General features: G+C 40.8%; 2 protein-coding genes across 5 annotated transcripts; both read right to left on the bottom strand.

The window, feature by feature from the left end:
- Positions 1 to 40,606: 40,606 nt before the first annotated feature.
- On the bottom strand, positions 40,607 to 133,942 carry LOC124277949 (solute carrier family 22 member 4-like). 4 transcript variants are annotated; one of them, XM_046713666.1, is made up of 12 exons: positions 133,599 to 133,942; positions 97,033 to 97,708; positions 67,990 to 68,100; positions 50,650 to 51,015; positions 50,110 to 50,338; positions 49,240 to 49,432; positions 48,441 to 48,674; positions 46,101 to 46,235; positions 44,304 to 44,507; positions 42,213 to 42,285; positions 41,851 to 41,871; positions 40,607 to 41,112 (listed from the first exon to the last, which is right to left on the bottom strand). In XM_046713666.1, exons 4-12 carry the CDS (start codon positions 50,980 to 50,982, stop codon positions 40,930 to 40,932), a joined length of 1,605 nt encoding a protein of 534 aa, XP_046569622.1. In that variant the 5' UTR covers positions 50,983 to 51,015; positions 67,990 to 68,100; positions 97,033 to 97,708; positions 133,599 to 133,942; the 3' UTR covers positions 40,607 to 40,929. The 4 variants fall into 4 exon arrangements, with proteins under 4 accessions (XP_046569622.1, XP_046569623.1, XP_046569625.1 ...); XM_046713667.1 differs by having other exon boundaries at positions 50,650 to 51,012; XM_046713669.1 differs by lacking the exon at positions 41,851 to 41,871 and having other exon boundaries at positions 133,599 to 133,940.
- Positions 63,492 to 64,199, bottom strand: LOC124277898 (sperm surface protein Sp17-like). The gene has a single exon (XM_046713624.1). It carries the CDS (start codon positions 64,197 to 64,199, stop codon positions 63,492 to 63,494), a length of 708 nt encoding a protein of 235 aa, XP_046569580.1.
- Positions 133,943 to 144,179: the final 10,237 nt, after the last annotated feature.

Here is a 144,179-nt window from a genome sequence, read left to right as displayed (position 1 = left end):
CGTACTACCCCCAACAGTTAAAGTGTACCCGGGTTTAATGGGTACCATCATGCATCCAGATAGGTGGCAGGTTATACAGATGCTTTCCTCACTGTTGTGGTGAAGGTATCTCCACCAACAGCCAATGTGGTACTCAGTCGTATGGGGAACTTCTTTCATAACTGACAGATACAATACTGCATCACATACGTACTGTGTTACCGGTGTATCCCCACTGTTACCGGTGTATTTCCACTGTTACCGGTGTATTTCCACTGTTACCGGTGTATCTCCACTGTTACCGGTGCGTCTCCCCTCTACACCCACGCATCCCTGTGTCTGTTACTAGCCCAACCACGGTCAGTGAACGAACTCTCTGTGACTACTACATGCTTGGTGCACTGTATTTACTAACCGATGTTACTAACAATCGCTTATTGATTACTAGTACTTGAATTGCAACGCGACACTGAATGGTCGTGATACTATAGGTCGTGTGTTAATTGGTATCACATTCCAGTGATATGAGCAGATTGAATAAAAGCGTTGTATTTATGGAACAATGCTGTCATTGTAGAAGATGGAAAATTGATGGTCATGACTCATTTACCTGTCACATCAATGTTATGTTACATAATGAATGTGTGCACCGATGGTGCTACAGTCCACCACTGGACGGCGTGGCGTGGAAGATAGTCCTGATCACAGCCTGCAGTCGGGGGCCGAAGTCGGCTGGTCACTATTTTGATTTGCTGCGGGACATTGGCGTACACAACGTATGATATTCAGTGGGATTGATGGCTATACCCGGAACTTTTCATTGCCCTGAAACTCCTGTATAATACGACTTGGTATGTAGGTGGACGTTACAGCTTGTTCAGCTTGACCTGAGCTTCTCTGCATATGCATGACCCGGCAGGTCGAGTTAACTTCATTAGATAGGCGAGCAGAAAATATTATTAATGTTGCGTTCGTGCGAAACATGCATACATGGATTCGTTACAGAACTTATCCCGGAAAACAACACTTCTGAAAAAACAATCATTTCATGTTTTAATTGAATTGTTTATACAGTCATATGCTAATTATTTTGATTTACTAACTCTACAACGTACACACGTCTGTAACTTTCACAATCCGATTCACTCTCGCTGTCACACTCTACACTCAGGTCAAATATCACTTTTTATGTCAACTTTCATGTTCAACTGCAATATTTCTGTCCCAGTAGTCGCCTAAAAGCCCGAATCGGAAACATTAAACCATCTGTAGCTTCTTTTTTAAAGAAAGTTAGGACATTGCAGACGATTTCTCGTAACTGAGATGTCAAACGGCGACCTTATCTCGGCTGTTTGGACATGATGACAATCAACTGACAAAGGTGGACCCCTTCACAATAATAGACACAACCAGCTGTGACACGGTCACGCAATGCATTAGTATTCACTTGATCAGGTCAAGCTGAACAAGATGTAGGTTGTTAGAATTCGAAACACAAAGGGCACCCTGGCCGTATAACTTCATCTCTATAACGATACCCTTTGGGATGACATCAAGACGGACGTTTTACTTCTGTTTGTCGGGGGCAGTGTTTCTGTTCAGACTTACGTTCCTTAGACAAACCATCGCCCCGTTTCTCGGTTCATGAGGACTTGTGGGTGTTACCAAAGTGATAAATGTCTGAGCAGTGGGCCTCCTCCCACACTGCCGACACAAATAGAAGTGGGATATTTGTGACAGTTCAAAATGGTGTTCACCTCACTCACTCAGTACAGCTTATTGCCCATATCCCAGCGACCCAACAATATAGTCGAATTGTGGTCGACCGGTAGCACTGATTGGGACACTTTTACAAAAACATGTCCCCAAACATGGAGGGACGCTGCCGACACAGCTGTCTGAAGTCTGTATGCACTCCGTTCGGAAAAGTTGAAGCATAAGTAGTTGTTGCATTTATTGAGAATTATTCCTAACTATATAAGCTTTCGTATAGCACTTGGATCACCATGACGTTCATGGGAAAAGATCAGTTTGTCAAAGTACCTCATCGATTGCGTTTACAAACAGATGCCTGGCTGTTCCTGATTAGATCTTCCTTCAGAAGAATGAATTGAACTGCTGATATTCGGGCAGCAGACGGCATTCCTAGGTTGTCCTCAGAAGCGCCTCATTACAAAATGTTTGAATGTTTATATGCCTATACATACAGCCTCATGTATTGATAACACCCATGGCGACATGTTGTGTCATCGTTTTGTTCATAATCGCAGAAAATTAGATCCGCTCCTAATATAACGATATAAACTTACTTAGGAACTGTCATGCCTTCTGTTCCTTACATCTTATCATATTAAATAACCATACAATTACCAAATCTGAATAGTGTCCACTCCGACTTACTCATCGGGTGTTGTAAGTATTTTGACTGTCGATCCAGAATTCAAAGTTGACACACAAAATGACAAACACAGAAAATGTTACATTTGCCTTGCATTGAAATTTCGTTTGTTCATAGTTTAAATTGTATCATTTGTCAAAGGTTACTGATGCGTCAGAAACTTGGTTGAAAATCTAAAAAGGAGCTGTTTTTAATACAAAGATTTATTCAAGTGAAAAATATTTGGTTTACAAAATCTGAATAGATGCAATCCAGTGGCAATATAACATATGTTAGAATCACGATTGTTGTCATCAATCCTTAGAAATGTCATATGAAAACCTTTGACCTCCACTGCTCACTGAATATTTACAGTCAGTCGACAATGATCGGCTAATATACTGCATATACAGCAGACAACTTCACATTGCAGGTGTTATTCAACAAAAACACGTGTGATTTAGTATTTTCTGGAAGGGTCTTCTCCAGTAACACGCGAAGATGGTATTAAGGCGCTGCTGACCTCGCTACCTCCTCGGGTTGAAGGAGTCGTAAAGACGTCATGGTCTATATTGGCATCCGTCCAGCACTTGAAGTAACAACACCATTGTGGGCGACTGGCGTTATTGGAACATTGATTTCAAGTGGAATTACCGCCAAGTTTACTTTATGGTATTAGATGTGTGTGTGTACGAGTCTGTGTCCTCCGCGCGGCTTCATTACCACCACCTGCCTGTGGACTGATACACGAACCTGTAGGACGTTAACAACGTGAAGAAAGCCATCTTTTATGGTTATCTCCTGATTAATGGACGTTTAATGTGAAGTCGTCAACCCGAAAGTCATCTGCACTTAAATCTTCAATGGCTGATCAAAGTGTACATCGTGCCGACCCAGCTTGAACAACGCCAATGTGGCAGCTGTGGATTCTGATAAATCAGATTAAGTATTGAAATTTCACACAGTCTCAGGCGCGACAAAAGGAGGGAGGAAAAAGAAATACTGTTTACACGCAGGAGATTGGTCCGATTGTGAACACATATATGAGACAGTTTCGATAACGTGGAAATCGGGAATATGCAAATTTTCGATGAGACAATGAACACTTGTACTGTCATCTGGGGATCGATGGGAGAGCAGAAACTGAGATAACCGAGAACTGAATAGATGGTTGAAATCTCGCCAGGAAGTAGAATGATTACTTGACAGTGGAAATATTTATCGGATGAAGAAGATTCAAGATTCAAGATATTTGTTTCTAGAAAGGCCACAGGACACAAAGTACAAATGATATAGCATAAAATTCTACAGTGTTACTTTCTTTTGTTTATACATTCAAATACATATTTAAGAAATTTAGCAAGATTTAACAGAAAGATGTTATTATTTGATTGACACAGGTTTGAAACATTATTATGATTACCACTACTTCAATTTGGGATGAAACACTTTCTCTCTGTTAGAAAATATACATAAACATACAATACATGTTTTTCATTCAGCATTACATTACAGTGTTTACAGATGTAAGGATTATTACTTAAGACATTTTTCTTACTCAGATATCCACTTCTAAATAAAGTTAATACACGTCTATGCTCATGGGAACTAATGTTTAATAAATATTTTTCACAGACGATTTATAACTAATATGGAGAACAAATTTACAAAACTTCCTAATAATTTCAATATTACTCCTTTCCTCCTAACCCCAAATTTCAGCCCCGTACGTAAGAATTGGAGTAATCTTTTTATGAGATAATAGAAAGCATCTTTTACGGAAAAATCCAAACGTCTGATCAATGATTTTATAGACCATAAGGCTTTACTTGCTTGCTCCGCTAATGTTTTACAGGCTCGAGTCCATATGGATTTAGGCGTTATCATTAACCCCAAATATTTATATGTGTTAACAATTTCCACAGGATTCCCATTAAAGAAGAAGTTTTCAGATTTTGACAGAGACCCACCCATTTTATAGACAATTATGGTACTTTTAGCTAAATTAATATCCATAGCCCATCTATAAGAATAATTATGTAGAGCATCCAATCGTCTTTGCAACTTAACAACACTATCTGCAATGAGTATCAAACCATCAAAGCAATGAGGTTCAACATTTCATTGGATATAAAGATACCATAATAATAAATAATAATAATGCATTTGTATAGCACCTATTATCCAGCATAACCTGCTCAATGGTGCTTTACATACTGGAGAGAGGAGGATAGCTACTGGCGGAAGATGTCAAAGGTTTCAGAGGATCAGATCTCCTGTGGTAACCTGTTCCACAGAGTTGGTGAAGCTACAGAAAAGGCTTTGTTAGCCAGTTTAGTTCTTGTAAAGGAAGTGAAAGTTGTTGTTGAGATGAGCGAAGATTGCGTGTCGGGAGATATGGAGACAGAAGTTCTTTGCGATAAACAGGAGCTGAGTCGGTGTGGAGTACAGAGTAGATCAGACCAGGGAGAATAGAAGACGCTGTAGATTATCCCTGGTCAGACTGAGGATCTTGAAGATGGTGCACTGTTTGATAGGAAGCCAATGAGTGAGTGAGTGAGTGAGTGAGTGAGTGAGTGAGTGAGTGAGTGAGTGAGTGAGTGAGTGAGTGAGTGAGTGAGTGAGTGAGTGAGTGAGTGAGTGAGTGAGTGAGTGAGTGAGTGAGTGAGTGAGTGAGTGAGTGAGTGAGTGCAGTTTTGCGCCGCACTCAGCAATATTCCAGCTATATAGCGGCGGTCTGTAAATAATCGAGTCTGGACCAGACAATCCAGTGACCAACAACATGAGCATCGATCTGCGCAATTAGGAACCGATGACTGGTGTCAACCAAGTCAGCGAGCCTGACCACCCGATCCCGTTAGTTGCCTCTTACGACAAGCATGGGTTACTGAAGATCAATTCTAACCCGGACCTTCACAGGTAAGGCAGACTTAGTGTACCTGCGTACGCAGACGCAGTTTCATATATAAGTGAAGTCTGAATGTGAACTTTGTATCATGAAATAATGAGTATAAAATAAACTGTTAAAATAATATGATGTCCATTCAATTAAATTACATTTTGATTTGTTGCCAGATCAATAATAAATTTAAATATTCTCTAAAATCTGGTTTATTTTATGTTCATCACTTCGTTGTACAATTTGGGGCGGTGGGGTAGCCTAATGGTTAAAGCGTTGGCTCGTCACGCCGAAGACCCGGGTTCGAATCCCCACATGGGCACAATGTGTTAAGCCCATTTCTGGTGTCCCCCGCCGTGATGTTGCTGGAATATTGCTAAAAGCGGCGTAAAACCAAACTCAGTCAGTCAGTCGTTGTACAATTTCTTTTATTTTCCATTTGCGAATTTAGTGTTACCCGCATGTCCATTGTTCTCCAAATGCCAGCCTGAAAATCCCTGCGTGCTGCGCTTATTTGCTATTACAAACATCACAAATGTCTACTTCCCGGTAATAAACCCCTTATTTGTTATTACAAACATCACAAATGTCTACTTCCCGGTAATAAACCCCTTATTTGTTGTTACAAACATCACAAATGTCTACTTCCCGGTAATAAACCCCTTATTTGTTGTTACAAACATCACAAATGTCTACTTCCAGGTAATAAACCCCTTATTTGTTGTTACAAACATCACAAATGTCTACTTCCAGGTAATAAACCCCTTATTTGTTGTTACAAACATCACAAATGTCTACTTCCAGGTAATAAACCCCTTATTTGTTGTTACAAACATCACAAATGTCTACTTCCCGGTAATAAACCATGTGTTCACGCTGTCTGGTACGAGTGATAATACGGGCTGCTTTGTTTTGTACACGCTGAAGAAGAGAAACAGAACCAGATCCAGATATGAGACAGTTGCAATAGTCGAGATGAGAGGTGACATAAGCATGCACGAGTGTTTTGCATGTATGAATGTCGAGATACTTTCTTATCTTTCGTATGGTGTAGATAGTGAAATTTGCTGATCTAGCTGTTTTGCTGGCCTGCACTCGATCAGATAGTTGACTGTCCATCTCAATCCCAAGATTTCTGACAGTGCTCGTTGGTGCAATAGGTGACGTTCCCACCGAAAGTGTTGGGCTTCCTACTTTCGAAAGTTGATGAGGGGAACCAAGGATCATGAACTCAGTCTTGTCATTGTTTAGGTTAAGAAAGTTGGATGACATCTACGATTGAATGCTTTTGATGCACAGTTCAAGTTGGGAGATAGCATTCCGAATGTTGAGAGGTTCAATGCTGATGTACAGCTGTTGGTCATCTGCATAACTGTGAAGAGCATGTTTTCGTATCAGGATTCCGAGCGGTTGTGTGTAAATAGAGAAATGGACAGGGCCAAGGACCGATCCCTTTGGAACACCATACGTCAAGTCAGCAGAGTGAGAATGAACACTATCAACCCGAACACACATCGATCTTTCCGCCAAAGAGGACTCAAACCAGGCTAAAGCTGTTCCTGTGACTCCACAAGTGTGACGCAGACGAGATAGGAGTCAAACGCAGCCGACAGATCAAGCATCACCAAGAGTACCACTCTCTGTTTGTCCAGTGAGAGGAGAATGTCATTCTTGACTCTCAGTAGCACAGTCTCAGTTGGGTGTGACTTCCTGTAAGCAGACTGAAAAGGCTCGGAAAGGTTATTGTCTGTGATGTGCTTACACAGCTGGGCCAAGACAACCTTCTCCATGACTTTAGATAGGAAAGGCAAGTACGATACTGGTCTGTGATTTTTCAGTTCCAAGGGGTCTAAAAAATGGGTTTTTGAGCAATGTTTGAAGCAAAGTGGCACTACACCTGTATCAAGGGATGAGTTGATGACAGAAGACGCTGCTGTTCCCAACATGAGCAGACAGTGTCGCAGCAACCACGTTGGTATCGGATCATGATCAGGACATGATTTGGACGGTGAATCTTGAATGACCTTAGTTACATCAGGAGCACTGACAGATCTGAAGGTCTCTAATTCCATGCCAGAGAACGCCTTGTCATGAAGTAGGGGATCTTGAGAAGATTTGTGTTTTGTGATATCAGCTGTTCAACCTTGTCTATGAAGAAATCAACAAGGGTGTTTGCACGCTCCGGACTCACTTAAATAGCGGTTCTCATCCCTCACCTCAGTCAACTTTTTTCACTCTTGCAAAATGTTGCTTGGGGTTCCGCTCGTTTTCGCTGATGCTGGTTTTGATGTGAGACAGTTTAGATTTTTCAATCAGAATGTTAACTTTGTTTCGAGCCTGTTTGAAAATTTGCCGGTTGACTTCAAGCTTAGTAGTTCGCCAGGTCTTTTCTGCATGACGACGTTCGTGTTTAGCCTTCAAGATGTCATTGTTCATCCAGACAGATTTCGGTCTGATGATGATATTGGATGTTCTTAGAGGTGCATTACGGTCCAGCACCTCGCGCAGTGCTTTATTGTAGGCCAAGGCCTTGTCCTCGGCAGTTCCTCGGGATGAAGGCTCAATAAGTGGTCTGTTCATGAGACTCTCCTTGACATCGATCACAAATTTGTCCACGTCACTGTCTCGAGTCTTTCTGTAAGTGATCGACTTCCGTAAGGGACCCGGCTTACACAGATTCAGAGAACTGAAGAGACTGCTGTGGTCCGAAAACCCGTGGTCAACAACATCGACTGACTTGACCGAAGCATCATCAGGTCCAGGGTATGACCACTTCTATGTGTCGGTGATTTGACATGTTGTCCAGCCATGAAGAGAATGTTGCGAAAATGCTCAGCTAAACTGTTGCCGACATCATCGACATGTATGTTGAAATCCCCCACGATCAAGAGACGGTGGTTGGAACAATGACATTGAAAAATTTACCAGGGATACTATTTTGTAATAAAATATATAACAGTTTATTTCTATTCACCATGTCGAACGCCTTTCTGAAGTCTATAAAGGCACAATATAGTTTCCCCTTGACGAAGAATATCTATTGTACAATTGGAACGGAATAGTTACACGGCAGACATCTGGATTAGACATCAAGATGTGACTAGACAGAGAGCGCAAAAGGTATTGATTTGATCAAGGCAAATCTGTCATAGATACCAAGAATTGACTCGATGGTGAAAACCAGGATTGGGAACACAGTGGAAATATGGATTAGATATAGACGATTGACTGGACAGTGGGAACTGAATACGGGATCTTCAAATCAATGGAAATATGGATTAGATATTGACGACTGACTAGATAGTGGGGTGGTAGTACAGTAGACATGTGGATTAGATGTGACCAGGCAGTTCGATGGTAATACAGTAGACATGTGGATTAGATGTGTCCAGGCAGTGGGATGGTAATACAGTAGACATGTGGATTAGATGTGACCAGGCAGTGGGATGGTAATACAGTAGACATGTGGATTAGATGTGACCAGGCAGTGGGATGGTAATACAGTAGACATGTGGATTAGATGTGACCAGGCAGTGGGATGGTAATACAGTAGACATGTGGATTAGATGTGACCAGGCAGTGGGTTGGTAATACAGTAGACATGTTTTTAGATGTGACCAGGCAGTGGGATGGTAATACAGTAGACATGTGGATTAGATGTGACCAGGCAGTGGGATGGTAATACAGTAGACATGTTGGTTAGATGTGACCAGTCAGTGGTATGGTAATACAGTAGACACGTGGATTAGATGTGACCAGGCAGTGGGATGGTAATACAGTAGACATGTAGATTAGATGTGACCAGGCAGTGGGATGGTAATACAGTAGACATGTGGATTAGATGTGACCAGGCAGTGGGATGGTAATACAGTAGACATGTTGATTAGATGTGACCAGGCAGTGGGATGGTAATACAGTAGACATGTGGATTAGATGTGACCAGGCAGTGGGATGGTAATACAGTAGACATGTGGATTAGATGTGACCAGGCAGTGGGATGGTAATACACATGTGGATTAGATGTGAGGCATGTGGATACAGTAGACATAGATTGTGACCAGGCAGTGGGATGGTAATACAGTAGACATGTTGATTAGATGACCAGGCAGTGGGATGGTAATACAGTAGACATGTGGATTAGATGTGACCAGGCAGTGGGATGACCAGGCAGTGGGATGGTAATGGGATGGTAATACAGTAGACATGTGGATTAGATGTGACCAGGCAGTGGGATGGTAATACAGTAGACATATGTGGATTAGATGTGACCAGGCAGTGGGATGGTAATACAGTAGACATGTGGATTAGATGTGACCAGGCAGTGGGATGGTAATACAGTAGACATGTGGATTAGATGTGACCAGGCAGTGGGATGGTAATACAGTAGACATGTGGATTAGATGTGACCAGGCAGTGGGATGGTAATACAGTAGACATGGATTAGATGTGACCAGGCAGTGGGATGGTAATACAGTAGACATGTGGATTAGATGTGACCAGGCAGTGGGATGGTAATACAGTAGACATGTGGATTAGATGTGACCAGGCAGTGGGATGGTAATACAGTAGACATGTTGATTAGATGTGACCAGGCAGTGGGATGGTAATACAGTAGACATGTGGATTAGATGTGACCAGGCAGTGGGATGGTAATACAGTAGACATGTGGATTAGATGTGACCAGGCAGTGGGATGGTAATACAGTAGACATGTGGATTAGATGTGACCAGGCAGTGGGATGGTAATACAGTAGACATGTGGATTAGATGTGACCAGGCAGTGGGATGGTAATACAGTAGACATGTGGATTAGATGTGACCAGGCAGTGGGATGGTAATACAGTAGACATGTGGATTAGATGTGACCAGGCAGTGGGATGGTAATACAGTAGACATGTTGATTAGATGTGACCAGGCAGTGGGATGGTAATACAGTAGACATGTAGATTAGATGTGACCAGGCATTGGGATGGTAATACAGTAGACATGTAGATTAGATGTGACCAGGCAGTGGGATGGTAATACAGTAGACATGTGGATTAGATGTGACCAGGCAGTGGGATGGTAATACAGTAGACATGTGGATTAGATGTGACCAGGCAGTGGGATGGTAATACAGTAGACATGTGGATTAGATGTGACCAGGCAGTGGGATGGTAATACAGTAGACATGTAGATTAGATGTTACCAGGCAGTGGGATGGTAATACAGTAGACATGTAGATTAGATGTGACCAGGCAGTGGGATGGTAATACAGTAGACATGTGGATTAGATGTGACCAGGCAGTGGGGTGGTAATACAGTAGACATATGGATTAGACGTGACCAGGACATCTGGAATTGATACAGATGTTGGACTAGGTAGCCGGCACATGGACAGAAAATAGGGCATCTGTTACACAACAGAAATACGGATTATATTGGAGGGATTTTGAAAACACAGGGCAATGCCTCATTAGTGTCTCACCAATCTGTAAACCGACTGACATGCATGTCTCAAGAACTGACAAACTACTTAAAGTATACTTGACGTGGACATCATAGAAGCTGTAATTATCAATGGTGTTTCTGAAAGGGAAAAATCGATTTTTATTTGAAACGGAAATGAAGTACATGTAAATATCATCCGCCAATCCCCCGGCAACAATAGACTTAATGGGCTATTAAATGGATTTCGCATTTCCCTTTGTAGTTCCCAATTGACTATTGAACTGGAGGTATCATATTGACTGAGTCAGGCATATTATACAATAGATGTCTATTGTTTACAGAACGAAGGCTGCTCCAACTCTTAGAGCATACACATCCCAGATTGTAAACTTTATACACGTCGTGTTGACAATATTGATTACACAATGCTCAAACGTGAAGACTCATATTACCATATCACATGCATATCACCAAGTTATTAACCCAGCGTGCAACAAACAATACAGAGTTATTTTTCAAGGCGTACAGTTTACCTAACACATTACATTTCGAGAGCAATCCGCAAAACCTGTTTCAGTTAATGCAATACTTATCCAAACATCATTATCCTCAAGTGAAAAATGAATGATTATTATGCATTAAAACTTCGTTGTTATAAATACATAACGTCTCTGGGATACATCTTGCCCTACATCATTGTATGTCATCTCTTTTCATATGTATTTAATTTCTGAACATTTATCAGACCGTTTCATCAGCATAAAACATACATTTGAATATGTTATATAAACTGCTGAGGTTTGACACTGGTGATTTAATGGTCGTGGACTGTGCGAGTTGTTGTCCTTGATATCAACTAGGGCTTCGTCATAAAGCATTCGCGTTATGGAGTCTTGCCGATTAAGATAAGTCATGTGGGTTTCTCAAAAGATAAATTTTGACTGCAAACAACGGCACTGTCCTTCCTTCCTAACAGACCGTGTGAACAGCGAAATGTTGGTCCCAGCGTAGTTGCTATTTTTGAGATTTGAAAGATTTGTATATATTTTTCTGCAGCAGACACTGATACACAACGAGTATGAATTTTCATGCGGTCAAGGAACAACCTATCATACAAACCCATACAGTCCACAATAGCTGGGCTCCCTTCATCTTTATCAAATGGATGTGAAATTAATGTCACATTGAGCTTTGCAATGACATGTTACCTTTTCCGTCATGGTCTGTAAACGAAGAGCTGACGTATTTTGCGAAAATAAGTTATACCGAAAGCAATACATGGTTGTAAACCACTGCCGGCAAGAGCCTGGTGTTTGTGCTGTGGTGAAGGCTGGTGAGTGGAAACAGTTTACAATGCATTCAGTCTAATGACTGTAGATGTTCGTTAGTTAGTTTCAACTGCAGAATGAAGTCGGCAAACGCGTGTTCGGCGCAATTCTGAGAGACCCCAAACATAGTATACTATTGTGCATTTTACGAACGTTTCTATAAGTTCCTGACCATCCAGAAAGTGTAGCTTCTGGGGAAGATGGTTAACGTCATCATACATACAACATTGCACGCATTCTGATGTTGGCTGAAATGTCTTCAAAACCAGATCGATCTGAGAAGTGAAGCTTGTAAAGTGTAATCAACCCCTTCCTGGGAGAATGAACAATGTGTACATGGTTTCCACAAACATTCTTCCTCTCATTTGGGCTGCAGGGGGTCACAAACCAGAGGTGCGATGGATGCAGGTTAGAATGAAACAAATAAAGAGTGGTCACCAGAATAGATCCACATACGATTGTTAGCATAGGCATTCAACGAGTGTTCTCTTGCAACTGAAATTCTTTTGAATGCTAGAACCAATGAACACTCACGATCACTCTTACTTCACCTCACACCTACAGTTTGAACCGCCTGATCCTAATGCTTATCGGGAGGCCGTGTCAGCAACAGTTGAAACTGCTTTGTCTGATGTCTGACAGAAGGTCACGTCACACCTACAGTTGAAAACGATGACAATCCGATGTTCGCTCAAATCATTGCACGTGTGTAAATGGGTAGTGACAATTCCATTAACCTGCATGACTTGATATGTCCACTGGAATGGATCAAATTTGAAGCTCATTAGTGATACATTTTCGGTAGATTTCGGCTTAATGTCGACGTTTCACTGCACGAATTTCCCGATAGCTCTGTCTGTGACTTTTAAAGTGAATTTGATTTCTCTGAAATTAGATTTGAGAAGAGCACTATAGTGCACTCTTTGGATATGGGTGAACAGGCACATAAACTGACCAGGAAATGGTCATGGTAATGTCCCTCTTCAGAATTGTCTGTAATTACCAGTTTGGCCTGTATCGCATAGAGACATCGTTCTGTAGATGTCAGCATTTACGAAGCCATCGTTCGGTTCGCTATGAAGCTAAAAATATAACAAAGGGGTATAACCACAGGTGCCTTGCTGTATGGTGTTGCCAGTCATTAATAACCACACGGACCTTGCTGTATGGTGTTGCCAGTCATTAATAACCACAGGTGCCTTGTTGAGTGGTGTTGTCAGTCATTAATATCAACAGGTGCCTTCTTGAGTGGTGTTGCCAGTCATTAATAACCATGCGGACCTTGCTGTATGGTGTTGCCAGACATTAATAACCACACGGACCTTGCTGTATGGTGTTGCCAGTCATTAATAACCACAAGTGCCTTGTTGAGTGGTGTTGCCAGTCATTAATAACCACACGGACCTTGTTGAGTGGTGTTGCCAGTCATTAATAACCACAGGTACCTTGCTGTATGGTGTTGCCAGTCATTAATAACCACAGGTTACATGTTGAGTGGTGTTGCCAAGCATTGATAACCACAGGTGCCTTGTTGAGTGGTGTTGCCAGTCATTAATAACCACAGGTGCCTTCTTGTGTGGTGTTGCCAGTCATTAATAACCATGCGGACCTTGCTGTATGGTGTTGCCAGTCATTAATAGGGTGTTGCCAGTCATTAATAACCACACGGACCTTGTTGAGTGGTGTTGCCAGTCATTAATAACCACAGGTGCCTTGTTGAGTGGTGTTGCCAGTCATTAATAACCACAGGTGCCTTGTTGTGTGGTGTTGCCAGTCATTAATAACCACAGGTGCCTTGTTGTGTGGTGTTGCCAGTCATTAATAACCACAGGTGACCTTGCTGTATGGTGTTGCCAGTCATTAATAACCACAGGTGCCTTGTTGAGTGGTGTTGCCAGTCATTAATAACCACAGGTACATGGTGTTGCCAGAGGCCTTGCTGTCATTAATAACCACAGGTGCCTTGGTGTTGCCAGTCATTAATAACCACAGGTGCCTTGTTGTGGTGTTGCCAGTCATTAATAACCATGCGGACCTTGCTGTGTGGTGTTGCCAGTCATTAATAACCACAGGGGCCTTGTTGAGTGGTGTTGCCAGTCATTAATAACCACAGGTGCCTTGTTGTTTGGTGTTGCCAGTCATTAATAACCACAGGTGCCTTGTTGAGTGGTGTTGTTGAGTGGTGTTGCCAGTCATTAATAACCACAGGTGCCTTGTTGTGTGGTGTTGCCAGTCATTAATAACCACAGGTGCCTTGTTGTGTGGTGTTGCCAGTCATTAATAACCACACGGACCTTGCTGTATGGTGTTGCCAGTCATTAATAACCACACGGCCTTGCTGTATGGTGTTGCCAGTCATTAATAACCACAGGTGCCTTGTTGCTGTATGGTGTTGCCAGTCATTAATAACCATTAATAACCACACGGACCTTGTTGAGTGGTGTGCCCTTGTTGAGTGGTGTTGCCAGTCATTAATAACCACAGGTACCTTGTTTGCTGTATGGTGTTGCCAGTCATTAATAACCACAGGTGCCTTGTTGAGTGGTGTTGCCAAGTCATTGATAACCACAGGTGCCTTGGTGTTGCCATGGTAACCACAGTTGCCTTGTTGTGTGGTGTTGCCAGTCATTAATAACCACAGGTGCCTTGTGTTGTATGGTGTTGCCAGTCATTAATAACCACAGGTGCCTTGTTGTAGTGGTGTTGCCAGTCATTAATAACCACAGGGCCTTGTTGAGTGGTGTTGCCAGTCATTAATAACCACTTGTTGTTTGGTGGCCAGCCACAGGTGTTGTGTGGTGTTGCCAGTCATTAATAACCACAGGTGCCCTTGTTTGCCAGTCATTGGACCTTGTTGAGTGGTTGCCAGTCATTAATAACCACAGGTGCCTTGTTGAGTGGTGTTGCCAGTCATTAATAACACGTGCCTTGTTGTATGGGTGCCATTGTTGTGCCTTGTTGAGTGGTGTTGCCAGTCATTAATAACCACAGGTGCCTTGTTGTTGCCAGTGGTGTTGCCAGTCATTAATAACCACAGGTGCCTTGCTGTTTTGTTGCCAGTCATTAATGGTGTTGTTGAGTGGTGTTGCCAGTCATCAAATACCTTTGTTGTCATGTGGTGTTGTCATTAATAACCATGCGGACCTTGCATGGTGTTGCCAGTCATTAATAACCACAGGTGCTTGTTTTGGTGTGTTGCCAGTCATTAATAACCACAGGTGCCTTGCCAGTCATTAATGTGCCTTGTTGAGTGGTGTTGCCAGTCATTAATAACCATGCGGACCTTGCTGTATGGTGTTGCCAGTCATTAATAACCACACGGATCCTTGCTGTATGGTGTTGCCAGTCATTAATAACCATGCGGACCTTGTTGTATGGTGTTGCCAGTCATTAATAACCACAGTGCCTTGTTGAGCCATTTGTTGATGGTGTTGCCAGTCATTAATAACCACAGGTGCCTTGCTGTATGGTGTTGCCAGCCATTACACGGACCTTTACCACACGGACCTTGAGTGGTGGTGCCAGTCATTTAACCACAGGTGCCTTGTTGTATGGTGTTGCCAGTCATTAATAACCACAGGTACCTTGCCAGTCATTAATGTATGCGTGCCTTGTGTGGTGTTGCCAGTCATTAATAACCACAGGTGCCTTGTTGTGTGGTGTTGCCAGTCATTAATAACCAGGTGCCTTGTTGTATGGTGTTGCCAGTCATTAATAACCACAGGTGCCTTGGTGTATGGTGTTGCCAGTCATTAATAACCACAGGTGCCTTGTTGAGTGGTGTTGGTGTTGCCAGTCATTAATAACCACAGGTGCCTTGTTGAGTGGTGTTGCCAGTCATTAATAACCATGCGGACCTTGTTGTATGGTGTTGCCAGTCATTAATAACCAGTCCTTGTTGAGTGGTGTTGCCAGTCATTAACCACCACAGGTGCCTTGTTGTGTGGTGTTGCCAGTCATTAAATAACTTGTTGTGTGGTGTTGCCAGTCATTAATTGTTGAGTGGTGTTGCCAGTCATTAATAACCACAGGTGCCTTGTTGCCAGTGGTGTTGCCAGTCATTAATAACCACAGGTGCCTTGTTGTGGTGTTGCCAGTCATTAATAACCACAGGTGCCTTGTTGAGTGGTGTTGCCAGTCATTAATAAACACGGACCTTGCAGGTGCCTTTGCCAGTCATTAATAACCACGGTGTGGTGTTGCCAGTCATTAATAACCACATGGTGTTGCCCATTTGTTGTGTGGTGTTGCCAGTCATTAATAACCACAGGTGACCTTGTTGAGTGGTGTCATTAATAACCACAGGACCTTGTTGTATGGTGTTGCCAGTCATTAATAACCACAGGTGCCTTGTTGAGTGGTGTTGCCAGTCATTAATAACCACATGCGGTGCCTTGTTGTATGGTGTTGCCAGTCATTAATAACCACACGGACCTTCTTGCTGTATGGTGTTGCCAGTCATTAATAACCACATGGTGTGCAGTCTTGTTGTATGGTGTTGCCAGTCATTAATAACCACAAGTGCCTTGTTGAGTGGTGTTGCCAGTCATTAATAACCACAGGTGCCTTGTTGTTGTTTGGTGTTGCCAGTCATTAATAACCACAGGTGCCTTATTGTGTGGTGTTGCCAGTCATTAATAACCACACGGACCTTGCTGTATGGTGTTGCCAGTCATTAATAACCACAGGTGCCTTGTTGTGTGGTGTTGCCAGTCATTAATAACCACAGGTGCCTTGTTGAGTGGTGTTGCCAGTCATTAATAACCATGCGGACCTTGTTGAGTGGTGTTGCCAGTCATTAATAACCATGCGGACCTTGCTGTATGGTGTTGCCAGTCATTAATAACCACACGGCCAGTCCTTGCCTTGTATGGTGTTGCCAGTCATTAATAACCACAGGTGCCCTTGTTGAGTGTGGTGTTGCCAGTCATTAATAACCACATGTGTTGAGTGGTGTTGCCCATTTGCTGTATGTATGGTGTTGCCAGTCATTAATAACCACACGGACCTTGCTGTATGGTGTTGCCAGTCATTAATAACCACAGGTGCCTTGTTGTATGGTGTTGCCAGTCATTAATAACCACAGGTGCCTTGTTGTATGGTGTTGCCAGTCATTAATAACCACAGGTGCCTTGTTGTGGTGTTGCCAGTCATTAATAACCACACGGACCTTGTTGAGTGGTGTTGCCAGTCATTAATAACCATGCGGACCTTGCTGTATGGTGTTGCCAGTCATTAATAACCACAGGTAATAACCACACGGACCTTGTTGAGTGGTGTTGCCAGTCATTAATAACCACAGGTGCCTTGTTGTGCGGTGTTGCCAGTCATTAATAACCACAGGTGCCTTGTTGTGTGGTGTTGCCAGTCATTAATAACCATGCGGACCTTGCTGTATGGTGTTGCCAGTCATTAATAACCACAGGGGCCTTGTTGAGTGGTGTTGCCAGTCATTAATAACCAGGTGCCTTGTTGTGTGGTGTTGCCAGTCATTAATAACCACAGGTGCCTTGTTGTTTGGTGTTGCCAGTCATTAATAACCACAGGTGCCTTGTTGAGTGGTGTTGCCAGTCATCAATAACACCAGGTGCCTTGTTGTGTGGTGTTGCCAGTCATTAATAACCACAGGTGCCTTGTTGTGTGGTGTTGCCAGTCATTAATAACCATGCGGACCTTGGTGTATGGTGTTGCCAGTCATTAATAACCACAGGTGCCTTGTTGAGTGGTGTTGCCAGTCATTAATAACCACAGGTGCCTTGTTGTATGGTGTTGCCAGTCATTAATAACCACAGGTGCCACGGACAATAACACCTTGCTTTGTATGGTGTTGCCAGTCATTAATAACCACAGGTGCCTTGTTGTATGGTGTTGCCAGTCATTAATAACCACAAGTGCCTTGTTGAGCGGTGTTGCCAGTCATTAATAACCACAGGTGCCTTGTTGTTTGGTGTTGCCAGTCATTAATAACCACAGGTGCCTTATTGTGTGGTGTTGCCAGTCATTAATTACCACACGGACCTTGCTGTATGGTGTTGCCAGTCATTAATAACCACAGGTGCCTTGTTGTATGGTGTTGCCAGTCATTAATAACCACAAGTGCCTTGTTGAGTGGTGTTGCCAGTCATTAATAACCATGCGGACCTTGTTGAGTGGTGTTGCCAGTCATTAATAACCATGCGGACCTTGATGTATGGTGTTGCCAGTCATTAATAACCACACGGATCTTGCTGTATGGTGTTGCCAGTCATTAATAACCACAGGTGCCTTGTTGTATGGTGTTGCCAGTCATTAATAACCACACGTAGTGCCTTGGTGATGGTGTTGCCAGTCATTAATAACCACAGGTGACCTTGTTGTATGGTGTTGCCAGTCATTAATAACCACACGGACCTTGCTGTATGGTGTTGCCAGTCATTAATAACCACAGGTGCCTTGTTGTATGGTGTTGCCAGTCATTAATAACCACAAGTGCCTTGTTGAGCGGTGTTGCCAGTCATTAATAACCACAGGTGCCTTGTTGTTTGGTGTTGCCAGTCATTAATAACCACAGGTGCCTTATTGTGTGGTGTTGCCAGTCATTAATAACCACACGGACCTTGCTGTATGGTGTTGCCAGTCATTAATAACCACAGGTGCCTTGTTGTATGGTGTTGCCAGTCATTAATAACCACAAGTGCCTTGTTGAGTGGTGTTGCCAGTCATTAATAACCACACGGACCTTGTTGAGTGGTGTTGCCAGTCATTAATAACCATGCGGACCTTGCTGTATGGTGTTGCCAGTCATTAATAACCACACGGATCTTGCTGTATGATGTTGCCAGTCATTAATAACCACACGGACCTTGTTGAGTGGTGTTGCCAGTCATTAATAACCACAGGTGCCTTGTTGAGTGGTGTTGCCAGTCATTAATAACCACAGGTACCTTGCTGTGTGGTGTTGCCAGTCATTAACAACCACACGGACCTTGTCTGTGTATTTATAATCTATCTATATAGCGTGGAGTTTCAGCTAGGCTGCTCACAGGCGCTTTGTTTTCCCCTCGATTATTTATTGTCAATCTCAACTCCCTATGGATCACATTTCTCTTGCAGCCACTAGGCACACCAAGTTAATGTGGCTTTCCCATCCTTATTAGGTACCCATTCATAGCTGGATGGACTGGGACAGATAGTCACAGTACTTTGTCTAGGTTTTACTGCACGTTGCTGTACCCGCAACTGGATGTTTGCACGTATTCATGTGGCCACCATCTGGCCCTTTAACAATGGATTGGTGGATTCTTTTAAGTGCATTGGGTTGTGACAACACTGAAAGAGTCTGCACACAAAGTTGACTCAATGTTTTTACAGCCGGTCACAGGTGGGCTTGATCCCGGCACCTCAAGCTCACTGGATCACTAGCCTGGCACCTTAAACATTTCGATAACTACGCCCCTTGTTGTGTTGTGTGGCCCGCAGGTAATCTTGTTGTGTGTTGATGCTCGTGATTAATATACCAGCAAGCACATAGGGTTTTGGGTTTTTTTTTTTGTTTTTTATTATTCCATTTCAAGTCTCACATAAAATACATATGGCAAAGGGGACAACATCCAAATATATATGTATATAGCTTCAGTGATGTTTTGCAAGGTTATATATGATATAAAAGACAGTATTGCATACATATACACACACGCACAAACATATACACATATACACATGCATATATACATATACATACATATGCACATACATACACGCATGTATACATATATATAAATATAACATCGTGAGATTACAACAATTATATAGATACATAAAATGTCATTAATGTTTCTGTGGAGGGAATATGAAATTGGAGGGGTAAGGTTGAATAGTATGGTTGTAGTGAGTAGGGTCTGGAAGTCTCAGCTGATATTATAAGTAGAATTTAATGTTTAGCACATAGTAAGGTATATAAATGTTTCCATTTCCTTATAAAGGGATCTAAGCTATTGTTTTTCCTAGCTATATATTTTTACAAGTATCATTATCAACTAGCTTTATCTTCAATAGTTCTTTCTTTGTATAGATTATTCTGTAAATAAATCTGTACTGAAAATCTAACAGCTTACAATCATTTGTGCATTTCCTGTAATATCTGAATACATTACTCCACATTATATCCTGCTAAAAGACAGTTTTCCAATACTCTAGTACTTTAGGGGTATCGTTGTTCTTAATCAATTTATCATAGAATATCCTTGAACCTTTAATATTTAAGATCATATCTATGTAAACTCTATTAATGTTTAATTGATTTAAGCAGAGAGTTCTGTTTCCTGCAAGTTGTCTCCAGTTCATTGGAATGTTATTTAACAAATGATGATAGTCTAAGAAGGTTCCGCTTCATCATCATCTTTATTTCCTCCATTAGGAGATTATTGTGAAGATATTTACAAATTTGGACAGTAGATGGACATTTACATGTTTTCAAAAAGAGATGTTAGTAATTAAGGAGTTTGTTTGATTAGGTATTGCAAACATATTGGAACATGTATAATATCACTGATAAAGTATCGTTCATATGTCTGTGGCATCTGCATAATGCCTCTCACTGTTCATAATTGTGAATTGAAAGCTCTCTTTGGTAGGTGGCCATGATTTTCATTACAAATGATGCACTTAAGTCATAGAATAGGTCACTGCAATCAGAGTCAGATATTGCATCACAGGGTCGTCCGATCAGGTGCTGAAGGAGAGACTCGTCGTCAGTGCTACTTAGAGTCACTGTCAATTGAAGTGGGAATCTGTCTGTGATGACTGACCAGAAGTTGTCATAATGGTCCCTCAGATGGTTACATGATAACATCACGTGTCTCAGTAGGTCAGTGTACACAGTGTTGCACAGGTCACATCGTGTGTGGGTTTGTTGTGGAACTGCTACCCACACCGAAGCCAGGTGAGTATATTGTCGGATGTACTCTCTGTTTCTGGCTCGGATCCAAACTGATGCTGGTCCTGGAACGTCATGTAGCATTCTGAATCGTGCAAAGTCTGGGTGATTGCTTGTGCGTTCTGTCCATTCAGCACTGTATTTGGTAGCGATTCTGTGGGTGATTAGTCTCTTCCACTCGTATTTGCTTGGTAGAATGTTGCTAGTCAAGTACCGATTCAGAGTGTCCAGCAAGTTGTACTTCTGTGGGACATTGATTATGTGAGGTATGAAGCCTGTCTGTTGATAGTTGCGGCTATGAAAATATTGATATATTCTTCTGTGGAGGAGCCTCTTTGATAGGTTGTCAGGTAAGAGTGAACACAGTCTATGAAAAAACATAAGTTGACGCTTTGAGATCTCTTCTGTAATAGGCATCCAGTTGATCATACTGAGACACATATCTGTTCTTGTCCTTAGTTGGAAGCCTTGTAGAGATTTTGCCATATAGTGCTATGTTGTGGAGAGCTGCCGTATAGCCCCTGCTAAGAGAGCTGTGTCCACAGTTCGCAGCCATACAGCATACAAGGTAGAACTGTTTTACGGACAGTATCTGCGGATATGAGGGGATTAACACCTTTGGGTTTTAAGCCAATCCCCATTAGAGCATGAAAACACGATTTGGCTTTTCTACAAGCCTCCTTTACAGCATCTTCATGTTTAAGGTTTTGGTTTAATTGTACTCCCAAGTGTTTGGTAGAGGCAGTTGTGGAGACAATATCGCCTGTTAGGCGCCACTTAAAGGTTGAGGAGTGACCATCTTTGGACCCAAACACAATTACGTAGCATTTGGAGGGGTTAAGTTCATACCTCCACTTCTGTGAATACTTTGACACAATATCCAAGAGGGTCTGCAGGGTCTCTGGTGTGATTGCAAGTAGGGTGATGTCATCAGCCAATGTTGGATTTCCGAGTTTAAGATCAATAACATTCACACCACATCTTGATGCCTCAAGTTCGTCAAGAAGTTCATCAATGAAAATGAGATATAAGAGAGTGGACAACACACCGCCTTGTCTTACACCTTGGTGTACGGTGAAGAGTCTAGACTGAATGCCATTTACAAAGACTGAACTCTTGAGGTTGGTGTATGCGTTGGTAAGGATTCTCCAGGATTGCCCTGTAATGCCAAGTTGATACAGCTTCAGAAACAGGCCGTTGTGCCACACTGTATCAAAAGCTCTTTTATTGTCTAAAAATGCTGTATAAACTTTGCTTCCTAATTCAAGATTATGACATATTGATTCCGTTAGGTTGAACTCTGCAGTCATGCATCCGATTCCACTTTGGTAACCCTGTTGTTGCTGATTTGGAATTGTGAAGTTGTTTAGCGTGAGCCAGGATGTTAGTCTGTTGTGCAAAAGTTTCTCAAAGAGCTTATAAATGACAGGGAGCAGGGTTATTGGACGATAATTTCCGGGATCGTACTTTGGTTTGTTGCCCCCCTTGTGGATAGGAATAATTATTCCTGACTTACAACGATTTGGAATAAAACCGAGCTTTAGCATTCCATTGAACAGATTTACTATATATGCTGTTAAAGTTTGTCCACCATAGATGATGTGTTCGTTTTGAACATTGTCATCTCCAGGAGCTTTTGACTTCTTGAGGTTCTTAACCATGCTGCTGACTTCACTCCGGGTAAGTTGTTCTTTCAGGGCTGCAATGTGCTGAAAAGATTCTGATTCTAATAATTGAGAAACCTTTGAATTTGTGGCGTTGTAGAATTCATCATCGAATTCGGGATTTCGTAAGGGGGAGTGTACTGTTTCATAAAAGTCAGCAAAGACATTGCCTATGTCGTCAGAGTCCCAAGTATCTCTGTTGTTATAGGTGAGATAAGCACAAAAGTTGTTTTTCTTTCCTTTTCTTCTGTTTATCAGTTTCCAAAAGCTTTTTATATCATACTCATATGAGCTTTCAAATTCCTGAAGTGAGTTTTCGGTGCATTCTTGAATGGCTTTTCGTTGGGCTTTTCTGAAGTCACGTTTAAGACCTTTATATTTAGAGTAACTCTCGTGTTCTGGCCCTCTTGGGCGTCCTTCGTTTATCCATAGACGTCGAGCTTGTCGTTGACGTTTGTGAGCATCCTTCAGTTCCTGTGACCAGTAAGGTTTTGTGTGGGGATTGAATCTTGATAATGGTAGAGTAGCTGTGCTTGCTTTTGTGATACTTTCCGTGATGTGCTGGTAGAGGTAATCTATATGACAAGCATCAGTTATATCGTCACTGGGGTTTGCCATATGTAATTCCATGCTTAGTGTATCTTGATATTCTTTGAGTATTGTTTCATCACATTTTTTCCATGATGTCATGGGTTTCTGTGGTGTCACATCCGCTTCAGGGTGATAACGTTCATGTAGGGAGACTGAGACTGGCAGGTGGTCTGAGACACAGTTGAGATCATCTTCTGGGTGAATCAGAAAGTCTTTCACAATTAGCTGATGTTCCCTTGGCACGAGTACAAGATCTAACATTGACTGAGAAGGGACAAAGGTATATGGTAAGGAGTCAGTATTCTGAAGAATAACTAAGTTATTATTATCGAGGAAGCTTTGTAGCAGGCCGGATCTTCTTTCTGTGAAGCAGTTGTGGCGCTGAAGTGGGATGTTGAAATCGCCAAGGAAAAGTACTATTCCTTTACTTTCATAGAAATCATATAGGTCTTGAAGTATGTCAATTTCTTGTTTCAAAACTTCATATCCATAAGAGGAGGTAGGCATGTAGACGCCAAACAGATAAAGTGTTGGCAGGTCTCGAACTTTAATCTCAATCCCAATTATACGAGAGCTGTTGATGGCATCAATATGTTTCACATGTGGGATCAGTGATTACTTAAACAATATGGCAACTCCACCTTTACCACAGGAGAAATTTGCACATATGTTTCTATCAGATTTCACAAATGATGAGTAACCAGTGTGCATAGTGTCCATAAAGTTGTCTGAGTACTGTAATAATTTATGCTCTGTTACAAATGCAATGTCTACATTGTTTTGGTCAACAATTTCACAAAGTGAGAGTGCCGATGACATTATTCCTCTCACATTCCAAGTTAGCAGACTAAGTGTCATAGTCATCGCAGTGATGAGGAGAAGCTGAAGTATGATGAAATGTTATTAAATTTGATATGATAGGAAATCTGTTCATGGCTTTCATGTTGGAATAGCCTATATAGCGGAGACTGAGGCACCTAATAGTCCCAGTCTCTAGAATTCCTGCCGTGGGTTTTCTCCTGCCACTGCTGCTTGCTCATCCATCTGCGACAGTAGACTCCTGGAGGCAAATCCACATCTAGTTCTAATTGCTCTGACTGATGTTTTGGAATAGTGACCTTTGCTGATTGCCTTGTTGTATTGTGTTGCCAGTCATTAATTACCACACGGACCTTGCTGTATGGTGTTGCCAGTCATTAATAACCACAGGTGCCTTGTTGTATGGTGTTGCCAGTCATTAATAACCACATGTGCCTTGTTGAGCGGTGTTGCCAGTCATTAATAACCACAGGTGCTTTGTTGTTTGGTGTTACCAGTCATTAAAAACCACAGGTGCCTTGTTGTGTGGTGTTGCCAGTCATTAATTACCACACGGACCTTGCTGTATGGTGTTGCCAGTCATTAATAACCACAGGTGCCTTGTTGTATGGTGTTGCCAGTCATTAATAACCACAGGTGCCTTGTTGAGTGGTGTTGCCAGTCATTAATAACCACACGGACCTTGTTGAGTGGTGTTGCCAGTCATTAATAACCATGCGGACCTTGCTGTATGGTGTTGCCAGTCATTAATAACCACACGGATCTTGCTGTATGATGTTGCCAGTCATTAATAACCACAGGTGCCTTGTTGAGTGGTGTTGCCAGTCATTAATAACCACAGGTGCCTTGCTGAGTGGTGTTGCCAGTCATTAATAACCACATGTGCCTTGTTGAGTGGTGTTGCCAGTCATTAACAACCACACGGACCTTGTCTGTGTATTTATAATCTATCTATATAGCGTGGAGTTTCAGCTAGGCTGCTCACAGGCGCTTTGTTTTCCCCTCGATTATTTAATGTCAATCTCAACTCCCTATGGATCACACTTCTCTTGCAGCCACTAGGCACACCAAGTTAATGTGGCTTTCCCATCCTTATTAGGTACCCATTCATAGCTGGATGGACTGGGACAGATAGTCACAGTACTTTGTCTAGGTTTTACTGCACGTTGCTGTACCCGCAACTGGATGTTTGCACGTATTCATGTGGCCACCATCTGGCCCTTTAACAATGGATTGGTGGGTTCTTTTAAGTGCATTGGGTTGTGACAACACTGAAAGAGTCTGCACACAAAGTTGACTCAATGTTTTTACAGCCGGTCACAGGTGGGCTTGATCCCGGCACCTCAAGCTCACTGGATCACTAGCCTGGCACCTTAAACATTTCGATAACCACGCCCCTTGTTGTGTTGTGTGGCCCCGCAGGGGTCTTGTTGTGTGTTGATGCTCGTGATTAATATACCAGCAAGCACATAGGGTTTTGGTTTTGTTTTTTGTTTTTTGTTTTTTATTATTCCATTTCAAGTCTCACATAAAATACATATGGCAAAGGGGACAACATCCAAATATATATGTATATAGCTTCAGTGATGTTTTGCAAGGTTATATATGATATAAAAGACAGTATTGCATACATATACACACACGCACAAACATATACACATGCATATATACATACATATGCACATACATACACGCATGTATACATATATATAAATATAACATCGTGAGATTACAACAATTATATAGATACATAAAATGTCATTAAAGTTTCTGTGGAGGGAATATGAAATTGGAGGGGGTAAGGTTGAATAGTATGGTTGTAGTGAGTAGGGTCTGGAAGTCTCAGCTGATATTATAAGTAGAATTTAATGTTTAGCACATAGTAAGGTATATAAATGTTTCCATTTCCTTATAAAGGGATCTAAGCTATTGTTTTTCCTAGCTATATATTTTTACAAGTATCATTATCAACTAGCTTTATCTTCAATAGTTCTTTCTTTGTATAGATTATTCTGTAAATAAATCTGTACTGAAAATCTAACAGCTTACAATCATTTGTGCATTTCCTGTAATATCTGAATACATTACTCCACATTATATCCTGCTAAAAGACAGTTTTCCAATACTCTAGTACTTTAGGGGTATCGTTGTTCTTAATCAATTTATCCAGCGACCATATAATAGAGGGACGGCCCTCCCCAACAATTTATCACTATTATATGGTCTCTGATTTATCATAGAATATCCTTGAACCTTTAATATTTAAGATCATATCTATGTAAACTCTATTAATGTTTAATTGATTTAAGCAGAGAGTTCTGTTTCCTGCAAGTTGTCTCCAGTTCATTGGAATGTTATTTAACAAATGATGATAGTCTAAGAAGGTTCCGCTTATCATAGGTATTATGATAAGGTCGAATCCTAATATAAAGGGTATAACACTTAATGATACAGAACAGAAACTCGGACAATATGCGGACGATACACAGCTATTTCTAGATGGATCTGAAAGAGGTCTCAATGTTGCAATTGAAACACTGAATAAATTCTATCAAATGTCTGGACTCAAAATGAACATAAACAAGACAAAAGCTATCTGGATAGGCTCAATGACAGATTGTAATATAACTTTAGCCAATGACTTTTATCTTGACTGGCACAGTGGAGACTTTGAAATCTTGGAATAACACTTAATGCTTCTCTTAAAGACCTTTGGGTAATTAACACAAGAAAACGCCTAGAACATATTAATAGATTACTTGCTAGTTGGCGAAGAAGAAACCTGACTCTAATCGGGAAAATCACTGTTATCAAAACTCTAGCAATTTCTACTCTAGTACATATTTTCTCAGCACTTCCTAACCCGCCAAAAACATTCATCGATGAACTCAATAAAATAATCTATAGATTCATATGGAATAATAAAAATGATAAGATATCAGTCTAATATCAGTAGAACTTACGAAGATGGAGGCCTCAGAATGATTGACATTGAATGTTTCATTAACGCTTCGAAATTATCATCACTGAAATGTCACTTAAAGAAAACTTCAAATTTTAATAGCATTTTTCCCTTAAGTCAACTTTACTTTCTAGGTTCTAAGGCTGTTGATTGCTTATCTGGCAAAGATAATCCCTATTGGAGAGATGTTTTATCTGCTTGGAGAATATTTTATAAAAAACACACCTTTGACAGCGATGACTTAGACCAAATCTTAGCTCAGCCACTCTGGTTAAATCATTTCTTTAAATCTTCACACATGATAAGAAATTGGTTTAAATGCGGTATACATTATGTCAGCGATATTTGTAATGAAAATGGATTTTTCAGTTTTGAAGATGTAAAACAGAGGTACAAAATAATCAAGCACATAGTTGATCTACAAGCATATGATGTTTCCTCTTCATTTCTTGCTCTGTTTTAATGTCCGCGTATATAGTTGCATGTGTAATTTATTTATACTGCAGTTAAAAATATATAATTCCAAAAGAGTTGTTCATCTACTTCAACAATTGTTCTGCAAGAAAACATTTCACTGAAATAAATGAATCCAAGTACGCCTTAAACATCACAACTACTGCAAACAATTAGATACTTTCATGATCAGTGAACAGCGGGGAAGGTTCATGGATGAACCTCATAGCCACCGCTACACAAGCGTCCGATAACTCATCCAATGCCTTAATGTGCACAACCCAAATCGATTTAACATATCATGATTAGTTTCAGGACGACATAACCTCGTTATGGGAACAGGTTCAAGACATCACGTGATTGAAGGTTGGTAAGGTTTGTGAATGCAGTTCAGTACTGCTGAATGTTATTTCAACAATCCGCCATATTTACCACATGTACAAATTCTTTGTATGTGGCATTTGTAGTTTATCGCTTTGGTTACTGAGATGCTCATCTGCGTTTTTGGATCCCCGCCTTCGGAGTTCTTGAGAATATTTGACTACGTTTGCCTCCATACCTCTGCCCAATTATGAAGGTACTTAATTGTGGGAGTAATCATACACACAAGGCATAAGACATGGTTGATTCAAGTACACCAACATTTGACATCTGGAGATTTGGATTTTATACCTTCAGTAACCACTAACAGTTTCTATCAGCATGACAACCGAGTGACCCACTGGAGTGCTCTCATTGTGAGGTACTGTGTGAGGAGATCTGTGGTTACTCTGACAAGGGTTTGAATGTACTCCTCGGGTGCTGAGCTGTACGTGTCAGTGTTTGGAACATCGGTAAAGTGTGCTGCTTTCACTCGTGCAATCCAATTAGGTGCGTGGGGCGTCGGTTCATTTGGGTTCATGATCAATATCAACACCTGTCTGTTACAGTCTGAACACCATTCCCTGCACAGGCTCACTAAAATCTTAAACCGAAAACTATATAATTCATTTGTTACTGGGAAATTGACAACTACACAATACCTGTAATGATGGCATAACACCGAGTCTCAGCCACAACCTCGAGGTGGCGTTCCTGTCCTAGAGACACAGCTCGATCCTGTGTATAAAACGTGGCATGTGCATTGCACTTATTCAAAGACTTGAACATTATAAATCAGTATTACTGAATTTCAATGTTACTAGTATAAATATTCTTGGGATGCTTCAAAACAGTTGCTACATTTTGACTTCGTTCCAATTTCAGATGTATGACACATTTGTGTTTTTGATCATGCGTAGCATTGAATATTACAGGGTTCACTCGCTTTTCATCATGTCTATTGTATTGCAGTGTCTTCCTACTCAGTCCGGCTACTCAGTGAAGCTTGAATAATTGCTTAATGATGCGAGTGGATGGATGATACGCTGGATTATGTACATACATGAAACATAACCTCACTAGTTTCAACAGATTTTAAGGACGATCGTACTGTACTGAAGTTTGAGCTAGTCTAATTATGGATCATTCTATTTGGGAACGAGCGCTTCAGCATGAGGTTTCGATTGTCCCTTGAAGTATATATAAACAGAGTTGCTCTTTAGTTTAGATGCAGACGAGTCGGCATTGCACAACACGAGAGGTTGAGAGACACGGGAATGTGAGGTGTTGTGTTCTTCATTCCGTATGCTCTGAAATATATGTTATCATATTTGGTGCCTTTGATATCGAACGTAATTTTAATAGGTTATCGAAGCCATTGTTGCATTGTTGTATCGAAGCATCGGCAATCGATAGACTGGTGTTTTCATTTGCAATATGCTTGTGTGAAGAGGCATGCTATTTTTAGGTATTGAATGGAATTGCATGCCCGACTATGATCGTATTTGTACCTACCAGAATCATGAATTCTTCCGTGCCATGGTAGAATTACATTTGAGACATACTTGTGTTTGATAACCAACATTGTTGACATGTTTCGTCAGGTTTGCGACGATGTTAAGTTACACCAAGTTTTATGTAGCTGTAATATGTATGACCGCATAAAAAACAGATGGGGATATCTATAAAGCTTTGATAAATATTCATGTAGACATTAGTAATTCCAGCATGCTGGATGTGTGAGATCACAGTGAAACGGAACAAAGTTCTACCATGTGGCCATTCCCTTTGACATAACAGCCAGGCGTGTAATCGTCCGGACTGACATCTTCTGTGGTACTTACAGTCATAAAAGTTTCAGCATTTTGTTGCAAAGCCTAACAGTGTTAGTCCTCCACACTATGACCCAGACGCTATTTACCAATCCACACGCACCATGCACTATTTCGGGCAGTCGGGCTGAGTCGACTATCTACGTGACGGCTGACCTTTATCCCGGGCGACAGGGTCATCACTAGCTTCTTTCGCTTTCAGCTTTCTAGTTCTATTTCATCGTGTCCTTTCCAGGAGCATGTAAGGAAATGTAGATGTACAGACCGGCTGGCAGATTCATAAAGGTTGTAACTTGACAACGAGTGGCTAGTCATACAAAGAAATCTTGTTTTCAGCGTGTAATGATAAAGTAATTTGTTTTGGGATTTATCTTGAAACCATTTCCCTCGTACTGCGTTAATGTTCATTGGGAGTTTGCATGTTCTGGCTGATCGTATTTCATTGTGATCAATGTCCAAGGGTCGTTCCTCTTGCAGTTAGGTGATTCTTTGAATGGGCAGTCGTTTTGTCCAAACGGTCATTAACATTTTGAGATCATATACATTCTTGTCCAACCAGTTCCTGTTCAATGTGCCCCGCGAGTACTTGTGACATACAGAGACGGAGCCAAGTTATAACGGTGTCCTGTTGCCTGTTTACTCCAAAATTAATGTATTCTACCAAATATCTGACTCAAGCACTTGTTTTATTGTGATTGTTAGCTTAGAATAGCTCTATTTGTTTAATCAGCTGTTACAGCACGAATTGACACGATGGAAGCAACCGGGAACACGTTACGAGAAACTCTGCCGCTGACCCTTTTCTGCTTCAGGAAACAACGGGGATTAAGGAATATTCTTCCTCTGTGTAACGTTACAAGCTCGTTTTGTTTGTCAGTCGTTGTTTCAGTTCCCGTGACAAGGCCTTCACTAGTGCAGCTTTCACCTCTGACAAGTAGTTTTCGTGCTATTCATACCAAACTGTACCAACTATACATATGCTTCTGTTGTGGACATTCTACATGTAATGTCCTGGGGGTATATCCACACAAAATGGCGTCTGTCAACTAAGATAACTATTCCGCTTTGGTCCTAGGATGTGATCTCGAAAATTGACAACTTGAAATTGAAAGTGCAGCCATAGAATGCCTGAACAAAAAGGGTTTGCCAACATAAGCCAGCCATGACTGATGAAGTACAAAGTGAAGGAAGATTGCTCACAATCGGAAAGGGGAAAGGCACAGAGTTAAGCTTCGAAGGGACAGACTTAAAGGCCGGCGTTCAAACCTATACACACATGGGTATTCAAGTATATTCCATGAAATATCACAGAATTGTTAACCTTTGACATCGCTAGGCTCTTGCAAAGCACTCACAGCCGTTACAGACTTGATCTTTAGCAACCCATGCTTGTCGCAAGAGGCGACTAACGGGATCGGGTGGTCGGGCTCGCTGACTTGCTTGACACATGACAACGTATCCCAATTGCGTAAAACGATGCTCATGCTGTTGATCACTGGCTTGTCTGAATATTGCTGAGTGCGGGGTTGAACAACCAACCAGCCAACCAACCAACTCATGAGCAGATAACATCTACACTGTTAAGGAGTAGCCAATGGGAGACTTCTTAGAAACACGTGGGATTTCTTAAAGTTTGCTTTCTGGCCTTTAAGGACGGTCCAGTCATGAAAGGACTGTCACATTAGTAACACAAGAAAAGATCACCAGAATCCACAATTTTGTTATGTCCCTTTATTGACGAAGCGCCATGCTATTAATTCGATAGGAATTTCCCACGAGAGACTTCATTCCTTTATCACATAACGCTTTGGCAATGAAGAAAGTTTCAGCTCGTTGGGTTTCCAAACTTCTGACATTTGGTCAAAAACATACCAGGCACAACATGTCTCGTGATAATGTAGCTCTGTTTGATGCTGATCCAGAACAGTTTTTGCAACAATATTAGACTACAGATGAGACTTGGCCTCACCACTCACAGTCTGACTCAAATCATATTGAAGTATTTGACATCGTAACCACCAATGAAGGAACACATTGTCTCAACAAAAGCCAGGCAAATGGAGCTGTTATGAGGCAGTTACCGCTCGACAAAAATGCTTTGAAACGTGAGACGCTGCGCAAATATCAGCTCTTCCATCAGGGCAATTGTCCAGTGCAGACTACAGTCATTGTCATTGTCGAAATCCATCTTGTGTCTTTTAAATTCTTCAGTGTCAGACTTCCATCTGTTCCCCAAACATGAAGAAAGTTCGAGGATGATAAAAAAACGTTTTGACCAGCAAAGAGAAGGACTTCTATGAAATTTGGATGCAATCCCTCCCTTCAGCCCAAAGTCGTTCTGGAATGTTGGAATCCTTTCTGAAGAAACCTTGAGTCGTCCGCCTCTCGCCAATCAGCATCTTGTACCAAAAGGCATGGATATGACCTGATGGGAGATCATAAGACATACGTACTGGTACGTGTACAATAAAAGTGCATTTCATGTTTAAAAGTGTGAAATCCGAGCATCATGAACAACGATGTTAATACCGATTGCCGAACGTTAACAAAGAGATCGAGAATGAACGATGAGCTGAAGCTACCGCCTCCTCTTGCCATTATTTGGTTTACTAATTCAGTATCTACAGTCGTGGTCATCTCTGATGTATCACCGAATCACGGAACATATTTCGCACATGACAATAGATCTATCAGCATTTCAGCCAAATTATGTACTGTCCATTACGGATAAAGACATGCACAGACTGCACAAGTGACACGTGCTGCCCCTATGGCTCAGGACATATGCACTGTCAGTTTACGGTTGACCCGACTGGATCAGCTCACCAAGCGGACCAGTGAAGGGAAAATTAACTGAAAAAGATCGATTTATTTACAGCTGTCGGTATTTAACTGGAATACCGCATTCGCTCTATGGCTATAGGAAGCGATGGAAATAATGGAACTGGGACTTTACCCACACAGGGATGTGTTGCTGGCATCATACTTGATGCTTGCTAATATTAAGGTGCACATGGGCGTGTTGCTCGCTGCTCTTTGCTGCAAATCTTTACTAGCTATAGCAATTATGTCACGCCCACGGATCTTATCCCGAAATATAGCTTACTTTGTATAATAGTGATTTTGCTGTGTCCGAATCAATTGTAGCTCTCAAGAGCCTTACGTTCCCGTGACTGACACCACATGTGAAGCTCTATGAAAGCGTTTGCGTTTTATGCCACAGCATTTCAGATATCTACTCCGGAGACATGCTGAACAACTCTTACTATATATTCCCATTCACATTTCAAAATGACTGTATGAATATTCTGAAGACACACATTTGTTTTCAAAAACAAATGACACACTCATTGTGAAATACAGATACCGATAATCTGTGCTGCCATGTTAATATTTTTAGATATTTGGCTGCCCTGTCAAATACCATCTTTGTGACCCCATATGACCCGAGAGAACATGTATGGCATCTGTACAAACCGTTCAGCAAGTAGTGATAGAATTGCACATGACCAATAAAGATTTGCTTTCCTGATCAAATCAATATTGAAATCAATGATTACCAAATCACGAGGGTGTTCTAAATTGAATGCATGAAGAGAGCTGAGCTAGATTTGGTGAGTATTTTATCAACGCTTTGATCACAATGTTCTGCTCCACTACACAACTATAACTGCATGATTCAGAACTCACATGGATAATGGTCAGTTTTCAACCTTTGAAGTCCAGTTCATACCATATACACATTAGTGTCACATTGGCGGTAAAAAAGAACTGTGTGTTGTGTTATCTAAGGCACTGAAATAACAAATGGAGTTGAACATGTCGTGCCCTCCCTGCCAGAGTGTGTGATCATACTCCCTGGCTGATTACTTGGGTATTGCTTCAGACATCAAGTGTGAACGACAGTAGCATGAACCCCACTATATATACATATGCATATAGATATACATATATTTTACATAAACTTTCAAATTGATGTAATGGGAGCTGTTGTACAAAACAACCTGTCTGTGTTAAAGTATGGGAGTTAAGGTCACCTTAGTGCTAAGATCGCTTTGTACAACGGCTCCCTGGTGGGTAACTTTACCATTTTATGGCTCACATGCCTTACTGGGGAAAAGGTACATTCTGAGAGCGTGCGCGCGTGTGTGTTTTTTTGGTTTTGCACGATGCATGTGCTGTTCAGTTTGTCTTGAGTAATTTTCTGTAAATGCATTATGAATGTTGTGTGTATTATGTCACAGTGTAATTTGTGTGCTGTGTGTAACATACGTCGTGGTTGTCGTCTGTATTGTCTTTTGTGTGCTTTGTGCGTGTGTGTGTGTGCGATGCATGTGATGCCTGTTATGTGTGCGTTGCATGTGTTTTGCTCTTCGTGTGTGTATGTGTGTGTGCTGTGAGTGCTTTGCTGTATATTGGGCGTGGTGTGTGTTTGACTCTGCTGTATGTGCATTGTGTGTTATTAGTGTTGTTGTATGGGTTGTTTGCGCTCCATATGCATGTGTTTGTTGGGTGTTTTTTGTGCATTGTGTGGGGTTGTGTTTTTGTGCTCTCGGTGTGTGTGGTGTGTCTGGTGTTCCCATCATCAGGTGAAGGTCACCACCAAGAATGAATGAACTTACATCACTAAAACTAAAGTGAACTAGCTTTAATCAGCCCTACATAATTACTACATCAAATAATATTTCATCACCATCATGACGAAACGAATCGGCTTACACCAGAGCAGTAAATCAGCTTATACCAGCACCATGGGTAATCAGCTTGTATCGTCACTATAGTGACTAGACTGACATAGTCACCATTGTGAATAATTTTACATCGTCACTCTAGTTACTAGACCGACATAGTAACCAGTGTGAATCATTTTACATCGTCACTCTAGTTACTAGACTGACATAGTCACCATTGTGAACAATTTTATATCGTCACTATATTGACTAGGCTGACATAGTCACCATTGTGAATAATTTTACATCGTCACTATAGTGACTAGGCTGACATAGTTACCATTGTGAATAATTTTACATCGTCACGTATAGTGATTCTTCTGACATCGTTACCATGCTTAATCAGTTTATATTATCATAATAATAAATCAGTTAACGTCGCCACTACAGTTAGTGAGTGAATCAGCACATATCAGTACCACACCAGCTTGTGAATCACGTCGGCACCATTCCAGCGGGTAAATCACCTAACGTCGGCACCATTCCAGCGGGTGAATCAGCTAACCAGCACTACTCTTGCTAGTGAATAATCTTTCCTATGCACCACAACTGCTAGTGCATCAGGTTTAACGTTGACCTCCTGTTGCTCAGGGGGCATGGTCGTATTCCAAGTCATTGCGTCTATTCGAATCAGAATCAAATATATTTTATCTCTCTCATGTCACACATGCAGTTTGTGTTCACCCAAAGTCTAACACTTGGATCGTTGATGAGAACATGATTGCGTGCCGCTGAAAAGTGTGTAGTGTATCATTAATCACTGGCGCATAGATAACAACATGGGAAATCAGGCATTCATAAAACTTGAATAAGGTTCCCCTCGTACGTCCCAGGGGAAATAATCAGCGAAACATTGTACACATGCAACAGTATCTAAGCAGTGTTCTAGTTGATATTGTTATTGTTGTTGTTGTGTGTAGTGGGTTTAAACAAAAAGCGATGTGTAGGCAATATGCTTTATAGTGGGTGTACGTATATAGTGGTGTGTAGGCCGGGTTGTTGTGTATAGTAGGTGTACACAAAGAGCGATGTGTAGGCAATGTTGTTGTGTATTATGGGTGTGTGCAAGAAGCGGTTGGTAGGCAATGTTGTTGTGTATTATGGGTGTGTGCAAGAAGCGGTTGGTAGGCAATGTTGTTTTGTATTATGGGTGTGTGCAAGAAACGGTTGGTAGGCAATGTTATTATGTATTATGGGTGTGTGCAAGAAGTGGTTGGTAGGCAATGTTGTTGTGTATTATGGGTGTGTGCAAGAAGCGGTTGGTAGGCAATGTTGTTGTGCATTATGGGTGTGTGCAAGAAGCGGTTGGTAGGCAATGTTGTTGTGTATTATGGGTGTGTGCAAGAAGTGGCTGGTAGGCAATGTTGTTGTGTATTATGGGTGTGTGCAAGAAGTAGCTGGTAGGCAATGTTGTTGTGTATTATGGGTGTGTGCAAGAAGCGGTTGGTAGGCAATGTTGTTGTGTATTATGGGTGTGTGCAAGAAGAAGCTGGTAGGCAATGTTGTTGTGTATTATGGGTGTGTGCAAGAAGTAGCTGGTAGGCAATGTTGTTGTGTATTATGGGTGTGTGCAAGAAGTAGCTGGTAGGCAATGTTGTTGTGTATTATGGGTGTGTGCAAGAAGTGGCTGGTAGGCAATGTTGTTGTGTATTATGGGTGTGTGCAAGAAGTGGCTGGTAGGCAATGTTGTTGTGTATTATGGGTGTGTGCAAGAAGTAGCTGGTAGGCAATGTTGTTGTGTATTATGGGTGTGTGCAAGAAGCGGTTGGTAGGCAATGTTGTTGTGTATTATGGGTGTGTGCAAGAAGTGGTTGGTAGGCAATGTTGTTGTGTATTATGGGTGTGTGCAAGAAGTAGCTGGTAGGCAATGTTGTTGTGTATTATGGGTGTGTGCAAGAAGAAGCTGGTAGGCAATGTTGTTGTGTATTATGGGTGTGTGCAAGAAGAAGCTGGTAGGCAATGTTGTTGTGTATTATGGGTGTGTGCAAGAAGTAGCTGGTAGGCAATGTTGTTGTGTATTATGGGTGTGTGCAAGAAGTGGCTGGTAGGCAATGTTGTTGTGTATTATGGGTGTGTGCAAGAAGTGGCTGGTAGGCAATGTTGTTGTGTATTATGGGTGTGTGCAAGAAGTGGCTGGTAGGCAATGTTGTTTAGGCAAGAAGTGGCTGGTAGGCAATGTTGTTGTGTATTATGGGTGTGTGCAAGAAGCGGTTGGTAGGCAATGTTGTTGTGTATTATGGGTGTGTGCAAGAAGTGGTTGGTAGGCAATGCTGTGTATCGTGAGTGTATACATAAAGCTATGGGTAGGCGGTGGTGAGTAGGCAATGTTGTATGTAATGGGTGTACACATGAAGGGCTCTGTCGGCAGTGTTGTTGCTGTGTATAGTGGTTATGCTCTTTAAGCGGTGTGTAGCCGATACTGTTGTGTATAGTGGTTATGCTCTTTAAGCGGTGTGTAGGCAATGCTGTTGTGTATAGTGGCTGTGCTCTTTAAGCGGTGTATAGGCAATGCTGTTGTGTATAGTGGTTATGCTCTTTAAGCGGTGTGTAGGCAATGCTGTTGTGTATAGTGGTTGTGCTCTTTAAGCGGTGTGTAGGCAATGCTGTTGTGTATAGTGGTTATGCTCTTTAAGCGGTGTGTAGGCAATGCTGTTGTGTATAGTGGTTGTGCTCTTTAAGCGGTGTGTAGGCAATGCTGTTGTGTTTAGTGGCTGTGCTCTTTAAGCGGTGTGTATAGGCAATGCTGTGGTGTATAGTGGTTGTCCTTTTTAAGCGGTGTGTAGGCAATGCTGTTGTGTATAGTGGCTGTGCTCTTTAAGCGGTGTGTATAGGCAATGCTGCTGTGTATAATGGTTGTGCTCTTTAAGCGGTGTGTAGGCAATGCTGCTGTGTATAGTGGTTGTGCTCTTTAAGCGGTGTGTAGGCAATGCTGCTGTGTATAGTGGTTGTGCTCTTTAAGCGGCGTGTAGGTTATGTTGTCGTGTATAATGGATGTAACATACAGCTGTATATAGACAGTGGTGTTGTGTAAAGTGGTTGACTGTGACTGTGTACGATAATAAAGCAATGCGTAGGACGTGTTGCAGACGTGCTGCAGCGGTGACCGTGCTGTTGTGTATTGTGGGCTTGATGGGCAGTTCGTACAGACACTTTGGGATTTGTCTGTATATACACAGCTTTGCGTGGCAGTATTGTCGGAGCGAACCTGCATGTTGTGGATATTCGATGTGCACGTGCAGCGTTGTTTTGGCTGTTCAATGCTGATACAAACACCAGCACTAACCCTGTCTCTCCACAAAATGTGTCGCGCTTACCTTCACGTATTCCTTCTTCAACAGTCAAACACGAAATAGTAGTGTTAAAATTAACCTGTTTTCTTTATCGATTACCTTTTATGTAATGTTCAGCTGGTCGATTATCATGGAGGACAGGTGATGTGCAGCTGTTATACTTATCAGTTACTGTTATTTTGGAGGACATGTGATGTGCAACTGTTATACTTATCAGTAACTGTTATTTTGGAGGACAGGTGATGTGCAACTGTTATGCTTATCAGTTATTGTGGAGGACAGATGATGTGCAACTGTTATACTTATCAGTAACTGTTATTTTGGAGGACAGGTGATGTGCAACTGTTATACTTATCAGTAACTGTTTTTTGGAGGACAGGTGATGTGCAGCTGTTATACTTATCAGTAACTGTTATACTTATCAGTAACTGTTATTTTGGAGGACAGGTGATGTGCAACTGTTATACTTATCAGTAACTGTTATTTTGGAGGACAGGTGATGTGCAGCTGTTATACTTATCAGATATTTTGGAGGACAGGTGATGGGCAGCTGTTATGCTTATCAGTTATTTCGGAGGACAGATGATGTGCAGTTGTTTTACATATCAGTTCTTTAGGAGGACAGGTGATGTGCAGCTGTTAGACTTATCAGTTATTTCGGAGGACAGGTGATATGCAGCTGTTAGACTTATCAGTTATTTAGGAGGACAGATGATGTGCAGCTGTTAGACTTATCAATTATTTTGGAGGACATGTGATGTACGCCTGTTACACTTATCAGTTATTTTGGAGGACAGGTGATGTGCAGCCGTTTCACTTATCAGTGAGTGAGTTTAGTTTTACCCTGCTATTAGCAATATTCCAGCAATATCACATATAACAGTAGAACACCAGCGACATCATTAACGGGACAGGTTGGCGTGATGTGACATGTATATGATCAAAAATACGTTTTATAGCATACCGTAAAATATGCGGGTTTTTTTATATGATTAAATTATTGAGGTTTTTTGTAACGTAAGGAACCTTCCCTCTTCCAACTAAGTCAATAATGTTAATAGGTTCACAACTGTCTAAATACGTATTGTGTCGATGTTTCCATTTTCTTTAACAATAAATAGTTATCATCGAAACATAATTAAACAGTGCCTCTGAAATCTTACCACTGCAAAGGCAACTGGCACAACTCATCACAGTACCCCTAGACGTTATTGATTCTTCCTACAGGGCATTATGATCCTCGTGACTTTTCCATCTGGCAATAAAGTATGAGATCCCTACTTCGCTTTTTTATTCATGGTAATGAGTCCCGAAATGACAGTCCTACGTACACCGAAGAGGAAATGTCTTTATTCTTTTAGACTGTATAACGCTACTATTCATCTTACTGGCTAACCCATTGTAGCTATCAACAACAGGGCCCAGTCCAGCTTTATTCTCATCCCAAACTGAAGTAATCCACAGGGCAATGTCTGGCTGACCTGCCAATACCTACTTCAAATATCAGACCAAAATTAAGTCACTGGATTACGTGTTTACAAACTACGACAGCAAACATATCGGTGAGCTCGAGAGCAATTTGTCCCTGGCCAAACCAATGTTACAACCCCCTTGTCAATGTCTTGGTATTGAGTACATGTCATAGACATGACAGATTAGCTGATATCCATTAGGAGATGCCCAACACACGGCGTTCTGATGGATTTGGGTCGTTATTGAATTTGGACATACTTTCCAGAGGGATAAACTTTTCAAAGGGTTTTCAGAATTCCCACATTTCACAGAAGCTTCTTTCAAAGTTAAGTGTTTTATGATCAAATGGCAAACTAAATTCTTTCAGAAAAGGATTACTTTGCAAAATGAAATTGATTTTCCTGATTATAACCACTAAATCATGACCGTAAGGTCAGCTGCTGAGATGAGTCATATAATTTGGACAACTCAATGAAATTTCATTGATTCGAGCATTTTGATAAAGCTAAAACAGCGACAGTCACATGCCACAAAACACTATAGACAAAGTGATAGATCACACAAGTATGCGAGCTAGGACATTTTCTTCCTACAGAATGCCAATGGTGTTTCTTTACTAACGGACATATTTCTTCATGAAAGCTAACACTGAAGCAGGACGCCGTAACCTACCGTAACGAGATTTTACAACCTTACTTTATGTTCAGACCAGAATCGATAACATGCACTTAATACACCAGGTGTGGATACGTTCATACAAGAACTGCTGCACAGAAACCAACCAAGCCGCATGTTATTCCTCAGTCGTTATACTGCTGTATTTACTGGAACATTTATCAGTGTATGTGTATTTCTACAGTGATTGTAGGTACCTCAGATGATCGCTTACAATACACCTATGTTATTCAGCGACTGATGCCAACCAATACTTGTGAACGTCAATATGTGAAAGAACCAATATCATGAACGTACATCCAGGATCAAAGGAATCAATATATTTTAGAAAGATATATGACTTTTTATTCGTTCATGAATAGCAATAGTGTAACTAAATAACCAGTTGGTTTGTCATCCAGTGTTTGCTGACATTTCTGACCATAGTGTCTACATAGAAAGTGTACAGCCATCAGCTTTATGGGGCATAAAGTAGCAGCTTGGGTCAGCTTGGCTTATTCCTGAAGACAAAATAGCGATAGCATTAAAACACATGCTGAGATCTACTACTTACGTATTTGTACACACGTACTGATATCCCTACAATAGTATTTTTTTAACTTGAATGTAGGTAAGAGCCATTATCCGATGATGTGAATAATGGAATCAATTATCAGTGGATGTAACACAGACTATATTGTCATTAGTTATGCTTTTCAACTGCCAGCCAACTTGCAATACGGTTCCACCCTCTGGTTACTGAACAAGGCTTCATCCTGTGTGTGGTTCTTCATTCTTACACCAGTCGTGCCTTTCCACATTCCCCCTCTCATCTACTTTAGAATTAGAACATTCACAATAAATGGTTCTTTTTATTCTTCATCGTTCCACAACAATCGGAACACAGTCGAACTATGAGTTGAATACATAATTATGTCATGTTATCCCTCAAGACATTCATTTAACATCATCGAACACTATATCGGTTTGTTTCGGTGGTTGTTGTCGACACCAATGTCTTCAGCATCAAAGAATACCATCATGCAAATCTCGACACAATCGAAGGTAATGTTTCAGTGTGACCACACACACCTCTGTGTAATGCAATGCAGCATGATATCAACATTTGATATCAGTAATCCTTTACTCGTCCTTTTCACACAAATGTCTCGTAACTACAAGGTATCCCATGTGTTCACAAGCCTTGTTCCTTCTTGTAATGGAATCTTTCGATGACGACAGGGCAGGATATTTGGAAGTGGACGCCCGAGTGTCTCTGGCAGGAAGAGGGCAGCAAAGCCGACCGTGATCATCATGCCGCCGTACACCAGGAAAGGCACTGTGTAGTGGTTTTCATCCTACAGCAGCAAGAGATCAAAGAAGATTGGAATAGTCATGATAATGCTTTTATTATTCTTTCATGGGTTTTTTCAAATATTACTAATTGCACATTATAGCATAGCGAGTCTTGCTGTACATTAACTAAAACACATAGTTATAGAGAAGGCTGCTGCACAGATAAGTCATTCGGTACGCAAGTACAGGTGAGTGTTTGTGCATGGCTGTTCAACAGTAAACAATTGTACGAGGCACGCCAGCATTGTAAAACACTGACAGTGAGTACTACAGTGTATGTGAGCAGGTAAACACTACCTTCTTTACTTTAACAAATGCAGTGTTTCATTAAAGAGTGCACAAACTGCAAATTATCAAAGGAGCACAAGTTGCCCGTGAAGACTGCATATACTTCCTGTTTTCAGGAACATGTATATCGTGTTTAATGATAGCTACATCATCGAAAAGTTTCTTTAGGATTGTATCACTTCGTCTGAGTCTACGTTTAATGCTCAAAACAAGGAATTACGACTTATCTTATATTACAGCTATTATTAGAGAGCTATTCTTCTGGACACTGAGACGACAAGGGTCGTGGCAAGCAGACTACGCATGGGTAAAGCTATAGCTACAGCTAATACAGAAACAACAAACACCTGCAAATGGAGGGAAAATTCTACTAAACAGTGAGTGCGGTGAATGTTCACTGTTCACAATGCTATGAGAACACTGACGTGAACGGCAACGAAGCTACGGCTTACCTGCACCTCCTGGAAAACCCGCTAATGAAATAAAGACATATTACTTCATCTTATGGTCATAGTTTGTATTTCCTGAAGAGCAGAATGACGTTTCAGACCAAGGTCAATGTATAACGTTTACTCGTGAAAGGAAGACTGCTTTCTACCACTAGATTACTACTGGGTACCTTTTAAGTTTGTATGCTACATAATATCAACTAAGTCCAATAATCTTAATTGTTGAAAGAAAAATGGAGATTCGGGTCAAGGAACATTTTACAAAATATTCTACAACAATCGAAGCTATTGAGGGATAGCATTAAATATATCTACTGCTTTTCGTAAGTTGATGTGCTCTAATGAAATGACAGGAAACAACTCACCAAAAACTTGAACTGTTTTGATATGATTGCCCCAGTTGCTGTAGACAGCAAAGCAATCGCTGTGCCCATGCATCTGTAATGTATACATGACAATTCTGGGAATCAGTGGTGCCGTAGAGAAAACCATATAGGGACAGTATCTCAGCCATATCGTGACTAAAACTACTTCTAAATTCATAATACATACATATAATATATAAAACCCTGTTAACGAAGGACAGTAAAATTACTAGATTATCACAAATGAGTTAAAACTAGCTAGCATATATCTTTAAAAGCATAAAACTATTTTTGGACATTACAATGTAAAAATGGGCTAGTAATCGCCAACAGCTGAAGGTAGATCACCATACTAGGGACAGTGCCTTTGCTACCTGCATGGACCCTAGCTGGATTTACACCATCCCTTCAGCCATTGGCGTTTATGCTGAGATTTAGCCATACATTAAAATGACAAAAATACTACGATTAAAAACCTGGTAGACTTAAATGTTTTGGGACGTGCGTACCCTCTCAGGAGGACAATAGTTTGACGCTACGTCAACCCCCTTCGAAGGTACAGCCACTCACAAATTCAGTTTCTCATTTAAATCACCAATACTCAAAATTTATGTATGTACAAAACATATGAATCAAAATTCATCTATCAGTTCTATTTCTTTTAAAAATTCGATAATAAAATGATTATTGACCCATATAGTGCTTCAAAACGTTAAATGAACAGGCTTAACGCAAACCGACGGATACAACGAACATTTTTTGCTGTATGTTATTTGTCGAATGCATATAGCAAACTATAATTTTATCAGTGCTCTCTTTGAGTTCGTTGTAGCCGTAGTGAACTGAATTCACTTACTTTAGTGGTAGAACATGAAAACAGCCAATATTTGTGAGATTTTGGAAATTTATGGTGTTGTTTTCATATCCCAAAGACACAATTAACTACCCTTTTCTGGAAGAAAATAAATTTGCATACACATTTTTCTTTTGTCAGTGTATGTCATAATGTTATGCTGATAATTCTGTCCATGAGCATGAAAATATGAAACCCAAATTTGATTGAACTTGAGAAAGGCTTCACAATCCACTGCAGCATTATAGATGGAGGGCCTGTTTTCCAGCTACTAGGATTCTAATCAGCATTAACATGGCTGTCACCACTAGGCAGATAGTGAGCTTATCTGGGGGGTCAAGCGTTAATAAAACACTTCAGACCCTTCTTGAAAATCGATTTTTTAATTTTTTCAAGATTGACATTTGAAAATTGTTCCTTTTTCTTACGTTAGTACTCTCCATTTCAGAAAAGTAGTATTGATTCCTTCAATGAAAGCCTTACAGGCTCGCAGTTTCATTCGTCTTGGTTTACACCGCGCAAAAAAAACACATTTCATAAGACGAGGCGGCTGAATATAGAGTGTAGCTGACTCTACCATGTGAATATACCTAGATATTATGTTTGATAATTTTATGGTTACTTGTCAGTTGCAAGCTGAAATCTGTAGGTATCAATTCAGCATATTCCTGTAATGTCATCATAACAACACAGTTCAAGGAAAAGCTCGTGTTCCGTCTGCAATGACCGCCAGTTTGTGATTTGAATCTGTTTGTAAACAATCACGTGACAAGTACATTGGAAACAGGATATTTTCTTCATTCATATTTATTCCTAACTAAAAAAACCCATATAATCGAACACCTTTGTTTTACTCTTCAAATGGCAGAGTGTGGAAATTGGATGTGTGAGCGTGGAAAATAACACAGATGATGTATCCTTGCGAGGAATATAACACACCCGATATATCCATCTGATGAATACATCACACATAATATAGCAATGAGTGAAATCACACGCGTGATATATCCATGAGTGGAATGTATCACACATGCTATAGTCATGTGTTGAATATAACACTGATGATATATCCATGTGATGATAATTGTCCACGCGAATGTATCCTTTAAATGAATATAGTCCACGTGATATAACAGTGAGACATGTATAGTCTATATATATTAATATATCTATTCGACCTACATGATATCTATTTGGCTAACATTATCGACATGATATTTCCCCTGGAAGCGTCTTACCGTATAACAGTGGGGAACATCTCTACAGCTGAAATGGCGAGGAGGGAGAGTGTCGCGGTCACCCCGAGTTTTCCAAATACTGCCAAGCCTTTCATCATGTTTGGCATGGACTGCAGATTACCAGTCATGTCTAGGACGATGATAGACAGAGACGCAAAGCCGGACGCCACAGCATATAAAAACAGACACCAACGTCGCCCAAGGCTGAAACAGTAGTCAAACACCAGTAATTGACATCTATAAGGAGAAGAGTTAATATCAAATGGTAAGTTTGCAAGCTTCAAGTTGAGGCACATTTCCCTGATACAACCTTACGTACATGTATAGTAGTCTCCTGCGACAGATCGTTGATAAACTTGTCTGCGCCATAGACGAAGCTTGTTGGTCTCACAGAAGTGGTAAACTTTGAGAGACTGTATCCTTTAGTGATGTAACTCTAGACCCAAGCATTCCAAAGATAACACAGTGTGGTGTAGATGTACTACTCACCACCTGACACTGACACGCCGTGACATAACTCCCAACTCACCCACTCATCATCTGACACATTGTGGTAAAACCTTTCCCTACTGGGCAGCTATAAAATAACTCCAACTCACAAATTCATCATCTGACACATTGTAGTAAAACCTTTCCCTACTGGCCCGCTGTGACATAACTCCCAACTCAACGACTCACCATCTGACGCATTGTGGTAGAACTTTTCCCTACTGGCCAGCTGTGACATAACTCCCAACTTAACCACTCACCATCTGACACATTGTGGTCAAAGTCATCACTACTGACCTGCTGACAGCTGTGATGACACTCCCAACTCACCCACTCATCATCTGACACATTGTGGTAAAACTCATCACTACTGACCTGCTGACAGCTGTGATGACACTCCCAACTCACCCACTCATCATCTGACACATTGTGGTAAAACTCTTCACTACTGACCAGCTGACAGCTGTGATGACACTCCCAACTCACCCACTCACGATCTGAAGCATTGTGGTAAAACTCATCACTACTGACCTGCTGACAGCTGTGATGACACTCCCAACACACCCACTCATCATCTGACACATTGTGGTAAAACTCTTCACTACTGACCAGCTGACAGCTGTGATGACACTCCCAACTCACTCACTCATCATCTGACACATTGTGGTAAAACTCTCTACTACTGACCTGCTGACAGCTGTGATAACACTCCCAACTCACCCACTCACCATCTGACACACTGTGGTAAAACTCATCACTACTGACCTGCTGACAGCTGTGATGACACTCCCAACTCACCCACTCACCATCTGACACATTGTGGTAAAACTCATCACTACTGACCAGCTGACAGCTGTGATGACACTCCCAACTCACCCAATATTCATCTGACACATTGTGGTAAAACTCTTCACTACTAACCAGCTGACAACTGTGATGACGCTCCCAACTCACCCACTCATCATCTGACACATTGTGGTAAAACTCTTCACTACTGACCAGCTGACAGCTGTGATGACACTCCCAACTCACCCACTCATCGCTCACCTTTGAAGCCAGTCATCAAACAACATGATTGCATACCCGATATCTTTTTGCGAACGTGCAGATTGCAGGTACACTCGCAGTTTTGTTCATATGCACATTATGCCTTGATATGTATTTACAACAGAATGGATAAAAACACGTATACGTAATTAGAAGTTCTTTTTTAAAATTAGTAAGTGTTAATCAAGAAAGTTGTTTAGGCGATTCCAAGACAGCATTTTCACGTTCTCCATCAACTGATAAGTGTTGAAAAGGCCTTACCATTTATTCACAACGACTGCCGACCAGGTTAGCGGAAGGTCGACGATATATGGAAGGAATCTATCTACATATACGTTCCCAGTTATTCTCCGTGTTTTCTCAGCAAGGCAAAAATATACAGTCGACGCAACCAAGCTGAAACAGACAAAAGCAAACATGCCAGCAAGTGATTCAAGATACGTATTGCGATGATCATAGGTATCTCAGGGTGACATACTGAGGCAACTCAGTGAGAACGGCGGTCAACATTCCAATGGCTGAAGGAAGAAATGAAAGATTTCTTGCATATTCTGCTGATCAGTCTGATTGTTGTTATCCAAAAGACCCAAAAGAGCAGTTAGTTGTATCCGTTAGTGTGTTATAAGCATGTTCGGCTTGAGCATAGCTAGCTGTATATAATATAATAATATATACATCAGAAAATGTTTTCTTATAATATTCGCTTTGCACAGAATGAAGGTTACACGACGCTGTACTGTCGGAATAATGACAAAGACATTTTGGAGTTGATGTAACGGTTTCACAGGAAACACGGAGTTCTCAAATGTATCAATATTTTACTTCAGAGTTAAAGGACCCAATTCCATTTCTCCTGCATGTGCTATACCCTCGTGTAGCTATGATTGAGTAAGGGAATATACTGACAGGGGAATCCAAGACCCAGACAGTATTGATCTGGCCGCGTGGCAGTAACATCTACACGGTCTTCACAGATAACACCCTTCAATTCCGGTAACCACCCCCACCCCCCACCCACCCACCCCCACCCCACCCCTCCACACACACACACACATACACACACACATCTATCTCCAAATACATCCTATTGGCAACACAACCAAGTCGATAGGGGATCACATGCACTGAAGTTCGTATGTTACGTACTGGTGGTGACAGCCAGGTTGTTGCATTCAGTTGTAGGCAACATATGGTTCCAATGTTTAAATATATGATTTAAGATGAGATCTACGTAATTGAGCATACGGATCCACTTGTCGGGAAACAAATAAACCGCATTTGAGCAGACAGTAACATCTGGACAGGTGCGGTATGTAAATATACATCATCATTACTACTTTTTGCTCATATCGTTTATGACAGATGAGAAGGCTTCAGGTTTTCTGTCTGATCACACACAGTTGTCATGGAAATGATGAAAGGCTGAGTATTTGATTTTAACGAACGTTTTGAATGTCAGCCTTTCGTGTGTTTATGCGAGACCACTGTCTATATATGTATCTCATATATCATATACCTTAATAATATATATATGGATGTACACGTAGTTATTCATATTAATATACATGTACATGTGGAGTTGTACATTTAAATATACATGTACATGTCGAGTTATGCATCTTAATGTGCATATGCACGTCGAGTTATATACATGTACATGTAGAGTTATACATCTTAATATACATGTGTATGTAGTTATAATCTTAATGTACATGTACATCTACGTGTCGAGTTATACATCTTAATGTACATATGCATGTAGAGTTATACATCTTAATATACACGTACATGTCGAGATACAATCTTAATGTACATGTACATGTCGAGTTAAAAATCTTGATATACATGTAGAGTTATACATCTTAATGGCATCATTTAAATATACCTGTATTTATAAGTATTCGTTAGAATGAAAATGTATTGTCATTACATATATATTGTAACGTCACAATAGGGACAACATCCTAGAGCGACAAGGTCACAGCTTGCAATGGTTTAACATTGGTTTGAACTTGTCTATGAAGTAGTGTTCTTTTAAAATTCGTTTTACTTTGTCCGAATTTTGAACTTGATAAAAAGGAAATATTGTAAATTTAACATTGTTTCCTTTCGCACAGACATCTAGATGTTCACTCAGTGGGATACATAAGAACGAAACATGTTGGAGAAAAAGGCATTCTGTTTTTATTTATCTATGTGATATTTATGACTGGACACCTGTACTATTTTGGACATTTTGTGCGTATATATATATATATGTGTGTGTGTGTGTGTATGTGTGTGTGTATATGTGTATATATATATATATGGGGGTGTGTATATATATATATACATATATGGGTAACATTTACTTACATTTTACATCCCCGTTCAAAACTGCTGTTACTTAAATCTACATATTTATGAAATGTATCTTCGCATACTGAATATCTCATTGACATTAGACTCATACTACCCCGGACAGTGATGTTTATACCGTAATTTAAGCAGTGTTTTTGAAATCTATTTTACTGAATATTTTATTAACCACTCCGTCTCTAATAAAATGCATCTTTGGCATGGACTTATCAGTGACAGAATATCGTCGACACCTGTACTTACCATACATACACTAAGGCTATAGTCCACTTAATACGGTCGACGGAATGACACAAGTCTAAGTATGTGTATTTCTTGTGATGCATGTGCCCGACAACAGAGGCCCTTGCTCTGTCCAGCAGTGACGTCACTCCCGGCACCGCGTGCTCATTACAAGATATCATTTCCCTAATTCCAGCTTCTGATGATTTGAAGCGTTGTTGGCATAGCAACCATCTAGCACTTTCTGGCACAAGGCTGTAAAAATAAAGTTCAGCTTAGAAAGAAAACACGTTTGATGTTAATGATAACGGTTAGTGTAAAGAACAAGGAATGCAACTGAGATGATAATCATCTTCTGCGTGTGTGTGTGTGCTACGTAACATCTATCACTGGTATACATGCTTGGGACTTCATGGATACTATCTTGCAACAGGCTCTGCCAAAGTTACATGGGATGCCTACAAGACAAAGGTTTGTGACGCAACTCAAATAAATTAAAGCTGCAATACCTTTATTCATTCGAAGCCATATTTTAAAATCATCTTCTTGAATCACCTCAAAATTTTAAAATTATCTTCTTGAATCACATACTGATCATAAACAAAGAAGCTTAAGACATACAAGTACACTGACGAATATGTTTGAAGAAATCAGTTGTTGAATCTACAAGTGTTTTATGTCTCACCAGGCGGCTGGGTTGGTACCGACCTACCATACGTCAACCATGACATGCCCTGAAGTGTAATTAGCAAGATATACATGAGATGTGGTCACACAGAGATGGAGATGGTGAGGACAGACAGGATACACAGACACTCACTAATATGTTCCTATAAATGGGGTTCCAATGGCGCCGGACAGAAACGCCAAATACCGCCAGTTCTCCGTAATGAGAGTCTCTAGGGAGAGAAAGACCACACCCATTGTCCACATGCCCGAACATATACACACGTCCCGCCAGTCCTGCCCAATACACTCCATCGGTGTCACCACACTCACGACAAGGAACGCTCCTGGACACAAGGGAAGGAGTTGTTAGTCATAAACATACATGCACAGGGACACTTGTTTCATTGGTCACATGCAAGATAATGTTTCATGTCATTTTGCCAATATTTAATCAATGCCGCGGCGATTGTCTATATGTCCACAATTTGCAAGTGCATCCTTCTAATTTTCTGTTAACGATTTGGATTTGGATCGAACAGTGTTATGAATTACGATAATGATCAACTGTGAAGAAGAGTTGTTTCTCTGCGCGACATGTGATGATGAGAGACTTGTGAATGTTTATGCTGGCTATATTAGATATGGAGTTGGATGATCTGACAAGATCAGTAATACATATAGCGGTACAGCTGACATGACGATACAACAAGCATCAATAGTCACAACATCGTTGGTACCAAGTGAACCGGAGTTCACAGACAGAAGCAGTCAACGTTGTCTGTCTAAAACAGATATAGGGGGGTTACATTATGTAATTTGTAATTGGAATGAAAAGAAGTGTTTCGAATGAAATATCAGAAAATTGTCCAAATGTCAAATATAATTTGAAATACGGCACACAGAACCAAAGAAGTTATTTGATGTTACCGACATTGAAATACCTTGATTTTGGTTTTTCAGACTTCTAATAATGAATTATATATTTGCTTGATGGGTAACTATGTCCACGTTAAGCGTTTACCTGCTGCCAGGCCCACTATGATACGGAAGACAACGAAGACCGGCCAGGAGGCAGCTACTCCCGTCAGAATATGGAAGACGAGCATCAGTATAAAGTACACGAACATGGGTTTTCTCCGGCCAAACACGTCGCCAAGAAATGCTCCAAGCAGAGATCCCACGATTACACCCGACACCTGGCCGAATAAGGTGTACTCGGACAAGGTCCAGCCATCAAGGGGGCGCAACCACTGTTGGGGGAAAATTCAACTCAATATATTTTGATTGAGGTTAAGTTGAATTACCATAAATGCCAAAACCTCCGCCCGTTTACAAACGAGATACTAGACGACTACGTTATAAAACAGAAGATAGGGAATTTATGGAACCAAACACACCAACATGGCATCAAGTATCGATTTATGAACCAGTTACCCTAACTGATACAGATAAATAATGGGATTAGGGGGAAAACAGTGCATCAATCATATTTTAGATACCGTTCAAAGCTCGTCATTGGAATGAGCTTACAATGTAAAGTCTTAGATATGCCCTCCATTACCTTTGGCACATGAAGAGTCAGGATGAATATATAGCTGCCGGTGTCCGTGGAGGAACATGCCTTGCTGCTGTGGGCAATATGTGTGGTTGCCACAGTAACTGTTTCATTGAAGGGTGTAAATGTCCCATTGAGTGGCTCCGCCCCATTAGTACTGGCCATTGGACATGGGTCATCTGTGGAGGGTTCCGGGGTGGCCACGCACGTGTACACAAGAACGGAGACTGTTATTGCTTGTAGGAAACTTGTGGCGATGAAGGTACGTTTCTGGAAGAAGCCAAACTGATCACTCTGACTAATGATGACTTCGAGGGCCTGAGCGCTCCCATCCTCCATACTGTGCAGGTGCTGGTGTCACCGAGGTAACTGCTGGGGAGAAAGGGGAACATCTATACTACTTAGTCTTTAGACCTGTCATGGCAGGTTGACCCGCTGATCAATTGGCAAAAATCGATTATACACTGAGGGTAGAGCAGGGGTCAGCTACAGACCATGTGTCATATACTTTTCAATATGATAGTCATTCAAGCTGTTGATATGAATATTACAGTATTTAAATTGTTTACACATGCCTGATTGTTTTGTATTCTGGAATGGGCTGGCGGTTGACATGCAGTTGTACTTACAATGTTTATTAATGCAGTTTTGTTCTCGTCACTATATGGCTGGAATAGTGCCGATGTGACGTAAAGCCCAACTTAACTCAACTCAACTGACAATCGCCATAGGTCTATACGTATATTATTGAAAATAGCGATACAGTGACTCTTTCCTATTACAAGAACATGAACAAGGCTTGTGTAGAACTGTAATTTAGAGTTACAAACCATTTGTTTTTCAACGTAAACATGAATAACATAACTCAAACTTTATTTTACTTCATTTTGCCTATATGTTTGAAACGAATCAACTTCGAAGTGCAGATAACATCCTGATATGAGGTGAGCTGTGGCACAAGTATCACACCACATTTTGAAGAATAACTTCACGGTCATATTACTAGACGACATTGACACCTTTGTAATACTTGTTGTAAAACGTCCAATGCATGCCTCGCATTAGAAAACAAATTGTTAAGGTATATTTTAGCAACTCATCCAACATATTATAAGCAGTATACGTTTCAGCCAAATGAAGAAATCCATGTCACAGACGGTGAGGGTAAACGGTTAATGGGAGATAATGAGATCGCGAGAACCATGGGAATTGATCCAGAGGTTAGTGAAGGTTTACCCAAAATGCGAGCCCCGGAGATATAGACGATGCAAATTAACCATGACAAAATTCAAATGGGTAATTGTCCATTTATTTCCAACGGCCGCATGTCGGACTGGGGAAGAAATGACGATTGAAGTCAATACCTATTGATACATGTAATTGGAAGCATGCCGCCCCAAGAGCAATTTGTATTTGCAACTACTTGTTGACGGGAGAATCACACTCCACCGATCGACAGTCGCAATAATGCAGATTCTTTCACATCATTGAGTTGATTATAACGTATTTTGACAGTTACATGGTACATTTACAAGTGAAAGCATCCTCCTTTGGCTCATGAGGCACTGGATAACGTACATGTACACATGGGTTGCGTTGCTTCAGTCGTGAATGATGATCAAGGCAACCTTAACTATCCTCTGAAAGGAACAAATGTCCTGATTCACCTTCCCAAAATATACTAAAAAGGAGTCGAGAGAATGTCTTCATGTTCACTTGCCACACACTAGACTCACACTAGCTGTATTACCAATTTGTTCTGGGTCTGCATGACAGACTAGTACATACAAGTTCCTACATCGTCCACATTTCACCAAAAGCAATCTGAAGCATGACCTGTGTTGAATGTGCTTGTGCTCGTTTTCAGCCTCGTCTGTACGCTGATAATATTGCCATTGTAAGGCATATCTGAATCTGGGATATTGTCTCTGTACAATTTGGATAATCAGTATTGGAATTAATACACATCATAAAGTTTGGGATGATAGCCAAAGTGGATATTAACGTCTTGTATCAAACTTCCTAACACTGTCACTGTGGATCATCACTACAGATGCGCGTCCTTCGTCTACATGTGTAATCAGTTCCAGATACCGACAACTGATATAACCCTAGTCATATTCAATTTGGATGACTACACCCCGCGTTCTGCCAATCTGTCTCATCACGAGAAACCATTGTACAGTTTGACATAATTAATTTGTATTTCGGACTACAGCGCTATGTAATTCACGAGTCATGTAATCCACTTCTGATCCGAAAGCCGCTATTAAGGTGGGATTAGTTGCCCCTGAGTGATGTCAGTGCGGTGCTCCCTCCAGCGTAAACAGAGCAATGGCTGTATCAGGCTGTCGACTCCTCCCTTACCAGCTGATGCCGCAGATAACGGGATCTGTTTACAGTCTCTACCTGGCCAGTTTACCTGCGTGTACTCTCATCTATCCGGGAGCTGAAGTTTACCGAAAACAAAATCTCAAATACAACAAATGCGAATCCGTATACTGATAATATCGACTCTGAAATATATAAACGACTTTTCGTGGACCTTCTATAGCGCACGTAACCCGATGTTGATGAATATGGATTTTCCTTTTGGTACAGTGGTATCTTATCGTGGAGATAGAAGAGAAGCCATTCGGTTTACAGAAGATATAGAGCTATGAAATAATAGCTGGACTGTCTGCAATCCTCGGACTGCAGCTATTAACATAGAAAACATGGTGGATTGAAATATTTCAGTTGAGTGCATGACACCTAACACTGAGTTCATCCGTATGTAAACTATATCAAAACAACTTTTAAGGTCTAGATCTGTTCATGAGTTTTAACCATGTTTCAAAATCTGTTGTGAAAACAGAACATTACATTGCATGTGCATTACTCGGGATGTCAAGAAACTGGCGGTTTTGTTGATAACGGAATATTCATTTACAGAGACTGGACTGTTAGTTCTCACTCATTATCGTTCGCCATCTTATCGGCAATTCTAAGGGCATCTACTTTGCGTGTTATTTTTGTTCTAGTGAACTTAAAGAAAGACAGCATTATCTCCGAGAAGGAGGTAGCTGCCGTGTCGGATGCGACTTCAACTGGCAGGTACAACCTCACAAAACAGATTCAAAATGAACCAAACTCAAGTCGCGTATCTAAACGTCACCATCACAATTAAAGGGAGTATGTTATCTTACGCACAGAAGATGCATATTAAAACAAGGCACATTTTGAAAAAAACGCACTCTGTTTAATAACGTTAACGTGAATGAATTGACTTCTAGATCATGATAAGCATTAACTTCATAATAAATATAACATATATAAACTATACACCATGATGGAGGGTGAAGCGTGTTCTTTTTCGCGATGACAAATTGTACTATCATGAAATTTATTGGAATTCGAACATACCCTCGCAACCTGATGACGTAAAGCGGACGACGTTGTGTGGGATTGTGAGGGATTCGTGAATTGGGAGAATAGGTACAGCTGATAACTATGAGAATAGTTAGAATATTCAGGACATGCAAAATGTGTCCCATTATTCATAAGACGGACTTGTCCTACACTGCCTAGGTAGGATTGTATTTAGAGATTCATCATTCTTTAAATCCGGGTAAATACTCTTAAAGCAAAAACATAATCTACAATATTAGATGTTTGAAACCACTAGGCACTTCTCAACAATGGCAGAGGATGGAGCATCTCCCCTACTTTGATAACCTCTGCTGGAATTAACTGGTTAACTGGTTGAACTTTTTAATGTCTAGGACTCGTAGAGCGAATATGCGGTGATCGAGATCTGCCAGCGTCTTGACGGTTTACTCGGGACTTTTTGTTGAGATGTGGTAGGTTGTTCAAGAGGGAGGGAGAGAGAGCCTCGATGGCCTTCACCGGCCACTAATGAAATGTTGACAGAATACATATGGATGATCGATGACTCACATCACATCGCTAAAACAGTATGCAGCTCTCATGATAGTTGAAAACACTGTAAGCAATGAACAGGGCATGATAACAGTTTCAGTACGCTGGGTTTCAAGGACTCCTGAATAGAAAGTTTTCACATTCTCTCGTGAGAATTTACGTGGTTTTAAAGCAGACACACCAGAGTCTACTGAGCGATTTGTAACATGGACGATACTTGTGTTTTAATACTACCAACCAGGAACTAAACAACACTCAAAACAGGGAAAACACTAACTTCTCAAACTAAGATGACGACGCCGTCTGTTTCATCAGCTGGTAAAGTGCTGGCTTCTGTTTTCTTGGATTCCAAGTTAATCCTACCGATTGACTACCTCCTGGAGGTCAGTCTCTTAATGGCGCAGAATGTTGTGTTGTTCCACTAGGATAGAGTAACTGTGTACAAATCTGTTGTTGCTATGGCTTTTAACACATTGACCATCTTCCGTATTCACTAGATTTGGCAAATGACGTACTGGGTAGTTGTGGAGGACGTCTTACAACACCAGGAAACGCCTGCTACGTACACGACTGGATCCAAGCTCTTCAGGCTCGTTTTGACACCTTTTTTTTATGTTGAAAATAATTAGCAGGCAACTATATCAACACAGTCCATAATCATCAAAACCTTTCATCCCTTGCTTGTCGTATCCCAAATAGTTAGATCAATGCTCATGGCGTTAATCAGTGGATTATTTACAAACCGCTATTTTCACCAATGTGTCCTGCTTTAAGAATGGCCATTGTGAATTCTTAGCGGAAATGAGTTTTGGCTCCCGATTTGTGGATAAATATTCAAAATGAATTTAATAAACATTGTGAATGTTAACAGTCGCGCCGCCAACATATTGTGGCTGCTAAATGTAGGAAGGTGGCAGCGTTCTGTGGGAAATAACAAATTTTGCTGAGTAAATAAAAGAGGTAAACTGGCATAAAATTCATATTACTGCCATCTATCATTTGTAGAAAGATACATTTTTTTCGTCTGCGACCTGCATCACTGCAGCAATCCTCCAACACCAAACTGAAACACCGTCATACAACTGGAACACTGTAGAAAATGGCGTTAATGACCACGTGAACATGCTCAGAACAATGTGATTAAAGCCTGCGATGTACACATGTATGCTCATATGGGTTACGACAGTATAAGTATATGTATGTATGTACAGTGTATGTATGTATGTATGTATGTATGTATGTATGTATGTATGTATGTATGTATGTATGTATGTATGTATGTATGTATGTATGTATGTATGTATGTATGTATGTATGTATGTATGTATGTGTGTGTGTATGTGTGTGTGTATGTGTGTGTGTGTGTGTGTGTGTGTGTGCGTGCGCGTGTGTGTGTGTGTGTGTGTGTGTGTGTGTACGTGTACGTGCGCGCGTACGTCCGTGCGTGCATGTATGTATGATATGTAGATAGTAAGGGATTAAACAATTCAGTCGGCCTAGTGTAAGTGTCCAAATGCGAAACAGGGTTCCTGGCAGGTGTCTGTGAATTTGGGTTTTGTCCATGAGACAATATACAAAACCTGGTGAGGCATGCCGCTGTCTGGTAATCTTCCGTTTCTAAAGAGAGGTCTTGCAATTAGATAATAACGCCCTATCCCAGATGGAAATATAAAACTGAGTATTCATTGAAGAAGATGTACTTGTAACAAAGTGGTTTCAACATACCTATGGTATATATTGTCTGTGGTACTCATGAACACGTCGGAAGCACGTCTTTCGCTGGAACCTTTCATAACATGGCTTTGGTTTTACCTGTTGAATTCGCAGCTGCAGTTTCAAGTAATTATCATTCGAGTTTATCACGGAAGTAATTTAAGCCAGAGAAACAATAACATTGTGTAATTATCGGAACGACAAGCCATTACTAAATGCATTATTGGCTGCAGACTCCACAAACTGGGAATATCTGTCCGCGATAGTGTACTTGTTAACTTTAATACTGTGTTTATTTCTTCCCCGTCATCACTGCTTGGTTCTATACAGGGTCACGAGGGATGCTTGCCTGCCGAGCACACGTCATGAAATTACGCTAATCTAAAACGAAATTGATTTTTACTTGAAGCTCATCAATACGGCCTGTTGCCTGCTCCAGCAGCCCGGGCCAATACTACATCATTGCCATACTCGTTCCCACATGGAAGCTACAGAAGACATGCCTATATCCTCCAACACGCCATCATGGCACGCGTCTCAGTCCTCAACGTAGGTCTTAATTCTTTAGGATACTCTTTCTGAATAGTTAAGATTTAGAAAATTGACACGTAATGAGAGCGTCAAAATGGGACATTTTATTACCAGCGGTTGGCGTGCTGTGGGCATGTCTGCTGGCATTGCTTGTCACTGACAAATTCTCCTTTTTCTCCCCTTTCGTCAGACTTTAATCTGTCTGGTTCTGCGCACACAAGCATGTGTATAGACTGAGAAGGGCAACTGCGATGACACGACGTGGCGACAACGTGGGCCATGTGAGGAACAATCGGACATACATCTGCCAAGGCGTTACTGTCCACACTGAAGACCCTCAATTAGTCAGAGCTAAAGCAGCGTGTAGCCATAAAAGTCAACATGACTAGATTGAATGAATGTCTCGTCTTTCCTCATTTTGTTTGTTTCTAAAGGAATATGTATTCCACATATATGTGTTTCGAAACATGTAGTTGTGATTTACCTGATTCCATTCACAGTTTATGTATGAACCTACTTGCCTGGTCTGAAACGCGGGGACCGTCTACGGGCTTTTTGCCTTGCTGAAAACTGGCAGAATTCAGCGTGGCCACAATGTTTTACGTCTGTGCTTAGGTGTGACTATGAAACAGAAACCATTCCATCCCGCTCAGGGTGTCCTTGCTCATTGCCAAGAGTACAGGATCCATTGATCCGAAACCACGCCCTACGAGCACGATCTCAGTGAATCAAATTGTTTCAAACTTTCCTCTTTCTACCCGAGCACGAGTAAGGCGATAAGAATTCGTCTACATGTAGCTCATCTCGATGGTTGTGCCGCCAAATGACCATGTTAACAACTGGGGTGAATGGTGTACCGCAGACCGGAAGGTTGTAATCGTGCCTGGTCACGTGTCGTGTTTTCACCTCGATTCACTTTGCATATCCTTCATTGGTGTTGTCATGTCTGGCGATGTCGAAATCAATGTCAAGCTTCTGTCAACCTGCGACCTCATGACAGATTTATTGGTGGATCGATTATGTTTTGATGGTGGCCTCCATGACTGAGCTAACCCCTCACCCTGACCATTCCCCCTTTCTGGAACATGAATGAGAGAAATGTGCTTTATCGTCATCGGCCGCCGGCTGACTTTTGACGGCGACTGTTGATTTAATGGTTTACTATGACTATTGTGAAAATCATTTTATGCAAAGATGTGTTGCTGTGTTGTGAGTTCAGGTTATGTTGATGAAACGAAGATGTGTTGCTGCGTTGCTGTGTTGTGAAGTTCAGGTTATGTTGATGAAACAAAGATGTGTTGCTGCGTTGTGAAGTTCAGGTTATGTTGATGAAACAAAGATGTGTTGCTGTGTTGTGAGTTCAGGTTATGTTGATGAAACAAAGATGTGTTGCTGTGTTGTGAGTTCAGGTTATGTGGATGAAACAAAGATGTGTTGCTGTGTTGTGAGTTCAGATTATGTTGATGAAACAAAGATGTGTTGCTGAGTTGTGAGTTCAGGTTATGTGGATGAAACAAAGATGTGTTGTGAAGTTCAGGTTATGTTGATGAAACAAAGATGTGTTGCTGTGTTGTGAGTTCAGGTTATGTTGATGAAACAAAGATGTGTTGCTGTGTTGTGAAGTTCAGGTTATGTTGATGAAACAAAGATGTGTTGCTGTGTTGTGAAGTTCAGGTTATGTTGATGAAACAAAGATGTGTTGCTGTGTTGTGAGTTCAGGTTATGTTGATGAAACAAAGATGTGTTGCTGTGTTGTGAGTTCAGGTTATGTTGATGAAACAAAGATGTGTTGCTGTGTTGTGAAGTTCAGGTTATGTTGATGAAACAAAGATGTGTTGCTGTGTTGTGAGTTCAGGTTATGTTGATGAAACAAAGATGTGTTGCTGCGTTGCTGTGTTGTGAAGTTCAGGTTATGTTCATGAAACAAAGATGTGTTCCTGCGTTGTGAAGTTCAGGTTATGTTGATGAAACAAAGATGTGATGCTGTTTTGTGAAGTTCAGGTTATGTTGATGAAACAAAGATGTGTTGCTGTGTTGTGAGTTCAGGTTATGTTGATGAAACAAAGATGTGTTGCTGTGTTGTGAGTTCAAGTTATGTTGATGAAACAAAGATGTGTTGCTGTGTTGTGAGTTCAGGTTATGTTGATGAAACAAAGATGTGTTGCTGTGTTGTGAAGTTCAGGTTATGTTGATGAAACAAAGATGTGTTGCTGTGTTGTGAGTTCAGGTTATGTTGATGAAACAAAGATGTGATGCTGTTTTGTGAGTTCAGGTTATGTTGATGAAACAAAGATGTGTTGCTGTGTTGTGAGTTCAGGTTATGTTCAGGTTATGTTGATGAAACAAAGATGTGTTGCTGTGTTGTGAGTTCAGGTTATGTTGATGAAACAAAGATGTGTTGCTGTGTTGTGAGTTCAGGTTATGTTGATGAAACAAAGATGATGTATTTGCTGTGTTGTGAGTTCAGGTTATGTTGATGAAACAAAGATGTGTTGCTGTGTGAAGTTCAGGTTATGTTGATGAAACAAAGATGTGTTGCTGTGTTGTGAGTTCAGGTTATGTTGATGAAACAAAGATGTGTTGCTGTGTTGTGAAGTTCAGGTTATGTTGATGAAACAAAGATGTGTTGCTGTGTTGTGAAGTTCAGGTTATGTTGATGAAACAAAGATGTGTTGCTGTGTTGTGAGTTCAGGTTATGTTGGATGAAACAAAGATGTGTTGCTGTGTTGTGAGTTCAGGTTATGTTGATGAAACAAAAAGATGTGTTGCTGTGTTGTGAGTTCAGGTTATGTTGATGAAACAAAGATGTGTTGCTGTGTTGTGAAGTTCAGGTTATGTTGATGAAACAAAGATGTGTTGCTGTGTTGTGAAGTTCAGGTTATGTTGATGAAACAAAGATGTGTTGCTGTGTTGTGAGTTCAGGTTATGTTGATGAAACAAAGATGTGTTGCTGTGTTGTGAGTTCAGGTTATGTTGATGAAACAAAGATGTGTTGCTGCGTTGCTGTGTTGTGAAGTTCAGGTTATGTTGATGAAACAAAGATGTGTTCCTGCGTTGTGAAGTTCAGGTTATGTTGATGAAACAAAGATGTCTTGCTGTGTTGTGAGTTCAGGTTATGTCGATGAAACAAAGATTTGTTGCTGTGTTGTGAGTTCAGGTTATGTGGATGAAACAAAGATGTGTTGCTGTGTTGTGAGTTCAGGTTATGTTGATGAAACAAAGATGTGTTGCTGTGTTGTGAAGTTCAGGTTATGTTGATGAAACAAAGATGTGTTGCTGTGTTGTGAGTTCAGGTTATGTTGATGAAACAAAGATGTGATGCTGTTTTGTGAAGTTCAAGTTATGTTGATGAAACAAAGATGTGTTGCTGTGTTGTGAGTTCAGGTTATGTTGAAGAAACAAAGATGTGTTGCTATATTTTGAGTTCAGGTTATGTTGATGAAACAAAGATGTGTTGCTGTGTTGTGAGTTCAGGTTATGTTGATGAAACAAAGATGTGTTGCTGTGTTGTGAGTTCAGGTTATGTTGATGAAACAAAGATGTGTTGCTGTGTTGTGAGTTGCCAGCTGGTTGTGAAGTTCAGGTGTTGTGTGTTCAGGTTATGTTGATGAAACAAAGATGTGTTGCTGTGTTGTGTGAGTTCAGGTTATGTTGATGAAACAAAGATGTGTTGCTGTGTTGTGAGTTCAGGTTATGTTGATGAAACAAAAGATGTGTTGCTGTGTTGTGAGTTCAGGTTATGTTGATGAAACAAAGATGTGTTGCTGTGTTGTGAGTGTTGTGAGTTCAGGTTATGTTGATGAAACAAAGATGTGTTGCTGTGTTGTGAGTTCAGGTTATGTTGATGAAACAAAGATGTGATGCTGTTTTGTGAAGTTCAGGTTATGTTGATGAAACAAAGATGTGTTGCTGCGTTGTGAGTTCAGGTTATGTTGATGAAACAAAGAAGTGTTGCTGTGTTGTGAGTTCAGGTTATGTTGATGAAACAAAGATGTGTTGCTGTGTTGTGAGTTCAGGTTATGTTGATGAAACAAAGATGTGTTGCTGTGTTGTGAGTTCAGGTTATGTTGATGAAACAAAGATGTGTTGCTGTGTTGTGAGTTCAGGTTATGTTGATGAAACAAAGATGTGTTGCTGTGTTGTGAGTTCAGGTTATGTTGATGAAACAAAGATGTGTTGCTGTGTTGTGAGTTCAGATTATGTTGATGAAACAAAGATGTGATGCTGTTTTGTGAAGTTCAGGTTATGTTGATGAAACAAAGATGTGTTGCTGCGTTGTGAGTTCAGGTTATGTTCATGAAACAAAGAAGTGTTGCTGTGTTGTGAGTTCAGGTTATGTGGATGAAACAAAGATGTGTTGCTGTGTTGGGAGTTCAGGTTATGTGGATGAAACAAAGATGTGATGCTGTTTTGTGAAGTTCAGGTTATTTTCATGAAACAAAGATGTGTTGCTGTGTTGTGAGTTCAGGTTATGTTGATGAAACAAAGATGTGTTGCTGTGTTGTGAGTTCAGGTTATGTTGATGAAACAAAGATGTGTTGCTGTGTTTTGAGTTCAGGTTATGTTGATGAAACAAAGATGTGTTGCTGTGTTGTGAGTTCAGGTTATGTTGATGAAACAAAGATGTGTTGCTGTGTTGTGAGTTCAGGTTATGTTGATGAAACAAAGATGTGTTGCTGTGTTGTGAGTTCAGGTTATGTTGATGAAACAAAGATGTGTTGCTGTGTTGTGAAGTTCAGGTTATGTTGATGAAACAAAGATGTGTTGCTGTGTTGTGAGTTCAGGTTATGTTGAAACAAAGATGTTGATGAAGGTTATGTTGATGAAACAAAGATGTGTTGCTGTGTTGTGAAGTTCAGGTTATGTTGATGAAACAAAGATGTGTTGCTGTGTTGTGAGTTCAGGTTATGTTGATGAAACAAAGATGTGTTGCTGTGTTGTGAGTTCAGGTTATGTTGATGAAACAAAGATGTGTTGCTGTGTTGTGAGTTCAGGTTATGTTGATGAAACAAAGATGTGTTGCTGTGTTGTGAGTTCAGGTTATGTTGATGAAACAAAGATGTGTTGCTGTGTTGTGAGTTCAGGTTATGTTGATGAAACAAAGTTGTGTTGCTGTGTTGTGAGTTCAGGTTATGTTGATGAAACAAAGATGTGTTGCTGTGTTGTGAAGTTCAGGTTATGCTGAAGAAACAAAGATGTGTTGCTGTGTTGTGAAGTTCAGTAGATATTGATGAAACGAAGATGTGTTGCTGTGTTGTGATGTTCAGGTGATATTTATGAAACGAAGACGTGTAAAGGAGTTGTGAAATTTAATTCAGTATTATTTAGAACTAAGCTATGAGTTACTGTTTTGCAAATAGTTAAATGATTCTGTGCATAGATTTCGTGCTGGGGGTGGTACCACAGAGAATTAGGAAATTGAAAAACATTTAAAATGTAAATGTAAGCGGTATTTTGACATCAAACTGAGAAATGTTTCTTAATGAAGGTTGTCTTTCAACGCATGATGCAGCAAGTTCAATGCCAAATACCAACTACGTATGATGAAGCTGCGTGTATGTATAGAATCAGTCTGCTAATGATACGTTTTATTCACACACCGCATGAGGTTACATGTGTTTGTACTATGTGTGACGTTACCCGTGCATATTTACCACCTATATATCGCTATGTCTAACAGTGCTAAAGTCAACCATTTCTCACTGGTTCCGGAAATGACACTTGATCTGTGAAGCGTTAATCATCTGTAACAACCACTGATCTGTGAAATGTCCGTACAGGCTGTTTGTGGCCACATTAGCAAACGTTAGCAAAGCTTTGATGATTGAGAATTCAGCAGACCCCTGTATTCAGTCATTAATGAATTCGGCAGTAAGGTCCATGTGCAGTTTCCCTACTGGAATACCAATGAATCAGTCTGAAATTACGAAAAGGTCGAGTATTTCTTAAGCAAGATATAACAGCCTGTATCACGTTGGGATATACCTATAACCTTTAAAGAAGTGATATACAATACTAAAAACAAAAGAAACTATATTGATATATGTCAGCAGTTATTGATTTATTCTATTTATCAACACGTATAATAAATACGGTCACATAAACCATCAAGGTGAATGTTACTTTAGGAACAACTTTCTTGCAGCGTAATTGTATGTACGTCTGACATCGAAGGTGTTAAAGCATCGAACTGAATGGTAACTTCTGAGACCTGTCTGATTCAAATCGGGAAGACTAGTCCTGTAAAGGACTAACTCAGTACTAGGTTTTATTAACCAGACGAAGCTTACGGTGGTGGAAAGGCAAACAAGTTACATTTACAGCCTACATGATCAAAATAGATTCAAGCGGTATGCAGATAAAGTATCAATGTACAAACTTCTATAATGATATGCATGGCTATTAGGCGTATAGCATACTCCCGAATACATATGGTTTCCATGACAATGACATGGTGATGATAACTGTCTCTCATCAAGTCGGATGTGAAATATTGGGACGACGTATTCCCAACATTATGCACATCTGCTGTATCACCACGAACCTTCTCACATCCGTTCCCAGAATCATATAGCCAAGAGTCAAGTGTCAGTTTAACGTTCGTCAGCACCGTCATATACATTCTTAACTTTTACTGGACGCATTTCAGTCTTGATCCTCGCTCCGTCCTGCTTGTACATTAATTAATTCTTTTCTACATCATCATCACCTTTAACTTGTTCTGACGAGTTCAGAGTTTGCTCTACCTTTACTATGTTTTCATCTTGATCTAGTTCTTGACTTGCAGGTGGGTCTGTTCCAGCCGCCTTTCTGGCCTTATAACCCTTGAAGCCAGCTTGTATCTTAACGGCGGCCTTTTCCACATCCGGGTCGTTCAGGTCGATGTCTACCTCGTCGATACCCCCATTAGCCTGTTGATTTAGTGATTCCTTTGTGTCTTTAGTAAATGTTGGTTCTTCCAACTTATCTTGCGGTTGTTTAGTTGCGTTCTTATCTCTTACTTTCTGCCTGTCTATATATCCTCGTATCCCAGCTTGAATCTTCACGGCCGCCTCTTCTTGACGCATATCTTGTACCTTCTCCGCGGCGGCATGTTGACGGTAGTTGGTCTGGATGGTGAGTGCAGCAGTTTGATGCTCAGGATTAGAGACATCGGTTACCGGTTCCTTAAACGAGTTATTGTTGTAGAAGACATCTTCCATCTTGGCCCCGTGTTTAGCAGGGTCGCGTCCACCGGAGTCTCGAGCTCGCAATGCATTTTCAAAGTATTGTAGTCCAAATGAATACACATTCTTAGGCTGCAATCGCAGGACCTCTCGTGACAAGCCCTCCAGTAGATTCTGGAAGCCTTTAGGCGCCCTCAGCCTTGTATTAGATAAAGGAACGGTCATTTTGATTATTTGCTCGGTCTTCTCCTGTGTTGTCGGTGGTCTCGCGTAATATGAACGAATGAAGTCAAACCGTAGCAATGGCCCTTGTATGTTTGACACAAACTGCCTTGGAAACCGATTACGCAACAGCATGGTGTAAAATAGTCCTAATTAACGTATTGGCGAATGGCCACCTCGAGATTATGTGAAATAAGCCGTTCAGCTAGTTAATCCCTAGAATCCGCCACAGCTGCACACACGGCAACCACACAGAAAGAGGGTGCCGGGGACCATGCCAGCCGATATTGCGTTTTCTTTACAATTTAATCCTCTCTAATTCACAGGTTGAAAATTGATTGCCGTCGTTTACCAAAAGCAGATGCTCAGTTTCCAGGACTTTGCATGGCAGCTCACTCGTTACCCTACAGTGTCCTTGATATCAGGAAACCCGAGATAGTCATTGTTTGCCACTGTTTCTGTTTTACTTCCCACAGCAGTATTCCATGAAGAGTTCCATTATACCGTCACATTTACTTTCTAACGTTGTAGATAACGGAAAAGAGATATGACCGCGTAGGGCAGAGCGAAGTATGACCGACCGTACATCATCAATACATCTAGATGGATGGCAGATATAATCAATCATTGATCAATTTTCATATCATAAGGTGTGTACCACGTGTTCCTCGAGCTCCCTAGCATGCATGTATAGCTTGATGCATGATCAGGTAAGTGCGTGCGTGCGTGCGTGTGTGTGTGTGTGAATGAGTACTATGGTTTAACGCCGCTTTTAGCAATATTCCAGCAATATCGGGGACAAAAAAATGGGCCTTACACATTGTACCCATGTGGGAAATCGAACCGTGGTCTTTGGTATGTGTGTGTGTTTGTGTGTATGTGTGTGTGTATGTGTGTGTTTGTGCGTGTGTCCGTATATGTCATACATCAATGTGTAGCTACACCTCTGTATGTCGTACATCAATGTGTAGCTACATGTCTGTATGTCGTACATCAATGTGTAGCTACATGTCTGTATGTCGTACATCAATGTTTAACTACATGTCTGTATGCCGTACATCCATGTTTAGCTACATGTCTGTATGTCGTACATCAATGTGTAGCTACATGTCTGTATGTCGTACATCAATATGTAGCTACATGTCTGTATGTCGTACATCAATGTGTAGCTACACGTCTGTTTGTCGTACATCAATGTGTAGCTACAGGTCTGTTTGTCGTACATCAATGTGTAGCTACATGTCTGTATGTCGTACATCAATGTGTAGCTACACCTCTGTATGTCGTACATCAATATGTAGCTACATGTCTGTATGTCGTACATCAATGTGTAGCTACACCTCTGTATGTCGTACATCAATGTGTAGCTACATGTCTGTATGTCGTACATCAATGTGTAGCTACATGTCTGTATGTCGTACATCAATATGTAGCTACATGTCTGTATGGCGTACATCAATGTGTAGCTACACGTCTGTTTGTCGTACATCAATGTGTAGCTACAGGTCTGTTTGTCGTACACCAATGTGTAGCTACATGTCTGTATGTCGTACATCAATGTGTAGCTACACCTCTGTATGTCGTACATCAATATGTAGCTACATGTCTGTATGTCGTACATCAATGTGTAGCTACACCTCTGTATGTCGTACATCAATGTGTAGCTACACCTCTGTTTGTCGTACATCAATGTGTAGCTACACCTCTGTATGTCGTACATCAATGTGTAGCTACACCTCTGTATGTCGTACATCAATGTGTAGCTACACCTCTGTTTGTCGTACATCAATGTGCACCAAAGCCGTGGCCGTGTCATATGTCCCATCTTAGAATGTCGGTGACCATAACGTTGACACGCATAGGAACTACAGTATATAGATTGATGGGTCAGCGCCATACCTCCCAACTGATTAAAAGTGTAATTCTGCTGACATCCATATTTGCTCGTAACATTTGTAAAATTACAAGTGACTGAATAGAACATCGAACTTGTGGCTGCTTAACTAATTTTGCTTCATTGATAATATATGCATGGTTCCCAATCTGCTGAAATACAGTGCATTAACTACCGTGCCCCTACCTAGTGCATGTGGGGGTGGGGGTGGGGGGTTTGCCACGACATTGGGACGAATGAGAGCATCTAGACGCCCACGTGTGCTCACATACGATAAAGCGACAGCTGTATTCCTTTTACCTCATTATGAGAGTAATTGCCGACCATTAAACTATAAAAGATCGGGTTAAATTTTACACCTTCAACACATTCGGTCGTTTCATCTAACACTGATCACAGCTCATCTATTTGATTTACTTAGTGGATGCTGACACCCATATGTTTCATCAGTAACTGTACATTAAGCCATACCGACACATAAAGCACACTGCACTTTGGTGAGCTGCAACATACTTGTACTGACAAGAGACAACCTAGGAATCAACACTGAAAGGTACTTACTGTCGAGACACCAGGGATGCGTGCAATGGTATCTACATGACCGGATCGGCGATGCAAAATGCCTCCCAAAGGTAGTGATCACTCGTGTTTAGCTGCAGGGGTATCCCGAGTAATCTTTGTTAAGCTTTGTACGAAGTGAATGCCTCCCGGTAGTCGGCCAGATAGCCGTTGCCTGCTCCCTCTCCCACGATATATAATTTGTTGATTTCACTCGAGGAGAGTACAAACACATAGAGAAAGGTTGTTACATCTCATTTGTGCTTAAAAATGGACTGATGTCGATTTCATGTCCAATTCATTACCCTAGTGGTAAACCTGTTCCCGGATAGTTTTAAGAACACGTTTTGTTCATTCTTTCTAACGAGACACATACAGGAAACAGGTGTAGTTACTTTGCTTAATAACCTTTGCGCGTAAACAATAACTTAATGAGTTTAGATAACAATGGTAATTAGTTGAATGTGGTGTATAATAGTTGCTTGAACTCCAGGAAGAAGCGAATGGTGATGTTGGTGATATATAAGTGCTGGCAATGTAAGTGTTTAGTTCACTGCGCCTAACATTCAGCATGGCCGTATGATCCCCAGGGAGTTGAAAAAGTGTCGGAAAGTGCAATAGTGTCCGGTGACCGGGCTAGTAATGTACGTAGCGCCGTAAGCAAGCAATGTGCCTGGATATGAGCGCCATATAAGCGGACTATTACTATATGAGTAAACTACCATGTGTTTATATAATACTATTATCTCACCCGGACTGTCGAGTGTGGTTCTTAAAGCCTGGTGTTCTAATTAACTAACACTAGCTTGCAGTAATATTACATGACAATAATATCTGCTTCAGACCCTAGTATGGTATATGTTAGAGTACCAAGAACGCGTTCTTAAAACACAGACATGTCCCTTTTACCTGTTCTGAGGTGTGTAGACTGCCAGAGTCCTGTACTCATCACACATTCTGTGTTGTAGACATCTTTGATTAGTTCATCAGTTTTGGAGCTTTTCACAGGCTCCTTTAATTATGTTTTATGTCATCATTTATATGATGACATGAAAAGAAAATATACCACATGTTCATACAGAAGTATAGTAATGGTGTTGCCATGGATATTCTGTCGAAGAGTCAACCTGACAGATATGTTGTTCCCCAAACCGTTCTCTTTTAACAACGGGTAAGATATCTGTCTCTAAACGACTGATCTTGTAATTGCGTAGATAATTTGCAAAGTGACGAGTTTCCCTCATCAACGGAAACAATTTCTAGTATGAAAGTCGTCATCAACACATGATGACATATTAACCAACCCTGAACATTCCTCATGACTTGTCAAGTTTACCTTACCTTTCTTGCTTCTTATGAAAGTATCCCAGAATACAACACACAACCATATCTGCTACAACGGTGCTCGTGATGTCGCCCATGTATGCCCATCTCGATTCACTGACTCCATGTCTGCAACAGAACAATTAGATGTGTAGCAGTTGTACCGAGTATATTAAATAAAAACTAGTGCATATTATGAGTATTTGGAAATTATATTGCAACGAATTGGCTTCATTGAGTGTCACATCCGTGACACAATTATGAAGTACTAATTGACTTTATATACAGATGGGAGTGCAATAAAATAGATTCTATCAAAACTAATATCAACCTGAATTCACGCACCTGCCAGTTTACATGTAATTGTAACAAGTTATATATACTCATGCCAATAATGGTTGTCACCCCCTTCAATTTGTTTAATTGGAGAGGGGGTGTGGGGTGGGGAAGTGAGGTGTTGGGGGTTTGGGTGTGGAGGGGGGTGACAACCATTATTGGCATGAGTATACATTGATCCATTCCGACGACAGAGTGTTGCATTATGCTCCAGAGTATGAATGTGGTTTAAACATATTTTTATTAATTTCACAAAAACTGAAACCTGGATAGGCGAACAAACCTAGTGGCTTATAAATGAACGCCGCTCCAGTACATTATTCCAGCTGGATACATAAATGAAATAATTTAACAACAAAAGAATAATACTGAGAAAGAATATTGAGAGAACATCATACAATATATCTGATATATGATTGAATATTGAATATGTTCGTTATGGTGTTGGTTATGCCAAGCAACGAAATGAGCTGCAGCAGAAAATGCAATTATATAAACTTGAAGTACATTGAGTATATAAGTAGTGGTGATAATCACTGGAAGTGGTTACTTTTAGAAATGAACTGGTGTAATGAGTTGAGAATTAATGAAAGTAGTTTCAACATCGAATCCTTGAATATAAAACTACATAGTTGTTCTTAAATTTTGATAGTTCTGACATGTGAAAAGATAGTGAATAACGTTATGATGATCACATGAATCACTTGGATGTTTCCGATATATGTTGATTTCATTTGTCTGCGTTGAGATCACTACAGCCGAGTTTGAGGCGACAATGGATGATTAACAGCTTCATCGGACAATAGATTCCACGACATAATCACTCTCGGTAAACATGATTGAGAGTGTCTTTGCGTTCTACAGTTTATAGCTTGAATGAAGTACCGTTTCTAAGGTTATAGTTGCTTTGTTCAAATATTCTACCTTGTACAAGATCGTTCAGATAATCAGAAGTCAGACGATGATACATTTTATAGAAAGTTAGAGCAATATCGTCTTTCTTGTGCTATAATTGGTTTCCCTGTATATTTTATCGTGACTGGTGCCACGAACCACACCGCATATAGTTCTTAATGCGTCTAAATGTAAATGTTCCAGTATAATCGCCTGTTCATATATATGACAGCAGTAATCAAAAAGTGGTAAGGTAAAGGACTTATATAAACTAAGTATTTAGCGTTTTCCGGTATTTCAAACTTCTCAGACAATTGATCATTGGTCTAATTTCTTTATCATGTCACCTATATGAACTCTCCACGAACAATCGATTTGAAGTGTTATTCCTAAGTGTTTATGGTTATCAACTTCTTTAATAGTTTCGTCATTCATTAATAAGTTCGGTCTGACATGGTTTTTCGTTTTTCGTGTGCACGTTATACTCTCAATCTTACTAGGATTAAAATTAACTTGCCACTTTCAAGCCCAATCTAACATTTTGCCAGATCATTGTTTATAATTGCGGCTGCTGTAATATGATCATCGATTCTATTATAACATAAACTCTGTCAAAAAAGAAACGCAACCCCTGTATTTTAGAGATTTTGATCTGAAGTTTTAGGACGACACGGCATTTTTATTATTTAAGACAGAAGTCTGAAATTTGGCAGAATAATAACCCAGATGGGCATGTTTAAAATTGTCATTTCAAAAGTCATCTCACAGACACCAGTTTGTCACCAGGGGGGCGTCTGTCTCAGTATCTCGTATGAGCACCACGCGCTGCAATCACTGCACGGCATCTCCTTGGACAAGAACGGATAAGACGCCGGATTCTTTCCTGGGGAATGGCTCTCCACTCCTCCTGCAGTGCAACGGCGAGCTGTTGCAGCGTCTGTGGCGGCGGCTGACGTTGACGTACGCGTCGATCCAGAGTATCCCACAGGTGTTCAATAGGGTTGAGGTCTGGTGATTTAGAGGGTCATGGCAAGACATTGACGTTGGAATTCTGCAGAAAGTTCATTGTTGCACGTGCAGTATGAGGCCGGGCGTTGTCCCGTTGAAAATCTGTGTCTGTTGGTCAATAATCGGGAGAAGGTGAAGCTCTAACACGTGGTTGATGTAACGTTGGGCTGTCAGGTTCCTGGAACGATCACCAAGTCAGATTTCTGGTTGTATGAGATGGTTCCCCAAACCATGACGCTTTCTCCGCCAAATCTGTCCACCTGTCGGACGCAGATGGGCGCTAAACGTTTATGACGTCTCCTATACAGACGCTGTCTTCCGTCGTGACGTTGCAAAGAAAACGTGATTCATCAGAAAACCAGATTCGCCTCCAGTTTTGTAAAGTCCGTATCCTTACGTTGTTGCACCACCTGAGTCGTCGGCGTCGATGTAGGGGCGTAGTACAGGTCCAACAACTGGTCTACAGGCACGTAAACCCGCTTCTTTCAGACGGTTCCTAATCGTTTGAGCTGACACTCTCCTCAAACCTGGTATTTGTGTGGCAGTCACGGTTGGTAGGGCATGCCGATTACGCAGGTGATGGACCCGGATGTACCGATCTTGAAGGGGGGTCGTGATTCTTGGCCTTCCACTTCTCGGGCGATCGTTGGTCAAATTGAAGTTGTTGTAGCGGCTCCAAAGTCGGGATATCGTTGTTTTGTGAACATTTAGGTGCCGTGCAACAGTTCCAAAACTTTCTCCGGCTTGAACACGACCAATGGCGATATTTCGGTCGGCAGCACTCAATCGTGGCATTTTTAACACAGCTTTTCGGCGACAAATGAATGAATATAATACGGAAGCACATGGGCTTTTTATACACCCCTACATTAACTGCCATTTTCATGATTTGCATGTGTTTTTTTTGTGCGAAGTCACCATGAGGGTCATTTCATGCGTTGTGACGGAATAAGCAATAAAATACACTTATGCGTACAAATGCAGTTGTTTGGATGGTAATCTTCATTAATTACGTGTATCATTTCAATACATTCGAATAAAATTTAGTTTGGAAGCAATAACTTCATTCAAACGAATTTTTCATATCTGAGGACAGGGGTTGCGTTTCTTTTTTTGACAGAGTTTATATTGGTGTATCATCCGCAAAAACGGCGAATGGCGCTATCTATACCATCCACAATGTCATTAATATAAATAATGAACAGAAGCGGTCCTAAAACGGAACCCTGATCATGAGGCACGCCAGCTTCCACAGACTTAATACCGAACAATAGCCATTTATTACCACTTTCTGCATTCTATTATCTAGATAACTTTCAAACCACTCCAAAAGTTCTCCCCGTATAACATAAGCATGAAGTTTATGAATAATGTCTTTGTGACGGTATCTTCCCATGACAGTCCTCCAAAAAGACTAAATTAAGCTGTACCCTTGATAATAATGGTATGGGCCCAGATAAAAAAGACAACATTAGGTATTAACTATAGTTTTATCAATTCATGTAATGAATTATGTTTTTGTTAAATTAATACATATTGCATCAACATATATGTACATCAACATATATTTGCCAGATCACATTTACTTGTGGATATTATCAAAAACAATAATTTATATACATGTACCTATCAAACATATGAGACCTAGCCGTAAGTCCCAAAACATCCAAGTCAATTTAGCTCTACCAAACTTTTAATCGTAGTATATTTGTTATTTTTAATAATGGCTAAAATTCAGCATAATCGCCAGCAGCTGAAGGGATGGTGTAAATCCAGCTAGGGTCCATGCAGGTAGCAAAAGTACTGTAAGTCCCCATGGACCCTAGTATGGTGATCTAAAGCCCGTTTTTATTTTGTACGGTCTATACTGATTTAATTTTATGATAGCGTACTAGTTTTACATTTATATCTGTGATGCTCTAGTATCTTTATTTTAATATTGATTTAAAATAACTTGTTCTCGTCACGATATGGCTGAAATATTGCCGATGTGACGCTAAATATTAACTCACTCACTCACTATGAGGCCAAGCACCATATTATTTTACATCACATGTTTGTCAGTGCACAGAAAAGAAGTACTCTAGAAATACCTGGGGCTCACCTTTCTGGGATGGGACATACTCTGCTCTTCTTAGGCCAGCTCATTAATTAAATAGGGGTGGACAGTATGGCTCAGTATGAACCCAAACCTTATCAAAGGCTTTCCTCTACATCACAGAATACGACTCTGATTTACTTTCCTTGGTCTACTGCCCTTGTGATGACATTATAAAGATAAGTTAGTTGATTTATTGTAGAATCACCAGGCATACATCCAGATTGTAAGTTTGATGAAATGTTGTTATCCCTGAAAAAGTTGAAGACGTATTTAAACACGCATTTTTCAAAAACTTTAGCGACACAGCTTGTTAACGCGACAGGTCTAAACTTTGAACAATCGTGTTCAACACCTTTCTTATGAAGCGGAATCGCCAATGCTAGATTCCAAGATGAAGGGGCTGTTTATTACGAAGGGAGATGTTGGCTTGGCTAACTTGGTTAGAGAGTCTGATGTTAGTTTCAGTACGATGTTTCCAGTGCCATTTGGCCCAGTGGCTTTCGATGTATCTAGACTCAGAAGAATATCGCGAACATCTCCATTACTTATTGTGATAGATGACATAGGATGATCGATTTCACGCGTTCGATATCGGGCAGATCGGCGTTAGGATCAACAACTTGGGATTGTTTTGAGAAAAACGAGTTGAGTACATCAACAATATCTTGTTCGTTGTCATAAACTATGTCATTTGAAACAACTGGTGGAAACGATGATTTAATAGAATTTTTAAAAAATATTCTTTAACTAATCACCACCGCATTTTAGTACCATGAGTGTTATTCATAGACTCATCAGCTCTTGCAAAAGCACGTTTTGCAGTTCTAACTGTTGATATTACTATGTTACGAAACGTTCTGAACTTAATCCAGTCATTAACAAGGTTTCTCTTTTTCGCAATCTTAGGTACACGCTTCCGTTTTCTTATTTAGAATCGGATTTCGTCACTGATCCATGCCGGATCTTTGGTTCTAATTGTTACAGTTTTATTTGGGATATATTCATTCATGATATTCAATATTAAGGATGAAAGGTTTTCAGTGATATTATCTACGTTCCCCAAAGAGAAAAATGTATCTGGTTTATCTCTTTGATAGTTTCATTCATACCATTAACATCCACTGAAGAATAATCATAGATTTTCTTTTTGAATTAATTATTGTTCTGCTTAATTTCTGCTATGCTAACAAACACGGGGCATTGATCGCTGCATATAGGATCTAATGCACCAGAATCTTTAACAACGTCGACGCGAGAAACAAATATCAAATTTTTGCTACTTTCGCTTATTCTAGTAGCATCCGTGATTATTTGTCGAAGGCCGTAACAACGTTGTATATAGTCTATCTTATGATGATTGCCATGAAGAATATCAACATTGAAATCACCGGTTATAATTGTCTGCATATTAAGATCAACTGCGTTACCTATTGAGTCATCGATCAAATTCCAATATTCGGAGCTCTTGAGGGCACGATAAAAAGTTCCAATCAAGTAGTTTCTTGTTTTACATTTTATCTGTATCCATATCGCCTCTGGCCCGACTACATCTAAGTCAGACATCAACAACGCACAAATAGTATTTTTTTCATAGACTGCTACACCGCCGCCGCGAGCTTGTCTGTCTTTAGGGAAAGGTAGATGGAAGCCAGGAATTCTTATATCAACGTTATTTGTATCGGAAGTTAATTAAGTTTCGGTCAGACATATCACATCATAATATCCGAGTTCAACTCTTAAAATATCTAATTTATCTTTAAGACTACGCACATTTAGATTGTCTTTAAAGCTTTTGTGCATTTAGGTCCTGGGTTAGGATGAATATCTCCCCAACACAGTAGCACAGTGAAAGCATTATTGAAACACAACTGCTATACAGACATCGAAATTTTAATAAATGCAGATAAAAAACAAATTTACCTGAGTGTTTAGAATGAAGTGCTGCAGCAAAAAGTACCCACTGTCTGTCTGCATTGTGATATTTTAACCGACATCGAAAATTAGAGACTTATAAATTGGAAATAGTAGACAATGAGGAATTGAAATGCACCAGGCGTACACCAACGTCATAACTGAATGATATAATGTGTTAACAAAACAAGGGCATTCCTTTCTTGTCACATTCATAAGAGAAATGATCAAACAAATAGAAAAAGAAAAGGTAAAATAGAAAATGCAAAAGTAAAAACATTTCTCTTTCTAGTGAAAGAAAAATATCGAGAAAATGTCATGTATATAATATTTCAAATTGCCTATAAATGAACATTATATCAAATGCCCAAAATATCTATATCATAACATAGGTTACAGTTATGAGATGTCTTGTATCCGTGTCGACGCATGTGCATGTAGGAGGGAACACGATGTGAGCGCTTTGCACGAGATTGTGTGTGTTAGAGAGGTTCATTCCCATCCTCACTACATCTATCTCATTCATACAAAATTATACCAAACAATCTAGCAACAAAAACAATAATACCCCCTTTTACCATTTTAATAATTGTTATAAATATGTATATATGTTCTTTTACTTTTTAAATCAGTTCTCTCTTTTTATCAAGTTCATTTCTTAACCTTTTATATATTTATCATTATTCACTTAATAAATATGTTTTTAAGCATGGTTTGGTTAAAGAATACAATAACAATAACCATTTACTACACCACATCTATATTAAATTCAAAATCTCTAATACTCTTTACCTATTTCATTTTTTTTTTTTACCTTTTAATTCGGCATCCCATTCAAATTTCCTTTAATACTCAGTTTTGGGGTTTTGGGGGGGGGGTTGTAACACCACTCTTCAAAATTTCTATTTTTTGTTCCCCTCATTTCTTAATAAGAGTACTACCCCCGTCGCCGAAATACCTTAGTTGTGCGTGCGACATTAAATAAAGCAAATAACTACTACTACCTTACTCCAAACGACACACCCCTTTTTCATTGATAATTAGGCTTATTCCATTATTCTACAGGGCAAAATATCATTTCCCACGCTGCCTACAATATTTGTGTTGGCAGTTTGGGATGTAGGCAGTTTGGAACTGTAGGCAGTATGGGACCTAACCCCATTATGACTACTCCCAGTTTGACTACCCGTCCAATACACAACCTGTTCCAGTCGAGTGTTTTTTAATTACTAGCTCTCTCCCCTCCATCAGGTAGACTGTTAACACTTATAAACAATTATTATTGTTACATCTGATGGTACAATTGTACCAGGTTCATACAATATTTATTTTTATTTCGTCAAAGCAGAAGCCTGGATAGGCGAACAAGCCTAGTTGCTTATATAAACACCGCTCCAGTAAATTGTTCAAATAGCTGGATACATAATGAAATAATTTGACAACAAAAGAATAATACTGAGTCAAAATAACAGATAAATGACTGAATAATAAATAATTTCGATATGGTGTTGGTTATGCCTAGCAACGAAATGAGCTGCCGCAGAAAATCAAGTTATATAAAACTTGTCTTAAATTGAATATATACTTATTTAGAGGTGATAATCACTGGAATGGGTTACTTTTAGAAATGAACTGGTGTAATGAGTTGAGAATGTCACTATTTGTTGAGTTATCCAATGCGCTGTTACCGTATAAAGTAGTTTTCACATCGTATCCTTGATTATGAAAATACACACTTGTTCTGAAATTTTGTTAGTTCCGACATGTAAAAAGGTAGTGAATAACGTCTTCGTTGTAATGACCACATGGACACTAAATGTTTCCGATATACATGTATGTCGATTATACCTGTCTGCGTTTAGGACACTACAGCCGAGCTTGAGGCGACAATGGATGATTTGACAAAATCTAGTCCAAAAATTTAAATCAAAGTAATTGCGAGTTTCTGTTGGGTTTATCATGCTTTTAAATTGATTCAGGGAAATAGCGTTAACAGCACCATGGGGCAATACATTTCACGACATAATCGCGCTCGGTAAAAATGATTGAGAATACGTTGCATGTTCATGGTACGACCGAGACGACACGTGGACTGGATGCATGTGTTGTTAGCTGTATGGTATTGTGAGACAAAGTGAGTACTGTTGTACTGTTGTTTGTTACATATTCTTTTTGTATATATATATTGAATATTGTACCATAGACGAAAATCAAAAGGGTAATGTCAAAGATGAAATAAGAAATTGGATAATACAGTAGTTGAGTCAAGGGTTAATTAACACTAACAGCTTATTGTGCACAGTGTCTAAGTGCTGTATACTATGAATATACTAGTACTACTGAGCGTAACACGAGTACTTCTGAGTATGTTAACGCTGATGTGTATTCTTAGAAAACACCCATAAACATCAGATCATGATGACCTCTCATTACCCAATTATCACATCAAAACATAGCGTCTAAGTGTTTTAAAAATGAAAACATGAAAGTGATAATTCCATTTAAGCGATTATTTAACGGGCTATCATCTGAATGAAACTTCAAACAAATATAGTTCTGCTGACACTGAAAATATGATTACAATACCTGTAGTATCTGTGATGGATGTAGGATCTACACTTGAAATAAGATTCACAAACAATCATAATGTCATACCAGTAATATCAGTGATGAGTGTAGGATCTACACTTGAAATAAGATTCACAAACAATCATAATGTCATGCCAGTAATATCAGTGATGAGTGTAGGATCTACACTTGAAATAAGATTCACAAACAATCATAATGTCATACCAGTAATATCAGTGATGAGTGTAGGATCTACACTTGAAATAAGATTCACAAACAATCATAATGTCATACCAGTAATATCAGTGATGAGTGTAGGATCTACACTTGAAATAAGATTCACGAACAATCATAATGTCATACCAGTAATATCAGTGATGAGTGAAGGATCTACACTTGAAATAAGATTCACAAACAATCATAATGTCATACCAGTAATATCAGTGATGAGTGTAGGATCTACACTTGAAATAAGATTCACAAACAATCATAATGTCATACCAGTAATATCAGTGATGAGTGAAGGATCTACACTTGAAATAAGATTCACAAACAATCATAATGTCATACCAGTAATATCAGTGATGAGTGTAGGATCTACACTTGAAATAAGATTCACAAACAATCATAATGTCATACCAGTAATATCAGTGATGAGTGTAGGATCTACACTTGAAATAAGATTCACAAACAATCATAATGTCATACCAGTAATATCAGTGATGAGTGTAGGATCTACACTTGAAATAAGATTCACAAACAATCATAATGTCATGCCAGTAATATCAGTGATGAGTGTAGGATCTACACTTGAAATAAGATTCACAAACAATCATAATGTCATGCCAGTAATATCAGTGATTTTTGAGGACACAATGTTAGTTTATAGAAAGTCACAGATCATGGTGATAGTCTTATACCTTCCTGGTACCTCCTTACACGCGGGATTTGAATGACACTTACTATCATGATGTTATATGACAAATTTCATCTCGGTACTCCTCATGAATAGTGGTCAATCCAAAACAACACTGATCACATACCTCTTTCCATGGGCAAGTGATATTGTACCATGTGAACACTGACACATAACATTTTGTATTGACACTTTAACACCAATTGTAATTTGACAGCTCCACCGTTGATAATATCCCACCATGGTACTGAATAGTGTACTACATGTACATACATCAATATGTCAATATGCATGCCACATTATGTAGTTCAAGTGCCCTTTTTATAATATTCATTAACAATAGACAATATGATCTATTTAACAGTGAACAATGATAAACATGATGCAAGGGTAGTTTATCATTGTGTTTACGGGGAAAAAATATTCAGTTGGAGTTAGTGATAGTCCTGGCTCAGCGAAATTACCTTTTTCAGTCAAGTTTGATCATGGACTTTTTGTAAATGGGTCCTTGTGGCGACCTTTCTAAGATTCCCGTCCTTGAACTTCATCAGGATGACTCCCCCAGTTAACCAGGTCGATTCTATCTTCCCTTCTTTCACTTGGAGTCTGGCTTTTTTACGTAGCAGAGCTCTGGTTTTGGTGGGGTCTTCATTAACGAAGACTTTACTGCCAGATCGTTGTTTAGTCTTCCGCTTAGACATGTTTGCTAGAAGGTTACGTTGGCTCGCATTGCTGACAACCATAACGGTGATCGGTCACGATTGGGACTGGGGCGATAGAGGAAACATTCAGTTGGCACTCGATGTCGACCTGATATCGATGTCTGCCAGAGATATGTCAACACCGATAGATTTTGCGATATTAAGAACCATCTCATCTGTGTTCTCACCAGCTACCTCTGGGACACCAGATTCCGACGTTATTGTGCCGTGGATATTGGTCCCTCCTGTCAGCTTTGTCATTTAAAGTTATGAATGTCATTAGAAGACTCTCAGTGCAGGAGACTGATAAGTCTATATAGGAGTCTATATATGACTGTTGTAGATTGCAACAACGAATATGCAGGTACCCTGTTGCAGGCACACAATGGACGCAGTGTTCATTATAAGAAAGCTACCTGCTGTGAATTCAACTATCTATGCAACATTTACTGAGAGGTATGGTGGCGGTTGTGCTTGCCGTAAATGTGCTGATATATGGAATTAAGTAATTGAGTCTTCACTACAAAGATATGCCCCCAAATGACCATTACCCCTTAATTACTTTGTGTGTTCAGTATAGTTTCTGAGGGTCTACAAGTGTCATAGGGGAGGCAGGACGTGGCATCGTGTACATGTAATTACAGAAAGCACTACTCCGTCCTTTGTGTGAATACTATACTTATTAACTTTCAGATAAAATGCACGTTAGCTTGGTATCAGCCATTGGAGTTGGAGTTCTGTCATGATGTCCTCACTCAATGTACTTACGGTCTAGCATGTGTCCGTCTGTCCGTAAAGTTGAGACTTATACTAACTTTATAAAGGTACGATTCCAACAAACAGAACACCTAAAGATCACGGTGTTCTCTGCAAGACAGTAACATCACTAACCGTCTCTGTAGCTTGCTGTCTGATTGGAACTACGTGGGTTATAAAAAGCCTTCGCGCTTGCGTGTCTCTGTTTCCCCGTACATTCCAAGATAGTGGACGCTAGTTTATTGTTCTGAAAAACACACGCAGCTACACAAACCTACAACTATATAAGCCGGTTTCCAGTTAAACTCGGTTACTGCGTCTGTCAAAACAAATTCCGATTTGCAATGAAACACATTCTTTCTTTTGTAGTGAAGCTGACAGCTATAGATGTAGCTTGAACTTCTACCAGACTTGCACCCAAGAAAGAGCCCCTTTCTGCACAAATATCACTGTCTAGCTATGATATTTCTATCAAGTGCTATTTTTATCCAAGCTTCATATTATATTTAGTAATGTAATCGCTTGGATCTGTATATGGTATATATCGCCGATGCCATTACTACTCTGATTCAGGCTGCGGTTTTAAAGTTCGAATATATTTATGTCGTATGTATATTTAGATATTTCGCAATACACCTGAAGTTTTACCTTACCGAAATTACACAGGACTGATTTTTTCCCTTGCATCTTGGAAATTGATTTGCCTGAAAAATGTATCATGTTAAAACATCAACGGTAATATCAGTTGCCACAAGGGTATCAAATATTGGCTAACTTCTGTGAGTGTATGCTGGTATTTGTTTATAATGAGCATATTTAGCTTAGGAAGTATGGGTGATGTAAACAGCAGTCTTTCATGATGAATTAAAAGGGCCAATGCTGAAGGCGTGTGAAAGCAATTTTAAGCATCGGTGCATCATTCCTATTGAGTTAGTGGGAGTGGAATTGAACATGACAGGTGTATGTCAAACCCATAAACACCATTCCAGACATCATAGGGAGATGGAGACGAACTGGTCTGTGATAAAATGAGGAACATCTGTTCATGTTAACGTTTAGAGGTAAAACTGTAAACATATTTGGGACTGTGAAAAAAACACCATCCTATGAATGTGTGTAAACTCATATCAGCTTTCAATGATAAAGTCGTTTCCATGATGCCATCGACCAATGTCTATACGCATAGCGAGGATTCAGAAAACCAATAAACCTTCATTATTCATCATATGAAAGGGAGATGTTCCACCATCTGGACCTCACTTCGCTAGTTGTTGCGTCACATGACACAGCACCAGTGTCAGTAGTCACGTCACATGACGCAGCACCAGTGTCAGTAGTCACGTCACATGACGCAGCATAATACACCATTTTTGTGATAGCGTACCTAACTATATTAGGTAACCGGCGATTATAACAACACCTCAAACACTACCACAGTTGTTATTTCAGACGAAGTTGCTCATAAAAACATTTCTGGCACATAGTCGTTCACATTTCTTTGTATCAAATCAACTTGTATCCACACCGATGAAGGTTACACCATCAGGTAGTGCCCCATCCCACGCAAGGACATAATCATTTATTTCTGCTTTTGAGACAGTGATCGACAAACGAAGTATGAGCACAACCCTCAGTGTGACACTTTGATGAAACACCCCGTTGTCTAAGCTGAGCCTATTTCAAGGTTGCGAACGTTAAGTTCAACATTCCGAGGAAACAGGACATCATTCATCACCCTTCTTCTCTTGGTAGGAGGCAGCAAACACCCTTGAGGATCCGCTTCCTTAATCTCACAGTGGCACCAGAGATGAAGATTGTGAATCACCAGGTCTTATGCGGCAATGCTCAACTTGAACACACGGGGTACTCTCTGATACGACTGGAGCTTATCACTGTCAAGCATAGGTCCACATATCATGCGTTCTGAAGACCTCACAACGCAACGTTACGCCCTACCACGAAACACAGGCGTGATGCAGTAGACCACAGGCCAATTCTCTACCTGGTCAACCGAGCCTTTCTTTCACTCTCTCTCTCTCTCTCTCTCTCTCTCTCTCTCTCTCTCTCTCTCTCTCTCTCTCTCACACGCACACAAAAACACAAAAACACACGCACGGATGCACGCACGTACGCACGCACGAGCTTACATACATACATGTATGGTTTTGTTGATAAATCGTACTAGAAAAAGGGAAACGGAAATTAGCTATGGTCTCACAGTTCGTGGATTGTATGTTTCGTTATATGTTTCGTTGAAAAAACAAATTCATTATCTTTCTCAACAAACGTACTGAAGGACTGTTGGAAATGTGTTTCAAATCCTGCACCCGTACAGCAACGTTAACCTAGCCTATCATACCATATAGCTTCAGCCCGATGACAAGCTGTACAATACCGCACTATCGGTGTTTTACTTACTAACATATACGTTCGAGAACCATATTTCCGTTAGCGAGTGTACATGGAGGATGCAATGAACTCAAAGTTCATCACTTTGCCAGCTTCTGGAACAGATTTGTCCTAGTTGGACAAGGAGACGCCAGGCAGTCCAACTGTTGTGTAGATTCTGACTGATCCTGGTAGATGCAAGGTTCCCATTGCTCTGTACAGTCAGCAGGGTCTGCTTCAAAACAACGGGAATTCTCTCGAAAGATGAACCTGGAGAGTATTTGTTATGCCCAGTTCATTCCCCAGAACACTCAGGATGCCTACTGTATTGGCTATGTAGTGTGTGAAGTGTCGTCGATCATCCATTGTTATATCATGTATTCTATCAATAATTTCCTTATTGGTGGCTGTTGTTCATTCTCGTCCATCTTCAAGACTCTTCCTTACTGAGGGTAATATCTAGTCACTTTGATGCCTTCAGAAATATGCTTACCGGTTCTGTATTTGGTTCAGATGTAGACACTAAAACATGCAAACTGTACTAGGCTATAGTGCCTTCAACCCAATGGACACTGGTACAGTGCTTGCGTAGTTAGACAGAACTTTTCAGCTACCACTAGTAATATACTTGATTTAGCAGTCGGACTGTGCGATATTTGACGTGTTCGGCCGCACTTTAATCTTCATGAAAAATAATCTAGAAAGTATATTTCAAAAATCCATTTAAAATCGCTTCCAGAATAGAACATTGAGAGATATTAAATGTACCGGCTGTCGCCATCGGGACTGGGGAGTCCACAAGCATAGAGGGTCCGTAGCAAGGCATGTATAAGCACAGGCATACGATAGCATCATCTGAGATTAAAATGCCCGTAGCTCGGCATCCATGCATTATATAACTGACAAATATCACAGTGCACTTTTGTAATTCATTCGGCGTCGACGAATACACAGTAAACGTAGATTAAAATCGATTACTGATGTAACACCTTTTCTGTTGTTGATTAAAACTACAGGGTTGTTTTCACTATTGCCTCCATAACAGTAAAATATAGTTAGATAAACATAATAACATCCATGTGTATACGGAGTATCATTTGTGATCGTGCGTGATCGTGTGTGTGTGTGTGTGTGTGTGTGTGTGTGTGTGTGTGTGTGTGTGTGTGTGTGTGTGTGTGTTATGTATGCATGTGAGAGTTATTATTAAAAAACTCTCCTATTCTAACCTTAGTTAATACTAAGGCAGTAGTTAACTTTCTTAAACAATCCGTTCGTCATGGACAGTTCCACAAATAATCATTTGGATACAAGAACAAATTGGATATGAAATCACCAATCTTCAACATGGTAGATACTATGTGTTGGATGAAACTTAAAGACTTAATCGAGAGAATGTTGAGTGTAGATGAAAGATATAAAATATACGATACTACAGACTTCATGGAGAGGAAGACAAGCACATGTATAGTTGAGAGATCCAGAATGTACGATACTACAGACTTCATGGAGAGGAAGACAAGTAGATGTATAGTTAGAAGATCCAGAATGTACGATACTACAGACTTCATGGAGAGGAAGACAAGTAGATGTATAGTTAGAAGATCCAGAATGTACGATACTACAGACTTCATGGAGAGGAAGACAAGCAGATGTATAGTTAGAAGATCCAGAATGTACGATACTACAGACTTCAAGCACATGTATAGTTGAGAGATCCAAGCATACTACAGACTTCATGTATAGTTAGAGAGATCCAGAATGTACGATACTACAGACTTCATGGAGAGGAAGACAAGTAGATGTATAGTTAGAAGATCCAGAATGTACGATACTACAGACTTCATGGAGAGGAAGACAAGCACATGTATAGTTGAGAGATCCAGAATGTACGATACTACAGACTTCATGGAGAGGAAGACAAGCACATGTATAGTTGAGAGATCCAGAATGTACGATACAGACTTCAGACTTCATGGAGAGTACGAAGACAGACTTCATGGAGAGGAAGACATGCATAGTTAGTTGAGAGATCCAGAATGTACGATACTACAGACTTCATGGAGAGGAAGACAAGCACATGTATAGTTGAGAGATCCAGAATGTACGATACTACAGACTTCATGGAGAGGAAGACAAGCACATGTATAGTTGAGAGATCCAGAATGTACGATACTACAGACTTCATGGAGAAGAAGACAAGCACATGTATAGTTGAGAGATCCAGAATGTACGATACTACAGACTTCATGGAGAAGAAGACAAGCACATGTATAGTTGAGAGATCCAGAATGTACGATACTACAGACTTCATGGAGAAGAAGACAAGCACATGTATAGTTGAGAGATCCAGAATGTACGATACTACAGACTTCATGGAGAAGAAGACAAGCACATGTATAGTTGAGAGATCCAGAATGTACGATACTACAGACTTCATGGAGAAGAAGACAAGCACATGTATAGTTGAGAGATCCAGAATGTACGATACTACAGACTTCATGGAGAGGAAGACAAGCACATGTATAGTTGAGAGATCCAGAATGTACGATACTACAGACTTCATGGAGAGGAAGACAAGCACATGTATAGTTGAGAGATCCAGAATGTACGATACTACAGACTTCATGGAGAGAAGACAAGCACATGTATAGTTGAGAGATCCAGAATGTACGATACTACAGACTTCATGGAGAGGAAGACAAGCACATGTATAGTTGAGAGATCCAGAATGTACGATACTACAGACTTCATGGAGAGGAAGACAAGCACATGTATAGTTGAGAGATCCAGAATGTACGATACTACAGACTTCATGGAGAGGAAGACAAGCACATGTATAGTTGAGAGATCCAGAATGTACGATACTACAGACTTCATGGAGAGGAAGACAAGTACATGTATAGTTGAGAGATCCAGAATGTACGATACTACAGACTTCATGGAGAGGAAGACAAGTACATGTATAGTTGTGAGATCCAGAATTCCCCAGGGATAGGAAGGGCTCAGACCTTGTATGCTGTGGGAAATTCGAATTATTCATATTGTTGAACTCTCGCCAGAGACTGGGGTATGTAAACGTGTTTTGGCATTTCTCGTTAATATTTTTGACACGTTAATTGAACATAACGCTGTTTCATTCATGCTGCGGCCAACGTAGCACTGAAGTACACCACGATATGGTATTTGCTTATGTGGCTTACTCCATATAACATTGCTCAGGTTAAATATAACTGAGCGAGACAGACGTTGGCGTTATGTGTAGTATCAGATCAACAAAAGACGTTCCAAGTAGACAAACAGCTTGCTTATCTAATCAAAGCCATTTTGGGGTATTTGTAACAATAAATTTTCTTGAAGATATATATTAATTAGGAGATTGCTGTTCTTCAATAATATTTTTTAATATATTCTGAAAGATATTGACTTACTACTTATATAATGTTTGTATGGTGGCAAGCTGGTAAGCTTGTATGAGCTGTTGGTTTGGTCGGCATTCTAGAAGTTAATGAGTCAATAATAAGCATGCGTATACAATACTAAGAACCTTTAGCGTGAAAAGGGTGTAAGAATTTACAAAGAAACGTCGCTCTGTGCAATAAACAAGAACTTGTTATCCATAAGATGTATGCTTTATTATTGTATGAGCTAAGCCTTGTATTCTATAGTCTGGGGAACCAATTTTCATCATAGTTTGAAACTCAAGCGTAGGCTGTCACAGAGTGTTTCACGCATTTCCAAACCTGATACAACGTTATGATATACTGTGTCTTACGTTATCATGTGTGACATGTGTATCTATCCATTGAATAGAGACTTTTCCGTGTCTATTAAACGACAGAAACTATAAAGCAACAGGGTTGTTACAATCAGTTATATGTGTCATGTAACTCAAACTGGCATGTGTGCCTGACATACTGGCAGAGGTTTCAAATTTTATCTGCCACTTCCATTGCTCTAAAACACGTCAACAGCATACAATGAGGGCTATATACATTTACATTATAGCCAAGGAGCTTGGTATACAACATGGAGGCCTAAGATCCTTTGTCTCTAGGCAGCATCGTCAATAGATCCAACCGATAATCCTCGTTCATGGTTTTGGGTGCACTAACCAGCTACACAGAGTATGTACTAAATGTCAGTTGTATGGCCTGTGAAGTACATAATGTCTCTCTAACACCAGCGTTATAGATGTCTCTGGAGAGAATACTCGCCCAGTGTTCAAATAGCCCCATAAAGACACGACGTGGCCATAGCTACAGGAGGGAAAATGCTATTAACCTTTCATTTATAGAAATTCATCATCGTTAGGAAAATTATCTTACTGGTAGGTTTAACAGCCATTCTCCAATAATATTATTGTCGTCCTATTCGGAACATAGCGAAGCATTTCATTTCAATCATAAAGGTATCTTTGCCCCGAGTATATTAAGTTAAGTTGAAGCATCCAGTGTTCTGTGCAGCCTAAATGGTGGTATAGGAATCCCATAACTGTTTTGTTTTTTTATTCTAGATCTTCCATACTCGTATCGTTATATTTCTCTGCATCGATTTTCTCCTTTAAGCCCGACCTTATCGCTGACTTACGCAAACTGCTTTTGCCATAGAACCCTGTCACAAGAATGCCACGATAGGGTCCCTCCGTACGTTAATAGACCGACTACAATGAAAAGAAAGACTTTCTTCATCTTTATTCTACAATATCGCGAAGGAAGGAAATCAGATCAGTGAGTAACTCGGCAACATAGGAAGAGCAAGGGAACAATTCATCTATCAACCTAGACAGTTTATAGCCTCACAACCGAAAGAGTAAGTTATATCCAGCTATATTTAGTGTTCTTCAACAGCTATGATATTGTCAAAAGTCCAGAACACAAAAGACAAATGCGGAAGTGGTCTTCTATGTGCATCTTCATAAATCCTCCACTCTGTGAGTGTGCCTTTTGAGTGCAAACGTGTATGCTTGCATGCAATTCTATTTGGATTGAATCACTAACACAAGGTAAAGTTTTTAATATACAGTGCCTTTTAGAAAGAGGTCAAATTCAGCATATGTTATATTTGGAATTACACTTTTTCATTCAAGTACAGTTTCTAGTACTTTTGGGGTTGGGTTTCATCCGGAATTCCAACCCACACTTAATCACCAGCACACAAAATTCAAGGTGAAGTTTGCTCACAGTTCCAGCATGTGACACTGAATTGGATCAACGTAGCTTAGAAACATGGCAATGCTTCTACCACCATATCTTGTGCAATTCAATATTTTCAATATGTGTATCACTAAACACTGTATCGGTATCACACCAATTTACAATGAATCAATCCTTACAATTCTGCAGAAGCTATTATCTGCTTCCACGGCAAGGATGTCCTACATCATGTCTAAACAATCATGTTGATGTTGTGATCTGCTTCCACGGCAAGGAGGTCCACAGCACGTCTCAAAAACAATGTTTATGTTGTGATCTGCTTCCATGGCAAGGATGTCCTACATCACGTCTAAACAATCATGTTGTAGTGAGCTGAATAGACTTAACAAATTACGAGTTGGTACGTGTGGCATATTTGGCTGTACTCTAAGAGAGATAAAGTGCTATTCTACTGGGACAGCTACGGACACTTGCGAGGACAAAGGGGCAACTCATTGCCCTTTGTTCACCACTGAACCTTTCAATCCCTCGAAACAAGCACCTCACAAGATTTGCCAACACCGCAGACAAGGCGCAACTGATACTGGTAGCAAGAGCGAGTGCAGCTTAATAAGGCGTGTTAGCTTGCGTAATACTGCTTTCTTTGTCTGGCTGTTTTGGTGATAAGAATAACGAGGTCACGTGAACGTTGATTTCAAACATACTAAAATGTGTGAAAATGAAATTACATGAACCAAGTAATTCACATGATGGAAACATATGATCATCTTGCTTGAGCACAGGTAACATGAAGATATATGAACCGTTCATTTACATACCCCTGATATCCGGTATGATACATACATATCTAAGGTGTGTAAACATTTGCAAATTTGAAAATTTACATGTTTTCCCCACCTAAGTAAATTTAAATGTTTCCTACCGGAGTAAACTTAGAACAAAATCGGAAATTTCAGCACCCATTGAAATTCAAAGGAATGCATTGGAAATACTGTATGATCATGTATTTACTGGGGTATCTGTTTTGCAATTCATGTTTGGAAATACCTGACAATCCGGTCAGGGCATATATGAACGAGGTGCTTGTGCATACGAAAATGTACGATGAGCATATGTTTCAAAGGTATAGATTCATATGAAATATATGCTCGAAGTTAGGAAATATCGGAAAATATACGTATATCCGGTCATGGCAAGTATTTCCTATAGTTTTTACGTGTATTTCAATGGTGTACTATCCGGCTTTTGGTCCTGTGCATGGCAAGGATGTCCTACAGCATGTCTCGGAAACAATGTTTATGTTGTGATCTGCTTCCATGGCAAGGATGTCCTACATCACGTCTAAACAATCATGTTAATGTTGTGATCTGCTTCCACGGCAAGGAGGTCCTACAGCACGTCTCAAAAACAATGTTTATGTTGTGATCAGCTTCCATGGCAAGGATGTCCTACATCACGTCTAAACAATAATGTTTATGTTGTGATCTGCTTCCACGGCAAGGATGTCCTACAGTATGTCTCAAAACCATTTTTATGTTGTGATCTGATTCCACGCCAAGGATGTCCTACAGCACGTCTCAAAAACAATGTTGATGTTGTCATCTTCTCCACCCAAAAGACGCCTAAAGCACGTCGTAAAAACAATGTTGATGATGTCATCTTCTCTACCCAAAAGACGCCTACAGTATGTCTCAAAAACAATGTTGATGTTGTGATCTTCTCCACCCAAAAGATGCCTACAGCATGTCTCCAAACCAATGTAGATGTCTTAGCATCCTCGACTCCAAAGATGCCTACAGCATGTCGCAAGAAGAATGTGGATCTGCTCCTATTCCCAAGCCGAATGTTCCAGACGGATGTTCCAGTAACTACATGTGAGAACATTCCATGCAAAGTTTTCTTCAAGGTCTTTAGGGACACGAATTGTCACGCTACATCAGTCTTGATTGAGAAACAAATTCAAATTAGTGTGATGTGGGATTCAAATGCATTTGTTCTGTTAGTGTTCAGATCGACAAGGGATAGCTTCTTTATTCCAAATGGGCATAATAATGAAACTGCCAGTAAAACCGACTACATTCATTGCAGCGATGTATGTTTCTGCGCGTATCATTCGTACATGCGTCTCAAATGAAGGTACAACTACCTCGTTCACGAGGGTTTATGAGGCGAAGCCTTATATGACTTTGCCAAGTAGGTATTGCCTTCAGTGTTGTAAGGGTTGAGTAGATTTTAATTATTCTTCCCTGCTACAGCGTCCGTTCATTGATTACAGCCTACTCTCGTGTAAAACAAGGAAACAAATATGGTGTATTGTAAACTCTGTCAAAAAAAGAAACGCAACCCCTGTCCTCAGATATGAAAAATTCGTTTGAATGAAGTTATTGCTTCCAAACTAAATTTTATTCGAATGTATTGAAATGATACACGTAATTAATGAAGATTACCATCCAAACAACTGCATTTGTACGCATAAGTGTATTTTATTGCTTATTCCGTCACAACGCATGAAATGACCCTCATGGTGACTTCGCACAAAAAAACCACATGCAAATCATGAAAATGGCAGTTAATGTAGGGGTGTATAAAAGCCCATGTGCTTCCGTATTATATTCATTCATTTGTCGCCGAAAAGCTGTGTTAAAAATGCCACGATTGAGTGCTGCCGACCGAAATATCGCCATTGGTCGTGTTCAAGCCGGAGAAAGTTTTGGAACTGTTGCACGGCACCTAAATGTTCACAAAACAACGATATCCCGACTTTGGAGCCGCTACAACAACTTCAATTTGACCAACGATCGCCCGAGAAGTGGAAGGCCAAGAATCACGCCCCCCCCCCCGTCAAGATCGGTACATCCGGGTCCATCACCTGCGTAATCGGCATGCCCTACCAACCGTGACTGCCACACAAATACCAGGTTTGAGGAGAGTGTCAGCTCAAACGATTAGGAACCGTCTGAAAGAAGCGGGTTTACGTGCCTGTAGACCAGTTGTTGGACCTGTACTACGCCCCCTACATCGACGCCGACGACTCAGGTGGTGCAACAACGTAAGGATACGGACTTTACAAAACTGGAGGCGAATCTGGTTTTCTGATGAATCACGTTTTCTTTTGCAACGTCACGACGGAAGACAGCGTCTGTATAGGAGACGTCATAAACGTTTTGCGCCCATCTGCGTCCGACAGGTGGACAGATTTGGCGGAGAAAGCGTCATGGTTTGGGGAACCATCTCATACAACCAGAAATCAGACTTGGTGATCGTTCCAGGGAACCTGACAGCCCAACGTTACATCAACCACGTGTTAGAGCTTCACCTTCTCCCGATTATTGACCAACAGACACAGATTTTTCAACGGGACAACGCCCGGCCTCATACTGCACGTGCAACAATGAACTTTCTGCAGAATTCCAACGTCAATGTCTTGCCATGACCCTCTAAATCACCAGACCTCAACCCTATTGAACACCTGTGGGATACTCTGGATCGACGCGTACGTCAACGTCAGCCGCCGCCACAGACGCTGCAACAGCTCGCCGTTGCACTGCAGGAGGAGTGGAGAGCCATTCCCCAGGAAAGAATCCGGCGTCTTATCCGTTCTTGTCCAAGGAGATGCCGTGCAGTGATTGCAGCGCGTGGTGCTCATACGAGATACTGAGAAAGACGCCCCCCTGGTGACAAACTGGTGTCTGTGAGATGACTTTTGGAATGACAATTTTAAACATGCCCATCTGGGTTATTATTCTGCCAAATTTCAGACTTCTGTCTTAAATAATAAAAATGCCGTGTCGTCCTAAAACTTCAGATCAAAATCTCTAAAATACAGGGGTTGCGTTTCTTTTTTGACAGAGTTTATATTAGGCTGCAAATGTTGACCTGCTAAATGTCATTTAATGAGAAAGCGTGATTTTCGGCGTCACGATCATGTCTTTGTATATTTGCAAGATATCGACTAGAACAGGTCAAGTGTCGAACAGGGGGTCAGTCATTAGGCATGGGGCCTAAAACATGACATATTGAAAATTATTATGCTATTGTGTCATAATAGTATCTCAATATATTGCAACGAGTATGGCAACATTTACTCTAACAATATATTCCACTGAGTTGATAATAATTATTGCCACAAGCACGACATCAGTATATTATTATATATAGTACTGAGTGGGACTCCAAATACCACAACAAGTAGATATGCAGGTATGGACCGGTCACTTGCGTTTAAAATGTTGCAGGAAGCGCGTTTATCAGACACTGAAGGCGAAGAGCTGTGTCCACTGACAATGCCACATCATGGAGACAAGGACAAATACCAACTGCCATGTACAGGCAATCTCCACATAGAGCTTATGGAGACTATACATAGGAGTACAACGTCCCTATGATATCAATATTGTAACATATAGATGTAATTTCAGTGTCGAATGGGATGATATACATACACTCCCAAGCACTATCAAGCAAACTGTCGTTCATTTCCCGATGCATGTCAATATGTCAGTGATTATGTTGTCATTAGAGCGGGTACAGAACTAAAGGAATTCTTCAACGTCTGAAAATAACGTCAAATAGGGTCGGTATCATCACTCGAAATTGCTTTTACACATGACATGTATATATGACGGTTCACTGACATGAAGCGGCAAATCGACATAACAACAGAGAATGTTGTACTTACCAAAAGAAATCACAAAGCTCCACACTGTCGTGTAACGCTTCGAGAAATCCAACCACGATACCTCAAGGGGTCATCCCAATCATCAACACCTCATCTAGCCTTAGCATGATTCTAACACACACCAAAAGTTCACACAGCGTTCATATTAATTCATTTTGAGCATCAATCGATTCTGGATCTCATTCCAATTTCAACGTTACTAATGCAAAGTCTTTTTCAAGTGGATGAAGCTGCCATTTTTGAAAGACCAGGAGACTTTAGTAAGATCAAGGGACGTGACTCCCAGTGGACGTTTTGGGACGGAAGACTTCGAAGCAAAGGCTACTCTCCGCGTTAATTCAGTTTGCTTTAGATAATCCAGCTTCTATGGAATTCGTGAACCAAGGAATTTGGCCCTGTTTTCATCAGCTGTCCACAAACACAATTTTAGCCTTTAAACGTGTTGATAATGATATCCATTCATCAAGATTTGTGTCTGTCGCAATGACACAAATGTTTTAGCGTAATGGTATGCATAATACATTGCATTTAACAGAATGATGTACCTGTATCTACGTTTGAGTTTTTCGTAATACATACACCGACATAAGTATCAAGCGTAATGAGATATATACATTTACATACGGATCACGCGTCATGATAATACATATACATTTGCATCAAGAGTAATTCATATATACATCCCATTTGCATCAAGCGAATTTCTACACATACACATACAACTACATTTGCATCTAGCTTTATGACAAAGATACATCTCAATTTGTGTATATCGTAATGATAATTATTAGGCATATGGTGAAAGATAACCAGTTTCATATATATCACTTTTGCCTAGCAACCATTGTTTCTGTATTTCGTCGTCTGTGACGTTATTAAACAATTGAAAGTGACGAGAGTTGACCGGGCCGTCACACTTGCTTACCGTGTTTTACTCCACAAATGTACATGAATAAAATGGATAATAAAGAAATTATTACACTCGAGCAAGTGCGTTATATGACTTACACGAAACTCGTGCAAAATTATGTATTGCAAAATTTCACACTCGTTTCGTGTAAGTCGTATGACACACTTGCTTGTGTAATAATCTCTATGTATGATAGAGAGTAGTGGTCAAATGCACTATGGCCCAATTTACTTATATCGACATTCCTACAATACTGGTGTGAATATGCATTAGCCAGTCTTACCATTTCTTGATCGTATTTAAGTTATCACAAAAGCTTGATCTTATCATTAACATTGGGACTGTCTTTTAGAAGTTTGGGGAACTCAAAGATGCACCATTATGGTATTTTTATATCAACCTTCTAAACTGAATTCTATTCTGTTTAACAATGATCATGCGCTAACGGATTATGGTTAATAATGTTAATACAAGTTGCTACGAGAGAGTGTTTTTTGTCATTTGTAATATCACATTGATTAAGTGATAGTTATTATGGGTCACATCATATATGTTCAATGGCAATAGTATTTGTAGCGGCACGCCTTTTTGTTAGCACCTCAGAGTTGCCTCCCTTGGCAACTTGTTGACTCGTCATGCCGTGGAGTTTTCCACCGATGTGGATAACATTCTGAGTGGATAATGATGCTGTCTAGCTTTGCTAGAATGCTCGAGAACTGTGTAAGAGCTACATATAGGCTGGTTGTTGAGTAGTGCGACATGGGACTTTCACATGACTGGATTTGTATACATCTGTCTGCCATCATTAAGCTGATCAACGTTTCAAGACCGACTGTGCTTGTCTATTCAGCTGCTGTCATTGTAAACAACCTTCAGTCAGTATATCTGTTCTCACTGTAAATGTCAAGACTGGTGAGTTAATAGTTTAGATTTGTGACCCAATATTTTAGATTTGTTTATCAAATGCATTGTACTAGAAATCTGTGTTGTCATTCATTGTAGCTTGCTCATTGTTTGTTCAGTATATTATTAAATATATAAGACTTGTCAGTGATCTATTTTGCTGGTTAAAAGGTGACTCTTAAACCTTTTGTTACGGCAAATTATTAACCGTAACAAAGTGCAAGTAACTCATAACAGTGGGTGATGTATCCATGTGCAAACGGATTAGTGATAGTAAATCATCACAGTGGAGGATGTATCCATGTGCTAACGGATTAATGATGTGGTTTAATGATATTAATACCGATGTAAGTAGCTTATCACAGTGGATGATGTATCCATGTGCTAACGGATTACTGATATGGTTAAGAATGGTAATACCGGTGCAAGTAAATCATCACAGTGGATGATGTATCCATGTGCTAACGGATTACTGATATGGTTAATAATGTTAATACCGATGTAAGTAGCTCATCACAGTGGATGATGTCCCCATAACGGATTACTGATATGGTTAATAATGTACCGATGTAAGTAGCTCATCACAGTGGAGGATGTACCCATGTGCTAACGGATTACTGATATGGTTAATAATGTTAATACCGATGTAAGTAGCTCATCACAGTGGATGATGTATGTGCTAACGGATTACTGATATGGTTAATAATGTTAATACCGATGTAAGTAGCTCATCACAGTGGATGATGTACCCATGTGCTAACGGATTACTGATATGGTTAATAATGTTAATACCGATGTAAGTAGCTCATCACAGTGGATGATGTATCATCACAGTGGATGAGTGGATGATGTACCCATGTGCTAACGGATTACTGTAAGTAGCTCATATAATACCGATGTTATAATGGTTAATACCGGTGCAAGTCAAGTGGATGATGTCATCGGATTACTGATATGGTTAATAATGGTAATACCGGTGCAAGTAAATCATCACAGTGGAGGATGTATCCATGTGCTAACGGATTACTGATATGGTTAATAATGGTAATACCGGTGCAAGTAAATCATCACAGTGGATGATGTATCCATGTGCTAACGGATTACTGATATGGTTAATAATGTAAATACCGATGTAAGTAGCTCATCACAGTGGATGATGTATCCATGTGCTAACGGATTAATGATGTGGTTTAATGATATTAATACCGATGTAAGTAGCTCATCACAGTGGATGATGTATCCATGTGCTAACGGATTACTGATATGGTTAATAATGACCGGTGATAAATCATCACAGTGGATGATGTATCCTGCAAACGGATTACTGATATGGTTAATAATAATACCGATGTAAGTAGCTCATCACAGTGGATGATGTATCCATGTGCTAACGGATTACTGATATGGTTAATAATGTTAATAATAACTCATGTGGATGATGTAATACGGATTACTGATATGGTTAATAATGGTAATACCGGTGCAAGTAAATCATCACAGTGGAGGATGTATCCATCTAACACTGATATGGTAAATACCGATGTAAGTAGCTCATCACAGTGGATGATGTATCCATGTGCTAACGGATTACTGATATGGTTAATAATGTTAATACCGATGTAAGTAACTCATCACAGTGGATGATGTATCCATGTGCTAACGGATTACTGATATGGTTAATAATGTTAATACCGGTGCAAGTAAATCATCACAGTGGATGATGTATCCATGTGCTAACGGATTACTGATATGGTTAATAATGTTAATACCGGTGCAAGTAAATCATCACAGTGGATGATGTATCCATGTGCTAACGGATTACTGATATGGTTAATAATGTTAATACCGGTGCAAGTAAATCATCACAGTGGATGATGTACCCATGTGCTAACGGATGAAATGATGTGGTTTAATGATATTAATACCGATGTAAGTAGCTCATAAGAGTGGACGATGTACCCATGTGCAGCTAGCCGAGGATGTCTGAACATGGATTCATAATGCCAATCGTGCCAATCGTCGGTCTACAGTGACTACTTCAGGCATTAGGCGTTGTTACATGAGTCACCGTGAAACTTATACATAAATAGGCACCTTCAGATACCATTCTGAAGATCAAACAATATACTAACTACAATCTTAATTAGCCATCTCAGCATGATACCTTTTCAACATTAACATGTCCTCTTCACGCCTAAATCATTGACCAACAAATGCATTTTACAAGGGGAAAAAACTGCATGGATAATAGGCACGCGTCGGAGTGAAGCTCGACTGTAAGATTCCACGATGGTCGATATCAGTGATGCCATCAAAGGAGATCAGTAAAACACTAATACCTGCTGCATGCATTGCAGCTCAGTCAGGAGACAACGGCTTGATGATAGTACATGCCGGTTTTGCATGGATGTTATGAAAGATGCCTCTTTATAAAACCCTGGATATTTTGTGAATAGAACTATCTTGCTGCTAAGTCATGTAATTCGTCATTAAATATGATAGTATATACGACACACTGGTATCTTTATTGACTCACCCCTGGTCTACGCTGGTAGAGGATAAATAAGTTATAACTAACAACCGGTAGATGTGTTGAATATGTCCTCCCTGTAGGTAGTGGTGTGAGGCTGCAAGCATTTTGGTAACACCTGTGGTTGCACTACGAGTGAAGGAAATTGTGGCATTTCGTCTCTATAAAACCGTGCACATGGAGATACTGATCATGAGTATCCACACAGCAGTTGCCATTATTTTTTAGGATGTAATATGCTATTGTCCAGGTTTCTCATGACCAAGGGACAAGTGTTGATTGTGGTATTACTTGTACCTTATTAGAAATGACCACATTTAGTAACGACAGTGTCATCAACAGTTGCAATATTGTCTGAAACTACAACCTACCATTGAATCTGACTACAAATGCGGCAGCCACATTAAATACAACACGTCCATAATAAGATGTTCATTCTATTCGACAATAGCACCTACACTAACGCTCTAACAGACATCACATTTACAATCTCACATTTGCAATTACTACATTCAGACAGTAAAGCTGCACCTTGCTACATGCCGTAATGCATACCCTGAGGGGATAGCCACTCACTCACTCAGCTATCAGTATAAATATGTCCCCGAGTCAGACCTCAGTGCTGCCACTACACGAGGGGGGCGGTGGTGTAGCCTAGTGGTTAAAGCGTTCGCTCGTCACGCCGAAGGCCCGGGTTCGATTCCCCACATGGGTATAACTTGTGAAGCCCATTTCTGGTGTCCCCCGCCGTGATATTGCTGGAATATTGCTTAAAACGGCGTAAAACCATACTCAACCAGCACTACACGAGGGGGTTGTACACAACAGGATGTCATTTGCAGACTGCTATCAGTATAAATATGTCCCCGAGTCAGACCTCAGTGTTGCCACTACACGAGGGGGTTGTACACAACAGGATGCCATTTGCAGACTGCTATCAGGATAAATATGTCCCTGAATCAGACCTCAATGTTGCCAGTAGGGACAGGATGCATGTGACACTTGCAAACTGTTGTTGTCAGGATAAATACTGGAAGTGCAGTATATTCATTAACTATACACCAACTATCCTAATATTGAGATATCGACATTGTTCATAGTAACATTGTACAACATTCCATTTCCTGGTGTGATACAGTATCAAAGTGTATGGACACATGTAAGATATCAATCCATGGGTTATTGTGCTACAGGATACGAATTGCCCATATATGTCATAGATATGGGATGCACGTGGAAGAAGAAAGTGCATTGTAGAATATGATGGGTGATAGTGCGTTAGTAATAAATGGTAATTAAAGGACTCACCAAGTAATGATGCAGCAGGAGGGATATATCGATCAGATGGAAATATCCTCTATGTGGCCCAGAACCTATGAGAATTATAATCCGTTCACAGGACATATAACAAAACGTCCAATTTCTCCTGGTTTCAATCACACACTATATTGAGAGCCACTGGCATTAGAATCCAGCCATTCACAATGCCGTCTTACTCCGGGATCTGTGTCGGATGCTGACTTGAATTCCGTTTGAGATAACTAGACTTTATTGGAGGAATCGCGAGCTCCCATGAGACCGCTGAACAGGAACCCAGCATTAGACACTCGTGTCTTCTCGTGAAGGTCAAAACGTCCAAACTACTGAATATATCCAGACTTAAACGTCTGAGGGAACCCAAATTGAATTTAAATCGTAATTTGGGAACAATTGATTTTTCTCTTTCCCCTCCTGTTCTTTATAGCCGGGCCCGTCATGATCAATTTCCACCAAGCATTTTGAAAATATTCCTTGGAGGAAGGACTTCAATAGTACTGGAGAAAGTTCCACGAGTTGAATGTCAACACCAACTAATGAATGGAGTGGTTCTTGCTAGAAAGGTAAACACTACAGCTGATAGCAGTGCCTTCTTCTGCCTCAGGGTGCCACCAAAGGGTGCTCTCTTCACGTGGGCATCTAGGATGACATAAAGTTGGTGATGATTCTGCAACAAAAATTGAAATTTGGATCAAGGCATAGTGATGATAATCCTTTATGCCTAACGTTTGTGTGACACGTCAGTATCGTCTGGTCCCGGAATCTGAAGCTGTTCATGTACATGCATACATAACATATTCCAATCATTCCGCCATTTAAACACGACAGTAGCTATGACCTGCGATGGCCTTTTGAACCTCCTACCTGTGTGTTGGTATGTTCATTGCGTGTGGTGAGTCATAGTTCGGTAGTGGGTTGAATAGCGTGGAGTCGCTCAGTACTTAAGCTGGCCATGTGTATATTGTATATATGATGAGGACGCCACGAGTGTATTCCACGTTGTGAATCGCAAGAGGAAGAACCACCCACACCTGTGACTGTAGGATGTACGTTCATGGCAGTCTCAATATGAGAACTTCAGTAAATAATCTGTTTTCCACTAAGCTCATTATTGTATACGAGCATCCCTGTTTTACATCCTCCGTCCACACACTGGATGTTATTACTTTCACACTTACTCCTTCTATGACGAGAAAAGGCTGGTTCACATTCTGTCCCTTTAATGAAGATGTCTTGAATGTGTTTTACAGTTCCTTAAGCCATGATCAAAGGGACATCAGTAATTAAGCACTCATTTGGGACACGATTAAATGGCATTTAAAAGTGAAACGTATAAAGGAGAGAATTGTATGATGTCAATTTCTGGTTATAAGGAACGCAACGTTTCGAAGCATATTTCCTTCATCTGGTGAATGAAAACTGGCGGGAAATAGATGTACATGTGACAAAAGTTATGAGACCTATCTAGACACATAACAAGGGAAGCCAGTAGTAATTAACAATGGCAATCGACAACTGGAAGCCAGGAGTTCCGGTACCGGTAGGCAATAAGCAGTTATTTATATATACTCAAAGGTCAATTATTGTGAGAGACGAACAACAAGCAGAATCAATGTTCAACTGATCCTGCAGCAAATGACATGTCAAATGTTTCTATGTATGATTACGATCAACAGTCCATACGAAATGCACACCTGCATGCAAATGAGCCCCAACACAAGAGGGAGTTCACAAGCCCACACTGTCAGTGGCGAGTGTGTCCACCTTCTGCATTCATGCAGGCCTTCATTGAGGTGACAAAAAAGTCGAGGAGAAGATCCATATTCGAGGAAGGATTTGACGGAGTTCCTTCAGCTTTGTTGAAGGATTCGGTTGACGTTGTAAACCCCGCTCCATTAATCCCAGACGTGTTCACTGGGTGACAAAATCACGGATCTTGCCAGGGTTGCACATCAACATTATTCTGATCAAGACAATGCTGTGCAACGTGTGAACTCGTCGGTGAAGGGAATTCTTCTTCACTCCCGTGCTCCTCGTCGCAGGTGTTGCAGGTGTTGCCTGTCTGGAGACGTCGGGGTTCCGGCGTCAGAAGTGTCATCGGGCCGGGCGTCGTCGATCTGTCCTCGTGCAATTTCAACTGCTTGGTTGCGTTTTTCAGCCTTTTTTAGCACACTCCTATCTGGTTCAAGTCCAAAACTTCATCCACAATGAACATTTACAATGAAAGCATTCCATGTCACAATACGTTTTGCCTGTGAGTATATATTAAAGGAGTTGTGACCTATATAGGTGTGTTAGGTAGGATGACTGACTGAGTTTGGTTTTTACGCCGCTTTTAGCTATATTTCAGCAACATCACGGCGGGGGACACCAGATGTTAGGTAGGATGAAGGATTGTGTCGGTGATGTGTGTCCATATCGGATATGAAAGTTTGTCGGTTGTTGAATGTATGTGTTGGGTGTGATGGGGTATAGACCTGCCGGTGACGTGTATCGGGTATGAAGGTGTTTCGTGTATGAAAGTATGTGTCGGATGTGATGGTGTATAGCCCTGTCGGTGACGTGTATCGGGTATGAAGGTGTTTCGTGTATGAAAGTATGTGTCGGATGTGATGGTGTATAGCCCTGTCGGTGACGTGTATCGGGTATGAAGGTGTTTCGTGTATGAAAGTATGTGTCGGATGTGATGGGGTATAGCCCTGTCGGTGACGTGTATCGGGTATGTAGGTGTTTCGTGTATGAAAGTATGTGTCGGATGTGATGGTGTATAGCCCTGTCGGTGACGTGTATCGGGTATGAAGGTGTTTCGTGTATGAAAGTATGTGTCGGATGTGATGGTGTATAGCCCCGTCGGTGACGTGTATCGGGTATGAAGGTGTTTCGGAGTATGACAGTATGTGTCGGATGTGATGGTGTATAGCCCTGTCGGTGACGTGTATCGGGTATGAAGGTGTTTCGGGTATGAATGTATGTGTCGGATGTGATGGTGTATAGCCCTGTCGGTGACGTGTATCGGGTATGTAGGTGTGTCGTGAGGTGTATGAAAGTATGTGTCGGATGTGATGGTGTATAGCCCTGTCGGTGACGTGTATCGGGTATGAAGGTGTTTCGCATGAATGAAAGTATGTGTCGGATGTGATGGTGTATAGCCCTGTCGGTGACGTGTATCGGGTATGAAGGTGTTTCGTGTAGTGAATGTATGTGTCGGATGTGATGGTGTATAGCCCTGTCGGTGACGTGTATCGGGTATATGAAGGTGTTTCGTGGATGTGAAAGTATGTGTCGGATGTGATGTGTGTATAGCCCTGTCGGTGACGTGTATCGGGTATGAAGGTGTTTCGTGTATGAAAGTATGTGTCGGATGTGATGGTGTATAGCCCTGTCGGTGACGTGTATCGGGTATGTAGGTGTCGTCGTGTATGAAAGTATGTGTCGGATGTGATGGTGTATAGCCCTGTCGGTGACGTGTATCGGGTATGAAGGTGTTTCGTGTATATGAAAGTATGTGTCGGATGTGATGATGATGTATAGCCCTGTCGGTGACGTGTATCGGTATATGAAGGTGTTTCGGGTATGAAAGTATGTGTCGGATGTGATGGGGTATAGCCCTGTCGGTGACGTGTATCGGGTATGTAGGTGTTTCGTGTATGAAAGTATGTGTCGGATTTGATGGGGTATAGCCCTGTCGGTGACGTGTATCGGGTATGAAGGTGTTTCGTGTATGAAAGTATGTGTCGGATTTGATGGTGTATAGCCCTGTCGGTGACGTGTATCGGGTATGTAGGTGTTTCGTGTATGAAAGTATGTGTCGGATGTGATGGTGTATAGCCCTGTCGGTGACGTGTATCGGGTATGTAGGTGTGTCGGGAGTGAAAGTATGTGTCGGATGTGATGGGGTATAGCCCTGTCGGTGACGTGTATCGGGTATGTAGGTGTTTCGTGTATGAAAGTATGTGTCGGATGTGATGGGGTATAGACCTGTCGGTGACGTGTATCGGGTATGAAGGTGTTTCGTGTATGAAAGTATGTGTCGGATGTGATGGGGTATAGCCCTGTCGGTGACGTGTATCGGGTGTGTAGGTGTTTCGTGTATGAAAGTATGTGTCGGGTAGGATGAAGACACGTGTCGGTGATGTATGGATTAATAACTGACAGGCATTTCATGGGCCACCTTCTTAAAACAACTGTCCCTTCAAAGGTATATACACCAGCAGATTGCACGCTCATATTAAGAACTAAACAAGTTGCAAATATTTTAGCACACCAAACGCCCGTCCCACTGTGAAAATATAAGGTGCTACCAGCCTTCTCCCACGAACACCTGCCTGGAGTCTACACCTGTCTGTGGATTGTCCCACTGAGAGGCAAATAGAACAACAGGATAATCTCAGGAACGTTGTGTCTCCTGATGTCTTGTGCAAGAAACTCCCTCGTTCTAACGTGTATGCGATGCATTGATGACATCGTGATAAGATGATGTAGTTAGACTTTGTACTCAAATTGTGATTGCAAAGAATAATCTGCTTCTGATGCAATTTGTTCAGTTGCTTGAGGCAGTGGATCGTCGACAAAAACGGATCTCGATATTTTAATTCCGAATGTGTTTTGGTTTGAAATATTTTGCTGGCTTTTGCTCGGAAGGAATCCCAGCCTGAAGAAAGTTCAGGCTGTTCATTATCCATGCGCGTATGCCCGATGGTGATGGCATTAATGAATCGATACTTGGCTTTACGGTTGAGGCCGATGAGGCCGCTATGATCTCAGGTTGAATCGAGACACGACTGATGTATTCATCCAAGGATTCATACTAGATTCATCGCCACTGTATTGAGCAGCTCTAAGGCTAGGATAAGGCGATACAATCTAAGCCATTACATGCAGATGGTAGGTTACTGTAAGACTGTAAGACGGACTCGGTAGTATGATCCCAATCTCTGTCCGTCCTTGTCCCAGCATTACGCTTGACACTCAATGATGAGACAAATGCTGATAACATCAAAGGATAGTCAACATTTTGCACATGTACCTGTCGTCAAGAAATTACGTTAACTAATTCATAATCGAGATGTAAAATGTTGATGCGCTTGAAACACCACTTGCAAATTATTTATAGCAGTAGTCGCTGTGTGCCTCTTACACATGTTTAATGCAATACTTCCATATGCTTAATATCTCACCTGAAAGCTTACAACAGACCAAATCTCACCTGCTGTGTATAATTTCAAGGAACATGAATGGTTGATACAGGAATTCAAATGCTGGATTTGCACTTTTATATATCAATTACTTTGTCGTGATGTATCCATATCAGTTAATACAATTGGCATATATTTACTACCCACATGATTTACTATTACATTGTAAACGGTGTCGAAGACCCAGCTACTATATCATTGTTATATTGTACAGCATTAGTTCCCCGATCAATAGTGGATGTCATGAGACACATAGGCCTTATCTCCTCCGTTACATGTAGGAATATGGTAATACAGGAGGCTGTCACATATGTTGTCTGTTTCACTTATATACTATGCGTCTGGTTCCATGGCGTTGCCTCGAACACAGAGACCAGCCTCCGGCTCATCACCGATTCGTCAATGGTGTATGAACGAAGAGATTACCAACTATGTTCCTGACATTAGTGCGGAACCATCTCATCAATATCCACATCAATATCCACATCCACTATTATGTACTTGGGTACAAATAGCTTTATAAATAAGTTAAACACTATGCCTATTGACAGTATGTATTAAAAAGTAATTGTTGAATACCTTTAAATAGCCTTTTAATACAATATCGTTGTAAGTATGTCGTATATGAATACATTTTAAGGATCTCTACGTACTTGTGACTATAGCATAAAACAACACATAAAAATATAATGCAAATACTTCCTGTAAACATAGTGATCATATTCTCTCTATATGAATTTGTCATTATTAAACAGTCTATTTGCGTTATTGCAATATAGAGAAGGCAATCAGTAATGTGCAATAGACAGCCCATGTAGCACACACGCACACACTCGCGCACACACACACACACGTAAACACGCTCTCTCTCACTCTCTCTCTCTCTCTCTCTCTCTCTCTCTCTCTCTCTCTCTCTCTCTCTCTCTCTCTCTCTCTCTCTCTCTCTCTCTCTCTCTCTCTCTCTCTCTCTCTCTCGCGCTCTCTCTCACACACACACACACACACACACACACACACACACACACACACACACACACACGTATGTTCCCCCTTCCCCAGCCCAAAGAGTATTGGATCACATATTTGCGTGTTTGTCTCCTCTAGTCCCCGACGGGCCTCCTCGTCCAGGACACTTCCATCTCATGCCCCGCTGTAATTACTGGGGTCGGCTTCCTAAGCATGTGAAAAACGTACAGATTGGGCGAGGATGGGAATGCTAAGTGTGAATAGGGATGGAGAACTGAGAGAAAGCTGAATGTAATCAATTGTTCCCCCTCATCCAACCTAGCTGACAAACCGGACCATTGATTCCGTGCCGGGGAAATGTGTTGTTCGACGCCAATAGCTTAAAAGGGTCTTTCCTCGCTAGATGTGTCATAAATCGGATTCGGCTCACTCCCTGGGTGTTTTGACGCTATAGAATTAACGCTTCTCCTGTGATGTACATAGGCTTTCTGATTAATTGGCTGTATGGATTAACTGAAATGGTTTATATTTTCAGACGATTTGTCATTCAGCTTCACTTAGTGATGCTGTGGTATCGCAAGAAATGAAACAGAAAAGGGTGTTAATGAGAGGAATGACTGTCCGATTATATAATCGATGAACCCAATTGGGACTGCATGAGTAAAGATTCATTTTCAGGAAAAGACGTCATGATAAAATGGAGTCTCTACTTGTAGTTACATTATAACCTTTTACTACTTTCAGTTTCGGGTAACTGCTGCTCCCAAATACGGGCCCGTCGAGCCGTGGCAGTAAACAAGACCTGGAGCTCACCACATACATACAATACAATACAAAATATTTTATTGGCGTCTCACCATTTGTACAGAGTGAAAACAACTTAAACAAGTATGTGAAAGATGATGTACAAACGCCACCCAGTGTGGGTTATGAGAGACGATAAAATATAAAGTATACGTTAAGTGATAGAGATTAGGATATATAGATGTAGATCTCCCTGTGTAGGCTGATTGGTTAGCAGCTGATCTAAACAAACTGGCTGCAGTTAGTTGATTTTTGAGAGTTCAGTTACTTATGTGATGCAACCGGAGTGAACTGACAACATTGAGGGTGGTGGCCATAGACAGGGAACGAAACAGAACTGTCAATTAGCTGACTCTCACTGGCCCAACTCCTGTCAAAGCTACCTACAGAGAACTGTCAATCAGCTGACTCACTGGCCCAACTCCTGTCAAAGCTATATACAGAGAACTGTCAATCAGCTGACTCACTGGCCCAACTCCTGTCAAAGCTACATACAGAGAACTGTCAATCAGCTGACTCACTGGCCCAACTCCTGTCAAAGCTACATACAGAGAACTGTCAATTAGCTGACATTCAGTTAACTGACTCACTGGCCCAACTCCTGTCAAAGCTACATACAGAGAACTGTCAATCAGCTGACTCACTGGCCCAACTCCTGTCAAAGCTACATACAGAGAACTGTCAATCAGCTGACTCACTGGCCCAACTCCTGTCAAAGCTACATACAGAGAACTGTCAATCAGCTGACTCACTGGCCCAACTCCTGTCACTCCTGTCAAAGCTACATACAGAGAACTGTCAATCAGCTGACTCACTGGCCCAACTCCCTGTCATACAGAGCTGTCAATCAGCTGACTCACTGGCCCAACTGTCAAATCAGCTGAACTGTCAACTAGCTGTCAATCTCCCAACTCCTGTCAAAGCTACATACAGAGAACTGTCAATCAGCTGACTCACTGGCCCAACTCCTGTCAAAGCTACATACAGAGAACTGTCAACTGGCCCAACTCCAACTCCAAAGCTACATACAGAGAACTGTCAATCAGCTGACTCACTGGCCCAACTCCTGTCAATATTACAGAAACTTAGACAAAGCTATATACAGAGAACTGTCAAAATGTTGGAAATCAGCTGACTCACTGGCCCAACTCCTGTCAAAGCTATGTATACAGAGAACTGTCAATCAGCTGTCAACTCACTGGCCCAACTCCTGTCAAATATGAAAATTACAAGAGAGAACTTGTCATATGAGCTTCCTCAGTGAGCTTCCTCAGTGGCCCGGGGTAGCCTAGAGGTTAAAGCGTTCGCTCGTCACGCCGAAGACCCGGGTTCGAATCCCCACATGGGTACATTGTGTGAAGCTCATTTCTGGTGTCCCCCGCCGTGATATTGCTGGAATATTGCTAAAAGCGGCGTAAAACCAAACTCACTCACTCACTCACTCACTTGATGCCAAAACCAACGTCAGAGTGATACACTGAGAAATAATAGCAACCCGACATGATGGGTGGAACTGTGTGAAAGGGTTATCTGAAAATAAGGGCTGGATTAGATATAATATAGCCATACAAGTTTTGTGAACAAGTTGTCGTTATGCAAGAAAGACACTATCTCTCTTTTCGGGGATTTACTGATTTAACACACTTCTGTTGAATTCGTCTCTTACCTCTTAAGACATGGCCAGATGTACAACAAAGAGGGCAAAACATTAGTCATCTCCAGAACCCACGATATGTGAAACTTGCTGCTCTACCGCTACATAATGCATTTCTCTCAAGAACAATTTCCTTAACCTGGATTATGTTTATTCCAACACACATCAGTTCTACAAAGACAACAACAAAGAAAATCATACATGCCTTTGGTTAAGATTTGTTTTTGATATAATATTGTTTCCGACAGCATTCATGTTGTATTTCCAACACTCTCTCCTTAATACAACTCTGCTAATAACTCGAAGGTCAGGTTATACACAGTCAGCGGATGAACAAATTCCACCACAAAAACAGCCTGTCCATAAATAGATGAACAAGTGTTACAATCACGTGAGTGTAAGTACTGACATGTTTTGCCGAGTGACCTACTGAAATACAAAAACATCTTCCACACGCTGTTCATTATAGCATCGGGCTGGCTGATGGCAGTCGAGATGACTAAAGTTCTGTTCTAGTGTGCGGCGTCCAAGCGATCTGAGAAGGTACAGGTACGGGGAATCTGAGTTGCCTTTTACTCACAAAGAGCTCTCAATCCAACCATCTTCTGAATGCTCCAGGCTATGCTCGGGAGACCCACTGCCTCAGACATAAGGAGATCTGGCCTCACGACGCATAGCAATGTCAACATACTGGAATGTTCTCCGTGCACGTTGCGAGTTACGTTGTACTGAGCCTATTAGAAAATACTTGTATATTTGCAAGACAAAATGATGGATGTAATTTAATGGAAGACTTACTAAACAGACTATAACGCAATTAGTCGCTACTTGTTGAACTGGAGAAAAGTTCTGGTCCCACTTCGACCACGTCTTTCACAAACCTTCGCCGCGTATAGTGACTAAACGGTAAACGAACTTACCCAATTAGTTACTTGTTCGTCTGACATTTTGCGTAAAGCGTTGATGTAGAGGATTTATTGAGTTTAAAAAAGAATCTACCGTGCGCATTTCTAAGTACAAAAACGCGTGACATTTCTAAGTGTAACGTCTTAGCAGAGAAACATGGGCGCTGCAGAGTTTGCTCACGAATGTATCAATTAGCTTGCCTTGTCCTTTGAGTGACTACTAACCTCTAATGTTACAGTACATTCACATGAGTCGTATTTCGAGAACATGTGGTTTCCATAGCAAATCTGAAGCGGTATATTCTGCATCATCAAATTATCATCAGGCACCTGAAACAAACTTGTTTCTGCATGCTAAAGTTTATCAATAGTTTATAGTCATGTACACGTGTTTACCCAATGCCCCACACACGGGGCGGGATTGAGGAATGTCGAGAGGTCCTTCTGCATATATGCTATAAATGATTTTAAGCATAAGCACTTCTTGAGTCTTGAGCGTTATGAATACCAACGTGCACTGTTATAGGTAGTATTGGCACATCGTGACAAACATCGAGGCCATACAAATAGGGTTTGGCACATATAAGAAGCACAATTCCACATACATCTCCTATACAATACACAGTGAACTGTCATCACAACACGTCTCATCAGTCATACATTATAGAACCAGTGTAGATGAAGCCTTCACCTCTATAAACTCCATCTTCAGCGGGATTTTAACCATTTCTTCCATATGTTCTCGCCGTATTTTCAAATCAAAGGAATTCTCGAATAGCTCCTTACCTGACCGTGGGTGTTGTACAGAACGCAGAACTCTGATCACAATAATGTCCTATATGCTCAACTGCCCACCTGATTTATGTCCCTAAAAAATAATAATGTCCATGTCTATAAGGTGTAGTTTATTTAACTACCGTCAATACATAGCTCCGGTAGTAATATAATAATGCCCCTGTCTATAAGGTGTAGTTTGTTTAGCTACCGTCAGTACATAGCTCCGGTAGTAAAATAATAATGTCCATGTCTATAAGGTGTAGTTTGTTTAGCTACCGTCAATACATAGCTCCGGTAGTAATATAATAATGTCCATGTCTATAAGGTGTAGTTTGTTTAGCTACCGTCAGTACATAGCTCCGGTAGTAATATAATAATGTCCCTGTCTATAAGGTGTAGTTTGTTTAGCTACCGTCAATACATAGCTCCGGTAGTAATATAATAATGTCCATGTCTATAAGGTGTAGTTTGTTTAGCTACCGTCAATACCTAGCTCCGGTAGTAATATAATAATGTCCATGTCTATAAGGTGTAGTTTGTTTAGCTACCGTCAGTACATAGCTCCGGTAGTAATATAATAATGTCCATATCTATAAGGTGTAGTTTGTTTAGCTACCGTCAGTACATAGCTCCGGTAGTAATATAATAATGTCCATGTCTATAAGGTGTAGTTTGTTTAGCTACCGTCACATACATAGCTCTATAAGGGTAGTAATATAATAATGTCCATGTCTATAAGGTGTAGTTTGTTTAGCTACCGTCAATACATAGCTCCGGTAGTAATATAATAATGTCCATATCTATAAGGTGTAGTTTGTTTAGCTACCGTCAATACATAGCTCCGGTAGTAATATAATAATGTCCATATCTATAAGGTGTAGTTTGTTTCGTCAATACAAGTAGTAATATAATAATGTCCATGTCTATAAGGTGTAGTTTGTTTAGCTACCGTCAATACATAGCTCCGGTAGTAATATAATAATGTCCATGTCTATAAGGTGTAGTTTGTTTAGCTACCGTCAATACATAGCTCCGGTAGTAATATAATAATGTCCATGTCTATAAGGTGTAGTTTGTTTAGCTACCGTCAATACATAGCTCCGGTAGTAATATAATAATGTCCATGTCTATAAGGTGTAGTTTGTTTAGCTACCGTCAATACATAGCTCCGGTAGTAATATAATAATGTCCATGTCTATAAGGTGTAGTTTGTTTAGCTACCGTCAATACATAGCTCCGGTAGTAATATAATAATGTCCATGTCTATAAGGTGTAGTTTGTTTAGCTACCGTCAATACATAGCTCCGGTAGTAATATAATAATGTCCATGTCTATAAGGTGTAGTTTGTTTAGCTACCGTCAATACATAGCTCCGGTAGTAATATAATAATGTCCATGTCTATAAGGTGTAGTTTGTTTAGCTACCGTCAATACATAGCTCCGGTAGTAATATAATAATGTCCATGTCTATAAGGTGTAGTTTGTTTAGCTACCGTCAATACATAGCTCCGGTAGTAATATAATAATGTCCATGTCTATAAGGTGTAGTTTGTTTAGCTACCGTCAATACATAGCTCCGGTAGTAATATAATAATGTCCATGTCTATAAGGTGTAGTTTGTTTAGCTACCGTCAATACATAGCCCGGTAGTAATATAATAATGTCCATGTCTATAAGGTGTAGTTTGTTTAGCTACCGTCAATACATAGCTCCGGTAAGTAATATAATAATGTCCATATCTATAAGGTGTATATTTGTTTAGTGTAGTTGTGTTTAGCTACCGTCAATACATAGCTCCGGTAGTAATATAATAATGTCCATGTCTATAAGGTGTAGTTTGTTTAGCTACCGTCAATACATAGCTACCGTCAATACATAGCTCCGGTAGTAATATAATAATGTCCATGTCTATAAGGTGTAGTTTGTTTAGCTACCGTCAATACATAGCTCCGGTAGTAATATAATAATGTCCATGTCTATAAGGTGTAGTTTGTTTAGCTACCGTCAGTACATAGCTCCGGTAGTAATATAATAATGTCCATGTCTATAAGGTGTAGTTTGTTTAGCTACCGTCAATACATAGCTCCGGTAGTAATATAATAATGTCCATGTCTATAAGGTGTAGTTTGTTTAGCTACCGTCAATACATAGCTCCGGTAGTAATATAATAATGTCCATGTCTATAAGGTGTAGTTTGTTTAGCTACCGTCAATACATAGCTCCGGTAGTAATATAATAATGTCCCCATGTCTATAAGGTGTAGTTTGTCTATAAGGTGTAGTTTGTTTAGCTACCGTCAATACATAGCTCCGGTAGTAATATAATAATGTCCATGTCTATAAGGTGTAGTTTGTTTAGCTACCGTCAATACATAGCTCCGGTAGTAATATAATAATGTCCATGTCTATAAGGTGTAGTTTGTTTTAGCTACCGTCAATACATAGTCCGGTAGTAATATAATAATGTCCATGTCTATAAGGTGTAGTTTGTTTAGCTACCGTCAATACATAGCTCCGGTAGTAATATAATAATGTCCATGTCTATAAGGTGTAGTTTGTTTAGCTACCGTCAATACATAGCTCCGGTAGTAATATAATAATGTCCATGTCTATAAGGTGTAGTTTGTTTAGCTACCGTCAATACATAGCTCCGGTAGTAATATAATAATGTCCATGTCTATAAGGTGTAGTTTGTTTAGCTACCGTCAATACATAGCTCCGGTAGTAATATAATAATGTCCATGTCTATAAGGTGTAGTTTGTTTAGCTACCGTCAATACATAGCTCCGGTAGTAATATAATAATGTCCATGTCTATAAGGTGTAGTTTGTAGCTACCGTTTAGCTACCGTCAATACATAGCATAGCTCGGTAGTAATATAATAATGTCCATGTCTATAAGGTGTAGTTTGTTTTAGCTACCGTCAATACATAGCTCCGGTAGTAATATAATAATGTCCATGTCTATAAGGTGTAGTTTGTTTTAGCTACCGTCAATACATAGCTCCGGTAGTAATATAATAATGTCCATGTCTATAAGGTGTAGTTTGTTTAGCTACCGTCAGTACATAGCTCCGGTAGTAATATAATAATGTCCATGTCTATAAGGTGTAGTTTGTTTAGCTACCGTCAATACATAGCTCCGGTAGTAATATAATAATGTCCATGTCTATAAGGTGTAGTTTGTTTAGCTACCGTCAGTACAAAGCTCCGGTAGTAATATAATAATGTCCATATCTATAAGGTGTAGTTTGTTTAGCTACCGTCAGTACATAGCTCCGGTAGTAATATAATAATGTCCATGTCTATAAGGTGTAGTTTGTTTAGCTACCGTCAATACATAGCTCCGGTAGTAATATAATAATGTCCATGTCTATAAGGTGTAGTTTGTTTAACCGTCAGTTTGTTTAGCTACCGGTACATAGCTCCGGTATAATATAATGTCCATGTCTATAAGGTGTAGTTTGTTTAGCTACCGTCAGTACATAGCTCCGGTAGTAATATAATAATGTCCATGTCTATAAGGTGTAGTTTGTTTAGCTACCGTCAGTACAAAGCTCCGGTACTAATATAAGAATGTCCATATCTATAAGGTGTAGTTTGTTTAGCTACCGTCAATACATAGCTCCGGTAGTAATATAATAATGTCCATGTCTATAAGGTGTAGTTTGTTTAGCTACCGTCAATACATAGCTCCGGTAGTAATATAATAATGTCCATATCTATAAGGTGTAGTTTGTTTAGCTACCGTCAGTACATAGCTCCGGTAGTAATATAATAATGTCCATATCTATAAGGTGTAGTTTGTTTAGCTACCGTCAGTACATAGCTCCGGTAGTAATATAATAATGTCCATATCTATAAGGTGTAGTTTGTTTAGCTACCGTCAGTACATAGCTCCGGTAGTAATATAATAGCCCGTCCTTTGAGGCTAATGAAGTGAACCCTGACTCACAAATCTCTTCTTAATTGCGTAAATTGTTTAGCGGAATTCAAACCATGTGCTGACTGAATAGTGGTAATAAAAATGAAATTATCCTCATCTCTGGTAATCACTGCTACTTGGCAGTACATATTTTATTGACAGGAAGATATTGTAATGATCGGAATATGTTGATAATCATGTAGATTACATAGAATTGATGCATAAAGGTTCACGGAGTGATGTTGGAAGCAGCTGATGGGATACTCTCTGGCCTTGTTCACTGAAGGATTGTTATTTCTAGTAGCAGCCTTCCCTTCCACGTACGTTCACTCATTAGATCACTGAGCCACCATGCAGATACATATCAGCCAGTTGTATCCTTTTATTTTCATGTTGTATGTTCGTATGGAAATCGCCCATGAACATCGCGTGGAATAGACTGACTCACTCTCGTTCGAGAGATGATCTCGTATTGAGGTGGTACGTGTTATCAAAACTTCATTGGTGTCTCTCCACACACTACATTTGTTTCTACAACAATGGTGGTAATTCATTGATTTCCGACCTTGATGTGGTTCACATGTAGACAAGCAGAAGTAACAAGCTTTCAGCCTGACTAAATGACAGGATCCTGTTTACCGAGACTGACTCGCCTTTCTCTCGACAGTTTCAGATGCTGGACCAGATGGTGGGACAAATTGCTCACAGTAACCATGCTGGTTCAACGGGCCATCTTTCCTCCAAAAGTAGAGACACTTTAGATGCTTCCACGGTGGAAGTGCAATACCCCTCACGAGTCAAGAGACATCAAGGAGTTGGTCCAGGTGTTTTATCTTCAATCTGGCTTCAAAATCCGGAAGGATGACTGTCCGTTATTTCCCAGACATGTCTGGAATAACATAACCACGAAGACAGCATTGCTCAGCGTTTTGATTGGTTTAGATGTACCCTTGACATTCTGTATCAGTTTGAACTCAGTTCAGTGCACTGTTGATTCGTTTCGTCGGTCAACATCACAAAAACACATTCTATATTTTCATCCCACTTAAAGAGGAGGTAAATCAATTTGATATGATCCAATTACGTGAAGACATTTCCTTCTGACTGGCTGCATGTGCATGTTAACATAGTCAGAAACATATACACCGATAATGTTACTACATCACGGAATATAAACCCCTGGCCGCGAGTTCACGTGTGCACACTTTTGAAATACATTTGTATATATAAATTCTCAAAGTAAACATGGGAACAGGAATCTGTCGCAGCCTGTTTACTTGCCGAAATCTGTCAAATTCGCCGTAATCGCAGAGTTGCGTGGGGATTAATTCTAATTGAACTAGGCAGAACGAGAACACGCGATTTTACAGCATGAGGTTGAAAGGAGCTGTCTCTGCGGGCAAAAACACTTGTAAAGAGAAAGTGATGTTTTTTTTCTTCTGCCATGCCCTACCTTTCAGAGCACTGATTCCATCTACCGACATCACGGAACAAGATCAATGGTTGAGAAACACTCTGACATTCAGGACGAAGACACTTTGTTCCCAGATCAGCAGATATCTCCAGACACGCTCTTACCAAGGGACAGCTTCGTTGGAGTAGCACAATTGGCACCTTTATGGTGTATCCAAGTCCTAAACAAAATCTACATTTAATGTCAATCAAATACAGTACATTATTCCATAGAAATAGAGATTGGTTCTCGTCGACAAATGTTAACAAATATAGTTACAAAGATTGCAGGGGCAAGATGTCTTCATTGTCTTAATTTGACGACGATGTTCCTCGCAAATTGATGCTTTCGTTAGTGACATCGTGTCATTTGTAATGCATTCCAGCTCAGTCTTCTGGGATCGTGCATAAATCTGTCGGTGTCATCTCATTTTGTACTTAACTATCTCCCTTGAGGTGGACTCAGCTTGGAATAGAAACATATTGCAACTCTGAATATACTATTCACAAACAACATGAGAGCAGCTACAATTGAACCTGTCCACGTTATTTACCAGAGCATCATATCGTACAACAACCACGAATCCATAATATGTATCTACACAAGAAGGAAAATGGAAAGATATACAATGTACAAATTAATGCACTTACATTTACATGAGATTTAAAGCTGTTTTCCCATGCCCCATGTTTGCCTGTCACAATCCTGATCAGTTGATTAGAAGGATTAATCAATCTGAACAGGTGGATGTACAGTGATGTAACTCTGAGTTTGCAGAGCGTCCACAATTCCAAGCATGCGGAGAATATAACAATAGAATTGGTTTACTCAAATTAGATAGCAGCGAGTGGAAAGGTATGTAGGCCGTGGCAATCAGAAAATGAAATCACACGTTATTAAATCCCGGCAATGCTGCGGTGTTAATACTATAGAACTATGGAACCCTGGCTTCTATTCAGCAAGTCTAAGTTGGAACACGTAATCTAAACAGCCAGTAGAAGGTGGCGTATAAACGACTTGTAGACAGTAGACATGTCGCTAATATAAGGATTCGACAGCGCGGTAATAGGCAGACACCAATATCTTTCACAAATTATTTTGGTCGGACGTCCTAGCCAGTGACTCGATAGATTCTTGGCACTGGTTTCTTTGTATTGTGGCATAGTTGAAACTTCCCCTTATTGACTTAGCCTCGGATGCGTTGTCATTGATGGGGAGGACACTGCAAGAATAACACTGTCAAGACCAGTTCCACTCGAGAACTGCACACCAAGAATAGCACTGTCAGGACCAGTTGCACTCGAGAACTGCACACCAAGAATAGCACTGTCAGGGCCAGTTGCACTCGAGAACTGCACATCAAGAATAACACTGTCAGGACCAGTTGCACTCGAGAACTGCACACCAAGAATAGCACTGTCAGGACCAGTTGCACTCGAGAACTGCACACCAAGAATAGCACTGTCAGGGCCAGTTGCACTCGAGAACTGCACATCAAGAATAACACTGTCAGGACCAGTTGCACTCGAGAACTGCACATCAAGAATAACACTGTCCAGACACAGGATCTAAAAATTGTATGAATCTATCCTGTTTCAAATCTTTAAACACTCAGAATCGTGCATTTACCTGCGTTACCATTACTAACAGCAATGAACGTGCATTGCATGATATTCTGTGAGTATTTTTTATGATGGTGCGGACAAATGGCTCGAGGAGTTATCGAGTAAGGAGCATAAAAGGACACGCTACTTGTTTGAACAATTCATTAGCAGTCACGTAGACGAAGGAGAGACAGCAACTATGGTTTAGACCCCTTCTGACTATGTGATAGTACTTGATTCACTTTAAAACCTAGCACACCCTTACATTTGTTTTACTTCCCTAGTGCAGCTCTCTGTGAGAGCCGGTAAATCCCTTACTGTTTGTAATGTCAAGTTTCTAACTTGAACATTGGCGAAGAATGCTAACCGTTAATTCCAGTCCCAAGCGTAAAGTGAATTGTCTCATTAATGACTGAAGACTCATATAATACATATGATCTTATCGTGACCTTTTGTCAGTGACTAGCTATAGTAGCTTGATATAAAATAGTTCATAATGAGTTGACAAAAATATATTTTAGAACTGATGTTGTTCCGAGGCAACGTGATGCCCATCCAGTACTCATATATACTTGATGTGTTTGTATGAACAAAAGAAACGCGATAAACCTGACTCCCATAGTACTGTCTTCCTGGCGTGACATATAAGACACACGGAGCACGTGACATGTGGAAGCGCCTGTCTCATCACTACCAGGGAATTGGTGGCGTCTTGAAGCTCTTCCACAATTCCCAGGTCACAATAACACCACCTTCCTCCATTATATTATACAGCTTCCCTGATGTTGTAACTGGGGGCGGCAGTCACAACGTCCTGTGGAGCTGTTCAGTGTAGTACCTCCTGGTCTGGGAACGATAGACTGCACATGAGACATAAAGTGACTGTATGAGAGTTCTGTAAATGAATTACACCCAACACCATGTCGGGAGCAGCCATAACTGCAACGTGGTTGTCCGTGGTGAGAGATAGTTCAGAGGAGGCTAATACAACACGACAAGTATATATCTGACGTTTTTTAAATGTTGTTGCTGATGCTGGTGTATTTCCTTCTGTTCACTGACCAAGATAGACCGCTAAGTGTTTTGTTATCAGTTTTTGCGACCTCAAGCAGGTGTATTATTGTACAGCAGTGTTCTCCCTGCCAGAAGCAGATACGATCCTTGCGGGTTAAGCTCGGACAGTCCAACATCGCTTTCTCGTCTCGTGTTATCGCTTTCTCGTCTCGTGATATCGCTTTCTCGCTTTCTCGCTTTCTCGCCTCCAAATTTTAAGGCGAGAAAGCGATGGCCCTAATCAGCCACCATACATATCTAGATGTCAGTCTGATGCTGATATTGTTGCGGTTCATCTGGATAGGGATCGAGAACGTCAATACATTTTGGAATGTAAGGTAACGGTGTGACAGATACCAGAGACGCCTGTTCCTATCGATGTACTGGAGTTAACTTCACTGGGTTTCGCATTGTGACGACCTGTTTTCTTTGTTGTTTAATGCCTCACTCAGCAATATTCCAGCGGCGGTCTGTAAAGAAAGAAGGCAATCCAGTGACCAACACCGATCTACGCAATTGGGATACGATGACAAGAGTCAACCAAGTCAGGGAGATTGACCACCCGATCCTGTGACGATGTTTGACCACCCGATCCTGTGACGATGTTTGACCACCCGATCCTGTGACGATGTTTGACCACCCGATCCTGTGACGATGTTTGACCACCCGATCCTGTGACGATGTTTGACCACCCGATCCTGTGACGATGTTTGACCACCCGATCCTGTGACGATGTTTGATCACTCGATCCTGTGACGATGTTTGATCACACGTTTATTACTCGTGTTACCAATCCCAGTTTCCAGGTTCACTCACTCAGCGCAAGTGTAACCTTCCTTATTAATCAAACAAAATATTGAATATTAGTACGTATATATTGACCACTGCCGTCAGGTAAATGTGAACTTTGTAACTATCCTGCGCCGGAAATGTACGCATCTCTGTGGCCTCCACATCATTCGATGTATACTTGAGCTTGGTTGTTTCTCAGTCTCTCTCAACCTACCTTTCCCTCTATCAGCTCGTCTACCACTTAACCGCCCCCCCCCCCCTCCCAATTGTCTCCAGTGACGTCAACTATCATCTCCCTTGCCCTCGCCAACCTTCTATCTCTGTTTTCACTTTATCCTCTGCCTTCTACCACCTTGCCCCACGACCTTCTCACCAACGTTCTCCTACCTCTTCTCCGAAACTCTCCCACTTGTTTTTCTTACAACTCCCACCTTTCCCCGCCTTCTCCGAATTCCTTTTCCTTCTATCGCCCTAGTTGCCTTTAACCACCTTCCCCTGTCACCTCGGTCATCTTCTCCCACTTTCTCCTGTAACCTTATAACCGACTCCTACCTTTGTCTACCGCTCCTCACATCTCTTCTCTTGCTGCTCTTACTTTCTCTCAACTTGTGCACGTGTTTCCGCCTTCTTCATCCTTCTTCCACCTTCTCTTGCGTTTTTTCACCTCTTTTTCCAATTTCTCCGACCTTCAGCTTCTCTCCCACCTTCATCCACGTTCTCCCACCTTCATCCACCTTCGTCCACCGTCTCCCACATTTTCATGCAACTCTTACCACAGCCTCCTCCTTTTTCTCCAACGTCTTCTGTCAGACTTACTTCTCCGTCTTATCTCTCCTGTTATAGTGTCGCAGTTGGACCAGCCATATCTCTACAGAGTGCCGTTAGATGGTGCTGCCATTCACGTGTGACCGTATCACCCGTATAGCTACAACGGTATCACCACTTCCATATGTGACCGTATCACCCGTATAGCTACAACGGTATCACCACTTCCATGTGTGACCGTATCACCCGTATAGCTACAACGATATCACTACTTCCATGTGTGACCGTATCACCCGTATAGCTACAACGGTATCACTACTTCCATGTGTGACCGTATCACCCGTATAGCTACAACGGTATCACCACTTCCAAGTGTGACCGTATCACCCGTATAGCTACAACGGTATCACCACTTCCATGTGTGACCGTATCACCCGTATATAGCTATCAACGGTATCACCACTTCACCAAAGTGTGTGTACCGTACTATAGCTACAACGTATCACATGTGTGACCGAATAGCTACAACGGTATCACCACTTCCAAGTGTGACCGTATCACCCGTATAGCTACAACGGTATCACCACTTCCAAGTGTGACCGTATCACCCGAATAGCTACAACGGTATCACCACTTCCAAGTGTGACTGTATCACCCGTATAGCTACAACGGTATCACCACTTCCATGTGTGACCGTATCACCCGTATAGCTACAACGGTATCACCACTTCCATGTGTGACCGTATCACCCGTATAGCTACAACGGTATCACCACTTCCATGTGTGACCGTATCACCCGTATAGCTACAACGGCATCACCACTTCCATGTGTGACCGCATCACCCGTATAGCTACAACTGCATCACCCCTTCCATATGTGACCGTATCACCCGTATAGCTACATGATCACGTGAATGTGTGACCGTATGTACAAAGTATACCATTCTGATATGCGTTACCTGTATAACAGCTGGCTGTGATGTGTGAGGAATGTCAAGTGATTTAATGTTACGGAGGTCGGCAAGAGATGGAATTATCACAAATGGGATCATTGCATAGCATTATCTGCCTGTGAGCAATCATATCTATACTGCATGTATTATTTGATTGCCTTCATCGTTTCTATTGAGCCATACACATCACAGAAGTATCTGTAGAAGTCTGCTGTAGCCTGTAGGCAGCTGTGTGTAGTTTATCGTAAGGGTGAGCAATTAGCAATTCGAAGATTAACCTAATGTAACTTCAAATACTCCTGTATAAGTGAAGAGCAGTATCCAAACATGTTTAGTTTCGTTTCTGAGTGATATGTTCGTCAAAAAGTAAAATGAAACTTTCCAGAAATCCTTGAAATATTTTAACAATCCCAAGTTTGCCAGTGACGTTGTACACACTTAGCGATGTTATTGAAAATCAAGAGAGGTTAAACAAAGTTAATTCATTGTTATCTTGCGCCTTGATACAGGTCCGACAAGTGGCACGGTAGCCCTCCTCTCAGCGCGGGATCGGAATGTTACAATATCCGGTTGGAACAAAAAAGTTTCAGCGAAACTAGAGTTGAGATGAACAGACTGCCAAGAGACAATCGACACATGCAACCAACCCTTTAGCTTTTAGTTGGAAAATACATTGATCATTAAGATTGATATCAACTGTAAGACTGGTGTTCGTATAACACAGAGAAGCGAGTCATTATGCTAGTTTTATTGGACTATCTCAATAAAAGACCGTCCTCGTGCTGAACCATACGAATGTCACTATCTTCACTCAAGAGGTGATCAGCTCATAGATGTAACAGTATATCGTCACTATTAAAGGGTTGATTGTATCTTCAGTTCAATCACTACACAGATGAAGTTCCGCGCACAAATGTAGCGGTTCAAATAACAGAGCTGCTTTTTTAATATTCTGTATGCATCACTATAATAAACACAGTCGTTCTTCCATCTGCATGTATCACAATAATAAACACAGTCGTTCTTCCATCTGCATGTATCACTATAATAAACACAGTCGTTCTTCCATCTATATGTATCACTATAATAAACACAGTCGTTCTTCCATCTGCATGTATCACTATAATAAACACAGTCGTTCTTCCATCTATATGTATCACATTAATAAACACAGTCGTTCTTCCATCTGCATGTATCACTATAATAAACACAGTCGTTCTTCCATCTGCATGTATCACTATAATAAACACAGTCGTTCTTCCATCTGCATGTATCAAAATAATAAACACAGTCGTTCTTCCATCTGCATGTATCACTATAATAAACACAGTCGTTCTTCCATCTGCATGCATCACAATAATAAACACAGTTGTTCTTCCATCTGCATGTATCACAATAATAAACACAGTCGTTCTTCCATCTGCATGCATCACAATAATAAACACAGTCGTTCTTCCATCTGCATGTATCACAATAATAAACAAAGTCGTTCTTCCATCTGCATGTATCACAATAATAAACACAGTCGTTCTTCCATCTGCATGCATCACAATAATAAACACAGTCGTTCTTCCATCTGCATGCATCACAATAATAAACACAGTCGTTCTTCCATCTGCATGTATCACAATAATAAACACAGTTGTACTTTCATCTGCAGGCATCACAATAATAAACACAGTCGTTCTTCCATCTCTGTATCACTATGATAAAATAATAAACACAGTCGTTCTTCCATCTGCATGTATCACTATAATAAACACAGTCGTTCTTCCATCTGCATGTATCACAATAATAAACACAGTCGTTCTTCCATCTGCATGTATCACAATAATAAACACAGTCGTTCTTCCATCTGCATGCATCACAATAATAAACACAGTCGTTCTTCCATCTGCATGTATCACTATAATAAACACAGTCGTTCTTCCATCTGCATGTATCACAATAATAAACACAGTTGTACTTTTCATCTGCATCACAATAATAAACACAGTCGGCAGTCGTTCTTCCATCTGCATAATAATAAACACAGTCGTTCTTCCATCTGCATGTATCACAATAATAAACACAGTCGTTCTTCCATCTGCATGTATCACAATAATAAACACAGTCGTTCTTCCATCTGCATGTATCACTATAATAAACACAGTCGTTCTTCCATCTGCATGTATCACAATAATAAACACAGTCGTTCTTCCATCTGCATGTATCACAATAATAAACACAGTCGTTCTTCCATCTGCATGTATCACAATAATAAACAATAAAGTCGTTCTTCCATCTGCATGTATCACAATAATAAACACAGTCGTTCTTCCATCTGCATGTATCACTATAATAAACACAGTCGTTCTTCCATCTGCATGTATCACAATAATAAACACAGTCGTTCTTCCATCTGCATGTATCTCTATAATAAACACACTTATTCTTCCATCTGCATGTATCACTATGCATGTATCACTATGAAAAACTAAGTCTTCCTTCGCTTCAATCTCCATGTACCACTTTCAGGTGCAAAATAATTCTTCCCTTCCGTCTCACAACGACCAATTACACAACCATTCCTCCCCTAGATCTGCACCTATCTCTTAAGGATGACTTCCAAATAGTTTGTGTTAACGATCGCCATGCCTCTGTGCCTAGGTGGGAATCTATTTAAAAATAAGTTAGTGATGACTGGTTAGAGGATTGGTGGTAGATTCTTGGCAGAAACTTACTAGGTTATTACAATTATTGCAAAGAAGTACGGGTTATTACGAACTACGCAATAACTTATGCCAGCCGGGGTGCGCGTTATTACAAAGTATAGCATAACCTCTGGGTGCAGAGCGTAACGTTTTCATATACCTATTATTTTGATTGCCAAAGAACCCACATAAACACAGTAAACTGGCTAACTGCTCGTTCTGTCCTCTTCATACCGAGGCAAGGCAATAATAACTACTGATGTCATTTGGTATGATGTGGATGGGTCGGAACAGCTGACCTGCCCTCAACTGTCAGGAAACCCTATGTGTGTGTTTCCTCATCGACCCCTGTTCAAATCGAATGTTAACAAGTGGGTCGGCGTCTTGCAAGCAAGAGATAAGAGGTTCGTTTTCATTTTTCAATCTATGTCAACATGTAAGGGGAAAAAATAGAGGGAATAGCTTCACTATGACGCAATCGCTGCATGGAGACACCAATTCGTGTTACGGCCATAAAATCACAATTTGTTGTGGGAGTGATTACCTGTGGAGCTCCGAAGACGGATATATCGTTGTATATCTAGGTGAATATTTGTATGGCTTCATCTTATAGTGAGAAAGGGTAAACTATCTACAATCGAAAAGATAAATTCGTCAAAAAGCTCAAGATAATATTATGTTGTGTTACTTAACTTTCCGTACATTACTGACAATGATCACGTGTGGATTTAAATGTTTCTTCATTGCACACATTCTAAAACAGAGCTAAGGATATAATGAACTTGCAAATGACGTACGCGCCCAGGGAGCTACCATGAGCACATGAAGAACAGAATGGGAAAATGTCAACATCGGGGCACTAAGACAGGACACAGCACCATTCCTTTTTATACGATACCATATGTTATTGTTCTCCTTCACTATAACTGTCATATTTACTCGCACAAAATATGGGGAATCATGAACTGTAACTTGCACGATCACAAGAAAGATGGGCTTTGATAAGGACTGCCGGAGGTGGAAACTCCCGCAAACACACCCTTACGATTCCTCGGCGTACAACCCTCAGTTATTTAAATATTTTGACACTTCGGTGGAAAGTCGCTGGCCAGTCGGGGCAATTAGTATTACTGATTATTCTTTTGAACAGTAAGAGTAACTCAGCATTTGGAATGTGTCGTCTACAATGTGGTAAAGGTCCATTGAACGCTGGATTCACCAGGGGATACCCAATAAGTTCAGTATGTCCCAGTTTCTGATTTGCAGACTTGGGACAGGTTTATCCAGACAAGTTGTTAATGAGGAGCCCCGGACAGTTCACCCTCTGCAAACACCATAAGTCCAGGACTGATTAATAAGAAATCATGCTAACAAGAAACCGAGTCTTAAAACATTTGCCCGACCCCCCATCAAATCGTTGTTAACTTGTAATCAAATCGTTGTTAACTTGTAATCAAATCTTTGTTAACTTGCATCGCGCAATCGTAATAGTATTATCACTGTTTATGAAATCGGAGGTACAAACCAGATCATGCCTTACCAGATAATCTGCGACCACTCGTTACATCACCAATAACAAAATCGAAGTATTGTCGTCACGCCCCAATGCTGTTTAGTGCTTACAAACTGGGTGAATATCGTCGTCTCTCTGCAGTAATTGTTCACATCAGCCCAGATTTATACCGGACTTCGAGACATATGCACGTGTCTGGAATCGTCCTAACCGTTATGTGAGGACGGGTCAGTAATGGATGAGATGCCCATGACAGCCAGAATGTACCTGTTTCTTGTCTAGTAAATCGGGATTGGCCAAAAGTACCAAGACAAAATGCTAGCCATGTTTGTGGACAGTTGTTGTTCATATGTTGTCTTCCTGGTGATAACACGTGTGCCCACCGTGCACGTAACGTAGCTGGCTACCTCCAGCAGTAAACCAATACCAGGGTCATGAGCCAACAGAACGTCTTACACATGAACATTAGATGTGTTCCTCGACGTCAAAGGTTACGTACTACGTCAGTCGCAGGTCCAGGGTCAGTAGTTCTGTGATAATTATATTTCTGTTTAAAAAAGACATCTTTTTCAGAGAAAGTAAAAAGTAGCATACGGTGCAGCTACGGTGTAAGGTCCTGTAAATATCTACATGCTAGATATCGAACAGTTGAGGAAGTGTGCGTGTAGCAGCGAACGGAATTATCTTTTATGTCACGTGTTGATGTGTTGGTTGATCCTTGACTTGTAACAGGTCTTCAAGATGTGGCACGCCTTCTCTATAACGTCAGTTTAGTAATCCTAATAATGCTAGGTTAAACAATATTCTGATACATTCACTTTTGATCATTTCACTTTCAAATATATTGGCATCATCATCACTAATGTTCTATGGTGCCAGAGCATGTGTTGGTATCTAATACCGGCTGGTCGGGCTCGTGAATGGGAAACATGTTCTGTTCAAAGTTGTAAACAAGGCTGTTCTTCGTGGACAAGGCCACATCGTGCATGCGCCGTTGATGGTTTCTTACATCAAGAGGCAGATAGCATGTCTACCATGGCCTGAAGGGTGGCCAGATCTCAATCCCACCCATACAGCATGTTTGGGAGGTTATTGACCATAAAAATAAGTCTGAGATCCCCCAGTACAATCTCCTGACATAATTATTGGAACAAGCCCTCCATCAAGAATGGAACGCAACACCTCAACAACTCCCTACGTCGGCGGATCTTACGTTTGTACATGTGCATAGGTCAGTGACCTTGCGTGACACGGCGTAATGTCCCTATGTATAAAACCTGAGTGACATGATCAGTCCAGGAGACGGACCCAGATCATCGACAGAAGCGGACGGATTGAGCGGCTAGTCGTGGCGTAGGCCTAGGCTGTTGCCTCACCAACGACTACGTCGACGATGAAGAATCACCGTCCGACTTCTGCAAGTGTGTAAGTAACAGAGCCGGTCTCCGCACGGGGCATTGGCAACTCGGTCCCGGAAAGCGTTCTTTCACGTGTTTACAATCACCTTGTACCATTTTGACCATTATTCCCCAACCATAATAAACATGACGGCTGGCATCATCAGTTTCTGTCTTCCTTCTGTCAACCATCCTGAACTTTCATCCGAGAGCATCCCCAACGAACGCCCTTGGACATTATGGTTAATGATCAGATGCTGATACTATGAAAATACATTGTGTTGCGCTAGTTTTTCCCATGTGTATATATTTACATCAGGCCTGGACGCCTTAGTGCAACATAACTTCGTCCATCTCTGTCACCGGAACATATACAGTCCTCTCCATTAGGCCACAGCAGAACAACAATGTATACAACAGCAATAAGTTGTGCTATACAGCAGTACGTTCTTTCCTGTAAACATTCCCCTTCTTGTGAATGCCAGTTAGATCGCTGAAAGACCTCTGTACATCTTCGTCATTGATGGAAAGCTACTTATAAAATATCAGCAAACGTAAGAAACAGGACATTTTGAGCTTTAAAGAACAGGTGCTCGCGGCTTGAATGTGTTCCGAGAAAAACATTATTGAAAATTGACGATTTATACAATTTGTGACATGTAAAATCGTATGAAACGAAAATGCTAAGCTTTGACCGACGTTAATCTAGCTTTTCGATAACTTAGGCATATACGCACTTGTCTATACAATAGACAATAATCAAAGAGAACCACTTTGTACAATAAATGTTTACAGCAAAAACTTGACAAGATAACTTGATGTTGAGAAACCACTCATCAAGCAACGACTGGTGATATCTTGGACACTGCAAGGTAGAGACAGATATTAATCAGCTATTCACGCCATCGCTTAGTGAAACACTTGGACAGAAGCACTGGTTGGGCTACGGGAATACATAACACTTACATCCCCTTGTTACCGGGGAGGAGGGCCGGTAATTTCCTCGCTGATTCATATGAAGCATTGCTGATAAATGTGCTTAACAATCCAATTAAGAATCACCCGTGGCCCCACTGGTCTGTTTCTATACATCTGTCCTCGATGGTGCGGATGTATACTATCAAAACAACCCTCGACCTCGAGTCAAACATGCATATAAACATGAGCCGGCGCCGTCAGTCACGTGTAATGGCTCTGCAATTGCGTCCGTGTTTAAATCATAATGTACATTATATCAGCATTATCAGTTTTTGTGTCGTAAAATAGAAACCAAGCCAGCTGTGATAAATGGCCCAGTTTGCTAGACGCGCATGGGATATCGATAAAGCAATAACTGAATCGCTTTAAATCTATAATGTGCATCATTTAAGAACGTGATGTACGACGTGAATTGACTGCTCTCTCGGTCAATAAAAGTTCTTTCCAGGTAAATTGTCGACCTTTCGTCGACTTACACTACCTCCCCTCAGACGCCTCGAGGAGCACATCTTTATTGCTGCATATACCATCGTATGCCGTGCATGTTATGTGACATGCCTTCCTGTTAGTGTTTACCTGCATGTGTGCCATCAACGTTTAGACAACACGGTTAGAGTCAGTTACTCTGTCAACACACGTAACCATACGCAAATGCCTTTGTGGTGTATTTAAACGGTTAAGTGTGTCTATTTATAAACGTCTTGAAAAATGCGTTAAACCTTTTCCCTGCAGGGACCCGGTTCTGCAGAAACTCAAAACTACACCTCTTATTATATTACTTGCGCTTTGGAAAATACGTTCCCCAATGTTAACGATGAGTTTATATATATTCGTTTCTTGGTTGAAGGTAATGGATGTTCTCACTTAAAAAGAGGACAGTAAGCGTGTCACTGACCGCCGCCACTAGGCTGATGTTGGCAGTTACGGTACGTGTAGACGCCAACATACTGTTGACGGGGTCAGGCCTCGTGTCCGCCTCATTAAACCGTGTATTCCAGATACAGCACTACCGAGACTATCAGCTGCATTACACAGTGCGTCAGTACAACTAGCGTTTCATACCGTGCCAACAACACTACGGTGAGGTTCAACAACACTACATAGGGCTCCAACAACACTACACTGACCACCACCAGCACTACATAGCGGGCCAACAACACTACACTGACCACCAACAACACCACATAGCGGGTCAACAACACTACACTGACCACCACCAGCACAACATAGCGGGCCAACAACACTACACTGACCACCAACAACACTACACTACACTGACCACTGACCAACAACACTACACTAGCCACCAACAACACTACACTGACCACCAACAACACACACTACAGACCAACAACACTACACTGACCACCACTACACTGACCACCAACAACACTACACTGACCACCAACACTGATACACCAACACTGACCACATAGCGGGCTACACTGACCAACACTACACTGACCACAACAACACTACCAACAACACTACACTGACCAACAACAACATACACTACACTGACCACCAACAACACTACAGCGGGCCAACAACACTACACTGACACTACACCGATTATACTACACCAACAACAACACCAACATAGCGGGCCAACAACCACCACAAACACTACACTGACCACCAACAACACTACATAGCGGGCCAACAACACTACACTGAGCACCAACACCACACACACTACACTGACTACACTGACCACCAACAACACTACATAGCAAACAACACTACATAGCGGGCGGGACCACCAACAACACTACATACTACACTGACCACCAACAACACTACACTGACCACCAACAACACTACACTGACCACCAACAACACTACACTGAACAACACTAACTACACTGACCACCAACAACACTACATAGCGGGCCAACAACACTACACTGACCACCAACAACACTACACTGACCACCAACAACACTACACTGACCACACTACAACAACAACACACACAACAACACTACATAGCGGGCCAACAACACTACACTGACCACACTACACAACACTACAACACTACACTGACCACCAACAACACTACACTGACCACCAACAACACTACACTGACCACCACCAGCACTACATAGCGGACCAACAACACTACACTGACCACCAACAACACTACACTGACCACCAACAACACTACACTGACCACCAACAACACTACATAGCGGGCCAACAACACTACACTGACCACCACCAGCACTACACTGACCACCAACAACACTACACTGACCACCAACAACAACACAACTACACTGACCACCAACAACACTACATAGCGGGCCACCAACAACACTACACTGACCACCACCAACACTACATAGCGGGCCAACAACACTACACTGACCACCACCAGCACTACATAGCGGGCCAACAACACTACACTGACCACCAACAACACCACATAGCGGGCCAACAACACTACACTGACCACCAACAACACCACACTACACTGACCACCAACAACACCGCATAGCGGGCCAACAACACTACACAGACCACCAACAACACTACACTGACCACCAACAACTCCACATAGCGGGCCAATAACACACAGTACTACAGGTCAGGGAAAGCAACACTACACCGACACCATCAGCATTTCACTGAGCTTCAGCTCCACTATTCTCCTCGTCAGTAGCACTTGACGGAGCTTGAGACGACACAAAGTCTACTCATTTCGCGATAACTGTATCTGGAACTCACCATACAGCACTTTCCGCAGGGTTAGACACCACAGAAAGTCCACACGTCTAGCTTGTTGTAGCTTGTGTCCAAGACATGTTCGCTCTAAGGTTTTCACAATAAAAATAGTTGTCTTTTCTTACAGTGCTTATGTGATTATCCATGTCTATAGAACACCATTTGCACAGCTAGAAACCATAAAATGTTCGCTCGCTTCGTAAAATGGTAACTAACGACAACAAGTGTATTTTCAATCTATTGAGCACAGTACACCATATATACCAATATTTAATATTGTACAGGTCAATTGGTTAAAGTATCTTAAAACCAATGCGATGTCTGCACCATTTGTTTCATATCGGTTGTACCCAAATACGTCACACTGACAAAACGTATATTTTAGTTTTCAAAATACAAAGCATGCCTTCACTAGACCAAAAAACTACACGACGCCATGTAGCTTACACAACATTCATTCCCAAGAGAGGAAGTACCTTACATATATTTGTGTATTTTATATATCATTGTATTGTCCTATGGGGCTGTGGCCTGTTTGACAGAAATAAACTATTTTAAAGAATTTAGGAAGTTCCTAAAAGCTTTAATAGAAAGCTGATTCAAACAACATATTGATCTCATTCGAATAAGTAAGATAATATGAAAACTTAGATAAGGAAACTTTTTTAACAAGTGAAGCTAGGGACCAGATAGCAGCAGTATGACAGGCTTCGCCATGCCTGTCGAGTATGATCGGCTTCAATGTGTCCATGTAGTATGACCAGCTTCAATGTGTTCATGTGTATGACAACCTTACGTATGATGTGTTTATATTGTATGTTACTCGATTGTGTTCTCGTTGTATGACAGGCTCCAATGTGTTTATGTAGCATAACAGGCTTCAATGTCTTCATGTAGTATAACAGGCTTCAACTGGTTCATGTAGTATAACAGCCTTCAATGTCTTCATGTAGTATAACAGCCTTCAATGTCTTCATGTAGTATAACAGGCTTCAATGTGTTCATGTAGTATGGCAGGCTTCAATGTGTTCATGTAGTATGGCAGGCTTCAATGTGTTCATGTAGTATGGCAGGCTTCAATGTGTTCATGTAGTATAACAGGCTTCAACTGGTACATGTAGTATAACAGACTTCAATGTGTTCATGTTGTATAACAGACTTCAATGTGTTCATGTAGTATGGCCGGCTTCAATGTGCTCATGTAGTATAACAGGCTTCAGTGTGTTCATGTAGTATGGCAGGCTTCAATGTGTTCATGTAGTATAACAGGCTTCAATGTGTTCATGTATTATGGCAGGCTTCAATGTGTTCATGTAGTTTAACAGGCTTCAATGTGTTCATGTAGTATAACAGGCTTCAATGCGTTCATGGAGCATGGCAGGCTTCAATGTGTTCATGTAGTATGGCATGCTTCAACTGGTTCATCTAGTATAACAGGCTTCAATGTGTTCATGTTGTATAACAGACTTCAATGTGATCATGTAGTATGGCAGGCTTCAATGTGTTCATGTAGTATGGCAGGCTTCAATGTGTTCATGTAGTATAACAGGCTTCAATGTCTTCATGTAATATGGCAGGCTTCAATGTCTTCATGTAATATGGCAGGCTTCAATGTCTTCATGTAGTATAACAGACTTCAATGTGTCATGTATTATAACAGACTTCAATGTGTTCATGTTGTATAACAGACTTCAATGTGTTCATGTAGTATGGCAGGCTTCAATGTGTTCATGTAGTATGGCAGGCTTCAATGTGTTCATGTAGTATGGCAGGCTTCAATGTGTTCATGTAGTATAACAGGCTTCAATGTGTTCATGTAGTATTGCAGGCTTCAATGTGTTCATGTAGTATGGCTGGCTTCAATGTGTTCATGTAGTATAACAGGTTTCAACTGGTTCATGTAGTATAACAGACTTCGATGTGTTCATGATGTATAACAGACTTCAATGTGTTCATGTAGTATGGCCGGCTTCAATGTACTCATGTAGTATAACAGACTTCAATGTGTTCATGTAGTATGGCCGGCTTCAATGTGTTCATGTAGTATGGCAGGCTTCAATGTGTTCATGTAGTATGGCAGGCTTCAATATGTTCATGTTGTATAACAGGCTTCAACTGGTTCATGTTGTATAACAGGCTTCAATTCGCTCATGGAGCATGGCAGACTTCAATGTGTTCATGTAGTATGGCATGCTTCAATGTGTTCATGTAGTATAACAGGCTTCAATGTGTTCATGTATTATAACAGACTTCAATGTGTTCATGTAGTATGGCAGGCTTCAATGTGTTCAAGTAGTATGGCAGGCTTCAATGTGTTCATGTAGTATGGCAGACTTCAATGTGTTCATGTAGTATGGCAGACTTCAATGTGTTCATGTAGTATAACAGGCTTCAATGTAGTTCATGTAATATGTCAGGCTTCAATGTGTTCATGTAGTATAACATACTTCAACTGGTTCATGTATTATAACATACTTCAATGTGTTCATGTATTATAACAGACTTCAATGTGTTCATGTAGTATGGCAGGCTTCAATGTGTTCATGTAGTATGGCAGGCTTCAATGTGTTCATGTATTATAACAGACTTCAATGTGTTCATGTTGTATAACAGACTTCAATGTGTTCATGTAGTATGGCAGGCTTCAATGTGTCCATGTAGTATGGCAGGCTTCAATGTGTTCATGTGGTATCGCAGGCTTCAATGTGTTCATGTAGTATAACAGACTTCAATGTGTTCATGTAGTATTGCAGGCTTCAATGTCTTCATGTAGTATAACATGCTTCAACTGGTTCATGTAGTATAACAGGCTTCAATGTGTTCATGTAGTATAACAGGCTTCAATGTGTTCATGTAGTATAACAGGCTTCAATGTGTTCATGTTGTATAACAGACTTCAATGTGCTCATGTAGTATGGCAGGCTTCAATGTGTTCATGTAGTATGGCAGGCTTCAATGTGTTCATGTAGTATAACAGGCTTCAATGTCTTCATGTGGTATGACAGGCTTCAATGTGTTCATGTAGTATAACAGGCTTCAACTGGTTTATGTAGTATAACAGACTTCAACTGGTTCATGTAGTATAACAGGCTTCAATGTGTTCATGTAGTATAACAGGCTTCAATGTGTTCATGTAGTATGTCAGGCTTCAATGTGTTCATGTAGTATGGCAGGCTTCAAAGTGTTCATGTGGTATCGCAGGCTTCAATGTGTTCATGTAGTATAACAGACTTCAATGTGTTCATGTAGTATGGCAGGCTTCAATGTCTTCATGTAGTATAACATGCTTCAACTGGTTCATGTAGTATAACAGGCTTCAATGTGTTCATGTAGTATAACAGGCTTCAATGTGCTCAGGTAGTATAACAGGCTTCAATGTGTTCATGTAGTATGTCAGGCTTCAATGTGTTCATGTAGTATGTCAGGCTTCAATGTGTTCATGTAGTATGGCAGGCTTCAATGTGTTCATGTAGTATGGCAGGCTTCAATGTGTTCATGTAGTATCGCAGGCTTCAATGTGTTCATGTTGTAGAACAGACTTCAATGTGTTCATGTGGTATTGCAGACTTCAATGTCTTCATGTAGTATAACATGCTTCAATGTGTTCATGTTGTATAACAGGCTTCAATGTGTTCATGTAGTATAACAGGCTTCAATGTGTTCAAGTAGTATAACAGGCTTCAATGTGTTCATGTTGTATAACAGACTTCAATGTGTTCATGTAGTATAACAGGCTTCAATGTGTTCATGTAGTATAACAGGCTTCAATGTGTTCATGTAATATAACAGCCTTCAATGTGTTCATGTTGTATAACAGGCTTCAATGTGTTCATGTTGTATAACAGACTTCAATCTGTTCATGTTGTATAACAGGCTTCAATGTGTTCATGTAGTATGGCCGGCTTCAATGTGTTCATGTAGTATGGCCGGCTTCAATGTGTTCATGTAGTATGGCAGGCTTCAATGTGTTCATGTAGTATAACAGGCTTCAATGTGTTCATGTAGTATGGCAGGCTTCAATGTGTTCATGTAGTATGGCAGGCTTCAATGTGTTCATGTAGTATGGCAGGCTTCAATGTATTCATGTAGTATGACAGGCTTCAACTGGTTCATGTAGTATAACAGGCTTCAATGTGTTCATGTTGTATGGCAGGCTTCAATGTGTTCCTGCATGATGCTAGACTTCAATGTGTTCATGTAGTATGGCAGGCTTCAATGTGTTCCTACATGATGCTAGACTTCAATGTGTTCATGTAGTATGGCAGGCTTCAATGTGTTCCTGAATGATGCTAGGCTTCAATGTGTTCATGTAGTATGGCAGGCTTCAATGTGTTCATGTAGTATGGCAGGCTTCAATGTGTTCATGTAGTATGGCAGGCTTCAATGTGTTCTTGCATGATGCTAGGTTCCACCTTGTCGTTGCAGGATGAAAGGTATCAAAGTGTTCACCGGGGCAAAACCTCCATGTTTCATATATGATGACATGTAATGGATACATGATTAGAACACCAAGAATATGAATGTCCAGCCGCAGTGCGACAAGTGATATGAAGGTAAACGTGATATGAAGGTTTGAAACGCTGATCTTGAGTGGCAGCCTACATACTGTGTTACAGTCAGGCCTCTGTGTGATGAATAAAACATTGGGACCAGTAGCACCATGCCACATATTACAATCACTTGTCAGTGAATCTGACACATTAAGGCCTAATTGTCCGAATATTTCACGGGGTGCAAGGACCTGCTAGTGATCACTTTCTTCGCCAATGCATACTAATGGCAATCGTCCTACCTGCTACGTGAGGTAGTGCTTCTTTACAGTTGCAGCTATTGTTATATTGATTAGACAGTACTGACACGTGTGCTGTGCTGGAACACGGTCACATCAGATTGAAGTATGAGATGTCTTGACGTAGAAATATATGAGAAGAAATATTGATGGAAATTATTTTCTGATTAAGGAATCTTTGGAACTATATGATGAGAAGGAATGAGGAATTGTCTTGTATCAGCAGTGACAAAAACACACGTACAGTATCGGAACATGGGTACACGACGGTATAGAGGAGATTTAAGTGTGCAGTATCGGAACATGGGTACACGACGGTATAGAGGAGATTTTAGTGTGCAGTATCGGAACATGGGTACACGGCGGTATAGTGGAGATTTAATTGTGCAGTATTGGAACATGGGTACATCTCTGCGGAGATTTAAGTGTACAGTATCGGAACATGGGTACATGCCGGTATAGAGGAGATTTGGGTTTACGGTATCGGAACATGGGTACATGAAGGTATAGAGGAGATTTAAGTGTACAGTATCGGAACATGGGTACATGACGGTATAGTGGAGATTTAATTGTGCAGTATTGGAACATGGGTACATCTCTGAGGAGATTTAAGTATGCAGTATCGGAACATAGGTATATGGCGGTATAGAGGAGATTAAAGTGTGCAGTATTGGAACATGTGTACGTGGCGGCACTGGTGAGATTCACATGTACAGTATCGAAACATATGTACATGACGGTTTAGAGGAGATATAATTGTACATAATGGTATAGAGGAGATTTAGGTTTACGGTATCGGAACATGGGTACATGGCGATATAGAGGAGATTTGGGTGTACAGTATCGGAACATGGGTACATGGCTGCATAGAGGAGATTTAAGTGTGCAGTATCGGAACATGGGTACATGGCGGTTTAGAGGAGATATAATTGTACATAATGGTATAGAGGAGATTTAAGTATGCAGTATCGGAACATGGGTACATGGCTGCATAGAGGAGATTTGGGTGTACAGTATCGGAACATGGGTACATGGCTGCATAGAGGAGATTTAAGTGTTCAGTATCGGAACATGGTTACATGGCTGCAAAGAGGAGATTTAAGTGTTCAGTATCGGAACATGGGTACATGGCTGCACTGAGGAGATTTGGGTTTTACAGTATCGGAACATGGGTACATGACGGTGTAGAGGAGAATTAAGCGTGTCACTTTGGAGTGGGTGAATGTTTTTGTTTCTTTTTTTGTATATGTGTGTGTAAAGCTTGTCCGTCATAAATAGACTTCTCCACATCCTAGCCGCTCCTTGCCTGTATTTATAACCCGAAGCCATTCTGTCACATATCTAGTTGTACCTGCTGGGGAATAACAGCATACAATCACTTCAGCAATAATGGACATGTTTTGGAAGACACTGTAAGCCTCACAATTAAGCTTCGTTTACTGTCACAGATCACTGATAACATACCCGAACACTGAAGTAAGCATATTGTATTATCGTGTTAAATATCAAGTACCTTTCATGTAAAACAGATATGGCTACAGGGAGCGTAGTATCCATTGCACATCAAATGGTGTAAGCATGTTCATTTTACTCAACAGTAATGAGACACCGCCTACCTTTACGATTTGTCCTGTATCCAGAGATTACCAGCTAATTATGTCAGAACGTACGGGCAAAAGTTGGCTGTATCACCCTGCCTAGTGGTATTCCCAACGCAAGCAGCTTGGAGAACGTTGAGCGCGGAGTATGGTATCACACATCGATTGACTACATAGAACACAGGGAGAGCTACTAGCTAACAACTCTCACTGGAAGTCCTGCTACAGCTACAAGAAGCATTCTGAGAGGAACTCACTGCGCATGTGTCATGGTCACAGTCTGTGTTGGAAAAGCGCAACCTAACAAATCACTACGAACTGCTACATGTCAGTAAGCTATGTAATGGTAATACCTCGGTGTTGTAAGGAAGAATGTTGCACATGCGGAATGTTGTTAATGAAGGTTCGAAATACAGACATTGTTAAATGCTACTTAAATACACTCGCATTGTCATGTTACTTGAGTGTGTTTGTGGTTCTGTACAAGCCCTGACAGAGGTATATGCGCTTACTAGGTCTAGGCCATCTTCCCCCTGCCTAATTGCCCATTTCCCCCAGGTCAACTGTCCTTAGCCTATTGCCCTTACTTGTGTCCATTGCCAAGTGTACCCTGTCTATTGTCCCGGACGATTTCTCCCCAGATCAACTACCCCAATCGATCCCCCTTGCCTTATGTGCCTAGGCCTATTTCCTCACTCAATCTAGCTTATTGCCAGTACCTATTGCCCCCTGCCTATGTCCCCCTGGTATATTTCCCCAGGTCAGCTACCCCAAGCCTATTGCCAGTGCCTATTGCCCCCTACCTAGTATTTCCAACTGACCTATTGTCCTCTGATCTATTGTCACCTGCCTCGTATGTCCCCCTGACCTATTGTCCTCTCATCTATTGTCCTCTGGTCTATTGTCCCCTGCCTATTGTCCCCTGCCCAGGTCAAGTACTCGGAGATCATTTTAATGCGCAATAAGATAATAATATATGCTTATCATAGTACTTGTTTTCAGAGTATTCTATTAAATACTTAAATATAACAGCTGATACTTTCTCAGTGATACTTATAGAAAATGGAAGCCAACACAGACTCCGCCAAACGACTTTTCCATGTTGTATACGATTTTGAAGACATGGACAATTTTAGGGCCAGTGCTCATAACCTGTGCTATTATATCGTGACACCCAGTGTCAGTAATACAGTGTTGGCTTTTATCACATTAAAGTATGGAATATTCAGTATGCAAATGTTTGGCTACTTGTGGTTCGAGAGGTAGAGGGTTGACCTCGGGGTAGTGACCAAGAGGAGGATTTTACCTGGGGTAGTTGACTTGAGTGGGGAATAGAATAGACAGCAGGGAATGCGGCGGGGAGAGTTGGGGGTGAGGGTACCAGATTTTACGATAAATATTCTGCCTTTTCGTGAAGAATTCCAACGCCAAGTTTTCTTTATGCCTCCAGTATGCATTACAATGCACGTCAATATATCGCACACAACAGGTAGGAACCAGCGTCTCGTGCGTCTAATGTGCTGCCATCCTATACATCCTAAACTTAAGGAGACAATGTTTGATTACATGTCTGTTTCTTTCTGGCGATTTATCTGTATTAGCTGCGAGAACGGATAATTTGAACAGTATCTTTCTGAGAATTATCTCTTTCCGGCAGATTTATCATTAAACTGTATTTCTTCACACTCCCGGTATTTTCGTTTTTCTAGTGAGATTACTGTGATGTGAGAGACACGACCAGTTTATCTGGAGTGACGTCAGCATGGTTCTAGTGTGGGATTGTTTAATCTTACGGATATCAGACAGGCAGACATGTTTATTCAGCACAACTCCCATCATACAAACAAAACAAATGTGTGTAAGGTTCGGGGAGATATCCACTGATATGCTTGGCTAGGATATTTCTTTTGTAAGTAATGAAGATTAAGCGACACGTGAAATTAATTTTTAAATAATAAATACTTCTTGATAAACAATATGCGTGTGTGTTTGGATGCCAATTTAAACATAGTTTTCGTCAAGAATCATTTATTAGTTGCCTTGTTAGTTGGTGTTGTTTCAGCATCTAAATGTAAGGTGAAATATATGCCTTCATATTGGTAAAATGACGATTTGGATGGGGATAAACTTATAACACATCTTCTCCTGCCGTTCTACTTCTTCACATTTACTCTCTCCACTGTATTATAATAATTACGTTAGTACATTTATATTTTCTTGTAGCTGGTATCAGGAAGAGCGATAGCAACACCTGCAAAGGTAAATTCATCCTGACATCTTTCTGTCAACATTTGCCGATACAGCATATATATAAACACTGTGGACACCCTTTGGCGATACACAGATACATTCTGGACGGGTACCAACTTTGCGGCTAAAGCAAGATAACAAATTGTAATGATGTAAAATAAGTTTAAACAAAATGTCACTCCCAACTGGCTCACGGTTGTTGTACGGAAAGTTTGAAATACTGGATTCAATGGAGTTGTTCCCGTACATTTGCACTTTGATTTTGACTGTTGCTTTCACGAAAATGCATTGTAGAATGACTTGCGTCAGTCACAGGGACGTCTTGCAACAACATCTGTAACGTATCCATGATGGATAGGTTTATATATATACAAGCTTACGTATATTGAATACAGTTATGTATTTTCCTCAGTGGCCTCTGCCAAACGCATAAAGCATCCTGAAAACGTTTCTGCTGACTGGGCACAACACGTGAGTAAACAAATCACTAACTGCTTAGGGCAACACCTGTGGAATATGCATATCCTCTCACATCCAGACAACCCCTGTGGACACACATATCTTCTCACATACAGACATCCAGACAACCCCTGTGGACACACATATCTTCTCACATACAGACATCCAGGCAACCCCTGTGGACACACATATCTTCTCAAATACAGACATCCAGGCAACCCCTGTGGACACACATATCTTCTCAAATACAGACATCCAGACAACCCCTGTGGACACACATATCATCTCAAATACAGACATCCAGACAACCCCTGTGGACACACATATCTTTCTCACATACAGACATCCAGACAACCCCTGTGGACACACATAGCTTCTCACATACAGACATCCAGGCAACCCTTGTAGAACACACATATCTTCTCACATACAGACATCCAGACAACCCCTGTGGACACACATATCTTCTCACATCCAGACAACCCTTGTAGAACACACATATCCTCTCGCATACAGACATCCAGGCAACCTCTGTGGACACACATATCTTCTCACATACAGACATCTAGACAACCCCTGTGGACACACATATCTTCTCACAGACAGTGTACAGGCACACATCCAGACAAACAGACCCTGTGGAACACACATATCTTCTCACATCCAGGCATCCAGGACAACCCCTGTAGAACACACATATCTTCTTACATCCAGACAACCCTTGTAGAACACACATATCTTTCACATATACAGACATCCAGGCAACCTCTGTGGGCACACATATCTTTTCACATCCAGACAACCCTTGTAGAACACACATATCTTCTCACATACGGACATCCAGACAACCCCTGTGACACATTATATCTTCTCACACACATATCTGGACACACATATCTCACATACAGACATCTAGACAACCCCTGTGGACACACATATCTTCTCACATACAGACATCCAGACAACCCCTGTGGACACACATATCTTCTCACATACAGACATCCAGACAACCCCTGTGGACACACATATCTTCACAAATACAGACATCTAGACAACCCCTGTGGACACACATATCTTCTCACATACAGACATTTAGACAACCCCTGTGGACACACATATCTTCTCCAGGCAACCCTTCTCAAATACAGACATCTAGACAGCCCCTGTGGACACACATATCTTCTCACATACAGACATCCAGACAACCCCTGTGGACACACATATCTTCACAAATACAGACATCCAGGCAACCCCTGTGGACACACATATCTTCTCAAATACAGACATCCAGACAACCCCTGTGGACACACATATCTTCTCAAATAAACAGACATCCAGACAACCCCTGTGGACACACATATCATCTCAAATACAGACATCCAGGCAACCCCTGTGGACACACATATCTTCTCACATACAGACATCCAGACAACCCTTGTAGAACACACATATCTTCTCACATACAGACATCTAGACAACCCTTGTAGAACACACATATCTTCTCACATACAGACATCCAGGCAACCCCTGTGGATCACACATATCTTCTTACATCCAGGCAACCCTTGTAGAACACACATATCTTCTCAAATACAGACATCCAGACAACCCCTGTGGACACACATATCTTCTCACATACAGACATCCAGACAACCCCTGTGGACACACATATCTTCTCACATACAGACATCTAGACAACCCCTGTGGACAGACATGTCTTCTCATATACAGACATCTAGACAACCCCTGTGGACACACATATCTTCTCACATACAGACATCCAGACAACCCCTGTGGACACACATATCTTCTCACATACAGACATCTAGACAATCCCTGTGGACACACATATCTTCTCACATACAGACAACCCCTGTGGACACACATATCTTCTCAAATACAGACATCCAGACAACCCCTGTGGACACACATATCTTCTCACATACAGACATCGAGACAACCCCTGTGGACACACATATCTTCTCGCATACAGACATCCAGGCAACCCCTGTGGAACACACATATCCTCTCACATACAGACAACCCTTGTAGAACACACATATCTTCTCACATACAGACATCTAGACACCCCCTGTAGAACACACATATCTTCTCACATCCAGGCAACCCCTGTAGAACACATATATCCTCTCACATACAGGCAACCCCTGTAGAACACACATATCCTCTCACATACAGGCAACGTCTGTTAATCACACAGATACATCTACTCTAAACACATACTTAACAGGTAACCTATTTTGTGGTATGCAGACACCCTATGCTGTGTTCTCTGTGTGAATCACGAGGTATGCAGACACCCTATGCTGTGTTCTCTGTGTGAATCACGAGGTATGAAGACACCCTATGCTGTGTTCTCTGTGTGAATCACGATGTATGCAGACACCTTATGTTGTGTTCCCTGTGTGAATCACGAGGTAATCTGACTCCCTATGTTGCGTTCTCTATGTAAATCATGAGGTAATCTGACAGCCTATGTTGTGTTCTCTATGTAAATCATGAGGTAATCTGACACCCTATGTTGTGTTCTCTGTGTGAATCACGAGGTAATCTGACACCCTATGTTGTGTTCTCTGTGTGAATCACGAGGTAATCTGACACCCTATGTTGTGTTCTCTGTGTGAATCACGAGGTAATCTGACACCCCATGTTGCGTTCTCTATGTAACTCATCAGGTAATCTGACAATCTATGCTGTGTTCTCCCTGTGTATCACGAGGTATGCAGACACCGTACGTTGTGTTGTCAGTGAGGATCGATCATTCTGTTTTATCAGTCACATGTACTGTAGATTTTAGAGAAGACTAAGCAATCACAGGTATTTCCCAAATGGTTTGCCATGAGCATACCACGAAGACGTAAAGCTGCTAAAACTACTGTACAGACGAAGCGTCAAGTTTCTGTTCTCTTTCCTGATTCCCTGAGCATGATCAAATATACAAATACACATCATATATGTGTTGATCATGTCCAGAGAGGATAGTTTGGTGGATAGCATGTGTGCACTTATATCAGCTCTGACTTCTGCTGTTTCCTTGCCCTTCAGAAAGTGTCCAAAACCTACCCCCAACACAAGGTGGACTCGGTGAATCAAATGGGCTCACACTAGAGTTTCATTCCACAGAAGGTTCTGATAGTGCCCCCAGTCTGTTTGCTCAGATCTACAGCATGCACGTGAACCTAATATTTACGTACACTCACCCTTGTTGTCATACCTGGGGCAAACTGAGAGCGTGGTAGATACAGCTGACATTGTCATCCACATGGGGAACAATACGAAACATACCTTTGTGCCAAGTGATTGGAGTAGGTGAGTGTTGATGTCAAGTCAGAGATGACCTTAACGTATTGTGCATCATCACCCCCCAGCTGGATCAGGATGTAAGTGGTCACATTTCCCCCTGACTCTTCAAATATTATTCAGAAACGCGTGAATAAGAAGCCCTTTCAGTTACATATTGATATGGAATCTTGTTTTTATTACAGCACATATAGTCGATAATCGATCCATTATAAAAGCTCAAGTAACAAGTTGTTAAACTTCCTCCAGCAAAATATAAGCATATGCATTCATTGAACAGAAATGAATCGAACGAGTAGGACATTTGATCAAAGCAAAGAGTAATGACTTCGAAGCAACCTTTCAATAGAAATAGCTCGAAATTGTCTGTTCGCCCAAATAAATCGATAGCTGCTCCTGTCGGAGACTAAAAAATCGTCTTAAAAATGCATATTGCAAATTGCGCATATTCATTTTTACATTTGCACAATTCTAAACATTTATGTTATGTTATAGCCTCATTATGTATGTATGTGGCAACAGATATGGCATGTTGCATGTAACAGTGTTGTAAGAAGGCATGTTGTATGTAACAATGTTGTGAGAAGGCAAAGGGAAATTCTGTATAACAAGGCCCAGCTGTAGAGTATCATCATACCAATTCATATCCACATCAAGTTCCATCATACCCTTCACTTAGATTCCATCATATCCTATACTTGGGTTTCATCATACCCTTCGCTTGGGTTCCATCATACCCTTCACTTGGGGACCATCATACCCGTTACTTGGGTTCCATCCTATCCTATACTTGGGTTCCATCATGCTCTTCACTCAGATTCCATGATACCCTTCACTTAGGTTCCATCATACCCTTCACTTAGGTCCCATCATACCCTTCACTTAGGTTCCATCATACCCTTCACCTAGGTTCCATCATACCCTTCACTTAGGTTCCATCATACCCTTCACCTAGGTTCCATCATACCCTTCACTTAGGTCCCATCATACCCTTCACCTAGGTTCCATCATACCCTTCACTTAGGTTCCATCATATCCTTCACTTACGTTCCATTATACCCTTCACTTAGGTTCCATCATACCCTTCACTTAGGTCCAATCATACCGTTCACGTAGGTTCCATCATACCCTTCACTTACGTTCCATCATATCCTTCACTTACGTTCCATCATACCCTTCAATTAGGTTCAATCATATCCTATAATTGGGTTCCATCATACTCTTCACTAAGGTTCCATCAAACCTTTCACTTGGGTTCCATTATACCCTTCACTTGGGTTCCATCATACCCTTCACTGAGATTCCATCATACCCTTCATCCATCATACCCTTCACTTAGGTTCCATCATATCCTTCACTTGGGGGTCCATCATATCCTTTACTCAGGCATCATCATACCCTTCACTTGGGTTCCATCATACCCTTCACTTGGGGTCCATGATACCCTTCACTTAGGTTCCATCATACCCTTCACTTGGGTTCCATCATATCCTATACTTCATTCATACTCTTCACTCAGGCTCCATGATACTCTTCACTTAGGTTCCATCACACCCTTCACTTAGGTTCAATCATACCTTTCACTTAGGTTCCATCATACCCTTTATTGGATTCGATCATACCCTTCACTTGGCTTCCATCATGCCCTTGACTTAGGTTCCATCATACCCTTTACTTGGGTTCCATCATACCCTTACTTGGTTTCCACTTGGCTTCCATCACACCCTTCACTTATGTTCCATCATACCCTTGACTTAGGTTCCATCATACCCTTGACTTAGGTTCCATCATACCCTTCACTTGGCTTCCATCACACCCTTCACTTCGGTTCCATCATACCCTTGACTTAGGTTCCATCATACCCTTTACTTGGGTTCCATCATACCCTTCACTTGGCTTCCATCATACCCTTCACTTATGTTCCATCATACCCTTGACTTAGGTTCCATCATACCTTTGACTTAGGTTCCATCATACCCTTCACTTGGCTTCCATCACACCCTTCACTTGGCTTCCATCATACCCTTGACTGAGGTTCCATCATACCCTTTACGTGGGTTCCATCATACCCTTTACTTTGCTTCCATCATATCCTTTACTTGGCTTCCATCATACCCTTTACTTAGGTTCCATCATACCTTATACTTGGGTTCCATCATATTATATACTTTGCTTCCATCATACCCTTTACTTGGCTTTCATCATTCCCCTCACTAAGGTTCCATCATACCTTATACTTGGGTTCCATCATATTATATACTTAGATTCCATCATACCCTTTACTTGGGTTTCACCATACCCTTCTTTGGGGTTCCATCATACCCTTCACTTATGTTCCATCACTTAGATTCCACCAAATCCACCTGTTTCTTGAGAAGGGGACGTTATATTCCTTGCAGATCGAAGACGAAAGCCTTAACCACGGTGTCAAAAGTGGTGGATAGATAATTGGCCACCTTGACTGGAGCAGCGAGAGGATTTGAAACCTTTTGGGGCTTAGCATACAATTGAATGTATTCTTGGAACCCATTTGGTACACACTACTGACATTTAAAGGTTTCATTTTTTGTTGACCATACGAGACACTTCACGCTCCCTTCAACTTAAGAAGCGGACAGCATATCATATTTTCTTTTTGGTGCTGGTGGTTGATACAAATTCTTCTTCACACGTGAATTCAGCCAGCCAACGTGTATCTATTACATAAACACAATGAGCAGTTCTTTCATAATTTTGTATGATTTACAGCCAAGAGTAAAGCATTCATGACTACTCCAAGCAGTCAAGTCACTAGACTGTAGCATGTCCGGTTGTCATAAACAGCTCAGCAAACACATACCAAAGCTGAAATGTGTCCCGAATAACAACTACAAGAGCAGGCCCAAGCCGGGCCGGGACCAAAGCTTCCGATAGCCCAAGTATTAGTTATATCATGTTGATGTTATAGCTCTTATGTGTGAAGAGCACTACGTTGCCTGGCGCAAACAACATTTCCTAGAGGGACACATCTGTGCTAATACCTGGCATCAATTAGATTTTGTAAAAACAACATCCTTTCCCTTTTGCAAGTGTAAGCGAAAACGTGTCATGAGATGTTAGGGAGTGCTTTGTTGATGGGTTCTCTTGGTTTAAAGCTAAAATTCACAATGTAACAAGTCTTAAAAACACAATTTAGCTTATGATAACCGAGCATGTCGAGCAACATTGCCTCGTGGGACATTAATGTTCAGCCTAAGAAAAGTGTTTGTATGGTTGTGAATAGAAATCCATTGCATGGTGCAGCCAGCTCTGCATAGGTCTATATATGACTGTTCAGGGCCCCAAGCGTTCGACGAGGTACCGCCCGTCCATACACTGATGGAGTCACCCAAGCATGAAAGCGTCAGTGTCATCAAATGGCCGTCTGTGCCGCTTGATCTTCACATTGATCTTATGTCTGGAGTGAGCTTGAAGCTCCCCCATGATGTGGTGACTTTGACTTTGGGGGTACAGTGCAAGAAGTTTCCGGCTGACCATATCTCTGTGATTCCACTCGACACAGACTTAATACATGTCTCTGATCAAATGGTAGCCACACGAGATTCTGATGACAATCAAATTCTTCGTGTTTCAAAAATATGATCAACACAGCACCACGATTAAAATTACTTTCCACGCTTTGAATTCAAGAGTATGCAACAAAGATTAGAATAGCTTAAATACATTTCTGCCATGGATTGCTTACTTTCATTGACATGACCTGAAGGAAGCACCATTATGAATGTCTCGTGTCATATACTGTACAGATGCGGCACAATATAGATACAAGCACGGGGAATGAAATGTGCTAGCCCGTGTCTAGGGGATCGCAACGTTCGTCCAGTCTCGTCCAAGAGAGCCGACAACGATTCCTGAGAAGCCGTGGCAGCATGTTCGATCCACTCGGAAGTTAGATTATTTCTGGTGGTATTGTTAAATGGCAGTTATGTTCCGTCATTTGAGCAGCCTGGCCTCTGCCCATCCTTTATAGATGTTGTAATTGCCTGGGCCAGACACATAAGATGTTTGAGTGACGTAGGTCTCCCCCTGGTCCACCTCCGTCCCCTCGAGGTCGGGCTTCTAGTCATAGCGACATACTTAACATACACAGACCTCCTTGCACTGCTAATCAGTCTGCCTAAACTGAGCAGTGTTAGGAACCTTTACACAAGTCCCGAAATAAAACCAGATGCTCAGAACTTGATGATTTCACTATGTACTTTACTCATTGGATTCATTGGAATCTGATGACAACTGTAATTATACAACTGACATGTTCTTTCTTGGTACAGTTCGGTACATAAATATACTACTTGTCTCAATCACATCTCTGATCAAGCGCCCCTGTCTTCAGTAATACCGGAAACATGATCAAGTCATGGAGGCATGAGCTCATCTTACTCCGACTGATTCTTACTTTCAAAGCCGTTAACTTGTCAGTATTATACATCAATCGACAGGTCTATTATCAAAGCATGATCTTTCAAAGACCGATACAGGATCCCGTGATCAAAATTCAATACCATGTTAACTTAGGTGTAGCACTGTTAG

This window comes from Haliotis rubra, unplaced genomic scaffold (genome assembly GCF_003918875.1).
Source record: "Haliotis rubra isolate DU_JTF1 unplaced genomic scaffold, ASM391887v1 Scf23, whole genome shotgun sequence".
In the NCBI taxonomy this organism is placed as follows: Eukaryota; Metazoa; Mollusca; class Gastropoda; order Lepetellida; family Haliotidae; genus Haliotis; species Haliotis rubra.
The sequence above is the reverse complement of the archived record's forward strand: the minus strand, read 5'-3'. Positions and strand labels throughout refer to the sequence as shown.

Coding starts and splice junctions, on each gene's coding strand:
- LOC124277949 (XM_046713666.1), bottom strand. CDS start 50,982: ATGGAGGATGGGAGCGCTCAGGCCCTCGAAGTCATCATTAGTCAGAGT. Junction 50,339..50,649: donor TGACTCTTCATGTGCCAAAG/GTAATGGAGGGC, acceptor TTCCCCCAACAG/TGGTTGCGCCCCCTTGATGG. Junction 46,236..48,440: donor ATAGCCTTAGTGTATGTATG/GTAAGTACAGGT, acceptor TGTCTGTTTCAG/CTTGGTTGCGTCGACTGTAT.
- LOC124277898 (XM_046713624.1), bottom strand. CDS start 64,199: ATGACCGTTCCTTTATCTAATACAAGGCTGAGGGCGCCTAAAGGCTTC.